The 128,759-nt window shown below is 49.2% G+C and overlaps 2 protein-coding genes and 1 non-coding gene across 12 annotated transcripts; 1 reads left to right on the top strand and 2 right to left on the bottom strand.

Moving 5' to 3' along the window:
- Positions 1-9,344: 9,344 nt before the first annotated feature.
- On the top strand, positions 9,345-25,814 carry SKP1 (S-phase kinase associated protein 1). Its single transcript, XM_047084694.1, has 6 exons — positions 9,345-9,464; positions 12,372-12,468; positions 18,368-18,441; positions 22,486-22,629; positions 24,088-24,228; positions 24,927-25,814. Exons 2-6 carry the CDS (start codon positions 12,372-12,374, stop codon positions 24,960-24,962), a joined length of 492 nt encoding a protein of 163 aa, XP_046940650.1. The 5' UTR covers positions 9,345-9,464; the 3' UTR covers positions 24,963-25,814.
- A 2,451-nt stretch (positions 25,815-28,265) lies between these two features.
- TCF7 (transcription factor 7) lies at positions 28,266-64,310 on the bottom strand. 10 transcript variants are annotated; one of them, XM_047084663.1, is made up of 12 exons: positions 64,036-64,302; positions 63,804-63,870; positions 63,178-63,302; positions 41,443-41,554; positions 40,521-40,611; positions 39,007-39,099; positions 37,598-37,717; positions 36,830-36,992; positions 36,623-36,730; positions 36,049-36,097; positions 34,057-34,100; positions 33,871-33,931 (listed from the first exon to the last, which is right to left on the bottom strand). In XM_047084663.1, exons 1-11 carry the CDS (start codon positions 64,285-64,287, stop codon positions 34,078-34,080), a joined length of 1,203 nt encoding a protein of 400 aa, XP_046940619.1. In that variant the 5' UTR covers positions 64,288-64,302; the 3' UTR covers positions 33,871-33,931; positions 34,057-34,077. The 10 variants fall into 10 exon arrangements, with proteins under 10 accessions (XP_046940592.1, XP_046940578.1, XP_046940570.1 ...); XM_047084636.1 differs by lacking the exons at positions 33,871-33,931; positions 34,057-34,100 and adding an exon at positions 28,266-29,732 and having other exon boundaries at positions 64,036-64,303; XM_047084622.1 differs by lacking the exon at positions 39,007-39,099 and having other exon boundaries at positions 31,629-33,931; positions 34,057-34,077; positions 64,036-64,303.
- A 59,419-nt stretch (positions 64,311-123,729) lies between these two features.
- TRNAN-GUU (transfer RNA asparagine (anticodon GUU)) lies at positions 123,730-123,802 on the bottom strand. Its single transcript has one exon. It is a non-coding gene; the product is annotated as a tRNA-Asn (tRNA).
- Positions 123,803-128,759: the final 4,957 nt, after the last annotated feature.

Below are 128,759 nucleotides of genomic sequence, written 5' to 3'. Positions count from 1 at the left end.
ACTCATTTATACAAATGTCAAAGTGATCATAGTTAGTGCCAGACAATCCCCTCTGCTTCCTGAGATTCCTTCTCAGACTTCAAGAGGACTGATTCACATGGTCTCTTCTCAGATTGCCAGCATCTCCTCTCCTAAACTCCAGAACTCTGATGACCTTGCCAATTTATACTTTCTTCTTCTTGTCACCACCTCCACCAACCTTTCTGCAGCTGTATATGTAATGTTGACCTCAACTGGAATATTCCCAACAGCATACAAGCATGGCTCCAGTATCTTCAATCCTGAAAACAAATTCTTTTGACCTCACAGTCTCCCTTAAGTGTCTGCCCCTTTTCTGTGTTCCTCTTCTTAGTCAAACTTTAAAGAACTGTTAGGTATTCTCTATCTCCTCTTACATTGTCTTCCTGACACATCACTCCACTTAAATAACAGGCTTTATCAAGGTTATTTTTACATTGCCAAGTATAGTAGACATTTTTTTTTATTTTAATGTTTATTTTTCAGAGAGAGAGAGAGGGAGACACAGAATCCGAAGCAGGCTCCAGGCTCTGAACTGTGAGCACAGAGCCCGACGTGGGGCTCAAACCCACGAACTGCAGATCGTGACCTGAGCCGAAGTTGGACACTTAACCGACTGAGCCACCCAGGCACCCTGACGTTTTTCTGACTATAATAAATTCCAGTTTTCAGGGGCACCTGGGTGGCTCACTTGGTACAGTATGCAGCTCTTGATCTTGGGGTCGGGAGTTCAAGCCCCATGCTGGGCATAAAGCCTACTTTAAAAAAAAATCCAGTTTTTAGCATTGGAAGCAATTGACCAAAACAACTTCCTGGAAATAATTTCTTTTTTTTTTTGTCTACCATGACACTAGATGTGCTTGTTGCCCTATATTTTTGACTGCTACTTCCCAAGTTTTTTGATAAATAGGAGAGTGACCCAATGTTTAGGTCTCTATCTCTCTTCTACCTAAGTGATCTCATCTAGTTCCACCTGTATGCTGAAGAATCCCAAGTTTATATCTTTAACCCATTTTCTCCCCTGAACTTCAGAGTTCTATATCCAGCTGCCACCTTGACATGACTCAGATATCTAACATGCATCTCAAACTGAATTCCTGATCTCCTCTCACCCAAACTCCTGGGGCTCCCTGTCTTAGTAAATAAATGAATGCAGTTATTTTCCACAGGCAAGCCATTAGCTCTACCTCCAAATATATCTTTCTGCTAACCTTCACTGCCACTGCCCTGGTTCAAGCCTCCTTACTACTTCCCTTTTTCCCAGCAACTACGTCCTCCACATGGTCACAGAATACTTTTTTTTTTTTAATGTTTATTTTTTAGAGAAAGAGAGATAGAGGGAGACACAGAATCTGAAGCAGGTTCCAGGCTCTAAGCTGTCAGCACAGAGCCCAACATGGGGCTTGAACTCCTAGACTGCGAGATATGACCTGAGCCGAAGTTGGATGTTTAACTGACTGAGTCACCCAGGTGCCCCATGGAGTGATCTTTCTAAACTGTGGATCAGATCAGGCCACTTGATGTTTACCCTCTATCCCCTGAGGTTGCTAAATGCAAATAAAATAAAATCCAGCTTGCTTATGATGTCTTCCCTGCAAAGCTCTTCATGCTTTGGTCCTTGCCTGTTCCTCTACCTTCACTGCCTTTCACTCTCCGCCCATTAAGCACTGACGATGCTGGCCTTGCTGTTCCTGGAACATATGAAGGTCATTCTTAGAGCCTTTGTACTTAGGCTACTTGAATAGCTGTCCCACTTCTCCATGGCTGGTGCCTTCTTCAGCAGATTTCTGCTTACATGTATTGCTGCCCCTGCTTCCCTCACTTCACTTTCTAGGTCAGTTTTTATCTTCTTCACAATTCTTATCTACGTACCATTTTCTGTATGTGCTTCTCATCTCTTACCCCCGATACTCAAGTCCTTTTTCTGTCTTGTTTATCGCTGCCTATGACATGGTGGGTGGAGAGGCTAATACTAGGTAAATATTCAATAATGGATTGACTGGCAGCTTTCTGGGCCAGTTAGTGGGTCATGGGTTGGGCCTGTACTCAAGAGATTCTCCTGGGGATGTCCTTGCCAATCAGTGGCCCCTTGGAAGACATCCCTTCCTAACTAGGCATTCAGCAGTCAGAAATTAGCACTTGATTTGTAAGAGATATTAAAGTCACACTTGCCTTCACCTCATTGATGTTGCCCAGAGTCTGGCTCTTGGAATGTTCAGCGTCTCAGGTCCTGGCCTGGAGATCCCTGGGCAGTCAGCTGGCAGGGTGGGCTATGGACCTTTCAGACAGATTGCCGTCTCGTGGTCTTTGCTCCAGTGTGCTGGCTCCAGATGCCATACTGGCGCTGGTGTCCTTGGGTTCCCATAGAAGGATATAGTGGGAGATAGTAGGTCATGCCTGTCATGATTATGTCATCTATAAAAGAGCCCTCGATGGCCTGTGCTGCCCTACTTTTGAGTAAGCCTACCCGGCCCCTGTTGCCAGGACTTGTGCATGAATTTGATTTCACGGAGGGATGCTGTGGCCCACAGGGCTGAAGGCTACTTCCAAGGTCACACTGTGTGCATGTGGTCAAGCTGTACTGGCATTCAGTCTCTGATGGTCATACCAGGGATATGGACAGGACTCTTGCTCCTGGTGAAGACAGAAGGCAGCTTCTGAAGGCATCTCTGTGAGGGAGCAGGTTTAGTGAAAAGCTCTTTGGATGGCTGTCTGGCCCTCTGGCACCATCTGCTGGCCAGAGCCAATCAGTGCTTGGGGATTGGCCAGAACTACACTGTAGAGCAACCCATCCCTGTCCCTGCCTTCTTTGGGCCCTGTGTAGCCACTCTGAGCCCACAGAGGGTACCCACGTATCACCATAGACTTTCTCTCTTGGAGAGGCTGGAATAGAGGGTAATCCATGGACTCACCTTGTGGTGAGTCAGACAGACCTAGGTTCAGTGCCCACCTCCCTGCCATGTGGCCTGGGGTGATAACCTTTCAATCCCCCCCTGTGTGATAACCGTTCAATCCAGCGTAGGCCCATGAGGTCTGATGGTGTCGGGCACAGATAGGAGTCAGGAAGTTCTCTCCTCTTCCATTTAGGTGTGGATGCCACTTCTGCCTGGAGCTTCCACAGCAGCTTCCTCCTGAGGATGGGTCCATAGCCTTCCAGTGGAGGCACTGCACTGGCTGCCTGAGGGAGAAGCAAGGAAGCTGATGAGTGGCCTTTTCTTCACCTTTGTCCAAGGACTCAGTTGGACTCTTGGGTCCTGGGCAGATAAGTCCTCCCTGGGCACAGGGGCCTTACAACAATCTCCCACCACCTTCCCAGCATCTTCCTTTACTCCTCCAACCTTGACTGTGAAGGGCAACCATGTGCAAGGAGAGGCTACAGTGGCTCAAAGATCTTTGGGGAATTGACAGTGGCACCATGCTAAGCATGCAACACACACTGTCACATTTTATACCCCTCCCCCCATTTTTTTAAAACTTGAGATATTACTTGTATGTAGTACACAAATATGATTATAGCTCAGTGAATTAAAAAAATTTTTTTTAATGTTTATTCTTGAGAGAGAGAGCATGTGACAGAGCATGAGCAGAGGAGGGGCAAAGAGAGAGGGAGACACAGAATATGAAGCAGGTTCCAGGCTCTGAGTTGTCAACACAGAGCCCGATGTGGGGCTCGAACCCATGAACTGTGAGATCATGACCTGAGCCGAAGCCAGACGCTTAACCAATTGAGCCACCCAGGTGCCCCAGCTCAGTGAATTTTTATATATGCACACACTCATGAAACTACCACCTGGATCAAGATAGAGAGTTTCTAGCATCCCAGAAGCTTCCCTTATCTGGTAAAGGTAACTATTATGTTGTCTTCTCTAAATTAGGGTGTTTTGGGCCTGTTTTGGTCTTCATTTCAGTGGACTCATACGGTACATACTCCAGTGTCTTGCTTCTTTTGCTCGTTATGTCTGTGAGATTCATCTGTGCTGTTGTTGACATCGATAGTTTCTTTTTCATTGCTGTTTACAATCATTCCATTTTGTGAATATACGAGGTTGTTTTTTCATTTACATTTGGTGGGTTTGTTATTTTTTTGCTTTGTTCAAAGTTGTTGTGAACGTTCTTTTTTTTAAATTTTTAATGTTTATTTATTTTTGAGAGAAAGAGACAGAGAGAGTGTGAGCGGGGGAGGGGCAGAGAGAGAGGGAGACACAGAATCCAAAGGTGGGTTTGTTATTTTTTTGCTTTGTTCAAAGTTGTTGTGAACGTTCTTTTTTTAAAATTTTTAATGTTTATTTATTTTTGAGAGAAAGAGAGAGACAGAGAGAATGTGAGCAGGGGAGGGACAGAGAGAGAGGGAGACACAGAATCCAAAGCAGGTTCTAGGCTCTGAGCTGTCAGCACAGAGCCTGACACGGGCTCGAACTCACGAGGTGAGATCAGAGCTGAGCCGAAGTTGGACGCTTAACCGACTGAGCCACCCAAGTGCCCCCACCGTGAACATTCTTAAACATACTTTTGGGTGGACAGAATTTATTCCTGTTGGGTATTTGTCCATAATTGGAATTGCTGAGCCACTTGGTATATGTATGTTTAGCTTTAGTAGATCCTGCCAACTTCCTGGTGTACCAATTTGGACACTCACCAGCAACATGTGAGAGTTCCAATCATTCCATGTCCTGCTAACACTTGGTATTGTCACTGTATTCAGTTTGACCCCTCTGGTGACTCAAATAATTCATGACCGCAAAAATCCTATGAGGTAGGTACCACTATAAACCCCATTCTATAGACAAGAAGACTGAGGCTAGAAAGGGGACACCACCTATCCTGCTCAGATAATACAGGATGTGAGCAGCAGGTGGGCAGCAGCAGGTGGGCAGCAGCAGATCTGCACGATCCCTGTGCACTGGTGGCCAGATGGGATTTAAAAGTCAGAAAACATGGGTGTGCCTAAATGATAGGTCTTTCATTTTCTTATTTTCTGTTTTATCTATTCCATTTTGTAGCAGAAATGTAATCTGGTCACTTCCTGGCATGGTAAGTCAGGTGAGTATATGGTCATTCAGTCATTTCAGGGATACACAGTCAAATGGAGGGGTCTGACCCTCTTCTGCGATCTAGGGTCAGAGCTTCATTCTGCAGAGTTGATGTGGTCATAGCACGGAGTGAGAGGTGAGGGGGCTGGAGGTTGTCTGGTCATTGGTCTTCATCTGTCTTCCTCTACTGCTCAAGGAGGCAGGCACATCCTACCCCCGCCGGTGGTGAGGTGTCACTCCTTGATTTCTGCTGTGCCCACAGATGGCTGAATTTGTGCCATAGCTTCTGACTTGGTCGGTGTAGGTTCACCTAGGTTCATGTAGGTTCTCTTGATTACATCCCACAAGCCTCCTCCTGATCATCTATCCCTCTTCAAGCAACTTCCATGCTGCTTTAGGGCTTCAGGACATATTTAGATGCTCTCTGGGATCCACACACATGAACCTCAGGTGTGGGCACTTCCAGGCCCACGTGCCTAGGCACACCCACCTGCCATTTCTACTTGACTGATCCCATATTTTCTCTTCATGGAAGACTTGAGACCTTTCTCACAGATCGAGGCATAGATTCTCTCTACTTTCAGAGCCTGCAAACCTTTTTGCGGGTCCTAATCTCTCCCTATCCCTGCGCAGAGAGGATCAGGGGAAAGAGTGGGAGAGAGTCCTTTCTCAGACACCCACCCCAGTAGCTGACTGCATTGCTTTCTTTGCTTCAATTTTTTCCCCACCCTTATCATATTGGAAAATTGGTTCTGGCATCATCACATCTTATGTTTCCTAACTGTGCTGTTGCTAGTATAAAATTTAAGATTTCAGTCCTTCAGCCTCTTGGGCTTTCAGTGCTCAAAAAAATCTTGCACTAAAAAGTCCATTTATTCTAAGGGTTCACTTTGCAAATCAAGATCCAAGAATTTGAGTTTTTTCTTTGCATTCAGCATTCTCTCTTCTGGAATAATAAGATAGTCTGATTTTTAGACAGAAGACTTGGAGTTTGGAAAAAGATAGAAGGAAGGCCAGAGATCTCCTGGGGACTGGATTATTTCTTAGCTTACATGCTGTCCTATAGGCTGGAACACACATCCAGAGTTCAGAGTCTATCCCATGGGTTGGTGCCTGACAAAGGGAGTGTGAACTGAATTCTGGGCAGCAGAGTCCCATTTTAGATGCACTGAGGGAGCTGGTCCTCATAGGAATTCTCCTATGAACACTTTATAGCCATGAAACTTGATTTACAAAGGGAGATCATCTCTGGAAATGAATTCACTATAAAAAACAGCTTTTCCAGGGGCGCCTGAGTGGCTCAGTCGGTTAAGTGTCTGACTCTTGATTTGGGCTGGGGTCATGATCTCATGGTTCTCAAGAGTTCAAGCCCCATCTCGCTGCTGTCAGCACTGGGCTGTCTTGGATTGTCTGTCCCCCTCTCTTTGCCCTTCCTCCACTTGCACGTGTGCATGCTTGCTCTCTCAAAAATAAATAAATAAATAAACAAACAAACAAATAAATAAGTAAATAAATAAATAAATATTAAAAAAAAAAAAGCAGCAGGGCCGCCTGGGTGGCTCAGTTGGTTAAGTGTCCGACTTTGGCTCAGGTCATGATCTTGGGGTTTGTGAGTTCCAGCCCCACGACCGGCTTTACATTGACAACTGCTTCAGATTCTGTTTCCCTCTCTCTCTGCCCCTCCCCCGTCCTCTCAAAAATAAACATAAAAAAATTTTCTTTTAAAGGCACATTTTCCTATCTGGACTTGAATGCGGGCCATTTAGCTTCCCTGTAACCATAAATTAGAAAATATTCCTGGCATTTGGGGGATGTAGCTAAAATTCAATACCTGCGCTTTGGTGGCAGAAGCATAGCTGGGGCTGAAGCATCAACCTTGCTCTGCAGTGGCTGTATGACAGCAGAAAAGTCTCTTCTCTTTCATTTCCTTCATCTGTAGAACAAGGAGCTTTGATTACATGGTATGTGGAGTAACCGAACTTAGGACAAGACCACAGCTGTCTCAGGGCCAGCTTTGAAGCCAGAGGAATCTCCTTCTCGCATTCTTACTTGCCAAAGGGAATATGTGGGGGCCAGTCCTTTCTGACCCGGGCTCGTGATTATGTGTAAATGAGAGGGGATGAAGGATCACCAGCCTGGACCTCAAGGTCCTGCAGCTGCCCTGTCGATCCTGAGAGGACAGTTTGAAGGAGGGTAGGGTTGATTCAGAAAGTGTGGAGCTGAATGAGTCACCATTGACAGACACTGCTGGCCCCTTCTTAGCAGTCCTTCATCACTGAGACCCTAATACAGAGATTTCTCAACTTAGCCTGGGCTTAAGAATCACTTGGAAAACTTGTTTAAAAGGCAGAAAAACCTGCCGTCAGGGAATCGGAGTCATTAGATCAAGAGTGGACCCAGGAATCTTTGTTTTTCTTGGCTTGATGCCAACTTATTTTTTGAGGTAAAACATTTTTGAATATGTAACATATTCATATGAATTGAAATTCAAAAGATAGAGAAGGTTATAAAGTGAACAAATCACCCCAACCCCTGTCCCCCAGTCACCTAGTTCCCCTCCCAACAAGGCAATTTCTTGTGTATGTTTCCTGACATAATCTATGAATAGAGTATATATGAATACATGAAATCTAGGTTTTATTTTGTTTTTATTAATTTTTTAACATTTATTTATTTTTGAGAGAGAGAGGCAGAGCATGAGCAGGGGAGGGGCAGAGAGAGGGAGACACACAATATGAAGCAGGCCCCAGGCTCTGAGCTGTCAGCACAGAGCCAGACGCGGGGCTTGAACCCACGAACCAGGAGATAATGATCCGAGCGGAAGTCGGAAGCTTAACAGACTGAGCCACCCAGGCACCACTGAAATCTGCGTTTTAAAAACAAGCATATCTTGATGATTCTAATATTGGGGGTCCCTAGACATATTTGGAAAAACATACACGTACTTCATGCTGGGTCCTCAGGCTAGATGTGCGACCCGGCATTGCTCAGTCCCGCTTAGGATGCTTAACAAGAGTTTACAAGGTTCCACCTTGTGTGCCATGGGCAAGGGGGCAAAGGAGCTCCAGTGGGACTCGCCTAGGGAACCTGAGGTTGGAGGTGCGGAGGGCAGGGCTGTGTTTCGGCAAAAAAGTATGAGGGCTGTAGGTCCTTTCATCTCCCTGCCATCAGCTGTGGCACCTGGCAGACACTGGATACCACAGCTTGTAGACAAAAGCCTGGTAACCCAAGAAGTTGCTTGGCCTCCCTGCCCAGTCCCATCCCAGAAGAGCTGTAGGCCTCTGATTTCTTTAGGGGGCCCTGTTTGGAAGTTTCTTTTGTCTCCCTGGCGTCAGGAATCCCATCACATGCCTGGTGGTTAGGTGAGCCAGGCGCCTTAGTCTCCTAGGGAGGGGTGGCAAGGTTCACGAAGCAGCAAAAGCGTGGAGCCCAGAAAAGGCCCTGACTGGGTGGCATGGGGTTGGGGCGCAGTGCTTTGCCAAGCTCTAACCCCTTTCCTGTAGCGTTGGTTCCATCCTATGGACCCAGACGAGAGTTCTGCGCAGGCTGCACCCTGACTGCCTGGTTCACCCCAGAATCCCCCAGCACCGCTTCATGCACATTTTGCTCAATACACGTTTGCGGGAGGGGCCTGGACTTGCGGTTTCCCTGCAACGATGGTTATTTTTGGCCTGGAAGCCTTTTCAGAAAACAAGTAGGAAACAACGCTTAGGAACAGTAAACTGTGTCGTTCTGAATTTGTTCTCAGGTATACAGCAGGGGAAAAGGTAACAGAACTTCACTTCATGGGTTGTTATGGAGAGAGAACTAACGCATGCTGGGCACAGGGGATGACGCCGAGGCACCAAGCGGTATCTCAGGGCGGTGACTGCAACGCCCATCTGCCATTCTTCGCCTGAGCCTTCTTTCCCCTTCAGGAAAGGGGAGCCAGAAAACCTCCCGAACACTAACCCTCCCCTCCCCCCCCCCCCCACTAGCAGTTTCTAGGTTTTTCAGGAGTGGGGTCTTTAATTCGGCTTAGGCCAGCCCCTGCCTGAAGGACCCTGGCTGGCTGCGGAGTACCCCAGCCAGGTCCGCTCTCCTGCTTTCAGGACAGCGAGCCGCGCTCTCGGGGGTGGGGTGGGGTGGGGTGGAGTGAGAGGATAAGGACGAAACCCCGCCCCCGCGCCTCGCGCCCGCCGCCTCTCCGCCCCACCGTCCTTGGCCTGCGTCAGGCGATCTCGGCGGCCAGCCCCGCCGGCTCTGTGACGCCTCGGGCTCCGGGGTCCTCGGCGCCTGCGCCCGCTTCTATAAAGGCCGACGCCGCGCCGCGCCGCCGTAGTGGCCTTGTTCTCTGCCTTTCTCTTCTCGTAGCGGAGGCTGCCCTGCCCTGTTTTTGTCACCCTCCGGCCCGCAGTCTCCTTGAGACCGAGCACCGTGAGTAGACGCAGGCCGAGCGGAATGGGGCGGTAGCGCCGTGGATTGCGAGCTGGGTGTCCGCACCGCTGTGCTTTGGCCTGCCGGAGGCGGGAGGCACCTGGGCCTTGCGTCCCTCAGGCCCAGTGGAACCTGTCGCTGGGTCCCGTTCTCCCGCCCCACCTCCCCCTCCCTCCCATCCCCCCCGACGGCGAGGCCTCTCCTGGCCGCGCGTCCTCACGACGCCTCGTGGGCGCCCAGGCCGGCGGGCGGGAGAAGGTGCGAGCTGGGCCCGGGATTGGTCCTTCCTCGCACGGGGCGAGCGTCAGTCTGCGCAGAGCTCTGCTGCGAGGCCCAGGCTGCGGCCCTGGGCTTCTCTTGGGCGGGGGTGGCGGCGGGGCTTTCAGTGCAGGTCTTTGGGCGGGCGTGGGCGTGGTGTGCGTGTTTGTTGTTTTGGTGTCCGCAGGGAGCGTGGCCGGTGGGAGTTTGGGAGCGCTGGATTTTTGGCTTGCGTTCCTTCTCTCCCTTGTATCTGCCCTCACTAGTCCCGGGTCCTGGCTGTGTTTGGGCCGCATGCTTGCAGATAGCCGCTTGCTCCTTCAGAATATTTCTCGCCATTTTTTTGCCACAGCCTGGAGTTGCTGAAACAACTGTTGAAATAGCAGATGCCCTCGTCATGGTGGTGTGACTTGTAGGGAGGCCTAACTCATTAAAAGCTAGACGCTTTGGGTCATGTTTTACAGGGTTAGAATGTTCACCTGGATAGGACCTCACGTTTGGGTTTTGGGATAGTGAATGTATCAGAGCGTCACAGTAGAATGTATCTGTCACAGAGCAACGCAGACTTCGCTCTCCTCTCTAAAAGGAGGTGCTAGAATTCGGGTCCCTTAAAACAGCTTTTTCTTTATGTTGTTGACAGAACCTGCTTCATTCCAGTCATGGAGGGGGATTTAATTTTCAAGATGAGGAGCTTAAAGAATTGCTTGAAAACCTGTCAAATCAAAATCTCATCCATTATTATTGCAGTTTTGCACCGAATTCTAGCTCTAAGACATTAAAAAAAAGTTCTCTTTAAGTATTAAGTTTGGCATCACAAAGTGCATCCGATTACAGATTAACAGATTGCCTCCCTGCTTATTTAATAAGATCTCAACTCCCTTAAGAGTAACCTAATACAGGAATTTGACTATGACTAAGCAGATCTAATTATTTGCCAAGAGTTATTTGAGAGAAATACGAAATGGTCACCTTCCTTAAAACTAATTTTATCAACTGAAGTCCCAGACTTGTCATTCTTTAGTGTTCATTCCAGTACTATCGAATGTAAAAAGAATGTAGAGAGTTTTGTAAAAAAAAAAAAAAAAAATTGAGTTCACGTTGAAGTATTTCCTTTGGGATTACTTTTTGTTACTGCCCTGTCACAGGGAAGGTTCTCTGCACTGGGCCCTTCTCTGTTGAACAGAACAACTGCATTATTGGCAAGCATTAAGCATCATGGAGGAACAGACATCTTTGTGAACTGAAAAGTGAAATGAGATTCTCTCTAACCATTGATGAGTGAGAGCAGGATATTTCAGTGGCTGGTTTTAAAACATAGCTTTACATTTTTGCTTCCTTTCTTTTGTTTATTTGGAGGAATGGAGATAATTGGGAAAAGGCGAATGAATATTTTAACTGATTTCATGGGTTTGAAGTCTTTGATCCTAAAATAGGTGCAGTGAATGGTTGAAATTTTTTTAGTGTTTGAGAGAGAGAGAGAATCCCAAGTAGGTTCTCCATGTCAGCACAGAGCCCTATGTAGGGCTTGAACTCACAAACCATGAAATCATGACCTGAGCTGAAATCAGGAGTTGGGCGTTTAACCAGCTGAGCCACTCAGGCGCCCCGAAGTGAATGTTTTAAATGCCAAACTCTGTAATTTCAACTTAATAGTGACATTGCAGGATTATGAATACTCAGAAGCAAGGGCCTTTAAATTCTGTACTTGAAACTTGAAGAGATCGTGGATTAATCTTGAGAGTCCTCCCCCAAGTGCCTCTGCCAACAATCTGAAAATAAGAAATTGATGGCTTAGAACTTTTAATTTTAAAGAAGTGTTTGGTTGTTTTTTTGTCAGAACTCAAGTCCTTTGTAGTTAATTGCTTAATTAATTTTTATCTAAGAAGTGTCTTTTCCCCAATGACTCATAATTTATCTGAGGTAATAAATACATTTTTGGAGCAAGTAATGGGTTATTTCTTTGAGGATTTTAGCAGAACTCAAACTTGGAAACCTGGACAGTCTTAATGAGAGCTAAGAAGTACTGTTAAATTTAGGTACCTTATTTGGTTTTGTAAATTAGATTATTTGTTTATCCTTAAATATTTCATTATCTTGCATATTTTACATTGATGCAAACATATGTAAGTATATTCTCATATATTCCTTGGATTTGAACTCATTTTTCACTTAAGTTTCACTATTGGAAAATGAGTATGTTATTAGCTTTGTTTGTTTAGGACTGACCACCCTCAGGTTTGCAGTTTTTTGTGGCAGTTAACTATTCAGATGAGAGTAATCAGTACTTAGTAAGAGCAGAAAAGCAGGCAAAGACAAAATAAACAAGTTTATTTGAAATATATTTTGCATTAGAAGTGTAGAATGTAACTTTTAAATTTATTCCAGTAATAATTTCATTAGGGCAGGCCTTAAAAGCTTGTGTTCCTATGAGTTATAAAAAATTTGAAACTTTGAAAAAATTTTCTGTCAACACTTCTATACTAGCCTGTGAATAACCACTTGAAGTGTTTAACGGGGGTTTTACATAGTACGGGTGCTTAGGATTTTGTAGTTAGTAAGATAGAGGTCTTCTAACAGACTATAGTTGACCAAATGTATAGAACTAATATCTCTTAAATTTCAAGTTCAATATAATACCTTTTTTTTTAGATGCCTTCAATTAAGTTGCAGAGTTCTGATGGAGAGATATTTGAAGTTGATGTTGAAATTGCCAAACAGTCTGTGACTATCAAGACCATGTTGGAAGGTAAGTTTTTTAGAAAACCTGGGTAAAGGAAAAGTAGAAGTAATATTTAGGTGGAGATAACCTGTGAACACTGAATTTATACAAGGCATGATTTGTCATTAAGTGCGCAAGAGTATGAGGGGTAAATAAAGTTTACATTTTTTAAATTAAAAACTACAGTTTTCTGATACAGGACATCCTTGATGTATTGTCTGAATTAATGAGGTTTTTTTTTTTTTTCCCATTGCTAAATAGGTAAGGCCATAAACTAATACTGAAGTGATTTCCCAGCATCAGACAATAATGGCCCAATTCTCTTTGAAGTAAATTTGGGTTCGCTGTTTGTAATGAGAAAAATAAAAGCCTCCGGAAAAAGAGATACCTCCCTATATGGTAGCTAAATAGAGTACTTTGTTTCAGCAGGGGAGTAAGCTGAGTAGATGGTAAATTGAGATGTCGGTCTTTTTTTTTTTTTTTAAACCACGTTTTCCTTTTTGTCTTTTTTGTCGTTCCTTTGAAACTGCTGCAAAGCATAGACCCCGCACATTAAAGAAGTAAGGTTACAAAACAGGTCCTGAAACATTTTGAAACTTTTACTAGTTCACTTGAATCTTTTCTTACTATTCCAGTGGATTGGTAGACATTAATTAATAGTATATGGAGACAGTGCAAATCAATTTCTTGCATTGGTGAAAAAAAATTAATAGTAAGAAGAATGTTGTTCAGTATTCAAATATCAAAGGTTTTTATGTAGCTTATGCTTCAGCTAAGAGAAAAGTTACATGCCAAGCACTAGCTGTATGCTGGGGAAAGGAAGCTAAGTGAGAAACCGTCTTTGCCCTTGAAGGATTTATAAACTGGGAAGAAAGACACCAAACAAGACACACTGTCACATGGTATAATTAGTGCATTGATAAAATGTGCCAAGAGGTGCTGGGGAAATATCTTGGCTGATGTTATTTTTCAGGCTTGGGTAGAGACTATAGTGGGTGGTACTAGTGAGGTGATATTTCAAATTTAGTAAAATTAGGATGTTTTGGGAGGTTATTCTGAGGTAAAGTGGACAAGGTGTGTTAGAGAAAAGTAAAATTGAAATTTTTAGTTGGGGTTTATTGGTGTGGGGTGAGCTTGTGATACTCTAGTTGGTAGAGCTGAAGAATGGGCTTGAGAGAAATGGAAAGAATGTGACTTTGGAGCTTGAACATGTTATGTATGTTTGGTCCCCTCCCCACCCCACGCCCAGAAGAGTTTTGTAACAGTCTACTAGACAGTTGAGTGTGTGGATTGATCCCTGAGCTGTAGACTACTAGGGATACATAGACTTTGTGTGGTGGGTTGTAGGAGTATTTATCTGTGGGAGTAAATTGAGGTTGGCAGTCAGCCATATTGGAATGGGAGACAGGTGGAGTTAAGAGAGTAGAAGTCAGAAGTGGGGAATGAGTGGAATAAGATTTGTGGAAGTCAAGGGAGGCATTTTGAGGTGACCAGAGTGATTATCACATTCATCTACAGACTGGTTATTTGGAATTTCATAGTAAGAGGATTTCTTCCTGCACATATTAAGTTCACTAGGGGCAAAAGCTAAATTACAGAGGGTGTGTCTTCTGTTTTCTAAGCTGGTAATTTCTGTTTGCTGATAAAAGCTGAACATGTAATTCTTTTTGGTGATTGGTACCAATCATATGGCACTTACGCTCCTGTATCCTGGTACATACATACATAGATCACTTCTATTAAGTTGTAAACCCCTTGGTACATCCCACAGTCACTGTTCATCAAGTACCTGTTGAATGAAGAACTATGGTATGGTCACTAATAAAGAGTGTGAAAGCATTCCAAGTTCCCTAAAGGCAGGTGAGTAAGGCTTTATCTAGAAGATGTAGAACTGATACCAAAACTGCTGCCTGAATACTTGCTTTGGCGATGAAAGTGTTCTTTATTTCATCTTAGTAGTGTCTTGCACACTAATCTGTCCTGTGCTGCTTCAAAAAGCATTTGCCCATATAAGAACATAGGGCTCCGTGAAGGTTATCCATGCCTCTTTTGATCACTGAAGCAAGTGGAGTGATAGCAACAGTTAAATGATTCTTTGCCTTCATAGCCTTTGGGCATCATAGGTGAATGGTTTTTATCTTAAGTACCAGTCGTTTATATAAAATTCTAGCCTCATCAGGATTGGAGTCCATTGGATTTGGCAGCTTACTGCTTTCTTTGTTTTGCATCTGCAGTATCTCTGATTATGGTTTTTTTGTGACTTAGAAGACAAAAATAAAACCTAATCACAGTATAATCAGAACTGAAAATCTTGGCATGTGTGCACGTGGACGTACTGATTTGTTCAGGTTCAGGATGCGGTATCAGGATACAGGCGTCTTTCAGAAGTCCTTGAAACTAAATAGCTTAAAGGAATGACTGTTACTACTTGTGAAGTCAGTCTAAAAGTGGAAAAGACATTGTACATCCTTAGTTTAAATGCTAGGGAGGTGATCCTTGATAACTGTTTTATTTATTTTGAGAGAGAGAGCGAGCAAGCACCTGCGCACGCACAAGATGGGGAGGAGCAGAGGGAGTGGGAGAGAGAATCCCAGGCGTGCTCCACACCTTCAACGCAGAGCCTGATGTGGGACTCAGTGCCACAAACCGATCTGTGAGATCATGACCTGAGCTGAAATCAAAAGCCAGAGGCCACTCACGTGCCCCAATAAGGCCCTTGTTTTTAACAGGGCTTAAACCTTCTTCCAAATAACATTTGGATCTAAACAAGTTGGTGTTCTGTATTATGGTTCCTCAAGTATTTTATATATTGTAACTTCCTTTTCTCCCTTCTGATTAAAAATACTTCACACTAGGGGCACCTGGCTAGCTCATTCAGTAGAGTATGTGACTTTTGATCTCAGGGTCATGATTTCAAGCCTCACATTGGGCATGGAGCCTACTTTAAATAAATAAGTAAGTAACTAAGTAAATAAATAAATTTTTAAAAAGGCATTAAGTTTCTTTCCTTTTTTTTCCAATGTCTATTTTTGAGAGAGCCTGTGCCGGAGCACCTGGGGAGAGGCAGAGAGAGAGAGACACAGGATCCAGAGCAGGTTCTTCCCTGATAGTAGAGAGCCTGATGCTGGACTTTAACTGTTGAACTATGAGATCATGATCTGAGCTGAAGTCTGACACTTAACAGACTGAGCCATCCAGGCGCCCCTAAATAAATTAATTAATTTAAAAAATACTTCATACTAGAACAGGAAAAGCAAAAGTGGCTTAATGCAAATTGAGATAGTCATTTTTGTACTTTTACTCTAGGTTGAGATGGGATCAGGGAATGACATTGGTAGAAAGGAGGAGAGGGGACAGGATTGATCCATCTGTACAGGAAACTAAGATAATTTTTCAGTCTACTCTCATCTTTACCACTCCACTGGAACTGCTTGTTAAGCTCAGTGACTTCCATGTTGTCAAGTGCGTGATCTGTTTTATTTCTCATCTAGACCTGTTGACAGCATTTGATCATCCCCTTCTACATTTGACTTGCAGGATACTTTACTTAGTACTTACCTCACAGCTTTCTATCCTCTCATTTTTAAATATTGATTGATTGGTGGGTTGAGACAGCATAAGTGGGGGAGAGGGAGAGAGAATCCTAAGCAGGCTCCGCCTGGTGACTGCACAGAGCCTGATGTGTGGGGCTCGAACTTAAGAAACTGAGATGATGACCTGAGCTGAAACCAAGAGTTGGATGCTTAACTAACTGAGCCACCTAGGCACCCTTCTGTCTTCCCATTTTTAAAGTCTGTAGTTCCTCAAGGCTGGCTTAATCATTGGATCTTTTCATAATATATGTACTCCTTGATTCCCTTGGTCATCTCATCTAGTCTCATAATGTTATGTGCCGTCTGTACACCAGTTCCCCAAACTACCTATGATTCTGATCTCTTAATTTTTACACTTGACATATTTAACTGGTTTGTCTACCCTTGGAGGTCTAATTGGTACCTCAAAGTTAGGGAACTAGACTAACTTTGTCTAGTTAGTTAGACAACTAACTAGATTGTTCTTATTCTTAATTCCCTGCCCTTCAGAATAACACTTCTCTGACATATCAGAGAACACTTCTCTGCTCATATCAGTTAATGGTAACTCCAGTGGCACTTTCATCCATCCAGTTCCTCATGTCATAAACCTTTGTCTTCCTTGACTCTTAACTCTACTTCCCATCTGTTGGCAAACCTTTTTGCCTCTACCATCAAAATACATACAGAATTGGATCATTCTTCCATAGCTGTAAACCTGTACAAGCCACCAGCCTCATAGTTGTTTTCCTTCTTTCTCCTGCTCTCTGCCACCTATTCCCAGTACAGTAGCCAAAATGCACAGTACCCAGTTACTATCAGGTCCTCTGTTGTTGGTCTCATCTGCTTTCACCCTTGCTAACCCTGCTCTAGTAATATTGGATCCCTTCTGTGTTATTAGAACATGCCAGACGTTCCTATCAGAAGACCTTTGCCTTTGCCATTTTCTCTGCTTAGGTGTTCTGTCTCCTTTAGGGTTTTACTCAGATGTCATCTTTTAATTTTTTTTTTTTTTCAACGTTTATTTATTTTTGGGACAGAGAGAGACAGAGCATGAATGGGGGAGGGGCAGAGAGAGAGGGAGACACAGAATCGGAAACAGGCTCCAGGCTCTGAGCCATCAGCCCAGAGCCTGACGCGGGGCTCGAACTCCCGGACCGCGAGATCGTGACCTGGCTGAAGTCGGACGCTTAACCGACTGCGCCACCCAGGCGCCCCACAGATGTCATCTTTTAAATAAGACATGTTTGAGCAGTTCTGTCTAAAATTGCAGCAATTCTTTGCATCCTCCTGTGTTCATTGCTGACTCTCCATTGCCTAGGACGCCTGTTAACTTATCAGGAACTGAAATGATTTGATTGAGCACTGGCCATGTCAGCATAACTGATTCTTTGCTACAACCACTATAGTGCTGAAGTAACTTTGGGACACTAATCTTGGTACTTGCTAACTAGTAAATAACTTTGGCCGTTCTTTTAGTCATGTAGAAACTGAAGGGTGGACCCATTTGGCATGAAAAATACTCTTATTTAGAATCTTTAACGTAGGGATTTTATTTTTAAGGTTTTTCCGTGGAGTTCACCATCACTTTGAGAGTCTGAAAGTTAGGTGTTTTTACCAGGACAACCTGTAGTTTCAAAATTGTAGGTAATATGTACGTGATGAATAACTCTTAACAGGTATACACTGAAACTGAGTCCCTCAACCCACATTCTTGTTAATTTCCCTACACAGAATATTGTTAATACTTCTGTATTCCTGTGAAGTTATTTTAAATCTAAATATCTAAGTATATGCCCATTTTTATTCAGATAACACTTATTTTCTTATACCTGGCTTTTAAAAACTTTAATCCTGAGATCATACCAGTACATAAGGAGCTGCCTGCCTTATTTTTGTCAGTGGTTGCATGATTTGTGTGTGTATATATACATCTTTGGGCTTCAGATTTTAATAGATTGAGATTCTGTTACTTGAATACTTTTTCCTCTGTCTTTCTAAATGCAGCCCATCTAGAGAGTTTGGTATTAAGAGTAAGGCTAAGGGTCTGGCTTTAATTTTTTACTAAATGGCTGACCAGTCATCTCAGTCCCACTTATTAAGTGACTTTTCTTTCTTATTAAGGATCCTTTTTGTGTAATAATCCTAAAATTGTCTACTCCCACAACTTTTTATAGTTTTTGGTGGTTTATGGACCTGTTGGGAACCACTAACTTTAAATGCTCATAAGAGAACTATTTTTAGTAGAGTACTTTTCATAGTTGTAGACAGTGTCTTGCAAATTACTCATTTGAGACATAGCCTCCTTGGTATAAATAATGGGAATAATGGCAACTCTCTTCTGGTTTTCTTAGATTTGGGAATGGATGACGAAGGAGATGATGACCCAGTTCCTCTACCAAATGTTAATGCAGCAATATTAAAAAAGGTAAGGTAACAAACTATATATTTGTATATATGCTTTTGTTTTTTCATTGAACATCCTTGTGATCTTATTGTACTACATAGATTGCTTCCTTACATTGACTGATTATGACTCTGAATATTTGTTATGTGTATTTAATTAGGTCCTGTGATTATTTGATAGATACGCTGCAAGGGGAGCTTGAGAATAAATATACCCACACCATTGACTACCTTACCTTGTGTGTAAGCATAAAAGGCTCTTCATGTTGAATAGAATTTTAGCATTTCAGGGTACATGGCTCCTTAACAGAGCCAGCCATTTAATTGGATGCTCATCTGAAGAAATAGCACCGAGTTTTTATAAAGTGGAGGAAACTAGTTAGGCTTAGAGATGAGAATGGTTGGTTCCAGTTGGCCTTTTGCTCAGAGATTTTCAAAGGTCATTGGCTATATGCAGTTTCATCTTAATGCTTTCTCTTGATCCTGGTGTGAGATACAGCTGTGCTGCGTATTTTTCCATATCCTACCACAATTAGCTATTAGCATTTCTTTTAATTGCCCTAGACTGGTTAAAAAGTGATTCTCTAAGCCTGAACATTTTTTGGCATGTATTATTGGCCATTTGTATTTTCTGCTTGGTCTGTTTTCCTTTGCGTGTCTTTCTGGTGGGCTTTTTAAAAATAGTTGTAGGAGCACCTCGGTGGCTCAGTTGGTTAAGCGTCTGACTTGATTTTGGCCCAGGTCATGATCTCATGGTTCATGGGATGTAGCCCTGTGTTGGGCTTTGCACTACCAGCACGGAGCCTGGTTGGGATTCTCTCTTCTCTGTCTCTGTTTCTCTCTCCCTCTCCCTCTCTCCCTCCCCTGCTAGCGTACTTGCATGCGCTCTCCCTCTCTCAAAATAAAATTGCTATGAAATACACATAACATAAAAATTACCATTTTTGGATGCCTGGGTGGCTCAGTTGGTTAAGTGTCTGATTTTGGGTCAGGTCATAATCTCGAATTTGGTGAGTTTGAGCCCTGTGTTGGATTCTTTGCTGACAGAGCCTGGAGCCTGCTTCAGATTCTGTTTCTCCCTCTCCCCCTGCCCCTCTCCCACTTGTTCTCTCTCAAGAATAAATAAACAGGGGCACCTGGGTGACTTAGTCGGTTAAGCGTCCAACTTCGGCTCAGGTCATAATCTCACGGTTCATGCATGAGTTTGAGCCCCGTGTCAGACTCTGTGCTGACAGCTCAGAGCCTGGAGCCTGCTTCGAATTTCATGTCTTCTTCTCTCTTTGCCCCTCCCCCACTCATGCTTGCTTGCTCTCTCTTTCAAAAATAAACATTAAAATTTCTTTTTAAAAATTGCCATTTTAACTTTTTTAACTGTACACCTCAGTGGCATTAAATACATTTGCACTGTTGTACAGCCACCACGACTCACCATCTCTAGGAATTTTTCCTCATTCCAAACTGAAACTCAGTACTCCTTAAACAATAACTCCTCAATAACCCCTTCCAGCCCCTGTTAACCACTATTTTCTGTGTCTGTGAATTGGACTGTTGTGGGCACCTCATATAAATGGGATTATACAATATTTGTCTTTTTGTGTCTGGCTTTGCATAATGTTTTCAAGATTCATCCATTTTGTAATCTAGTGGACTTTTTATAGGAGTTGTTTATATGGTGTTTCTATCACTTTGCATTGACTTAAGTCAGTTAATAGTATTTTATGGTTTAGAAGCTTTATATTTTATCTAGTTAGATTTTTTTCTTCTGGGTATTGTCTTGCAATAAACATTCTGTTTTATCCTAATGTAAAATGCATCTAAAAGGACTTTATTCAAATGCCATTTTTTTTTTTTAATTTTTTTATTTTTTCCAACGTTTATTCATTTTTGGGACAGAGAGAGACAGAGCATGAACGGGGGAGGGCCAGAGAGAGAAGGAGACACAGAATCGGAAACAGGCTCCAGGCCCCGAGCCATCAGCCCAGAGCCCGACGCGGGGCTCGAACTCACGGACCGCGAGATCGTGACCTGGCTGAAGTTGGACGCTTAACCGACTGCGCCACCCAGGCCCCCCTCAAATGCCATTTTTTAGGTGTTGGAGTTATAGCAGTAACCAGAGACCAAATGTCTGCCCTTAGGGAATGAACATCCTAAAGGTGTGGGGGAAACATACAAGATAAATAAGTCAGATGAGAAAGCTGTGGAGCATAACTGGGTTGATCGATGGAGAGTTAGCTATTTTTAAAATAAAGGTGGTTAGGAAATGCCTTACTGAGAAGTCGATCGTTGAGCAAAGACATGATTATGTGGGGGAATAGAGTTCTGGGCATGGGGAGCAAGTGCAGTGACCCTAAGACAAGAGCATGTTCTACTCTGAGGAAAGGTGGGAAGGCAGCAAGTGTGGTGACTAGAGCATAATGAACAAGCAAGGAGTTAGTACAGAAGATCAGAGTTAATGGTCTGGGTGGTACGGGGCCACTTCAGAGAATAAGTTTTTTAAGCCTGTTCTTAGGAATATTTGAACTTACATACTGAATAACTGCATGATCCAAACTGCAAAAAAGTATATGGTAAAACCTCTCATCCTTGGCTCTGTCTAACCTGCAACCCCCTCAAGTAATACTAGTCAACATTAGTTTCTTAGATATACTTACCAGTTTTTTTAATGCTTACGTAAGCAAATATTGCTGTTGTTTTCTTATACCACTGGAATACTTAAAAAACTATTGTTTATTTCATTAAAACTGCATAGCTTGACTTTCCCTTCTAGAAATAGTTCTTTCCTTTTCTTACATCCTGGCAGTATAGTTTGTCAGTTCTGCCATTTTTTCTCAGCATTGCTTATTCCTCCAGTATTATACTGAATAAATTTTAATCATACAGAAAAGTGAAACTATACAGCAAACACCCACTTACCACCTAGATTCTATAGCCTGTAACTCTTTCAGTGTTGATTTTGGTCTTTATGATGGTACATAGAGTCTAACCAACTCTCTGAAACTTTATGTGTGTTTATTCCCCTTCTAAGGGAACATGTGGGCTTTTCTTGCTTTGTTCTTATGCCCAGTATTCTTGTGCGCATGTCACGGATGTTTAGAATTTCTTGGTGATAATGTATGCACATCCTCGCCCTCACTAGTATTTGATAGATTACTTTCCAAAGGGGTTATTTTTTTTTAACTTTTTTTTTTTTTACGTTTATTTAATTTTGAGAGACTGAGACAGAACACACGTGGGGGCGGGGCAGAGAGAAAGGGAAACACAGAATCCAAAGCAGGCTCCAGGCTCTGAGCTGTCAGCATAGAGACAAGCGATGAGATCATGACCTGAGCCGAAGTCAGATGCTTAACTGACTGAGCCACCCAGGGACCCCTCAAAGGGGTTATTACCTCACTCTCCAGTATAAAGGTTCATGTTATCCTCACACTATTGCCAGAGATTAGTATCAAAATCCTGAGTTGTTTTTTTTTTTTTTGGTCAGCCTCAAGTAGTAACTGTAATATTGGTTTTTGCATCTAATAAAACTGAGCATTTTCTCCTGAGATTTCTTTTGTGAATAGCCTGTTCATATCTGTAGCTCATTTCTTAAGTGTTTTTGTGTTTTTGTTTTTTTGTTTTTTTCAAGTAAGCTCTGTCCCCCGTGTGGGGCTCAAATTCACTATTCGGAGATCAAGAGAGAGACACATACTCTACTGACTGAGCTAGCCAGGCGCCCCACTTTGTAGTGATTTTTAAGATTTATATTCTAGAGGGTAATCCATTGCTGGTTGCTCATGTTGCATGTAGTTTTTAGTCATTGTCCTGTCTGACTTTATGTATTTTTTGCACAGGAGCTTTTTAGTGTGGTCAAGTATAATTATCTATCTGCATGTTTGCTTTTAAGATCGTCTAACCCCTAGGGTTATGAAGATTCCTCAAGCTTCAGTTTTGCTTTTCAAGTTTGACTACTTGGTTATTCAAGTCAACTTCTAGCTAGTTCTTAGCCCAGTGTAAAAACAACTTTGCCCCAGTAGTGGAATGAGTACCTTGTGATGTAATGCCACAGAGGAATAAACTTTCATTTTTACAGGTCATTCAGTGGTGCACCCACCACAAGGATGACCCCCCTCCTCCTGAGGATGATGAGAACAAAGAAAAGCGAACAGATGATATCCCTGTTTGGGACCAAGAATTCCTGAAAGTTGACCAAGGAACACTTTTTGAACTTATTCTGGTATGTTCTTAATACATTCTTTAAGATATTTCTAGCACTTCTAATAGTTAAATTTGTTAAATTCATTGACACTGAATTTTAATTCTCTATAAACTCCAGTGCAGTGCTATATTTGAATTTATATATTAAGAACCATATTAAATAAGTGATCAAATGTAAATGCAACAGAGGGTGGAGATGGTCACATTGAATTTTTAAAAAGCAAAACTCAGCTATGCTGTGTCCAAAACACCCACTTTAAAGAGACAGATTTAAAGGGTGGAAAAAGATTAAATTATGATAACAGTAATCAAAAGAAAACTGCAGTGACTATATTAAAATAGATTTCAGAGCAAAGAATATCACCAGGATTAAAGAGGGTTGCTGCATAATGATGAAGGGATCAGTTCATTATTAGGGCATTATAGTCCTAAGTGTTTATTGCTTAAAAGAATTTCCAAAAAGTGAAACAAAAACCAGTAGAACTCAAAGGATGGATAGACAAATCCACAATCCTAGTGATTTTAACACGTGTCTCTACTTCATTGATAAAACAAGTAGAATCAGTAAGGATGTAGAAGCCATGAATGACACTATTGACTGACTTATCCTGATGGACATTTATAGAATGTTAAATATAATGACAGCAGAATACATACTCTTCTCAAAAGTATACTACTAAGATAGACCTGTTAATGGTAGGAAAAAAGTCCCAATATTTGAAAGGAGTCAAGGCACATACACTGTGTGATCTGATCACAGTGAAATTAAATGAGAAGTCTGTAACAAAGCTATCTGGAAAATCTAAATATTTGAAAACTTAACACTTCTTAGTAACCCATGAGTCAAAGAAGAAATCAAAAGAAAAATTAGAAAAGAATTAAAAATTGTATGCCAGAAAGTATTTTGATCTGAATAGAAATAAAACCCAACACACAAAAATCGCAGATGCAGCTAAAGTAGTATTCAGAGAAAAGTTGATAGCACTAAACCACCTGTATTGGAAAAGAAGATCACTGATCTAAGCTTTTACCTTAAACTAATGAAAGATGAAATTAAAGCCAAAGGGAATATTGAAGGTAAGAGTAGAAAATAGAGAAAACCAAAGAAACCAAAGAAATTGTTTGAGATCAGTAAAATGTAATGCTATTACTGCTTTTGCCTCTTTATATATTTTTGTCAAGATTTGACATATGCTTGTGCACCCATGAGCACAAACATGCACGCCCATAAGTAGCGGCTCTTCTCTAGCATTAGAGGTAGTGTAGTTTGCTTAAGGCAGCAGCAGGACTCCATATTATAGAAGGTATAACAGAAGGACATACAAAAATATTTCACAAAAGAATCTGATTTATTTTCCCTTTAATTTCATAAAATTAACTAGCATTTTAGTTTAGTTAATTAGATATGGATTGGCAATCACTACCTTTAGATTTAGGTTACAACCTCAATTCTTTAATGAAAACAATCACTTTACAGGCTGCGAACTACTTAGACATTAAAGGTTTGCTTGATGTTACATGCAAGACTGTTGCCAATATGATCAAGGGGAAAACTCCTGAGGAGATTCGCAAGACCTTCAATATCAAAAATGATTTTACTGAAGAAGAGGAAGCCCAGGTAGGTTGCTCACAGCTTGTTCTTGATCACACACTTTTTAAAAAAGAATGAAATGCAAACATGCTCAGAAAAGATGTGTTGTCTCTATCAGGGAATCTTGACTTTTACTTGAGGGTTAGTAGGCACCTTCTGTGTTATAAAAATACTCGTTTTGAGAGTGGTCTGTTAAGTCTAAACACTTGCACAATACCACTCTTGCCTAAGCATAAGAATGATTAGTTTTCAATCATAGGTGCTCTTTGATATTTACTCCTTTGCAGTTACTAGTTTTGGCACCTGGGACCTTAAATGTAAGCAAGCCATAAATATTTGACTTCAGAAAAGCAACCCCTGTGGATGGTGTTATGCCAGGACACTTATGAGCATCTTAGTGAGTGGGGGAAGAAATGAATGAAAAGATCAGAATGTTGACACAGCTACAAACTGAAATAATGTGCATGAACTGTTTGAATTTGTTGCCATGTCTGGTGACTGAAGCTTTAATGCCTATTGCCTTTGCTTTTTTGATAATTTCAGCAGGGTAGAATAAAAACCTGGGGAGGCAAAGAAGGATAACCAGGAAGTGTACTTGTAACCTGGTATTTTTCCAGTTTTTTGTCTGTCCCTGTCTGACCCTCTTCATAGTCTGTTGATGAATCATTAGGTAGTAGTCTGAGGAAAGACTTCTTAAGGTGCTTCCTTATATCTGTCTCTTCTAGGTACGCAAAGAGAACCAGTGGTGTGAAGAGAAGTGAAATGTTATGCCTGACACTGTAACACTGTAAGGATTGTTCCAAATACTAGTTGCACTGCTCTGTTTATAATTGTTAATATTAGACAAACCGTAGACAAACGCAGCAGCAAATCAGTTGTTTTAGCAGAATATTGTCCTCCTTGCATGTGTAGTTTGAGTACAGATTCCAAACTTATGGCTGAGTTTCTTCCAGTATGATCAAAAGTTTTTGTTTCTTCACTCTGAATAAAACTCAACTGTGGGTTCGCTATAGAAGGTGGCATTTTGGGATTTCCCTCTCTGTAAAATGTTTTCCACCTAGTTTATTGTCAGTTAACGTTAGTTTAATAACCTTTTAAGAGTTGGCATTGTAAATAAAACAAGTTGCAAAAAGTTTTCTGAACTAGAATGAACAACGTATTATCTTTATTCATGAGTTGGAAACTGGAAAAAGGGTACTTGAGGTAAATGTTTTGAGTGGGATTATTAGGATGTCTTCCAGCTTCCTGGAATCAAAGAGTGCCACTGGTATTGATGAACCTGTATGTAGCAGGGCTCCTTTAATTGGATCTAAGGACTTGTTTTTGCATTTTTAATCCTCAGCTTTGACTATGTTGGCTAGAGAGTCAGTTACTCCTCAGTTTGTGGTTTTGGGGGAAATATAACGAGATGGTCTGTTAGCTTTTCAATTAAAAAGGACAAATAACCTGTGTGATATGTCATCTTTTTATAATCAGTGATCCCATGTGGGGGAAACGTCACACTACTTGCATGTAAAAATAATTTAACCTTTAACATTAAAATGTCTGGCAAAACCTAGAAGGTATCCATCATCAATGCAAGATACTTTCAATAAAAAGTAAGTTACATAGTAGGTGGTAAATGGTTTGCTTTTGTGTACTTAACTGTGTCTCTTCACTTGTTATTAAATGAGTTAAATATACGAATGGTTTTGTAGCTGGAGACAGCTTATAGTCAGTTTGTGTCTTGACTCACTGGAGGCTGCTGACAAAACAATTGGGTTCTGGTAGGCTTGTGTCTTTTCTGACTGCCAGTGACAGGGTTTGCTAGAGCCAATGCTTTATTTTTTATTTATTTTATTTTTTGCCAGTGCTTTAGTTCTTAATCTGTCTACATGGCCACACAGGACTGCATGTCCTGATCTTGTTGCCAGCCTCTGCCCTACAGTAGAATGTTTTCTTGATGGCTTGAGATGGCTCACAAATTGTTTTATCATCTTTTTTCTTTCCTCCCATGTGCTCCCTTTTTTCTTCCTTTCCCATTTAGCATCACCTGTATTCACATGTAATCTTCCTGCATTCTCTTCATGTTTACTGTGAGCTTTTGTGCTTCAGATTATTTGTTGACAGTAATTTGCCCTTATACTTCACCTCTCATTGCCCCACGTCTGTCTTATTTAATAAAGTCCCGTATGCTGTGTTACATGAATTCCTGTTCGTTGCTTGTACCAGAGATTGCAAGCTACAGCCCATGTGTGGGTGAAATCCATCCCACAGCCTGTTTTTGCAGTCTTTGAGTTGAAAATGGTTTTTATGTTTTTAGAGTATTGTTAAAAAATCAATATAGGAGACTGTATTTGACCAAAAAGCCTAAAAAGTTTATTCTCTGGCCCTTGAGAGAAAAAGTTTGCCAACCTTTGTGACTACTTCTGGCTCCCTGGCTCCCTTCATTCCAGGGATCAAACTTGTTTTCCATTTGTCCTAGTTTTAATTGGGAAGGTGGCAGAATTCAACCCTAGCTGCAGTGTCTCCTCTGCTAATTCCTGCCTGTCAGTTCTTGTAAAAAGCTTAATCCCACCCCCCATTCTATCCCTAGCAAGATTATGAAAAACAAAACTCTTGAAAGTTCAGGATTGTTAGCACATGTGCCATGTTTAGTTTGGGAAGGAAACATACCCGCTTCTGGGAAACAAAACCTGTTCTCAGTCTGTATAACCCCCAAGAATTGTTGGAATTACAGGACTAAATAATACCACTACCCATATTTAAAGGACACGAGGATCTTTCTGAATAGGTAAGACTTGAGTAGACAATATAGTAAAGATTTTTGCCCCCTTCATGATTTTGTGTAGATTATGGCCCTAGGCTTTAAACAAAATATCCTGATAATGTTAAACTCTCAGGTTTAATAGAAGTCTGACAGCTCATCCAATAGAAAATAGACCATTTGTGGACATTGCGTGCCCACAGAAGTCATAGGTATGGTGTTCAGAGGCACTTCAGGCTGGCTGCAGCACTCGGCCTACCTTATTCCTTCTAACCTGCTGTCCACTCAATATTTCTTTAATATGCCTACTAAGAGTTTCTATGCCCTTACCTTATGCAGGGAAGGTAAGTGGCCCTTTCTCCTTATCCACAGTAACCAAACCTATCTTCAGAGATACACTCTTTCCCACTCTCCCGGCTTTTCTAAACTAAAACTGTGGAATGAAGTCATACTGTGAGGCCGGACCCCGTTTCTGCCTCTTAGTGCCTACCTGTCCTTAGGTAAGTTCGAAATGGTAATTTCTTTGGCTTCTCAGCTTTTCATTGACTGTGTTACTTAGGATTGAGAGTAAACCAAACTACTTCTGAATGTTCACTTACTCCTTTTTCCCTGACATAGCCATGGATTAAGGATATGCCCCCTCAAACAGATTCTAATAATTGTTGTATTGTAGAAGCAAGTTATGTCATTTGAAGTGCTGCTATATTTTATTAGCTTGCCTTCATAAATCTATCTTTAATACAAAAGGTAGGTACTGCTTTGCAGTTTTTATGTTTTTCCAAAGATGCACAGAGACATCCTAACATTGTTACAGATTCTTGAGTGGCATTATAGCTGTGATTTGTTTATTCTGCAACTGTTTGAACACATCAGCTCCTGGAATTAAGATTTATACTGTAATTTGGTGCACTGTTAGGACTGCAGCCCTGTAATATGAAGTTAATGGTAATGCTGAGCTTAGACTGGAACTAGCTGTAGGAGAAGAAGAGTAACAATGAATTCCTATGAACATGTGACTCAGAGCGGGCAGATATTCCAAACCACATGGTCTCTTAGCTTACTTAAAAACTGGCCAATCCTATAGCTGGCTGATCCAAGGTAAATTAAGAAATTAGGGGGTGCCGGGGTGGCTCAGTCGGTTAAGCATCCAACTCTTGGTTTTGATTCAGGTCATGGTCTCCTGGTTGTGGGATTGAGCCCCTCCACACCCAGTGTGGAGCCTGTTTGGGATATGTTCGTTCTCTTTCTCTCTCTCTCTCTCTCTCTCTCTCCCTCCCTCCCTCTCCCTCTCCCTCTCCTTCCCTCCTTCTCTCTCTCTCCCTCCCTCTCTCAAACTTAAAAAAGAATATATACCGTATCTGAAAAAAAATGAAATGAGGTATAGGTTGCCTAGACTCTTACTAGGGCAGTTTATACAGGGATAGGAAGTGGCTTGCATGAGGAAAGAACTGAGAGAACAGCAGTACCCTTTATCATATCCATGGCCTAAGAAGCTTTCATCTTTCCAAGCTTAACTTGTGCCACCACTTCCATTTGAAGATCTTTTTGGTCTTTCTTGTTCTAAAGCTCATTATACATTTAAATGGAATGGAATCAAACAAATGTTCTCCCTAGAAGTTACTTGAGCTTTATAAAGATGGTAATCTTCAGTTATCTGGTTTGTATGAAAACTGATTTTACGCTAGGACAGAAGAGAGTAAGGGAGAAGACTGCAAGTAAAGGGAAAATATATGAAATGATTGAATCCCTAAAGTGTAGCCTCTGGCTTCTCTTTTGTAGGAAGTGTAAGAGATGGTTGCCCTTTTGGGAGTTTTTGGCGTAGCTCATGAGGCAAGGCATAAATACTGCTAGGAGGGGATGAGTAACTATTAAAAATGTTCCTGTACAGAACAAGATTAATGAGTAAATGGGGGCCTCAGGGCTGGAAGAGTCTACGAAAGTGCTGTGAGAGAAACTAATTTGGTTTCAGAAGTTGTTTTGGTTGGGAGTGGAGTGATACCAAGGTGAGGGGAAGGCAGTGTTCAGTGTAGAACTACCAGCAAAAGGTTGGGTGTCAGTAGGTCTGCTGGAGAACATAGGCTGAAAAGAGACATGAGAGCTGACAGAATTTTGTGATACTCTGGGAAGAGTAGTAATTAGACCCATGTCGGGCAGTGCAGTTCTTGAGTATTTGAACGAATACATTTTTTTAGTATTGTACTAAAGGATTGTGAATTTGGGAGTTTGACAGTCCTATTTGATGTTTTGTTTACTGTTAAAAATGACTCTTTGCAAGGCAGAGTGAGAACGAGATGTGCATATCAAGACTGATGATGTGGGAAGTTTAGAACATAATCCTTAGCCCAACATAGAGCCTTTTGGACATCTAAGCAGTATAGACTGAATGCTGTCCTTACTGTTGAGCTGTCAGTGGATAGGAGCCTTATTGGTGGCATAAAAGAGTTGGTCAGGATGCTCTCATTGGATGGAATTCCAGTGTGGGACTTGATTTGAGCGATACTTTATGTAACTCCTGGATGGTATACTTGTTGCCTTGTAGTATTTCACACCTTGGCTACATCTGATCTGTGTCCCAAAACCGAGAGGCATTTTGTGGGAAGAATATAGAATATAGTTGCTTACAACAGTATCTATTTCTACATTCTGTGGTTCCCATGACTTTTTGACACTGCTTAACTTAAAAATTTTAGAAGTACTTACTGAGCACCATTCTGTGCTGAGTGTGCTTTTCTACATCTTCTTTTACTTATTTCAATTGCTTTGCAGATAATTGTGTCCCAGGAGGCTGTTAGGATGGGTGGGAATAGAGAGAGCTACACTGTCACAAAACTGTATTTAAGAGGAGTTTCCAGAGTGGCCTGCCTTTCCTTCTCTTCCTTCATTTCCTACTCTTTACTCCCCCTCCCATTTCTCCCTTTCCCTCACCCATACCCCAGAGATTGACTGTACATGCTCAAAAGAACAAGTCTTCAGATAAAGAAATGAAAGAACATCTGAATGGAGAAGAAAGACCTGGTCCCGAGCCCCAGGTGAACTTGAAAAATGTGTCAACTTGAACTAGTAACTATTTGCTATAGAATTCATAGCTGATGAGATACCTCTTACCTTGTATTGCCAGTGACTGAATTCTTGACAACCGCTAGAGATAGGATAGTTCCTACCCCTAGCACAGAATTTGCTTTTTCCAGTTACTTCTGTGCCTACACTAGCGTTAATTTCATAATCTGTCCTGCCTTGAGCTAGGCTTTTATTCTAGCAAACTGACTATGGGAATATCCCCTTCTAATGGCTCTCCACTGTCTTAATTACATCAGTTAGGGCTCCTCTCAGACCCCTCCTGCCCATTGTGTACAGGTAGACCAGTGAAGGTCCATTAGCTGCCCTGGGCCAGTAGAGAGCCCAAGAGCCTGAGTTAGAGATCTGGGGGAGTTCCTGGGAATCAGGGTCTCCTTGGATGGTGAGCTCTGAGTAGACCTGAGAAAGTCCTGATAAAGCAGCCTTTCTAACTTGAAACAAAAACCAGTCAGCTTTATTAAGGAATTAGTTTTTGGTCTCAAATCTTCCTTGATATATAGACCTGGCAGGTCTTTGTTACCTTTGCCCTTTCTATGCTTTTTTTTTTTTTTTTTTCTAGAAATGCATGCAGGAACCAATTTTATTTCGTCTTTGGAATAATGCACAGAATCAGTCTGCTGCCCGGGACTTGTGGCTTTCCTAGCCAGACTTCCTGTACACTGCATAGAGCAGGGCAGTAGTGCTTTGGGGACATTCAAAACACACAGCTAGAAGAGTATAGCCACAGGGCTTTCTCTATAAAAAGGGGAAACGTTCAAACTGAGAGACTTGGGCAGGTCTTGCCAGCTTGCTGAGCTGAGCCTTCACCGTATTGTGAGCACAGGAGGGGCAGCTGAAACATGGGAAGGGTCAAGATCTGTATGCCAAGCCTGTTTGCTTGTTTTCTGGGAAATGTGTAAGGGAGGTTGAGGTATCTTGTCTGAGGTCTTAAAAATGGCTAGTTCTTGGGGGCGCCTGGGTGGCACAGTCGGTTAAGCGTCCGACTTCAGCCAGGTCACGATCTCGCGGCCCGTGAGTTCGAGCCCTGCGTCGGGCTCTGGGCTGATGGCTCAGAGCCTGGAGCCTGTTTCCAATTCTGTGTCTCCCTCTCTCTCTGCCCCTCCCCCGTTCATGCTCTGTCTCTCTCTGTCCCAAAAATAAATAAACATTGAAAAAAAAATTAAAAAAAAAAGCTAGTTCTTGGCTGGCAGTGAGATGGAACTGGTGTGCTATTTGAAGTTGAATTTAGGGCTTCACTCTCAAGTCACCTGTGGCCTCAGGAATTTGCTGGTGTGATCTGGGAGGATTTGTTTCCTCTTTGAAATCACTTCTTTTAAAAGGCTGGTTTGATTGTAACAAAGTTGCCAATGCCTCCCCTCTTCACCCTCACATACACAAAGGGTGCATTGTTCCTGTACCCAGTGTGCTCTAAATAAGACACCAAATCAGATGCAGCAACCCAGTCTTGCATAAGCCTTAAAATGTAGTTTTTGAAACAACTAGGCCATTAGCCAGAGTGGAATTCTTTAAATGGGACAGATGTCGAGAGAATGGTCTCTTCTCTTTGGAGAAAAAAGCCCATCTGGGATTACAGCTTCCAGTGGCCTACTTTAAATAGACACTACTCTGGAAGATGACTTTATTTATAAATATTTTCAAACATAAAATCCCAAAAATAGAACTCAGTGAAAAGTACAATGCATGATCGGTGGCCCAGTGGCTGGCTGTTGTGATATTCTTGTCCAGCATTTGTATCTAACAGTTGATTGACCTATTGAGGTGGCTTTATGACACCTTTTACATTCATGTTGGGTTTTAGGAGTTAGCTGTATTCTTAAACATGATGGACACTGCTGTATAAAAGTAGTCTGTAGATTTATCAAACTGGAGAGGCTTTCTATAAAAATACGAAGATATCTGAAGCACCTTAATAGTTTTGGGGAAGAAAGGGTGCTGTTAAAATGCCTTTTGAAATTTCTGATCCCAAATTATAGAAGACTCCTGGTCTGGTTTTCCTTGAAATAGGATGTATACTTGTGTTCAGTCTTTGTGTGGAAGGAAAATGGAGGGGAAGATGGAGCCTGGTGGTCATGTGGGTCCGTGGTGGCAGTTTCCAGCGCAATGTCGTGTGCAGGCTAGCCTGCACCTGCATCACTTGTGAGGTCCGAGGATTGGGGAGTTAGGACCAAGGCTTGGAATAGTAGTTTACACCTAGAATGAGCTTAGCTCTCGGGGTTGCAGCAGGGAGGTGAGGTGGACTGAAAGTCTTTAGAATGTGTGTACCATTATAGAGAGTAAACCCCAAGTTTTATGGCTGTGGGGAAGAAAAGTAGTCTGTATGCTCTGTTACTGAAACAGCATATTCCTCAGGGTCAACTTTGAAAAAGAAACCCAGTAAAAAGTATCTTTATTCTCATGTTAAAAAACGTTTTTGTATGATGATGCATTAACAATACAAAAATATTTTGAACACTACAATAGTCCTTTTTCTCAAGACTTCTTGCAACACTATACTAGAATATATGATCTTTGGATTCTGAGAAGCCAGTGGCTAAAGTAGCAACTATGAAGGCTTTTGTTGAGGGGTGTGTGGGTATAGGAACAGCCCTTTTTCTTTGGGTTCAGGCTATATACAGTTGAGGAGGAGACAAAAAAAAGTTAAATTAAAAGTTTGTTTTTTAAGGCTCAGGCTTGAAGCTTGGCTCAGAAATGGGTTAAACTAGGCGGTGGTGAAAACCCACTGACCACCACTAGAGGTTCTCTGGGCTCCTTGCTTGGATGCTGATGGTCCTCCTTCCTGCAGCCCCTTTGGGAAACTGAAGCTGAAGCGATTTCAGTGCTGTAAGGTGAGCATTGGGGGTCATGAGGTTTGGTTTGCTCTCTTAAAACTGCCCAAGAGCTGGCTAGACTGACCTGGACAAGCAGGAGCTAGAACTGTGACAGCGGCTCTTGGTGTAGGGAGGGATGCATGCTGGATTTGGGGCCGTAATTTCTTTTGAGTTCAGTCACTAGTAACAGGCATGGGACCTTGGTATCAGAGCTTCTTGGGAGGTTGAGTTTCTCTTGGAAACATACCCAAGTAATACGAACTAGAGCCAGATACCTCTCACTGCCCATACTTGCCTGATAAGGTAGTGTCAGGTTATTCCTACTGCCTGTGGTAATAGGCCTAAACTTAACCTGTTCCATTTCCTCCTAGTCTTGTAAGCTCTTGAGGACACGGCAAAAGGCTTACTCTGGTCCAGTTTATGAATAACTCCTTTTCTGTCAACAGGGCTTCTCCAGGTTAAGAGAAACATTATTGTCTTGAGCATGTGGTTGTGACCATGCTCACATGTGGTTTTGTAAACCAGCTCATTCTTGGTCCTTGAAGTGTGTGGTATGGGGAGGGCGTGGCAGTGATGGGGCCAAGGAGGTGTAGGGTGGGGAAAGCAGCTGGGCTTAGTCCAGCCTATCTGTGACCTATAGTAGAAAAGCAAGGGAGGCAGGGGCATCTGGCCAGCAAGATAGAGGGTAAAAGGAACAGATGCAGGCTGCTGTAGGCACAAGGGATGCCCTTAATTAGATGACACAATGCAGATCTGATTCCCACCATTTGGCGTAGTTTGAACTGATGGCCCCGGGTTCAGGCAGAAGTTGTGCAGCCTCGGAAGTCTCCTGGGCCCGGTCCCTGAGAGGGAGGTAACAGGGCCCCTGGCCAGTTCCCACGTGCTTTGGGGCTCTGTCGCTTCCTCTCAGAGGATGAGCCCCTGGAGGCGGCCAGGTGTCCTGTACATGCTAGGCTGCCTGTCTCTGAGATTCCTGTCGTTGCAGCTGTGTACTCTGCAGGACGCTGTGGGGGGCCTGTTGGGGTCCAGGGGGCTGGGAGGCTGAGAGCGGCCGAGAGACCTGGTGATGTAGGCGCCGGCTCCGCAGGGCTAGCAAGCAGTTCTGTGGGAAAGTGGGGTAGCAGAAGGTATGAGGGCGAGTCCTGGGGGGCTGGGGACCCGGGGCAGCCTAGAGCACTGTCATCGGAAGGAACTGGGCTGGGGCAGCGGCCTTCTCCGGGTAAGTACCGAATGCATTTCTTTTTCCTCCTAGGAATAGTGAAGAGAATTATCTGTAAACAGAGGGTGAATTCATAGTCATACACCACAACCAGAAAATGCTGTCTTTGCACAGGCCTGACCTCTTGTCCCCTCTCCCCAGGACTTGGGTGATGTGCCTGTGCCTTCACACCTAGCGCTGTGATTCTGCTGGGCCTGGCCCAAACCTGGAACAGGTGCAGTTCCCAGCGCAGCCACAAGGTGGCCCAGGAACCTTCTGTAGGCTAGCCCTGTGGGCTGCCTCATGTTTTCCAGGGGAGCCATCTCCTAGTTTGGGCCTTTGAGCCCCTGCTTCACGGGTTTGTGGGGCTCATATCTGCATTAAGGCAAAGGAATGCAGTGCTCATAATGGTGCTCAGGCAGAGCAACACAAATAGCCTCCCGACGTGTACATATACACACATACCCCCCAAATTCCTTTTTGCCCTTGGAGAGGAGCATGTAGGCGCTTTGAGGGACTGACAATATTTCGTAGAGTCCATGAGGAACTACCAGGCCTGGCCTCAACCAGGCAAACTTTTGCCATGTGGTAAGCATACCTTCTTTTCACACAGGCATTTCTCTGTTGTATGGCAAAACACACATTTAGTGCCCCAGAGCCTGGTATGGCCCTTTTGATAGGACAGCCCAGGTGTACCCCTGTTCCTGTCTCCCTGCCTCTCCCATCCTTTGGTCTCAGGTACAAGCCAGGTGGTTCTCTACTATAGTCACCTTGATTTTCTTAGATTTAAGGGTTCTGGATAATACAAGCAGGAATCCCAATTTGAAGAAGTGAGGGAACTGGTGGGCCATGGTGAGTTCTAGGCCTGGTAGCAGAGGCTTAGGTCACCTGAATGAGGTGGATGATAAGGCCTACTGTGGATATACTAAGCTTAGCGTCAGACCATCATTAACAGAGGACTCCAGGCACTAGGCACCAGAACTACCTTCTTGAATCTGTCTCTCCACCTCATTCTTCGGAGGGCAGGTGCTCACCAGTGTGGGGTATGCGATGGGATGGGGTACCAAATGAGGGCTACAGGCCTAGCAGAACATGTGCAGAATCAGGGAAGCAGCTTGAAGCAAAGGGAGGATGGTGGTGGGGACAAACCCACCTGCACGGACCACACCAATCCGTCTGCTGGTTGAGGCCAAAGCGAGCACGGCATTTCTTAGGCGAGCCAGGGTCTGCTCACAGCCATGCCAGAGGGGCAGAGCAGGGCAGAGGGCGAGCAGGCAGGCAGCAGGGCAGAGCAGGGCCCAGAAAGAAGAGGTAACATCAGTGTCAGCCAGTCACAGATACCCCATAGGTCCCATGGGCACAGGGCCTCGCCATGGCACAGCCAGCCCCGGTGGGAGCCCCGGGACCCAGAGCCAAGGTATCAGGAAAGGTGGACACCTAGCTAGGCAGTAGAGGCAGTGGGAAGAATGGTGGAGGTGGGGGAAGGAGGGGATCCTATCATGTTGGCTCCTCTCAGGTTGCAGCACAGGAGCAGTGGGAGAGGAGCCCAGGGAGGCCCATGGTGATCCAGCCTCTTCTGCCTCACTGCCCCCCTCCCCCAACTCCCTGCGCAATCTGCCTGACCCACATCCCCCTCCTGCTGTAGCTTAAACCTAGTCTACACACATTTTCAGATGGAAACTAAAGCTGTGTGACTTCTGGACCTAGACATGGCTGCACCTCCACCCATACAGACTGCTGCCCATTGTGGCAGAATCGTAGAATCCATTTCTCCTACCAGCGCTAGCAAAGGTAGGAGACGTGTGGCGAGGCAGTACACCAGTGTTAACTGTGGTCAAAGAACTCGGTACAGCTATTCTTCACAAGGGTATTTGACTTAGGAGAAGTGGGCCTTGTTTCCAAAGGGCCCAGGCCTTTGAAGGTATGTGGCTCAGTACTCTGTCCCTCCCTCTGGGCCAGAGCAGGGTGCTCATGAAATGTGGGCCTGGAGGGGAGTGTGCACTGCTGAGGGAAAGCCTCACCTGTGTTGGACTCCTGGTGCTTTTCTCGTGACCGCCTCTTTTTCTTCCCCTGCAGGGAATAAAGGGAGGGATGCTTGGATCTGGCAGGTGGTCCCTTTATAACTCCATCGAGTGAGTGGTTGAAAGAGCTGCAGCCTTGCTTGCCTGTTGCTGAGATTCTGGGTACATGATCCCTTCTACATGGAAGGCCTAGTATTTGACTGCAATTTTTACCAGGGTACCATGGGAGTTAGAGACGACTCCTCCCTCTCCCATGCTGGTCTCCATTTTGAATGGAGAAGACTTACAGGGCCCCATACGCCCCTCCTGCCTTTGTGGCCAAATGCTGCGCAACAGCCCTGAGGGGGAGTATGTCCTAGGTGGAAAAGAGGGCATGGGCCTGCCTTTTAGGGCAGCTTCCCTTGTTTAACTGGCTTCGGAGCTGGCCAGGTGAGGCCTTGAGCCCTATACTGCACCTGCCCTCTGTATCTGTGCCTTCAGGACGGTGGTCTGCCTTTCCCCGTTGAGACTGTGGCCCGGGGCATGGCATCTTGAAGGTTCCCCTACCCATCCCTGTCTGTCACCGGACACTCACATAGTTGTCCCGCGCCGACCAGCCTGGGTAGAGCTGCATGTGCAGCTGCCTCTCTTTTCGGGCCAGCTCATAATACTTGGCCTGCTCTTCCCGAGACAGCGCGTGCCACTGCAGCGGGAAAGGAGGGGTAGAGATGGTGGTGCCATCAGGGAGTCAACAGGTGGCACCAGGGGACAACCCTGCCAGCCCACCTGCCCGTGGCCTCACCCTGCGGCCCAGGATCTGGTTGATGGCAGCACTCTCCTTGAGTGTACACTCTGCAATGACCTTGGCTCTCATCTCCTTCATGTAGAGCATGAAGGCATTGAGTGGCTTCTTGATGGTTGGCTTCTTGGCCTCTTTCTCTGCCTTGGATTCTGCCTGTGTCTTCCTGAGAGGCACAAGTCCAGATCACACAGGAGCCCCCAGTATCCAGCTAAAGCTACTACCTTCTTCTAGCATGTGTCCAGTGTGTGTGCCAGTGCATAGAAACTAGGGTTTTGTAAATGGTATCTTTGTTAGTTACTCCAAAATGGGTGATCAGAACTAAGTAACTTCCTTACAAAAATACTGCACCTAAGTAAGAAAAACCTGTTTAAGGACTTCACAACCCCTCCTCTGTTGGCTCAAACTAAATCTTTGTTCCACACCCCATCCATTCCCTCCTGCTTCTAAGGATCAAAAAACACTGGTCAGGGGCACCCGGTTGGCTCAGTCGGAGGAGTGTGTGACTCTTGATCTCAGGGTTGTGAGTTCAAGCCCCACAATGGGTGTAGAGATGCTTAAATAAATAAACTGAAACAAAATAAAATTCTGGTCACTGGCAAGAACAAGATGGCTTGACCAGAGGCCCCCTGTGGCAGTCCCTGGAGTTTCTAGGCAGCAGGCATGGAGCCTGGCGGGAGGAATGTTTTCCCTGGCACATCAACAGATGGGAGCCTAAGATCTGCTCGCTTGTTCCCCTCCCTCTTCCACACCGTGGGCCTTTTCACTCACAGGCTACGGTCATATGGCTGCAGCTCCTGCTTGCCTGAGGGAGGTACGATAGCCGGGTGGGGGATGGCTGCAGGGTGACCAGGCACACCGGAGCCTAGCATCAGGGATGGGTGGGTGAACCTAAAGGCAGAAGGAGAGTTAAAATTGAGCCAGGAATGTAGAGTCCAGAGCTTTGGACACACGGAGCCGCCTGCACAGTACACGACGACAGATGAACAGACACTCCACCTCCAGTGGCTGGCACACGAGTACACGGATACACACCAACACAAACACCTGCTTCCAGGATGTTACAGACACCGCAGAAATCTGTATACATGTCATTCAGGTGGTTACTAAGTCCTAAATAGCTTTGAATCTGTTCCCTTACCTTGTGCTTTCACCAGCTCAGCCTCCTGAACCTGTAGCTACCCCGTGAGCTTCCTTACTCTCCTGCTTGAGCCCTGCAGGCCTCTCCACACAACTCCCAGAGTGACCTTTTAAACACTTGAGTGCTCTTGGCCCCTCCTGCTGAAACTCCCCCCGTTGCTCACAGAATAAAACCCAGGCTCCTCCGCAGGACCCGCCCTGCCTTGAATGAACGTCTCTGCTGACACTTCTTAGCTCCATCTTTTCCCCTGTTTTCCATCACTTTCCATTCCTAGCCATCCCCAACTAGTGCTGTTCCCTTTGTCCCCTGTGCTCAGATGTCATGAAGTTCTTCCAATTTGTGTCCCTGCCCTGGCTGGGGTCTGGTTAGGGTTTTCCCGTCTCCCAGATAGCCCATTCAGCTGTCAGTGCTAGGTCCATACCTCCCACCCTGGGCTGTAAATTCCAATAGGGCTGAAACTGCTGAGTTCCTTACTCCACACCAGGTCTGAGTCTTACTGAGGGAGTGTGCAAAGTGAAGGGACACAAACGTATACACACATACCTTTTACTTCACTTTTCTGTTGTTCTGTGGAAACCACCCTGCCCTTGCTCCTTTCTCTGAGCAGGCAGTCCCCAAGGGCCTACTGTCGCAGACCCATGTAAAAGGTGATGCCTCAGCTTGGGCAGGGCTCACGGAATGCCCAGGAGAGTTGGCTTGTCCCGCCCTTCAGCAGGGATGCACAACACAGGTGAGTGCACACACACCTGCACATGGGCTGATTCACACGTGCAGAGGCAGCAGCACAAGCACGGGTGTGCACTCACTGGCCCTGGCTGCTCTAGGGTGCTCGGCTGCATGGTCTGACCTGGGCTGAGGCCTCTGGCTCTCCCACCGGCTTCATTCTCAGGCACAGGGCAGCAGGGGGCTGCAGAATGACAGACGGACGGATGGACAGACAACTAGCACAGGGCAAGCACGGGCCTGGGCACGGCCTCATGTGGGCTCTGAAGCCTGGGCAACAGGAAGCAGGAGCCTGGCTGCAGGGTATGGGACTCACCTGGGGTAGGGGGCGCCAGGGGCTGCAGTGGGGGCAGGGAAGTGCTGTCTATATCCGCAGGAAGGGGACAGGGGGTAGAGAGGAGGGCTGGGCCTGTGGTTGGGAGAGACAGCTGTTAGCAGTCTGGCTACTGGCCAGATGTAGGGAAAGACTTCCCCACCTTGCTTGACCCATAGGGTAAGGCAATTTGGCCTCCACTAGGACTCCTCCAGCATGTATATGAAGCATCTGCCACCAGAGGGCAACCTGTGCTGCACCTACTTCCCTCTACAGACTTGTACTGGTGCTTAAAGGGCAGAAATGGCAGTATTCTCCTGGGACCCAGCTCAGTCGACCACTTCCCCCCCCCGGCTCACCTCCAGCCTTACTTCCTAAAATTTCCTCATCAGCACAGCATTGATACCTGTCCTAGGGCTTTTGCAGTCACTGTTGACACTGACTGTTCTGCCCGCTTTGTCCCCTTTCAACTCCTGGTCTTTGTTCAGCTCTTGCTTGGCTAAATGACTTTTTTCCCTAAAAGCCCTGGAAATCCCAGGCTGGATGAGGCACCCCTCTGGGCTCTTACAGTCCCCAATAAAAGCACTGCTAATACTGCCCTGTAATTGTTGGGTCCCTGACCTGGGTAGTACACCCAAGGATTGGCAAACCCCAATCCTGGGAGTATCTGTGGGTATACTCCTGACTGGTACTGAGGATGGAGCACTGTCCAAGGAGAATCTGGGAATAGAAGAGTGAGCTGAATATGGATAAAGAGCAAGTGGAAAAGGGCAGGTGGGCCTCAGGTTGGACCTCTGGGCTTCCCTACCTTCCTGGGAAACCAAGATTTCCTGCTGTGGGGTGCTGCCCCAGCCTGGAGAGGCTAGAGACGCATCCAGAACACACTGTGGTTGATGAGCAAAGGACCAACCAGCCTGCCAAGACCTGGCTCCAGCTCTAGACCAGCCCTCTGGCCCACAACTAGGTCTACTGACTCGAGGTTCAGGCTGGCTTTTGCTGGCCCAGCCTTCACAGACCCTCCAAGCAAGCTTTTCAAGGAGCCGGCCAGGGGCTTGGAATCAGGCAGGCACCAGAGGGGGCAAAGAACACTGTTCCTCAGGAAGCTCAGCCAAGGGATCAGTCCCCAGTAGGCACTGGGATGAGTGTAGTATCCCCCCTGCCCACCAGGTGGCTGAGAAGCAACAGCCTCTTGGAGCCATTCATATTGCCCCTCCCTGCTCAGGTGGGCCTGCCTTTTCTTCCTTACATACTCTCCTAACCCTGAGTGGCTTGGTGCTCCCCACCCCTACCAAGTCTCTCAGACATTGAGGCAGATGTCAAATGCAGGAGGTCTCGACCAGGAGCCAAGGGCAGCGTGCTGGGCTACATGGGCAATGAACAGAGCTGCCGGGCAGCTCCTGGTACAGATACAAGACCTGGCAGCGGGGTGCTGTGAGAAGGACGGAGAAGGAAAAGGAAACGGCAGGTACGGGTTTCCCCAGCGCAAGGTGCCCTCTTCCCACTGGGTTCACACTCACCAGCTCACAGTGTGGGGAAGCTGTCCCATGCTGCCTGAGGTCAGAGAGTAGAAGCCAGAGAGGTCAGGGGTCTGCAGAGGCCTGTGAACTCCTACAGTGGAGAGGGGCCAAGTAAGTGATCTATCCTGACCTGGAAGCCACTTCTGCTAGTTACTGCCTTCTAGGCCTTCCTGTGGGGCCCCTCCCACTTCCCATTAGCTAGAGGACCAGACATACTGGTTTGTTGAGGACTGTTCCAGGGTGATAATGGTACCCCGTTTATAGGCTAGGGAAGCAAGGGCAGAGTGGCAGGGTGACTAGCCTAAGGATACAGGCTGCCAGTGGGAGAGCTGGAGTCACTCAGGAGTGGGATGGCTGGGCCTCATCATGCCCCGGCCCGCTGCTGGTCTTCAGCTGGGGCCTGTAAGCTGGGGGCTCTGGCCTGGCTTTCTGGGCAGGAGGCAGGCCCCCTGGCCTGGACAGCCAGGGTTCCACCCGCCCCCTTTGGCTCCCCAGGGTTGAGTCAGCAGGTTTCCCACAGCCGACAATGGCTGATTTCAGAATGACTTTCCCTGAGGCTGAGGTGAATCAGCCATCACAACCACCACTTTCCATTTTCTCATTGAGGGGGGGTGGGCAGGGAGGGAAGGATACAGGTTTTACAGTCTTCAGTTTTACACAGATTCCTGCTCCCATATACTGGCACTGGGAGGTCATTCAGGATGTGGGTTCCTACCTCAACCTGAAACCTTCCAAGTTTGACCTAACCACCTGCTCTCAGGCTCCCAGGACATCTTTCTGGCATTTTTCTTGGGGTTTTGAGTTTGCCCAGCGCCAGGCTTTCCAGTTGTTAAAAAGGGGCTAACCCCCCTGGACCCAGAAGCCTAGGACTTGGCCCCTAGGCTCTGGGACCGGCAGGCCCCTCCCCTTCCCAGATCCATACCTTGCTTCTGGCTGATGTCGGCTGGTGCAGGTGTAGGGTGTGGGCTGCTGAAATGTTCATAGAGAGGAGAGAGCTGTGGGACGCTGTGGGCTGGCTGACTGGCCTTGTTGTGCTGAAAAATGAGGAGGGAGGGTGTGAATGTGGGGAGACCCGAAGGAGGAAGGCACAGGGCTGGGGGCATACATATAAACAGAGCCCCTTTTAGCTGTGTGGGTAGCCCAAATGTCAAAGGAAAGTGGGGGTGGTTAAAACCACAGGCCTCAGGAGAAGGGGCACCACTCAAGACATCCTATGTCTAGTGGCCCTGCCCACAGCCCCCCAGACTTTGCTCAAGCAGTCCCATCACCTACAGAGTCTCTTGGTTTCTGTATACTCAGTTCCAGGAGGTGCACCTCTCCTGTCCAGGAAATTTCCTGCCTCTAGGTCTGAGACCACCACCCACCCCCGCCACCATTTCTCTGAGGCCCTGTGGCTTGTATGGGGGGCTTCTCATACCCTCCAGCCCCAGACACCAGGTAATGGTCTGAAGACCTGGCTTACCCCAAGACAGCCTAGAGTTCTTTTTCCTACTTCTCCACCCCCAGACTTGGGGGTCCTAAGTCTGACCCTCTGTTCCACCTCAAGCTTAACAGGATTTGTGGGCACAAGGAAGGTTCCCATCAGCACTCTAACTCAGAGCAGGTGGGTCAGGTGGGGACAGGCTTCCTCCAGGGCCGACCCACCCAGCCCCCACACTTCCTGTCTCCTCAGCAATACAGGACTCTTACTTTTCTCACTAGTCACATGGATCTGTCAGGAGATGACTCATGCTGGGAAGGGGGCTCCCCATATGACCCAGCCATGGGGAGGTGCTGCTTGGGGCCAAGGCACAGCTCTGCACATCCCCAGTGCACATCTGCACAGTCCAGGACCCTGGAAACATCATCTACAATTGAGGCTCAGCTTCCACTTGGAAAAGTTCACCTGGGGGGATTCTGCTGGCTAGGAGCACAGATAAGTGTCTTTTGACTCTGGCACAGAAGAAACGGGACAGCTTTGGAGCACGACAGCCATGAGAGATTGTGGCCTGGGCTCCTTCCCATCCTGTGGGTGAATTTAGCCAGACTCCTTAACATCTCTGGGATTCAGTTTCCTCTCTTGTGTAATGGATGGGGTTCATGTTCCCTGCATCACTAGGTTTGGGGAAGCTTAGGGTAGCTTATGGTGAGGCACAGGTCCCTTGGGTTTGGCAGTCTGTGGTCCAGGGTGAGGTGAGAAAAGGCCAGGTATGAATTGTGACTCAGCCAAGGTGTGAGGCTTCAGGGGGACACAGGCTCCCACACTTCCCAGCAACTGCCCTGGCTGCCCTCTTCCCCACATTCCTGCCTCCAGGGGATCTTGAGGCTGGGTTCCAAGCTGCAGCACCCCTCCCGTCAGGGCTTGGGGAAGTTACCGACACCACCCACCTGTTCAATCCCGAGCTTGTTCATCTGCCCACTGAGAACCTTACATACCAGGACCTTCTGTCCTCAGGCAGACAGGGGTTGGTGTCCCAAAAGCAGTGGCTTCTTTGTGGTGGGCATGGATGTGTGGCACCACAACCCCTTCCTGAGCACCTCTCTCTGGAGCCTTCTCTTCGCTTCCTGGAGCAGCCTAGGAAGGACTCCCCACTGTGGGCCTGAGGAGGAGTCAGCTGACCACGTTTAGATCCTGGTTCTAACGTGTGTGGCCTTTAAGAACTTACTATAATACCTGAGCATCTGTTTTCTTGTCAAATGGAGATGATCATAGGGTTGTTGTAAGAGTAAAGCCACAAGATACCCAAGAGCTCTATTACCCAGCTGTAGAGTCATGAGGAAGGGATGTTCAGGAAGCCCCTTACCTGCACAAAGAAATGCTACTCACAGTCCTTCCCTGGCCCTGTGGTGCTAGCCTCACATGGGCCAGACGGTTTTGGTCTGAATTCACCGGAGGGGATCTGCCTGGGGACAGAAGACCCACCTGGTAGCCTACTTGGCAACATCACCCGGGAAGGCCATGGTGTCTCCAGGCCCTGGGTGCTGGGACTTTACTGCTCGTGTTCTAAGGTTTCCTGAGCAAGCTGAGAGGCTCATGCCACACTCCGGCCTTCTTTATCCCCAGAAGTGACCGCAGAGTCAGAGTCAGAGTATGTGTAGGAATGGAAGGTAGAAAGTAGAATCCTCGGGCTGGCAAGAGTGGGTTCGAAAGGCTGTGGGGTATGTGGATACCTGTGGAATCCTTCACGTGTTGACTGCCTGCAACCTGTGAGGTACTGTGCCAAGCACTTTGCAAGCCCAGGCTCATTCCCACTAGGGTACCAACAGGCTGCCATTTCTCCCACCTGTAAATCTTCATCTTCCTCAGCCAGCACCTCATGTCTTGCTGCTCCCTTTTGTTGCAAACCTCAGGAGAGCCATCGCCATCCTCGGCTTCCTGTTCTTAGTCTTGTGCTCCTGTGAGCCTAGCCAATCCCCTGCCCCATCACTTCACCAAATGGCGCTTGTCAAGGTCCCCAGTGACTGCCACGCTGCCTGAACTCAATGGTCAGTTCTCAGTCTTCCTCCTACCTGACCTCTCAGCAGCACTGGACACAACCGATTTCTCCCTCCTCCTTGAAAGATTTTCTTTGCTTGGCTTCCAGAATGCCACACTGACCTATTTTCTTCCAAGCTCAGAGGCCATTCTTTCTTGGGCTAATTTCTGGCTCCTCATCTTCCTGATCCCACCCAAGATGTGCCCTTGGCTTTCCATCTACCATCCTTTCCAGAGTGTTCTCATCCAGGGTGGTAGCTTCAAATGTCCTCATCTGATTACTGACATTTCTATCTCAGCCTCTGCTTCCCCTAGGGAACACCACTCCCCGAATGCATACTCACCAAGTCTACCCAAAAGTCAGAAATGCTGCCCAAACCCAGTATGGCCAAAGCAGAGCCTCTGGTGTGCTGCACCAAATGCTCCTCTCCGTCTTCCCCAGTTACTGGCAATGCTCTCCTTCCAGATGCTCAGACACCCTGGAGTAATCCTGGACTCTCTTCTCTCACACACGTCTCCAATTTGTCAGGCAATCCTAATGGCTCTACTTTCAAGATAATTGAGAGCCCACCACTTCTTCCTCCCTATCCCCAACTCAGTCCAAGCCCCAGTCGCTTCCCACTCAGACAACTCCAGTAGCCTCTTGCCCTCCACCATTCTTCCATCCAGCAAACCCGTGCCTCAGATCACACCATTCCCCTGCCCAGAGCAAGAAACAGACTTAGATGACCTACAAAGCTGTGTGTGGTGAGGCCCACTCTCTCCCTAACCCCACTGCCTCCCTCTCTTCCCTGCTCACTATGCCCGGCATTTCCCATGTGTGCTTCAGCCTCCAGCCTCCTTCTCCAGTTAGTGTAAGGATACATATTTTTAATTTTTTTATTAGAGAACACATGCACATGCAAGTGGGGGGAGAGGGGTGGGGTGGGAGAGAAGGGAGGGAGGGTGAGAGAGGGGGGGGGTGAGAGGGGGAGGGTGAGAGAGGAAGGGAGGCAGGGAGGGAGAGACAGAATGAGAATGAATTAATCTTAAGCAAGCTCCAGGCTCAGCATGGAGCCTGATGTGGGGCTCAATCCAACGACCCTGGGATCATGACCTGAGCCCAAACCAAGTCGGATGCTCAACGGAGCCACCCAGGCACCCCAGTCTAGTGATAATTTTTAAGTGAGCCACAATGAAGTGGGCTGGGAAGCCTAGCTCTAAGGCTCCCTGACCTTTACATCAACTTCTTCACTACAGAATCCTGGGTCATTATGCCCCTTGAAAAGCGATGAGAAAATCAGCCCTGATTACCTCACTGATCACAGATGCAAAAACTATGTTAGAATTTTGGGGAGCAGCAGCCGAAGGCCTAGGAAGCTTCCTGGAAGCCTCTGGGACCAATTTATCCTGATAGGCAACCAGGACTGTAGTAGCCAGACAGCATCAGCCCTGACCAGCCCTTGAGACAGGGAGACAGGTCAGAGATCGTTCCCTCAAGAACCTGGGACTCTGGTAGAAGGCATTCAACCATTTGCCACGACTGGAGCCCTGGCCCATTAGTTGGAATGAACTTCCTCGAAAGATCCCTCCGGCCTGGGGGCTTTTGAGTGTAAGCTCCTGCTTCAGAGAAGGCCTTGCCATCTAAGTCCCGGTTCTGGCTCTTTGGCCCCCAGGAATGTAAGCCTGGCTGGGGAGTGGGACCCTGGGAAGGAAGTATTAGAACCAGAGGCTGGGGTCCAAGGTGCCAGCTACAGGAAGACAGTCCCACTCTGCCCAGGAAAAGGGCGGCGGGAGGTGGTGGGGGGGAAGCCTGCTTCCAGGCAGGAGAGGGTAGCTCCACAGTACGTTTCTCAGCGAACCACCCTTCTTGGGGAGGGCTAGCTTTGGCCAAGAAACCATGGAGAGCCCCCTCACCTGAGGGAGGACCAGAGCTGACTCTCCTTGGCCAGGCTGGTAAAGCCCCAGGTTGCAGCACAGCCAGGCTTGGAAATCTCAGAATCCAGCTCAGCCTACGGTCTCTGGCCTGGGATGCAGGTGGACAACGGGTATGGAGGGGGTGGGAGGTAGGAGGCGTTGCCTGATGGTCAGAGGGCTTATCCTGTCCACCAGCCTTCCCTGGGAACTGGGGAAAAGCCTCTAATTAAACAAGAGTCTGCAGCCAAACCCCAGGAGAGATGCCAGGTAGGCAGGGGTGGGGCAGTGAACATGCCAGCAGCTAGAGGCCCTGAGGTGGCCAGGGATCCAGGGGAGGGCACTGAGGGCCCGGCCAGTCCTTCCCACGTTTATGCATGCTGCCCCCCAGCCTCACACTCCCCGGCCCCCTGTGTCTGTGGTGGTAGCCAGGGGGAATGTCGGGCGTAGGGCCCAGTGCCCCACACCCCCCTCAGCCAGTGGAACGTCCCGCTCCACGGCCTCAGCACAAGGCTGTCCCGGGGCCAGGCTGCCCAGACAAGGTGGGGTTGCCTGGGGACTAGCATGTGCATGAGGAACCTGATGACTGGAGCTCCTCTCCTGTCCTCCCTCTGATGATACCTGCCTGGCAGGCCTGGGTTGACTGTCCCCATGAGGCCCTGAGCATCTCGACTACACAACCTCACCTCTCTTATGTGAGGGCAGAGGGCCAAGGATAGACCTGGGCACTCAGGAAGTATTCGCAGCATGATGGAATGCATCAGCAAATCAAAGACTCGACAGCAGCCCATACTCCTTGGTGAGGACACTCCAGGATCCCCTTCTTTGCCTGTGTCTGCACCCTGCCCCCCCGAAACACATAGCCAGACTGCAGCACTACAGAGCGGGGCCAGGACCCGGAGACCCTAGGGCTGGGAGGCTGTGTCTGCTAATCCTCCTGCTATTGCATTGCTTTGACTGCTCCTAGCCACTCCAGCTCCCAATCTGTTGTCCCAAAGGTGGCTCTCAGCCTTCCGGGACATTCTCATTAGCCCATGGCTAGAAATTCCTCTCGTTGAGTAGGCAGGAACCAGGAAAGGGGGGGTCCAAAGGTAGGGTGGGACAGGAGGAGGGAGAAATAAGGGACTCCAGGATAGGTCTCTTCTGCCCTGAGGTTGAGCTTGGGCCCAGCTGGGCTGCCCTGCCTCACCCCCTCGCCCCCCTACTTCCTGCAGGCTCAGGTGAAAAATAAACACAGTCGGCATTTTTCCCTGCAGACCGCAGCGGTCTGCTCACAGGCTGTGTGCACCCTGAGAGCCCTTGCCACCACCAGCAGAGAAACTCCCTCGCCTCTGACGGTTGACTCTGAAAACCCCCAAACGCTTGAGCCCCACAACACTTTCCCAGTGAAGAAAGTTGCTGCTTCCTCGGGCCTCACGCCTGGGGGTGGGGGAGTGTGTGAGGCCTGAGTGCACCCCCCCCCCCCCCGCCACCTCCAGCAAGCCTCCCTGTGGCAGAGACGGTGCCAGAAGTTCCCGCCCTCCTGTTCCCCCACCCACCGACACACACACACACACACACACACACACACACACACACACACACCCAGATTCTCTGTTGATTACGACTGGCAGACACATTCAGTCCGCTTTCATCACTGAGTGCCTGTGTGCCAGCCAAAAAAATGTTTCAGGCTGAGAGAAAAGCATTTTCCAATGATAAGTGAGTGGTTACCATGTCTCAGGCACAGTTCTGAACACCTTACAGAGTTTAACTCCTATGCTTTTAAACAAACCTAGGATATAGGTGTATTACACCCATTTGGTAGATGAGGAAACTGAGGCACTGAGAGGTCACACAGCTTGCCCAAGATCACACAATAAGTGGCAGAGCTGGGATTCTACCTACTGTGCTACAAAGGCCTTATGGTTGGTCATGGACAAAACCTGGGGGTAGAGGGGACGGCGTGCCAGTCCTTACCCCAGTTTCCTTTCTCCAGCCTGGTTGGTCAGAGTTCCCTGAACCAGTGCCTCCCTCCCTGACCCTAAAAATGCTTCAGTGGGTTCCGGGACCCCTGGGATTGGAGTTCTGGCCACACCACCTGCCTACTTCCTGCCGGGGCTGCTGGCAACCAAGAGCCCGCCTGGTGGCAATAGCTGGACATGGCTCCCCGGCCTTAGTGCATGTGCGCCCCACTCATCCTTGACCAGCCACCATCCAGCCACACTGGCTTGCCCTTCTCCCGCCCTGGTGCCTAGCTCGTCTCTGCCTCAGCGCCTTTACCCACCCCTCCTCCTCCCCTCATGACTTTCCATGCTTCTTCCGGCTCCTTGCGAGCCTCACTGCTCATTCTGACCTCAGTCTAAGGGTCACTTCCTTGCAAACGACTCGCCGGGGATCCACAGCCCAGCAGGCAGAGGTGCCCACATGGTGCAGAGGTGGGCCTGGGGGTGCCGGAGGGCAGCACTGGCTTGTTAGTCATCTCCACCTGTCCAGGTTCCGTACTCGGCAGAGGGAAGGCCTCTGGAGTCCCTGGTGCTCCAGAACCTCTGTGTGCCCCACCCACTCATCCGCCACGGAGCCGACTGCAGTCACCCAGTTCCTGGCTCCTTGTTCCCTATGCCTGTGTTGGAGCTGGAGAGAGGCCAGTGGGGACGAGCCCACAGGAGTGGCAGATCCACACCTCAAGCCTCATGCTCGTTCCTGGGCAGAAGCTGACTGGACAGAAAGGTGGGCTACTGATACAGTATAGCCTGGGCTTCAGTTCCGTGGCCCAGCGGCTCTGCACAATTCCACACACTGGCCGTGCTCAGAGCCCCCTTTAGCTCTCCCTTCTCTCCCTCACACTGTCAAGAGCCAGGCTCCAGCTAGGGCCTGGCCCTGAGCATACACTCTGACCTCGATCAGTTCCTCCTGGTTCCTCTCCCAGCTCTAGGGCCCACCAGGTAGCCCCACAGCTCCCTCAGACCTGTGTGTGGAGCTAGGACCCACTGTCCAGCACCAGTGGTTGCTTAAGTCCCAAGGAGTCTGGCCAGTTGCTGGTGGGAAGCTCCCTCAAGGCCTGGGACCTGGAAGATGAGTGTCCCAGAAGAAAGCAAGCCCCCCAAGACTTTCCAGAAGAGACTTGTCTACATATCAACTGAGCCCGGATTTGTGGATTCCTGCAGACCCTCCCTCTACAGATACACCCCAGCAGGGCTCATGCCGTTTTATCCCCAGCCCCCGCTCTGGGCCCTACTGCCCAGGACATAGTGCTCTCCAGAGTACGGCCCGCGAGCTCCCCGCCCACAGCGTGCCGGACGCCTTGTGCCAGACACCTGCCGCAGAGCACGGAGCTGTGGCCGTTTGGTCAGCTGAGCTGGAGGCCTGGGGGGTGGCTGGGCCACACCCTTGTGGACCAGGAGGCTTGGGTCCCACCTGCCAGCACGGTGTGTTGCCATGGTTGCACAGAGCCCTGCCAGGTGCGTGTGGCCAGTCTACCAGTCGCCTGGCCTCAACATCAGATAACAGGGCCTTGCCACACCAGAGGTGAGGACCGGAGTCCCTGCATGAGGCCTTGGCAAACCACAGCCCTGCTCTAGACCTAGCCTGGCCCCAAGGCACCCTCAGAGCTAGCTGAACCTCACCGAGCTGAGTGGCCTGGCCCACAGCCTCCAGTGGTTTCTATGCATTCGTTTACTTGCGCTTTCCTTCTTCCTCTTTGAGGTGAACGCCCCTCAGGACAGGATGTTTTTAGAGGAAAATATAAGCTTCCGGGAGCTGCTGCAGCTGAGCTGCTAGTTGATGCTACCAACACACCGTATGTGGGGACTCTACAGCAGCCCCGGGGCTGGGCATCCCTGCCCCCTCGGCCCTCCCAGCCTGGGGAGGTCTCTTAGCCAGCTCCTCTTCAGTGCCCAGCTGTTCAGGAGCCCACCGTGGGCCAAGGCAGGCCAGGACAATCTCAGAGCTCAGGCAGTAGGGAAAGAAAGGCTCTGCAGAAGGGGCACTAGAGGAGTTCAAGGATGTTTTTCTCCATAGGAGCAAAACCAACAGGCTGTGTAGGAAAGGCAGGAAGAAAAGAGCAGAGATGCGGATTTAGAGATGGCAGCCCTCACTAGGAACAGCCTGCTGTATGCCCAGCACACCGAGTTCTAATCCCTGACCAGAGTCTGACCAGTCTTCCCTTGTCACTTTAGGACACGTGCAGATCTTGCAGATGGGGAAAGGGAAGCCCAGAGAGGTTAAACGACTTGCCCAAGGCCTCATGGCAAGTAGCGACAGATCTGGATTGGAATCCAGCCCTTTGGGGTTCCTGGCCAGAGATCTTCACCACTCTGCGAGAGGCCTCACAGTCCAGGGGTAGTGTGCCAGCATGGAGACCGCACATGTGAACCCAGTGGTCCCCAGATTCCCTTTCCCCCACTCGGTCTCCCCATGCAGACCTCCAGCCCATAGGGACCTGGGATCTCTGACTTTGCCAGTTAACACCCTGCCAAGAAACTTTCTTGGCACAAACCGACTAGCGGTATGGCTGTGACCTCCACCTAGCCTGTATGAAGGATGTCTTCACCCTGTCCTCACAGGAGGTGACTCAGTTTCTCAGTCATCAATGACTAAAGGAAATGTGAGAGGTCATCTCTCCACAGGGTCTGGCCTGTGCTCATCCCTCCACATGCGAAAGCAGGGGGTAAGGATAGCTGCTGGCAACTGAGGTGGCTCTCACGAGGGCCTGGCACTGCCCAGGAGGGAGAGGCGGGAGAGCCTAGGCAGAGCCCAGAAAGGCGGAGGGTGATGGTACCTCCTAGGCAGGCGGGGGTGGAGACTTGGAAATCTTGTCCCCAGCCTCAGCCCTGCATTTCTGACTCTGATGAATTCAAACCAGCTTCTGAGGAGCAAAGACAAGATGAGGTCTCTGGTCTGTACTAGCTCTCTGTACCAGCCCCAGGAGGACAGTCCTGCCCTGGGGCCATGGTCAGGAAGCTCATTTGGGTCTAACTTTTACAGCTACTGCCAATTAAGACCCATGGGGCTCTGCCTGGACCGAATCCAGCGGTTTATCCAAAGGGAAACAAGGCACAGAGCGGAAAGGAGCTGCTGCAGGCTTCGCTGCTCACACCCAAGCCCTGCAGGCCCAGGGTCCGCACAGGGAGGGGGGCAGGGCTGCTCCACTTGCCACAGCAGCCCTCTGAAGGCGGAGCCCCCTAATGAGATTAGTTAGGGGGTTCCAAAAACCACACCAAACAGTTCTTACAGATACTCACCTGGGTGTAACAGAATAAAAATACATGGGAGACAGGGAAATACCAAATTCCGAGGGGGTGAGGAGTGGGGAGGGAGGGGATAGGGGCAGCCAAGGGGACCCAGCTGGAGCTATAAAACCCATTTTTTTCAAAAAGGAGTGCACAGATATGTTGTCTAAGAGGCAAGGGAGCATGGAGGTAAGGGCAGGAAACACATGCCTGGGTTCAAATCACTCCACCAGCACTCCTAAGGTGCACGTCTCCCCATGCCTTGGCTCCCCATCTGCAGGCCATCCACATCTCACTGGGTTGACGTTGGGATTAAATTAATAAGGAACAAAATAAAAGAAAAAAAGACCAAGGCTTTTCAGGAAAGCCAAACTTTGTGCCAGGCTGGGGCCGCGGTCCTTGACTTCCTTTGGACTCCTGCCTGATCGCTATCAGGCCAGACTGCTGAGCTCCTGACCGGCCTTCAGTGACCAGAGCCAGGGGACTGGAGGCAAAGAAGGGCGGCGATCCAAGAAAAAACTGCTCTCAAAATGCCCCGGGAGGGCTTACCCATGGTGCGGTGTGAGACGACACAATGACAACAGACACAACACACCCCCAGGGACACCTCAGCTTCCTCAGTCAGCCCATTCCCAGTGACTCAGGGCCTAGGACACCGTCCAGCCCAACCCCACGTCACAGAAAGGAGGGCACCTGATACAGACACACCCAACAGTGAGCTCCAACCTAAGCTAGGACCAGCAATGGAACAGGGGGTCCACCAATGGACAGTTAAGTGTCATCCTGCATCCTTTTGCCAGGCATCAAACCCGATCAATCTTAACTGTTAGGTGGAAACATTTTCCAGGGCAATGTTTATTCTGGAAACCCTGGGCTCCTGCTTCCAACCAAGAAACACAACCCTTTTGGTCCTAAAAGCCCTGCCTTGTCAAACATCCAAGGAGGAAAGTATCCATCCCTGACCAGGCCCAGGGCTGTGACGTCATGCCCAGGAGGGGCACTGAGGGCCAAGTCTGTCCTTGGGGTCAGAGAATCCGGCTGGATTCAGCTCCTGAACACAACAGGAGTGGGAGTACCACTCAGCTTGGAGGCCTGCAGTGCCCCCATCACCACACACTTGAGAGCAAAGGAGCACAGCAATGGGCAACATGGGCTTTGAGGTAAAACAGACTAAGTCCAAGCCCTGATGCCAGGCACTAGCATGTTCTTAACCTCGCTGAGCCTCAAATCCCCCATCTGTAAAATGAGAGCAGTAATAGCATCTACTTTCTCAGCTTCATGCAAGGACCTTGATACTGGGATTGAAAGTCCCAGGCACAGACCTGGCACTCGGGAAGTTCTCAACACATACACAATTGTCGCCGTTGTTATTCTCCCAACAACTATTTACTGAGCACCTACTCTGTGTCACACCCTGTGTGGGGCACTAACATCCCCGCAGCGAGGAGGCCAGATATGGGCCTGGCCCAGTACATCTTCCCCAGCCCTTTCTGATCCAAACCACCATCCCTGAAACCCCACCTCAACATGGCCATCACCCCTTGTAGGCTCGGCAATCCCAGCGTCGTCTGTCCCTACGCCCTGTGGGCTACGGTCCCCCCCAAGCCCCACCCATGGGGCTACCCACCACAGCTGGGCGGCTCCCACCCGCACAATGCTTAAAGCCGGCCAGCACGCTGTGGGGAGGCTGCCGCAGCCTGGCACACACAAAGCAGCCGCCCTGCCTGGACCCCGGCTGTACCCAACAGAGACCTCATTGCTGCTGGCACAAATCTCTCCACAGGCTGCCTCTCTGCATCCCTGAGGGCCCACCCACCCTCTGCCTGCCTGGCCACTGGGCCAGCCACAGAGCCATCTGATTTGAATGAAACTTCAAACTTAATGACTTTCATGCTGGTTATTTAAAACGCAATGTAATTTTCTTAAACACCCTATTATTTCCTTTGATAGCTACAAAGCTTCCCCCAATCCCATAAGCATGTTTATTTTTAGGGAAAAGAGTGGTTTGCAGTTGGTCATAGAGACCATAAGGAGAGGGAACCCACAGAAAGCAGGGCAAAGAGTCAACCATAGCAGCCTGGAGATCCACAGCCATCCTGCCTTCCTGCTGGGGCTGGCTCTCCACAGACACTACAGGGCCCTGGGTAGGCCCCTGACCTCCAAAATGCCAGCACATCAGCCAGCAGCCCTCCTGTCCACCACCTACCAGTGGCCAAGTCTGCCTTCCCATGCTCCCCCTGCATGGGGCCCAGTGTTCTCATCTGTAAGACGGTTCTGCTGGCTTCCCAATGAGCCTCCCGCAGCCATTCCAGGCATGTGACAGGGCTGGGAAAGGGGTCCCGGGGCCACGAACACAACCTCAGCTGCCTCCCTCCTGGCTCCTCCAGACATTCTGCCCCGGGTAAAGCCTCAAGGCCTGAAGCTTTGACCAGCTGGATCAGATCTGTGCCCAGATAAAGTGGCCCCAGGCAGTAGCTGCCCACACTGTGAGGGTGGGTGGGTGTGGCCCTGCCAGTCGGGGCTCCCTGGCAAGGAAGACGGCCTGGTGGTGGGTGTGCGTGCAGAGGTCAGCTGAGCACCACCAATGCGGGGCGTCCTCTGGGAGTGGCTATTTTTAGATCCTAGGCTTTCATGTGGCCAAATGATGTAGAGTTTACAAAGCATCGGTAATGCGTTTCAGATGGCGGCCCAGCAGATCTGGAGGCTGGGCCTCTGCCACCAGAGCCAGGTCAGAGTTAGTCAGAATGCCTTCAGCCTGAACTCCCATCACCTGTCCCTCTGTCCCTCCCAACCTTCTTGCCTGATGGGGAAGCTGGCCCTGGAGCAGTCCTGGCAATGCCCAGCAAGCCCCACCTGACGCCCACCTGAGCAGCAATTGTCTCCAGCCAACACTTATCTGAATGTCAGCAATCCTTCATGGCCAGGGATCCCCACTCCTGACTGAGAGAAGGAAACTGAGACCTAGAGAGATTAACAGATTTGTTGGAGATCACACAGCAAGGAGAAAAGTTGGGCCTGCCTTCTGGCTTCCCTGCCCATCACAGTTCCCTGCCCTCACAGGGTAATTGGGCTTTCTGGGAGGGGGGAATCTGTCAGCCTCACGTGGGCCAGCCCGGATATGGTGGGCTGGGGCAGCTTAACTACGCAAACCCCCAAAGCTCACTGTTCTTGGGGCAGGCCACGTCCTGCCTGTCCACGCCTCAGCCACACACTCGTCATTGAGAAGAAGATAGTGTAGGGCCCAGACAACTTTCCTGTCTCTGGACAGAGAAACAACTGGTTGTTTTAATGGGAGGGGTGAGGGGTAAGGCAAGCTTACTTGGCAGAACGTCTGCTTCCTCTGCCCTGCAGGGAACTCTGGCTGTGGATCGGCCGTGGTGCCCATCTTCCTCAGGGCGGTAAAGCCGTGTGTACTGGCAAAGCCCAGGCAGTCGACCTCTGTGGGACAAACTCCCATGGGCAGCTTCCCCACAGGAGAGGGCCAGACTCACACCTATCTTGGCTCTGCACCTGGCCATGACCCCTACCCAGCAGGGACCATCCCTCACATATGAGGGGACTGTGCCAAGGGGAGCCCAAGGTTCTAGCAGCACCAGGAAACAACGCTATGACCACGACAAACCCACCCAGGCTGCAGCTCAGAGACTTTGTGTATGCTAAGGCTGGTGTGGGCCACATCTTTTTAAGGGAGGGAGGTGACGACAGGTCCAAACCCCAGGCTTCGTGGACCTGTAAACAGGCATCAAACTGCCTGAAGGAAGAAGCTAACAATGTCCTGGATTCTCAGAGACCCTCCCTAGACTACTGGGGCCTCACAGTCTTGCTAAAGACGATGCTGGTCGGGGCGCCTGGGTGGCTTGGTCGGTTAAGCGTCTGACTTCGGCTCAGGTCATGATCTCACGGTCTGTGAGTTCGAGCCCCGCGTCGGGCTCTGTGCTGACAGCTCAGAGCCTGGAGCCTGTTTCAGATTCTGTGTCTCCCTCTCTCTCTGCCCCTCCCCCGTTCATGCTCTGTCTCTCTCTGTCTCAAAAATAAATAAACGTTAAAAAAAAATTTTTTTAAGAGGATGCTGGTAAGAGGCGCTCTCTACATCGTGGCTACATCACCAATGTGCTGAGGGACCTGACCTCTAGGGTTCAGTTCCTCTCAGTAAACAGGGGGCCAAGACCCTGGACCCACGACTCTAGACAGAGACTGAAAGACAAATGAAATAACATGAAAATGGAAACTTCCACCCCTGAGTCTCTGTTGCCTTGCATGTGCCAGCATGCTGGGTCTCCCTTGCCCAAAGCCCACCCCCTGCCTTGGCCTTGCTCGCACTCCGCCTATCAGCTCTGGGCCTCCCAGCATCCACACTGCCCCAGCTGCTGGCTCTGCCTGCCTCCCCCTCCATGCCCAACTCAAACCATGCGCCAATGGTCACCACCTGGCTCTTCATTCTGCCAACACATGCATGTGCCTACCAGCCACTCCTAGGCTCTGGGACCAGAGCTGCCTGCATATCAAGGTCACCTGCTGGGTCCTCCCTGCTGGCTCTTCTCCAGCCTCACCTTGTAGTCTTCACAGACCCTGGGCTTTGGGCCACCCTTCCAATGACCAAGAACATACTGATTCCTGATCTGCTCTGCTCTGACCCTGCCCCGCAGAGCGTTCTCTCACTTCACCTATGCAGGTCCCGGCCAGCTGCAACCGTGACCTCTCAAAAAGCCTTCCGGGTTGCCCACCACTGGCCTCTCCCTCCTCACTGCCCTTCATCCAATTTGGGCAGAACCTCAAAGCCAGCTGTGAATGCCCCGGAGGGCATCTCTACCTCATTGGGACTGAGATCCTCTGGGAGGGTAGAGACTGCCACCCCTCTTGCTAAGACAAGGCCAAGCATGCAGGGGCCCAGAAACTCCAGTAGCGGTCTGGAACCAGGGTTCTAGATACTGCAGGCACTCTGTCACCGGCCAGCTGAGGCCATGAGGCCAGACAGGCTGGACAGCTGTGCTCCACGTTGCTGCAGGGGGGCTGGCTGCTGAGCTGAGGAAGAGCAAAACGCGGGGGCTTCAGAAGTGCTCCAACCACCCGGCACGGCACCCTCTGCAAGAGCTGTTCACTCCAGTGCTTGCACTGACAACATCTGCCACATAGCAGGAACCCACATACAGTGAGCGCCTCCTTCCATGCCCCAGGAACCCAAGGAGGTCAGAACCCTCATTCTCCTCATTTCTAGATGGGGAAACTCAGCCTCCCGGCGGTTAAGTAACTTACTCAGGGCCTCTTGGCCAAAGAGTGGCAGATACGGTGTTCGAGGGTGGAACTTCCAGACAATGCCCTCCCTCTCCATGTCTCTAAGGGGCCTTGGATAGATCTCTTCCCTGACCTGGCCTTCCTGTCCCCACCAGTAGAAGGAGGGTAGTAACCCAAAGATCTGTGCACTATACTGTTGGGGAACGGGGAGCCCTGTGACCTGATAAAACACCTGTTTCCTCCACCAGAGTCTTGTTTGTACACAGCGGCAGGAAGCAGCCAGTCACAAGGCATGAGAGAGTGTGACTATGGCTTCAGGATCACAGCTGCCTGAGGAGGCTCACAGGGAGGCGGTGGCATCCCCCTATCCCTTCATGCAGCTGTACCCACCCTAATCCAGCCTGACCTCAGCAGGCATTTGACTTGCAACCAGGGCCCCTGCAGCCCCTTCTCAGAGCTCAGCTAAACCGCTTTTCCTGCACGGGCAAGGGGTGGGGTATGGTCTCGTGAAACCAAGAGGCCACGAACTGCTAGTCTCAGGGAAGGTACCACCAAGCCCTCCCCTCTTCAACCCCACTCACACCTGTCTTGGGGCACGTGGGGAGGTAGGGAGAGCTGGTAGGAACATCCCCATTTGTTGGCTATGGAAACTGGCGTGGTGAGACCCAGGTACAGTGGGATGAAGAATTCCTGGGCCTAGGTTGGTTACCTAGGGTTGGGTCAGTCCCTACGCCCCGCTGAGCTAGAGGAGTGGGCAGGCAGTCTTCTAACTCCAGGCCCTGGGGATAGAGTGGGGCGAGAGTCTCTGGGATGAGCCTCCTTGGTGCTGCTGTCTTGGACCTGAAAGGCAGCAAAAGGGCGCCCTGAAGGTAGTTGCACCTTGGGTGCAACTGCAGATTTTCCAAACACCACAGCCAATACCACACAGCCTTCCAAGTCAGGAAGGAATGCAAGTCAAATGAACTCTGAAGTCCCACTGCCCACCATGAACCTATTAAACGAACAACAACAAAGAAGAAACTCCATGTTGGGGTTTGCACACTTAGGCACTGCAAGGAACAAGCTGCAAACTGGGGTCACAGAGGAGCAAAATGCTATGGTTCTTGCTACATTTTTTTTTTAAACGTTTTATTTATTTTTGAGACAGAGAGAGACAGAGCATGAACGGGGGAGGGGCAGAGAGAGAGGGAGACACAGAATCGGAAGCAGGCTCCAGGCTCTGAGCCATCAGCCCAGAGCCCAACGCGGGGCTCGAACTCACGGACCGCGAGACCGTGACCTGAGCTGAAGTCGGACGCTTAACCGACTGAGCCACCCAGGCGCCCCAGCTACATTTTTTTTTTTTAAGATTTTATTTTTTTATGTAATCTCTACCCCCAGGGTGGGACTGGAACCCACAACCCCGAGATCAAGAGTTGCATGCTTTACCAACTGAGCCAGCCAGGTGCCCCTGATTCCTCCTCCTTTTTGACCCCATAACTCTCTTGAAATGTACTGCTCCAGGAAAAAAATCAAAAAATAACTAAGAAATTATTTGTACACATCATCGTTCCTGCTGTAATGAAGGCAAGCTCTGAGCAAACTAGAAGCTACAGGAGGGATGACACAGATGCTATATGTGGGCACCGTCTGAGAGCCTGCAAAAATGCACCCCCACACCAGGGGAAAGGGAAACACTGGGTCAAGACATGAGGGGGTGCATGCAGGGCTGACCGTGTGAGTAAAGGTCTGAGCGAGGCATGGAGGCTAAGAAACAAATGGGTCTTTTCCCTATTTTTCTGACAAAACAGCTTAAGCCCCAGACATCTTACATAAAGGGCTTTCACATGGCTGTGGGAGGGGGGACCTCTTTCAGATAAATCTCTAGAGGTGGCAGGAGAGGATCTCAGGACAGAGTGAGTAGTGAGAGCTCCCATCCCGGCTCCAAGAATGGTACTTCCCCCCTAAGAATCCCTAGATGAGGTAGGGCAGCAAGCAATGGGCCTGTATACCTAAGTCCCTGCCCCAGAGCCAGCCCCCAGGGTTCAGACTCCTGGAGCTTTGTGGCCCAAAGTAGAGATACGGTCCTCCAGACAGGAGTCTATGTCCGGCCTACCAGTGAGCCACCACTAACCCAGAGGAGCCAGGAGAGCAAGAAGGGACTGCTCACAACCAAACCGCTACCTCTGAAGCCCAGGACACACTGGCACCTTCATGGGCACTTCCCTGGCACTGCTGCCTCCAGTCTACACTCCAACTCTGGGAAGAGGACTCGCCACCCCCATTGTGCAAATGAGAAAACTAAGGCTGAGAGATACTTTTGGCAGATGGGCTGCCTTTGGTCTAAGCATAACTAGCGAGTACATCATAAAGCAATGCCAACCACCACGGCCTGAAGAACTGCCAATGTGGGCAAGGCAGCTGATGCCTGGGAGGATGACAGAGGTCCCACCTGGATATTCACAGGGGGTGTCTCTGGTAAAGTGATATTTGAATTAGGCCCCAAATGGGGAATGAGAAGGTGGCAGCTACATGAGAGCTAGGGAAGAGAGTTCCAAGCTGAGGAAATAAGTGCAAAGGTCCTGAGGTGGGAAAGAACCTGACGGGTATAAAACAGGCCAGGACACTAAACTTATCTATGGAGATAGAGTATGGCGATGAGAAGGAGGGGCTGTCAGCAGAGGCCGACCACCCAGGCACTCAGGCTGTGGTGTGAGGTTTGGATTTTACTCCAAGAGCAATGGGAAGCCACTACAGGGTCTCATCAGGCAAGAAATGCGATCTGATTGATGCCTGGCTGCTATGTGGAACCTGGACTGGGGGTGAGGGCATGGGTTCAGGTGGGGGCCAAGGTCAAGGCAGAGAGAGGCTGGAAGCAGCCATTACCGCCTTCTGGGTGAGTGACGGCGACAGTGTGGGCTTTAGGGTGGCAACTGAGGTAGAGAAGTGGGAGATCTGGCATGTTTGGAAGGGAGCCCAAGTACCCTGTCCTTATCTGGTGGCCAACTCTGCACCTTCAGAAAGTTGCCGGGCAGATCCTTCTCCACAGCCCACGTCAGGGCCAGCTCCACCCAAGATGCCCCAGCAGGGCCTTGTGAGACAGCACTCCTCTGACCAGGGCCTGGTTCCAGTCTGTTCATCTGTCTCTTCTACTCAGCGAGGCATTCCCAGAGACAGAAAGGCTGGCTGTGACCTATGTGGTGCCCAGCCTGGTGCCAGACTCCTCCTAACAGGCTTCACTCCAATTAGGGATGGTGATCAACCATCACTAACCCTCCCCAGCAAGGCCCACTGGCTCCCTCTCTCTGAGGCTATAGAGGGCTGGCTGAGTGTATCTCTGCAGAGCTTCACTGGACATAGTGGCCATGGGTCAGCAGCACTTCCTTCCCCTGCTCAAGTCTTGCTCAAACCTGCACCTCCTAATCCCCCCAGGGCTCATTAGCACAGCTTTCATCTAACCCCAGACCCTGGAGTCCAGAAACGTGAGCTCCATGGTCAGGAGTCCAAGCAAGAGTACACTGCCTCCACTGGGCTCCCCAACATTGGAACGGATGCCTGACCCCTGGCTTGGGGCATGCACAGACACCAGGATGGCCATGGAGGTCAGGCACAGGGGAACAGCCCCCAGTCCCTGCAAGAGCCAAAAGGCTCAGCTGTTTTTTTGTTTTTTCAATTGACATCCAATTTGTATATCATAAAATTCAGCGTTTTAAAGTATACAGTTCAGTGGCTTTTAGCATATTCACAAGGTTGTATAACTTGCACCACTATCTAATTCCAGAACACATTCATTACCTCAAAGAGAAACGCTATAGCCATTAGCGGCCACTCCCCATTCCCCTCTTTCCTCAGTCCCTAGCAACCACTCATCTATGCTCCATCTCTATAGATTTGCCTATTCTGGACACTTCATCTAAATGGCAAAAGGCTCAGCAATCTTCCAGGCCCAAGACTCCAAGTGGAGCCATGGAAGGGGCCACAAGAACAACGGGGCTTCCTATCCTTTTTGAGAAGAGGATTTGCACCAGACTGGCAGTCACGCACATCCAAGAATCTGAGTTTCCCTAGGGAGCGAAGCCTTACTCATCCCAGAATTCCCTTAAAGCCAGGCCCAGAGTTGGCCCTCCCACTTCCCCCTCCCAATCTCAGAGCAGAACAAAGCCAACAAAACAAAAACAAGCCGTGGCTACTGGTCTAGGCCAGGAACTGTCTACAAGCCTACATTAGAAGCCTGCCAAACATCAGCCATGAAATAAACTTTGACCAATTCTCCTTTCCCAAAAGGAGAATTCACAAGAATTCACAAGAAGCCATGTATTAAAAAGAAGCACCCTTTTAGGTAAAAGATCCCCCTCTCCCCACTGGCAGTTGGCTGTGAAGTGGTCATTTGGTCCATCGCTCCTGGCAAGGTTTGAGTCTGCATGCTTTGAGGCATCCCACATGGTAGCTACTCACTCATGCGCAGAGGACGACCCCAGCATGGGCTCTCCCCACTGTCTGGGGAGGTTAAGCAACTGGCCTTAAAAGCTCTTCGGCACAACTGGTGACCACTTGGATTCCCTCAGAGGGGGCAAAGCGGGGAGGGGGCCTAGTTCTAAGGCTCAAGGGCAGGGGCTGGGCAGCGTGTCATCTGTCCCATGGGCTCAGGAAAGCAGAGCTTGGGAAGAAACCTCCCAAGGCAGTTCTTCCTCAGGGCCCCTACAATGGACTCCTGCCCCACTGTAAGGGTATCTTTTCTGATAAATGTGTTCCCAAAACACGGAGTCAATCAATTTTGCTTTTAAAACCAGCCCTAATTTAAATGTCCAACAACTTTTTGGGTAACACCAACAATTACTTCTATTTGCTATTCATTTTTAACTATCAGGTTTGCTTAAAAGAGGCTCCTCCCTTGTATTCATGTACATCTTCCTCACCCAGTGTGACCCCATCTTAGGCCCATGCCTCTGTCCTTGTTCCCAGCCCCATGGAACAGCTGATAGCAGCACATAGAAAGTCAACTCCAGACCTTGTCTTCCTCCTCCCGTGTTCCCGGAAGCCAGGCAGTGGGAGGCTGAGCTGGGTGGGGAGGAGGACAAGGGGACTTACCTCTACAGGAGAGGGTATAACACACAGAAAAGCATCTGCTATAGCTTGAGAAAGATGCCGAGGTTGAAAAAACAAATGACCCAGGCTAGGGGAAGAGTGATGTGCCTGCTTCAGCACCCCCCTCTCCCCGCTCCCCCCAAGAATCCTGACTGCTAGAGTTGGCCATCCGTCTGCCTACACTCTGACCAGTGTGAGCTAAAGGAGACCAAATGGTCCCATCACCACATCCTTACAGAGAAGGGGGCCCTCCCACTCTGGGCTCTCTCGCACTCACGCAGGCCATGAAAGGATCACAGAAATCCAACTGCCTTCCTGAAGCACTGTGAAATCACAAGAGGCTGGAGGGCAGCCTGCCCTCCTAGGACTGTTCTTGGTCTTAGGTCTTTTGTCTAGTCATGGTTGTCACAGTGACCACAGCGCCCTGTCCAAGCAATTCACCTGCCGGTGGTTTGGCAGTGCTGTGTTATGTCAAGTTGGCCCCAAAACCTAAGAGTTTACCCGTTGTAGGAGATCCAAAAAGAATCTATGTTAAGCATCTGCTGGTGCAGGGTGGAGGTCTCTAGGAAGAGGTGTTGCCTGAGATGGTGAGGTCAAAGGGCAACCGCCTCCCTCACAGACGTGAAGGAAGCAAACACCTCAGAGACCGGAGCCACCCTAGAGCAGAGAGACCATTCAACCATCATGCTCCTTCTGGATTTGAGAAAATGGGGAGTCCAAGGGCCAAGGAGCTCATTTCTAGAGTCAACAGTTTACCAGGTTTTCCATTCTGGGTTTCTGGGGAGAAGAATCTGTCTTCTCACCTCCCACCGGCTTCGGCATCAAAACAGCTTTCAGAACCAACTCTCCTCACTTCTGATCTGAAATGGCCCAGCAGTCACCCTCCTCCCTCAGGGTGACCCCCACTAGCCATGTGAGCCTCCTACCTGCCGGCCCCTCCTGCACGAGGCCTCCACTTGCAGCCCCAAGCCCCCAAACATTTAGTGTACTGTAGGACCTCTAATCTCACCCCTGATTTAGGCCAGCTGAGGACAGTCTGAAACACTAATCTCAATTTTTTTTTTTTAAGTGCAGCTGTACCAATGAGGCAGAAAAGCATGGTTTGTAACGATCATGGAATCTTTCAAAGCGCTTAAATATACTTAATTAGCAAAATCATTCAACAGGTCCCTTACCCACACCACTGATTTGAAACACCTCTGCAGGCCCTTCCTGGTGCATAGGAAAGCAAACCAGCCTCATAAAAACCTACTTTCTACACATTGCATTTGTGGTCTTTCTCTGGCAAGGGTGCATTCATGGCAAGAAGGACAGAGCGAGTCGAGTCTGTTTCTCCTGCACAGCCAGGAGCTCTAAAGCACACCAGCATTTCTGCCCATTCCTCCAAACACCCAGGTTTGGGGCTCAGGCTCCGGGAAAAGGCCAACTGCAAAGCTCACAGTTCAGACCACACCAGAACACCAGCACCTCAGGAGGGGAGGGAATGGTGTCAGCTCAAAAATTCTCGGAAAAGACTCTACCCTGGCATTACCTAGCATCAGGACAGGGCCTGCACCTGCTTGTGAGCAAGCTGGGAGGACAAAGGCCAACAGCTGGAGGGAAGGGGGTGCCTAGGGCGGTCTCTCCTTCCTTCAGCAAAGTTCTCCTGCTTCCCATCCCACTGGGTGTATATGGGAAAAGACACCAGAAAAGAGTTCTCACTTATCTATTTTGTTCTAGGCACAAGATACTTGTTGCCCATGCCTCACCTACCTGGTCAAGGAGGTAGCAGGCACAAGGCCTGCGGGATGCCGGGGCCACTTACCAGTGGGGGCTGCGGCTGGGGGTGCTGCCCTGCTCCCGAAGGGGGTGGGTAGTGCATAAGCAGATTGAAGGCCGAGTAGACGGTGTCTTTGTACATGCCGCTGGCGCACTCCGGGGCCTTCAGGCCTGGAAAAACCACAGCTGGGTCAGACGCGCCCGCCCGGGCTGTCAGGGCCGGAGAGGTCTGCTCTCCAGAGTAAGAATTGCCGAGGGGTCCCGTTCAAGTGGGACTTGAGAAAAAAAGCGCCGGGAGTGCCTCGGTACCGAGTTCCGACTAAGGACCCCGCGTCCAGGCCTCCCCTGGGCGGCCCCTACTTGACCCCCAGCCCGCCCGCCGGCCAAGGAACCTGGGCCAACGCTTTCTCCTCAAGACTGGGGATTAGTCAGTCACCTGGGCAGGAGGGGAGGCGGAGATGGCGGGGGTCTGTTTACTCCTATAAAGGTCAGGGCACCGGAAGTGACTCGAGCCCGGCGGCGCCCGGGAAACCCGCCCCCACCCCACCCCCCGGTTTTGCCGCCTCCTTTAGTTGCCGTGCGGGGTGCACCCCCCCGCCACCCCCGTCCTCCGTGCCACCCCCTTTCCCACCAGGGCCTTAGCGGCTGGAGGAGAACCGGGCGGTAACTCACCGTCTTCCAGAGACTCTGGAAGTTTGTCGGGGAAAAGTCTCTGCGAAGCGTGTTCCCGCCCTAGAGCCTGCGGGGAGATCCAGAGGGGGCGTGAGGGGCGCGGGGCTCGCGGCCCGGGGCAGGAGGGGTCTGAGGGATGGGTACCCCAGGGGACCGGGAGGGCGGGGCGGGGCCAGCCGGGCACGGAGGGCGGCGGGCGAGCGAGAGGCGCAGGGCGAGGGCCGGCGCTCACCTCGGCCCCGACCTCCGCCTCGCCGCGGGCCCCGGCACCGGCCCCAGGGACCCCCGCGCCGCCCGCCGCGCCCTCGGACTCATTGACCAGCGACGACTTGAGCTCGGCCAGGTCGCGCTCGGGGCCCGCGGCGCTGTCGCGGCTCTTGTCGTCCTGCTCCTCGCCCTCGTCCTGGAAGGCCAGCAGCTCGTCCGGCGCGCCGAGGTCGTCGCCCCCGCCCGCGCCGCCCCCGCCCGAGTCCAGCTGCGGCATGGTGCGCTCCGCCCGCGGGGGCGCGGCGCGCGGGAGTGCGGGGCGCGGAGCCGGCCCGGCAGGCGGCGAGCCCGGGGTCCGGACCTCCGAGCCCGAAGCGCGGCGGGCGGAGCGCGGGCTGACTCCGCCTGGGCGGGCTGCGGGCGCGGGGCGCGGGCGCCAGGCTGAGCGGCTCCGGGAGCTGGCGGGTCCGAACATCAAAGGCGCCGCCGGCTCAGTGCGGGGGGCGGGGCGGGGACGCCGGGGGCGGGCCGGGCCGGGGGCGTGGCCAACCGCCCCGCCCCTCCTCTCCTCGGAGAGGCCGGGACGCGACCCGCGCGCGCAATCTTAAAGGGCTAGCTCTCGCGGGCGTAGCTGTGAAGCGTCCGACAGGCTTCACCCTTCTGAAACGCGGGGACCCTGAACGAGACTCTTGACCCTGCTTTCTCACCTACAATATGGGATTCCCCGCTCTGCGCCCAGGTTTCTCCACCTAGGCCGTAGGGGTGACCTGGAACGCAAGCCAAGGTGTGAATTGCGTCGGCCAGTACGTCAAAGGCTTGAAAATGGGGACTTCTAGAGGTTGAAGGCTGTTCGAAGCTGTTCTCCAACACCGGCTGGCAGGGTTAAGGTTCCTCAAAGTCCCATTCTCTGCCCTATTCTGCAACCCTAAACCAATCTGGGACTTCCTTCCAGGCTGCCCACATACAGTGCGAACACAAGCATTATGCCCCTCACACATTTACTGAGCGCCTGTTGCATGCGGTGCTAATGCATTACACCCTGTGACGTGCTTCTCAGCCCTGTGGCATCTCTGAGGCGTGGAACAGCCAAGAGGACGAGGAGGAAGGATCCCCCAAACCCGGTGCCGATCTTTCAGCCCCCCACTCCTCCCTCCCTCCAAACTAAGTTCCACGCCTAGAATCTGCAGCACAGGGATGCGAGGCATTGGGCAGCCACGTGGGCCGCGGGATTCCGACGAGGGGTGGGTCGTCCGAAGCAACTCAACACGGGAAGTCGCATTCCCATGGGGCCAATTGACCCTGAGCCTGACGCAGGCGAACTCTCGCAAGATCCAAGCAGCAGGCTCTATTAGAGACAGAGGAGCGCGGGAACGTGTGCCGGCTTCCATCGCATCTACAAGGCACCCGGGGTCATGTCCACTCGGGCCTCCACAGGACGCTTGGCCTTGGCTCGGCCACTGTATCTGGTTAAAACATAGATCCTTTAGGATCGTTGTGCAGTGAACCGCAGCCCCCAGCAGGTTTCTGAGTTGGATTCAGTGTAGACTTTCCCACCTCTCCCGAGGGCACAGGGGCAGAGAGTATTAGGGAGGGAGGGTGTCTTGGACGCCTCTCCGGCTCAGAGCCCCACAGGACCCCTGGCAGCAGCGCAAAGCGGGGCCGGAAGAGGGCCGCCCCGCCCCTCCCGGTCCAGGCCCAGCCTGGCTGGCTGCGGATCAAAGAGCCAGGGCCGTCCTTGTCGGCGTTCAGATTCTATCTGCGCCCGCTCAGCGGGGCGGCTCGGCCTCCTACCTCACGACTGGAGTGCCCACTTTTCCTCCCTTCCGGGAGTTGGGGGCTGGGGGTTACTAGTGCTCAGTTTGGCGACGGAGATGTGGAGAAGGTCCTGCCCATTATGTTCCCCCAGTCTCCGTTTCTGGATGTGAGCTTGCTACTGTCTCACGTTATCCCCATTGGGCGGTGGGGGTTGGGGGGAGGCTCCAGCAAGTCTTAGCCCAGTAGGGAGGGGAAAGGGTACAGGAGGAGGGGCCCATGCCCCCCCCCCCCACTTCAGCTTCTGAGGTTATAGGATCTGGTTTGGATGAGCCTCCTTTGGGAAAGCTGTATGGGAAGATGAATCTGCCCAACTCAAAGGCTTTGGGGGTCCTCTTGCGTTTGAGAGTGATCCCAGCTTAGCAGGAGCCTCCTCCAGGACAAAAAGGTCCCCAGACCCATGAGTGAACATAGAACAGTGGGGGTTGTTATGTCCAGTCCATGGAGAAAGGAGAGAAGTCAGGGCAACAGTGAGGTGGTTTGTTTTTCTCAATAAGGCTGAATTTTTTCAGCTTAAAGTATTAACCTTTAATCAGAGATTATGGATTTTCTGCTTTCTTGGTGTAAAAAACAGCTTTTCTTTGCTAAAATAATGGTGAAAATTGATTTTTTAAAATGTTCTTATTTGGCAAAAGAAATACTTGGCCGTTCTATTCGCTCCCCCACCCCAGATCTCTTTGGACATTTTATAGAGCTGTGAAATCCCAAAGTCTGGGAACCACTGCTGTACAAGGTCATGGCTTTAACCTCTTGCCCTGCGGTGTAGAACCAGGGGAGGAGGCAGGTGAGCGGGGAGAATAGGGAAGTGAGGAGGAGAAGTAAGGCAGGGACAAACCAGCTGAGTATCAGACATCTACAGCTACACTGAAATTAGCTTGAATGCCTTCTAGGGAGAATCGACTGTGTGTGTACCTAATCCGGACTCAAGCAGTGGAGAGGGGAGAGACAGTGGAGGGGGTCCTGTTCTCCAGGGGTCACTGCTTGAGAAGCTGAGAAGTTATGAGAGCCAAGCTTGTTGGTGATTCATCTACACAGACCATGGGCAGAAGGAGCTCAGATATGGTGAAATCAATGTGGCTGGGGTGGTGAGGTGGGCTTCCTGGAGGAGGCAGACTTCATCTGGACCTGGAAAGCTCTCTAGGGCTCAGAGTGGTAGAGAGTTAAAGGAGTTCATGCTTGTCCACAAAGGGCAGAAGGCAGGTGTGGCCCTCAGCAGCCCCTTGTCTGGTTGGCACTGATTGCATCATCATCGTCATTATTATCATCTTCTCAATGACTTCATCTTACTGAGTGCTGTGTGTCAGGCATCATGTCAAGAGCTTCACACACATTATCTCATTTAATCATCATACAAATCCTATGACATAGGAGCTATTATCCTCATTCATGAACAAGGAAAGCAAAGCTCAGACAGGTTGAATAAGCCACCTAGGATCTCAGAGCTTGGAAGTGAGAGTATCAGAATTCCAAACCTTGACAGTGGCGGGATCCTGAGCCCACACTCTAACTACCACACTCTAGTGTTCCGTCATGACCTCTAAAGTCCCGGGGGGGGGGGGTGCGGTTCTTATCTGCTCTGTGATTTCTGCAAATGCTGATGAATGAGCTGCTACTAATAGAGTCCTGGCTTTCTGGGTGGCTTATGGTGCGTGAGGATTGGGGAATCTCCCTGCTTGGTCCATATAAGATGGCTCAAGCCCTTTGCTAGGCAGGAGGGCCCAGAGCATCTCCCTTGAATCACACTTCAGTCTGTACCATCTCTCCTCTGGGCCCACACACAGTGACTATGGGCTTCTTCCACAGAATGGTGGGTGAGCTCTGCTGCGGCTGCCCCTCTGGGGGTGACCAGGGAGTTTCCGGATGAGGGCCAGAGTCTTCTGCAGGGAGGACCCAGACTCTTCTGGACTCATGATGTTCAGGTCAGAGCTGAAGATAGCATGAGTCTTCATCTTCATGCAAACAAACCAGGTGGACGTGTGCTCTCCTCAGAGGCTGGAGATAGGACAAAGTCAGAGCTCACAAGGGTTGAGGGTCTGAGTACAAGAGCACCAGCTTGGATTTAGGCAGGCCTATCTGAGTTTCCCTGCCCTACTCTTTACCAGCTGGGGGATTCCAGACAAATCACTGACCTTCTCTGGGCCTCAGCTTCCTCCTGGGTAAAATGAGTATCACATCCAAGGCTGCCGCGCACTGAGTGAGATTGAGATGATTTCCGGACCCTGGAAAAGAGCTGAGTACAAGGCCGGGCACATTCCATGCGCTCTAATAAATGGGTGCTCTTGAGCTAGACAGTTTTCGGAAGTTGTTAGGCTAATTGGCTCTTCGTGTAACGTCATGTAAGACATCTAAGTGTTCTCATGGCCCGGGCCCACCTCATCACAGCTAAGGCTAAAAATGTACTTTTCCTTTCCTTTTCTTTTAAGTTCCTTAACATGAAAGGCCTGTGTGAACTCTATGACCTTTTCTAACGGGGAGACCCTTGAAATGTGGTGTTTCCAGAAAACAACTCAAAGGAGCCCCAGATGGGTTTGGTCAATTACAACGGGGAGAGGTTCGGAGCAGTGTGTCTTCCTGCCTGCCAGCCCTCCTGGCATCCTGCTGGGGCTTACCGAGTGCAGCCTGGAGGCCTGGCTGCTGGCTCTGGGCAGGAACACTTTCCGTGCAAGCCTCCTCTCTCAGGGCAAAGCCTGGCCACACGTCCTAGAGGCAGACTGTGGTTTGTTACTAGAAACACAGTTTGCTCTCTGGAAACTGTGTAGTTTCACTGTATGTTTGTGTTTTTGTGTGTGTGTGTGTGTGTGTGTGTGTGTTCTCAGGTAGGTGGCTGTGGCCTGCAGAATGGCAAAAACACACAATTCTGTGGTGCGACTGCTCTGGATCAGGTAACTAGGCAGCTGCCTTTAAAATGAAGCAAGGGGGTATCTTGCTGGCTCAGTTGGTAGAGCCTGCAACTTTGGATCTCAGGGTTGTAAGTGGGAGCCCCACGTTGGGTGCAGAGGTTATGTAAAAATAAAATCTTAAAAAAAGAGAGAGAGAGAAAGAAAAAGAAAAGAAAATTAAGCAAGGGGGCACCCGGCTGCCTTAGTTGGTAGAGCATGCGACTCTTAATCTTGGGATCTTGAGTTCAAACCCCACATTGGGTAGAGAGATTACTTAAATAAATAAATTTTTAAAAATAAAATAAAAATCATTTTTAAAAATAAAATAAAATGAAGCAAGAAGGGTTCGGGGTCATTTCTTCCTTCTTTATAACCTTCCCTGGGTTCTCCCCCCACCCCAATCCCTAGACTTTATGCAATAACTGAGAATTGCTCTTAAAATAAAAATTTAATGAAAAAAATTTAATGATAAACCTGGATATTAGCTAATCCTGATGACACCCCAGGGAAGTTTGGTGAAATTGGCTTGAGGGGTGGTGGTGCGATTACAGAGAGCTGCCCCTCAGCTTTAGAGGGCTTGTTACGGCAGTTTCCTGCAGGCCAATGTCCCACAGTGTGCCAGCCACTGTTCCCAGTGAGTGGCGATGGTATTCGCTCACCAGGAGGAATAAATCATCCTGGGTTTCCACAGGAAAGGGTCTGGACTCAGAGGCGCCAATGTGTCAGCAGCAAAGGCAAGCCAGGAGTGGCTGTCATATGCCAGGCTCTGTGCCATCAGAGTGAATGGGTCTTCAAAGAGCTTGGTAGTGGGAGGTCTGTGTCCTGGTCACTGTACCACCCCCTGACCTGCTGGGTGAACTCTGGTAAGTCCTCTGCCTTCTCTGGGCTCAGTGCCCCTTACCTAGTTTCAGGGATGCAGTGAGGAGCCCACAACAATGAGACCAGAGGCAAGAAAAGCAGTCTCACAAAGGCAGCAGGAAGTGGGGGACACTGAGGCCCAGTGTCCATGTGGGAGTTGCCTGCAGTTTCACAGAGGAATGTATCCATATTAACTTGTGTTTGGATTGTAGGAACAGCCCTAGCCACACTGACATAGGAATGTCTTACTAGGAAAATACCATTAGATATCTAGTTTTGAGACAGGGTTGTAAGGGCTTTGTTGCTTATTCCCAGGACCTGTTACAGAGCTGACAAATTGCAGTGCTTAGAAACTTTTGGACTGGATGGATGGATGGATGGATGGATAGATGGTTGAATCATTCACAGCAATGATCACTTAAAATCCAGAGAGGAGGTACTAGGCTGAGTACCTGCTTTCAAGGAATTCTTGTGGGAGACATCAAGCCAGATAGAGTTTCTAGGAGCCAGGGGCTCAGAATTATGGCTATTGTGTATATGTCTTGCCACATACCTGGCAGTCAGGGAGGGCTTCCTGGAGGAGGAAGGTCAAGCTAGGAGGCAAGTAGAATTAAAGAGAACAGGGCTAGGGTACCTGGCTGTTTCAGTTGGTGGAGCCTGTGACTCTTGATCTGGGGGTTGTAAATTCAGGCCCCATATTGGGTGTAGAGCCTACTTAAAAAAAAAAAAAAGAGGACATAGCCTTGATAAAAAGCAAGGCGGTAGCATATGCTGGGTTATGATGGACTTTGACCCCATAGGGTCTCTGGAGCTTAGGTGAGCCAGGATTCTGGGGGAGAGTTTGGCCATCTATTGGCGCCTTACCCAGAATGTCACATCTTCATGTCCCAGGTCTCATAGTCTCCCCACCCCCACCACTTGGGACAATTCCTCCCAAGTAGCCCCTCACCAGACACTAGCTCTCCTTGGTTGTCCTCTCTCGTAGAACACACTCCTGGGAGCATAATCTGCCATCTTCCACTTGGAGAGTACCCCCTTTTATTCCTAGCAGCTGGGGTGTTGCTAGAAAGACCGACGGGACACGGTGGGCATGGAGGACTTGAGGAGAGCCTACGCCAGATCCTCAGTCACTGCCAGTCCCAATGTGCACAGCCAATAAAGACACTGAGAGGCCATGCACCAGCAATGTCCTGTCTAGCCTCCTTTAGCCAAGTGTCTCCCAAACTGATTTAACCATAAAACTGTTTTTTGATGTATAACTTTCCCAAGAACTTAATTCCTCTGGAAGTCTTTTTAAAAATGTATATATTTTAAGTTTTTAAATTTATTTTGAGAGTGGGGGGAGGAGCAGAGAGAGAGAGAGAGAGAGAGAATAGAGAGAATCCCAAGTAGGCTCCATGCTGTCAGCACAGAGCCCAATGTGGGGCTCAATTCCATGAACAGTGAGACCATGACCTGAGCCGAGATCAAGAGTGGGATGCTTAACCAACTGAGCCACCCATGTGCCCCCCTCCTCTGGAAGTCTTTTGGGGAATGCTGGTATCCCTGGTTTCAGAAGGCAGGGAAGAGCACTCCCTATCCAAAACAGACTCCAACTTATGTCCCTGATATGGAAGAAATTAGCCGTAGTGGAGTCCCACACTGGTCATCATACTCTAACCGGGCTTCACTCCTGCCCTACTGGGTTCATTCTCAGCTTCTTGGGATCATGAACCCTTCATCTGTGTCCTTGCTGACGGCTCACATGGACCAAGCATACAGTGGTGCTTTATAAATGCTTGCTGCCCATGAGGTGGAGCTGTTGTGGAAAGGTCCAACCCAACTTGGTTCCTCAAGCTGGGGGGGCGGGGGGTGGGGGAGGGGAGGTGGCTGGCAGGGGGAGGTGGCTATTCCTATTGGTTTGTTCTTTGGGAATTCCAAAGGGGCTGGATGCTTCATTTTTTCAGGGCTCGTTTCTGGTCTCTCCCTCATTTGGGAAACTTGCCCACCTGCTCCTGTCCACAGGGATCTCTATCCCTTCCAGAGTCCCATCGTCTTTAGAATTGGAGTCTTTCAACTTCTCTTGAGTTTTTCTGTCTCTGTTTCCTGGGAGTGAGTCTCCTGTTTTTCCACTGCTATCTGTCTTTGTCGTCTGGTAGTCAAGAGCTGGACTTGAGGCTCACAGCCTGTGTGTAAGCTTGGGATCCTCCACCTTCTCATTGTGGTTGGGAACTTGAGCCAGTCACCTCCCTCTTAGAGCCCTTGTTTGCTCATCTGTTCAGTGGGGGCAATAATAATACTTGAGTCAAAGTGCCGGGAAGATGGGATGAGTTCTTGCTTGCAGAGTACTCAGCACAGGATCTAGTGAGGAGTAGGTACTTGCTAAGTGGTGTCCAATGTCATTTATTATTATTGCTCCCACCCAGAAGTGCTGTGCTCAGGACCAGACCCTTAGAAGGGGCTGTCCCTCAACCCTACAGTCTTGCTATGTGTGAGAAAGTGGGGACCAGGGTGGGGGAAGGCACCAGGAACCCTGCCTTCTGAGGCCAGCCTGAAGCTGCCTAGTGTTCAGCTCCAGAGGAGGCTCCTCCTGCCAAAAGATGGCCATCTCCAGATGTCTACAGGCTGGAGGGAGCCGGCTGGCCTGCGCGGCCTGAGGGCAGAGACAGGACTAATGGGAGGAAATTACATGGAGAGATTTCATCTCAGCTTGAGGAAACACGTCTACCAGTCACAGCTGGCCAACCGTGGCCTGCCCAGGCTGCCAACAGAGGCAGTGAGCTCCCCGTCACCAGAGGTGTGTGAGCAGAGGCTGGGAGTTCCCAAGGGAGAGAAGCTGCTGAGGAGGGTTTCTACCCTTGAGGCTCCTCCGAGGCTGTGGTCAGTCCCTTATACTTCCATGCAGCTTTGCTCCTCACTTGGCTCTGTGGAGCCCACAGCAGGCATCCAAGCTATGGCAGCCTCTGAGGTGAATGTGAGAGCAGAGCTTGGACATCTCCGGCTCCAAACTGGGGCTGGAGGCTGGAGGCTGGAGGCTGCAGGGGAGTGTTGTTGTAGGGGGCTGATCTCAAGGGAGGGTAATAACAACATCACCTTTTGCGGGAGGCAACTTAATGCTAGTGGCTGACAGCACGGAGCCTGAGCCCAATCTGTGCCCAGGCTCCCCCTAGGCCTACTGAGGTCTAGGAGGACAGAGATTGGTGATGAGGAGGGGGCTTGTTCTTAAATAAGTTTTCCCTCTCTTGCTTCAACTTCTAAAACCATGGGCTGGAAGGAGAAAGATGGGAAGAAGCAGAGGAGAGGAGAGCCTGGGTTTCAGTTTCCGCTCTGCCACTAGCTAGCTCTGTGATTTTGGGCAAGTCACTTAACCTCTCTGTACTTCAGTTTTCGTGTGTGTGCCTGTGAGCACACTTCAGTTTTCTTATCTGTAAGATGGAATGATAATAACACCTATCTCACTAGGTTCTTGTAAAGATTAAGAGAGTTATTGTTTGTAAAGTACTTGAAATAGTTTGTGGTCCATATTAAGTACCATATAAATATTTGTTAAACAGGTAAAAATTAATTGAGCAACTCATGTATGCCTAGCCTAGTTATATGCACGGAGATTTACAGCAATCGTCTTGTTTAGCCTTTACAAAATGCTAATGAAGTTGAAAATACTATTATTAGGGAAAGTAAATCTGAGTAGGTCAAGTTCTTCGCCCAAGGTCACATAGCTAGTGAGAAGCAAAGCTAAGATTTAAAGTCAGGATGGTCTGACTCCTGGACCTGGGCTCTCAACCACTCACTCAGCTCAACTGCATCAAGGGTTTGTAGCCATTCTTTTTTTTTTTTTTTTTTTTTAATAAGAACAAGTGGTTTCTTTCTTTCTTTTTTTTTTTTTTTTTTCAACGTTTATTTATTTTTGGGACAGAGAGAGACAGAGCATGAACAGGGGAGGGGCAGAGAGAGAGGGAGACACAGAATCGGAAACAGGCTCCAGGCTCCGAGCCATCAGCCCAGAGCCTGACGCGGGGCTCGAACTCACGGACCGCGAGATCGTGACCTGGCTGAAGTCGGACGCTTAACCAACTGCGCCACCCAGGCGCCCCGTTTGTAGCCATTCTAAGGTAGGTTTAATGACCTCCGGAGCAGGTCAACATATCGGCTGGCAGGAGGTGGTCAGAGAAGCCCCCTGCCCCTTCTTAGGCGGGAAGTCCCCTCTCCTTGCTGCTGCCCAGGAGAGATTTCTCAGACTAATTTGTGGCAACATTGCTGGGTGACTCTAATTACAAATTGCAACCCTGCTTCCTCCAGCTGAGTAATCTCCATCTTGGAGTTCTGGAAGCCGCTGGAGCTCCAGACTGGTGGTGTTTGCTTTGGCGATGACCTTGCTGAGGGGAGATGGACCACCCCAGACAGCCTTCAGACACAGGGACAGGAGCTGGGAGGCCTGGGTTCCCTATACAATCTCTCTGGGTGTGGGTGAGGCTATGGTTCTAGGGTATCCTGCTCACTCCCATTCTCTCTGCTGTATTAGTAGGACCCCTCTGTCTTACTCAAGACCACATCCCGTGGGCTGAGCCAGGATCTGGCAGAAAGCAGATGTCCAATAAATATGCATTAGACCCAAGAATGTCTCCATACATTTGCATGGCACTCTACTGTTTACAGAACTCTTTCCTATCTGTTATCTCATCTGATCCTCACAACAGCCCTGAGAGGTAGGTCTTTTAACCCCATTTTACAGATGAGGAAACTGCGGCTCCCAGAGAGGAAGTGACTCGCCCAAGGTCGCATAGCTCAAACCCTTGTCTCGGTCTCGGGGCTCCAAATTAACTTTAGCTCTGCAACGCACAGAGATGTCTTCCCCTTCCTTGTGTGAAGACAGTGACGGGACAGAAGGAACCCCAAGTTGGTGTTGGCTCCTTCAGAAGACTCTTCAGAAATGGGAAATGGCTACCAAGGGGACAGAGTCACAGCCTCCAGGGCTTCAGGAGGGGGAGGGTGCTGCTCAGGCAGCCCGGGGTCATTTTCTCATGTACCACAGTCTTCCCTAGCCTCTCCTGGGTGTCAGGACAGACAGGTCCATGCCCTCAGGCTTTCTATCAGGGAGGTGGGTCCAAGTCACTGTCCCAAAGGTGGAGCACCTGTCTCTCTGGAGACAGAGCACCAGAGAACCTTTCGGGATCCCCCTTCTCGTGCTTCTGGCTGCTGGAGCTGTGCTAGGACCTGGGGGTGGCTCCCGAAGTCTGTCTCCATTCTGCAGGGGTGAAAGTGCCTCTCTTCACCTTTGGGTCACTGGTGGGCCTCTGCTGACTACTGTGGTTTTCCTTGTCAGCTTTGCTGTTTTTACTTTTTGTTTGATGCTCTATTATTACTGACATCTTTTAAAGGGTTTCCCCTTCTGGTCAAGCTTGGTCTTTGTTCTTACCATTTGAGAACTTCTCTCTTCTCCCTCTTTTCTTTCTCTTCTTAGCCCATGGTTTTGGAAGATGCTGAAGCAGGAGGTAGGTGGGGGGGCTGGGTTATTTTATTTATTTATTTTTAAAGATTTATTTTATTTTTTGAGAGACAGAGTGCAATGGTGTGCGGGGGGGAGAGAAAGAGAGAGAGACAGAGAGAGAGAGAGAGAGAGACAGAGAGAGAGAGAGAGAGAGAGAGAGAATTTTAAGCAGGCTCTAAGCTCAGCACAGAGCCCAGCACAGGGCTAGATCCCACAGCCCTAAGATCATGACCCGAGCCAAAATTGAGTTGGATGCTCAACCGACTGAGCCCCCCAGGTACCCCAGGGGGTGCTGGTTCCAAAGCAACTTACTCTTATAGCCCTCATCTCCTTGTCCCTGCTACCAGCAGACCTAACGGGCCCCCAGGATGGACCCTCCTCTTTGAACTGGGGACTCTTTTTCCTTTTCTGAGTGGGAGTTCTGGTGCCTCTAGCCCGCATTGTGCCCTGACCCATTCATTCTCTTTCCAACATTCTTCCCTCTCAGGGCTGCCCTCCCTGCTTGGAGAAGTTTCTGGCACAGCTGAGCCCCCTGACCAAACAAGTCACCTTGCTTCTTGGAGTCTATAGTGCCCTGGGAAAAAGGGCACATGACAAACTGGGGGATAAGAAAAGGCTTTCACGGGGCTCTTCTCATCCTGATTCAGAGTAGGACTAGGTCTGTGGCCAAAAACTCCCCTTCTGGAATTCACAGCCCCTCTGGTTTGAGTGGGGGTTTCTTCAGTTGCAGCAGGTTGGGCCACAGCAACAGACCTGATGCAATAGATTTCTAGGTATAGGCCAGGGGCTGAGACAGCTTTTCCCTCCTGACTGTGGGGCTAGTGCTTGGCAGTTGATTTCTGGGAGTCCAGGCCTGCAGACCTGAGAACTACCAGTCTACGTTGGCCTTGGAGTCAAAGAAATGCTCCCTGCCTCCTGCTAAGCCCTGTACCCAGGACCCCAAAGTGTGGTCCCAAAGCTTTTTGATCCTGCTCCTACACAATGGTAGGGGTGGGGCCTGGCTTGTCCCTGAACTACTCCGGCTAGGTTTGCTGGGGGAAAGCTCTTAAAACCCCTTTGGTTGCTGGGACTTGTACACGAGACAAAGCCACGGCATGCCTGCACCCCGGCATGGAAAATGCTGTCTTGGCCTTTCCTTTGCACCCGTAGAAAGTACCAAAAGTACCCTGGGTGCCAGCTCGCAATGCTAGTCAGGGAGCTGGGCTCTGATGCCTGCGCAGGCGAGGCTAGACCTGTCTTGTTCACTTCTGGGGCCAGAACTCCCAGAGAATGAACAGGCATCTGTGGGAAGTTAGAGATTATACCGTATGGACAAGGTGCCCCGGATGGCAGAGTCAAGGTCATGCAGCCCCTCAGAGGGGAGAAGAACAGCACAGCCCAGAGTGGTCAGGAGGGTCCCCCAAGGAGGGGCCAGAACTGCACAATGAAGAGGAAGTGAGTTGGGAGGCAGATAGTTGGGGGCCTTGTAGAGAAAGGTTGAGGGGTGAGCCTCCCCTGTCCCACCTTTCCCAGACCAGCCCTGAACACTGAGGAAGGCCGGCCTGCTAGAGCTCAGAGAAATGTGAGCCAGCACCCCCAAACGTGCAGACAGGGGAAACTGAGGCCTAGAGGGGCCAGGGATCTGCCTGGGTCTCACAGGCTGCTGGAGCTCCCCTTCCTCTGCTTCATAGCCCAAGAATTTAGGAGGCATCTGCCCTAAGCTCAGGAAATCTTCAAACATGCAGCAACACAAGACAAAAATTCAAAACCCATTTAGCATGTTAAGCATTAGTTACTTTTATTGGAAACAAAAACAAAAACAAACAAAAAACGCCCAAAAATACATAATGTTATTTAAAAATGCTGGTGGAAATTAAAACGTTAGGGGTAGGGTGGGGGCTTGGGACTCGCTCCATCACAAGCAGTTCACTTGCTCACTGCCTTGGCCCACTGTTACCAGGTGGCTCCTTCCACAGCCTCTAGGGCTCTGGAACCCCGGGAGATCGTGATTCCGCTGGAGAGCACCCCCTGGTGGCTAGCTCTGAAGAGGCTGTGTCTGAACTGCAGGGCAGGAAAGTAAGGAGGCTGACAGTTGAACACCGGGCCCCTGCCTCCCCCACAGCTGTCACCACTGCACAGAGGATGGCACTGGATTGACTGGCAGAATTCATCTTCCTTATGAAGGAGCTGTGACAGGGTTCTCATCTGGGCTCTGGAGGAGGCCTGGTGACCAGATGTTCTGGTTCAAGTGAGTCGCCAAAGGGGGTCTTTATTTATTTTATTTAAAAAATGTTTTTAAGTTTATTTATTTATTTTGAGAGAGAGAGAGAAAGAGAACATCCCACGCAGGCTCCATGCCGTTGTCAGTGCAGAGCCCTACTCGGGGCTCGAACTCACGAACTGGGAGACCATGACCTGAGCTAAAATTAAGTCAGACGCTGAAGCAACTGATTCACCCAGGCTCCCCCCGAAGGGGGTCTTTTAGAACAGAGTTGCTCACACGGAGCATAGGGGGGTAACACCTCATGATTGAGCCCCGCCTTCAGTGTTGGTGACAGAGTCCTGGCACACAGCTGGTGAGGCTCCATAGTGACAGGCAGGGCGAGGTGTCATTGGGAGTGACGGGGTTCAGGAGCACTGACTGTACTCTGGCTCACCTTCTCAGGCTGTCAGGACAGTGACAAGGATAACAGTAGCCACAAAGGTAGTTCACGTTTGCTAGGTGCTTCCTGGGGCCAGCACCGGGGAGGCCTCACCACAGCTCCGTGAGGCAGGCCGTCTTTTTTTTGTTGTTAACGAAGAATCTCACAGGCAGAGAGAACAGATCCACATATATCACATCATCCCAACTGCACAACTGTCAAGATTTTGCCACATGTGTTTGGCTCATTTCTTTCTTTCTTTTAAATTAAGTATATTAAAGGGGCACCTGGGTGGCTGAGTCGGTTAAGCATCCAAGTTCAGCTCAGGTCATGATCTCGCAGTACCTGAGTTCAAGCTCCGCGTCGGGCTCTGTGCTGAAAGCTCAGAGCCTGGAGCCTGCTGTGGATTCTGTGTCTCCCTCTCTCTGCCTCTCCCCTGCTCACTCACACTGTCTCTCAAAAATGAATGAACATTAAAAAAAATTTTTTTTAGTTAAATACATCAAAGCAAATCCCAGACATCATGTCATTTCACCCTTGTGTTCTTCAGTATATATTTCTAAAAATATGAACACTTTCTTACATAACCACAAAGCCATTATCACTTCCTCAAAAAGTGAATGATAATTCCATGGTGTTATTCTAATACATGGCCCGTGATGTGGGCAGTCTTATTGCCCCCCTTTCACGGAGGAGGAAACAGAGACTCTGGGGGGACAAGTACCTTGGTCCAAGGTTACACAGCTTCATGGTGATGGGGATGAGATTTGAACCCAGGGAGCCTGACTTGGGAGCCCACCACTAACCCACTCTCTCTGGATCTTAGTTTCCCTCCCTGTGACGTGGGGAATAATAAGGGCTGCTTTGCTACTTCACGGGATAATGCATGAGGAAACCATGTTGTTCTTGCTTCTAACGATAACAATGAAAATAATAATGAGAGGACACTATCAGAAAAATCACTAGTGGGGCACCTGGGTGGCTTAGTTGGTTGAGCGCCCAACTTTGGCTCGGGTCATGCTCTCATGGTTCGTGAGTTTGGGCCATGTGTCGGGCTCTGTGCTGACAGCTCAGAGCCTGGAAGCTGCTTCGGATTCTGTGTCTCCCTCTGTCTCTCTGCCCCTCCCCTGCTCCTACTCTGCCTCTCTCTCTCTCTCTCTCTCTCTCTCTCTCAAAAAGAAACATTACACATTTTTTTAATAAAAAAAAGAGATATGACATTTAAATCAAATGCTGCGTTCCCACTGATATGTCAGCTGTCTATCATCTCATTTAATCTTTACCGTTTCTTCATGACCAGCTTCCTTACAGGTGAGGGAACCAGGGACTCAGAGGGAGGAAGGGCCTCCCCAAAGTCAGGCCCCTGTCCGCTGACAGGAGCAGGGTTTGGGCCAGGCTGGTCTACTGGGGGTGGCAGAAAAGCCTCAGGTATGTCAGGAGCTGAAGGTGGCCTTTGCTAATGGCTTTGGAGCATCCTGCATTCATGAGCCATGAGATGACTGTGTGCAAGCAACAGAAATCCCCTGCAGAAGTGCAGTTTACTGCAAGGATAAGGGGTGGCTCACAGAATGGATTATAAGGAGGAAGCCAGGCTGGGAACATGATGGAGCAGCCCTGCCTGGGACTTCCAAGGCAGAACTGCTCAGGAGGGCCCATCTGGGCTCCCCCCTGGGGACCCATCCACTTCCCACTATTTCTCTGTTTCCACGTATTTCCCAAGACCTTAGAACCCTGGGGGAGAACGTCGAGGAAGCCAGCCTGGATGGCATGGCCCCTGCCCAGTATAGCTGGGAGAATGTGGCACTTTCCTGGAGGGTTTGAGTGCTGGGCCATGCCAGGGTTTTTTAAAGGAGTGAAATGGGGAGGAAACTTGAGGGGATTCCCCTGAGAAGACTCAGGCGGCTCTGGTTTTCACACGTCATTTTGCTTCTGGTCCTAGGGAGTGTGAGTCACATGTGAAAGTCTCTTGTTTTGCGAGGCCTATGTCTGCTGCTGCCACCACCTTCACAGCAGCTGCCACCTCAAGGCAGGAGGCCCAGAGAATGGGCAGGACTCCCCGTCTGCCAGCCAGTGCTGCAGCTATGGGAGGAAGGCATTAGGGACGATAATTTTTGGGCCCAGTGCTGAGGGGGATTTTCCATCCTATGCATTACATGAAAGCAGAATGCAAATGACATAGCAATGAGCCTATGCCCTAGAAGCCCTTCTGCTGGGTCAGATGTGAAGGGGATGTGAGTCTGGTTAGCCTGTGCCTTCCAGAAAACGCTCCGTCCACTTGCCTGCAGGGAGAGCCACAGCCTCTGGCCTATCCACGGCCACCTACTCCTCCTCCTGCAGGAAATCTGCCTGGGTCTGTACCCCTGGGCACTCAGTACTCTCCAGGGGCCTCAAATCTTTATGAGAAGTAGGTAGGGCTTAAAGTCTAAGTGACCAAATAAAAAGGATCCTGATGCTTCTGTTTTCTCCACTTGTGGCCTATGCACAAGGCTGGGCACACAGGGCCTACTGGATGGACAGGGCCAGCCAAAGGGCCAGGATGTCCCAACAAGGCTTGGGAGATGTGGGATGGCCCTCTTCCCATGCAGCCTCAAACCCGGGACTGGACCCACAGATTCTGGTGAGACAAGGAAGGAGGCTGGGAAAAGCTGACTCCAGGGAGGGGGTATGGGGGCCGTCTAGCAGCTGGCAGAGACCCAGCAAACTCCCCGCACATGATATCCTGCTCTACCAAGGCTGTCCCAGGCTGTTCAGACGGGGGTGGTGGGGTGGGCAGTGCAGGGAAGATAAGCCAATAGGGAATGTGGAGAAGAAGAGGGTGAAAAAGACCCCTGGGCCCTGGCCTCCTCACCATATATCTGAAGGGGACCTTCGGGGCCCAGAGAACCAGACAAGTTTTAACTTCTGGGAAGTTAAGGAGCAGGTCTCATCAAAGGGTAATTCTGTGGCAACCAAAGGGCAGGTCAAAATATAGTCCGTCCCCCAAACCAGGCCCAGCCAGATATTGGCTTTTTCTAGTGGCCCAAATTTTATTCCTCCAAACAGCTTTCCCTCTCAGAGTCTGGGCTCTACTTGAAGCACATTCAGCCCTGAGCTGGTGAGTTTCAAGGAGTTCTGTCTTTCCTACCTGTCTGCTTCTCCCCTCCTCCTTTCTCTTCCTTCCTGCCATCTTCTCTCCATGAGGGTCTGTTTCTCCTGCCTCAGAGTTCCCCACCCTACCCCCACCCCCACCGCCACCCTGCCTTCCTGCTCCAACTCAGGCAGCCCCAGAGCGCCTGACCTTGTTTGTTTATCAGGCTGCAGGATCAGAGCCTAGGGTCCGGCCTGGCCTGCTCACTCCTGCTGCATAGACACCAACATCACAACTTTAAATCCAGGGCAGTTTTTACTTCCAACCTGGCTGGATTATTCTCCTGCCCCTTCTGGACTAAAACGTGCCCCGTTTGGACTTTGCCTCCTCCCCAGTGCCCCAGTCTATTTGAACTTCCAGGGGTTAGGGTGGGCACCGGGCTGGCGCTGGTTATCATGACCTTAACCCTCTACTCGTGCTGGCTGCAGACAGCTCGGATGACACAGTCAGGCCAAGCTCATGCAGAAAGCTTCAGGAGCCTGGAGCCAAGGATCATTTTGTGACGAGGATGGGGCTCGTGGTCAGGCCCACACAGGGCATCACCATCTGTCCAGGCACAGAGGGCTGGAGGGTGAAAGGGGAGTGCTGGCAGAAGCTGGCAAAGGATTGGTCTAAGAGAAAGGAATGCTGGGGTTGGCCAGACCTGTCCTGTTCGGGTCCCCATGGGAAAGTCCCTAGTACCCTGGACCACAATTGCAGGGAAAATGCAGCCATCATCTCCAGAGGCTGTTGGCCTCATTCTGGACAAGCACACTGTTGCTCCTGTCCTCTCCCTCAGCCCTGAGGAGCACCTTGAGGCCCAATCGCTGTCAACCTCTCCACCATAGATGTGGGTGTAAAGAGCAGCCACTGGACTGACCTCTCCAGGGTGCACCTAGAGGGCTTCTAGGAAGAGGCGGCTTCCCTATGCCTGTGCCCAGCTGCAACTGGAAACACACCCTCACCATTTCATCATTTGAAGATTTATTTAAAAGAGTTTTGTGTTGTGGCTGCTCTGGGTGAAGTTCTTGGTGATCTGATTTTAAAAGCCTTCCTCTCCCCCCTCCCCGACCCCCCCAGCCCCCCCCTCGACCCCCCCCCCCCACTCTCTATGAGTTACCATAGAGATACTTTAGAGGCAAAGCAAAGTTAATGAGCTCGATTGGGCCTTTTTGTGTTCCTGAATGTTTTCCATTTCTGAGCCCTTAACATATAATTAGAGAGATTATTTAGCATGGACGTTTTCTTTTATTGTAAATTAATTTCAAAACCAAGTTCTGAGGTTAAATAATGATTGTATTTGTTAATCAATCCAACCTGGGTTTCCTTCCCAAAGAAAACAGGATGTCATTGTCAAAATGTTGGGAACAGGATGTTTGAGAACTTGGGGGTTTCATTGATTGCGATGATGTTAAGGGTCCTAGCAGTCAGTACTAATGTGTGCTGACATCTTTTTATTAGACAGGGATGAGCTCTGGGAGGAGGTGAAACTCGAGATGCTTTGGGGAAGGGGTGCTGGGGGGCTGTGACCTTCCAGCTATGGGCGAGGCCCCAGGAGATTCACAGCTTCCTGACAGGGGGCTGCCAACCCCTTTGCCAGGCCTCAGTTTGCCTGCTGGAGAGCCCATGAAACGTCTAACCAAACAAGGTAAGGTGGATGAGAAGCTGGCCGCTTAGGCATTCGGATGGGCTAAATCACTTGAAGGCTTCTTGCTTCTCCAGCTCTGTTTGTCCGTCAGGGTAAATTCTGCTGTTTTTCTCAGGGTTTCTCAATCTTGGCACTATTGACATTTTTGGCCAGATAATCCTTTGTTGTGGGGACAGGCCTGTGTGTTGTAGGATGTTTAGCAACATTACTGACCTCTACCCACTAGATGCCAGTAGCACACATGTACCCCTTCCCTCACTGTTGTGATACCCAAACTATCTCCACATGTTGTCAAATGTCCCTTTGGGGACAGATGTACCCCCAGTTAAGAACCACTGAGTTAAAAAATGATACATATTTAGGGGCACCTGGGTGGATCAGTCGTTGAAGCGTCCGACTTCAGCTCAGGTCATGATCTCACAGTCCTGACTTCAGCTCAGGTCATAATCTCACGGTCCCGTAGGTTTGAGCGCCGTGTTGGGCTCTGTGCCGACAGCTCACAGCCTAGAGCCTGCTCCCTCCCTCCCTCTGCTCCTCCCCTGCTCATGCTCTGCCTCTCTCTCTCTCAAAAATAAATAAGCTTAAAAAATAATAATAATATGTATTTATTGTCAAAACTAAGATAGACGTCATCTGTAATTCCAGTATCCAGAGTTGACCCCTGTTAAGATTTTGACGTACTTCTTTCCAGACTTTCTCTTCCACACATGTATGTGTTTTTGCCTTTTTGTGAAACTGAGGCCACAGAGTGTGCTGTTTTCTAACTTGCCAAGGCACAGGCTACGGGGTGGATAGCTCTCCTCCTTGCCAGAGCTTCCTTGCTGCACCTTCTTTTCAAGCTCTGTTGAAAGCTCCCCTCTCCAGTAATGGCTGGCTGGGGGGCCTAGAAGGGTGGTACGGAGGTGGGATCTCATCGTAAGCTTTAAGGGTCCAAGGACCGGTGTGATCACCCAGAGCTGATCTCCGGGGAGTGACACGTATACACACTAGTGCGCTGCTTACAATCACATCACCCCAGCTCCGTTTCCACCTGGCCCAGAGCCCTGGCTGTGCTCCGCATGGCCTTGGGTTTTGCTGGTCAGGCCTGGCAGAGAGCCCACGTCACAAGGAGGGGGTGCAGGGTGGGCCAAGGCAGCCAGGAGCTCTCAGGTGCCAGGTAGCAGGGGAAGGAGGGCTCTGACGATGCGATGGGTTGCGGGCCTTCCGAGTGTCTCATGGAGGCAGGAGCCTTTCTCAGGGAAAACACCCACATCTGCCCAGCTGTGCGTGCAATTCCACAGACCCCAAGTTAGGAACTTCAGAGGGCAGGGATTTTCCTGGGGACTTGTGGTGACCTAGAGTCTTACCCTCTCTCTTCCAGGAATATCTGTCAAGACCCTGGGAAGGCTCTGACCTCACATAGGACAGTGCCTCCCTCACAATACAGCAACGTCAGTAGAGGATGGGTGCCAGATGCCTGCATCCTGAGAAGTGGGACTGAGAGCTGAGCTTCTAGCATGAGAATGCTGAACAAAGCCCGCCCTGGCTGGTCCTGTACTATGGGCTGGGCTACTCACCTACCGTGCTCTGCATCACCCGACCCGATGGAGAGAAAGGTACCATTATCTGAGTGAGTTGCCATTTTACTGGGCTGGAAACGGGCTGAGACTTGCCCAAGGACATACAGCCATGTGAGTGGAAAGCCAGAATGTGCACACTCTCAACCCTGAAGCTATGCTGTCTCTAAAGGAGGGCAGGGTGGGTTTGCCTGTGTGTGAAGGACGGGTGCATACTCTGCGAGGACCCCCTGGGACCTTTGGTCCTGGGCCCATCTTCCCAGCCAGGATCTAGAGTGCTTCTGGCACAGAAGCCCAATGGGAGAAGGTGGATGCCAAGGGCTAGAGGAATGAGGAGGGGAATCAGTGTTTTGTGGGCATAGAGTTTCAGTGTGGAAAGATGAAAAAGCCCTAGAGATCTGTTGCACAATGATGTGAATATACCGAACACTTCTGATCTGTACAATTAAAATGCTTAATATAGTCAATTTTGTGTTATGTGGGGCTTTTTAAAGTTGTTTTGTTTTTTTGTTTTTTTGTTTTTTTTTTTGAGAGAGAGTGCACAAGCGAGGGAGAGGCAGAGAGAGGGGGTCAGAAGATCTGAAGCAGACTCCATGCTGACAGCAGTGAGCCTGATGTGGGGTTCGAACTCATCGAACTCACGGACTGTGAGATCATGACCTGAACCAAAGTCAGACGCTCAACCGACTGAGCCACCTAAGCACCCTAGTATGATGCTATGCTTTTTTTTTTTTTAACCACAATAAAAAATAATGTGAAGAGAAAACAAGTCAATTATGGAGGTCTGAAAGCTGCAAGAGAAGAAAAAAGGATGCTTTTGGCTCTGGCCCGGCCTCTTTTTCCTGAAGTTGGGTAACACCACAAACACTCCTCCACCTGACCCCTCACCCAGTGCCTTGCGGGGTGTCCAGGTGCTGTGGAAAGACTGATGTTCCAAGTCACTGGCAAGGGTCTTCCAGGGACCAGACAGCCTGGGGGGCACCTGGGTGGCTCAGTTGGTTAAGCATCTGACTTTGGCTCAGGTCATGATCTCATGGTTCCCGAGTTCGGGTCCCACGTCGGGCTCTGTGCTGACAACTCAGAGCCTGGAGCCTGCATCAGTCAGATTCTATGTCTCCCCCTCTCTCTGACCCTCCCTGCTCTCTCTCTCTCTCTCTCAAAAATAAATAAACATTAACAAAAATAAAATGAAAAGAAACAGTCTGGGGGAAATCTATGAGAGGGTGGAGCTTGGACCATCCTGGGGGCTGGAAAATGGGAAATGTGTGCCTCAAAGGAGTTTTTCTTGCATTTTATTTCATTTATCTTACAAGAAGGCGACATAGGTAAGGGACAAACTTCAAAAGGTACAAAAAAGAAGGTACAAACAATTATGCAGTGAAAATTATTTCCTTTCTACCCCTCACCCCCGCCCCACCTCTTCCCTGAGGCCGCCACTCTTTCTGCTTTCCTGTATATCTTTTCAGAGATAGTTCATGCACCTACAAGCATATGCGTTTGCATTGTGTGCAATCTTCTTTTCCTGCCACAAATAGCGTATTAAACATACTGTCCTGCACTTTGGTTTTTTTTCACTTAACAACACATCGTGGAGATCATGCCCTTATCAGTCTGCAGAGGCGACAGTCGATCTGCTCCAGGAGTGGCGGAGCATTCCGTTGTGTCCGTGAACTTTCCGTTAATGACTCAGGACTCTTTGGGTCATCATGTAGGTTGTTTCCATATTTGTGGTGACAAGCAGTGCTGGCCGTGGATCGTGTTGTCCACTCAGCACTTCCCACACATGCAAGTATATCTGGAGATGAATTCCCAGCTGTGGAAATGCCGGGTCACAGAGACTGTGTGCTTCGCCTCCTCCTCCTCCTCCTCCTTCCTTTAAAAAAAAATTTTTTTTTAAATGTTTATTTATTTTTTTTGAGAGGGAGACAGAGCACAAGCACAGGAGGGGCGGAGAGACGGAGACAATCTGAAGGAGGCTCCAGGCTGTCAGCCCAGAGCCCGACACGGGGCTCAAACCCACAAACCCTGAGATCATGACCTGAGCCGAAGTCGGACGCTTAACTGACTGAGCCACGCAGGCACCCCAGCAGTTGAGTGCTTCTGACTGTAATGGCAATGGTCAAGTTGCCTCCAGATGGGCAGTTCCCCCTTAGGATGGTCCCGGCTCCCCACTGCCTCACCAACGCTTACTTTTATAACATGTTTTGGTCATTTCGGTTCTGACAGGAGAAAGATAGCGTTGTGCTATATTTACATTTCTTTCATGTACCAAAGGTAAGAATCTTCTCGTATGTTTAAGAACCATTTTTTAATTCCTTATCTGTGAATCACCCCGCCCCCCGTATCCTTTGCCCATTTTGGGGGCGGTTGGCAGACTTCTTATGAGTTCGTAAGAGTGCTTATTGAAATACAGGAATATGCCTATGATTGAAATGCTTTTTTAGAGAAAGAGCCACAGGGCATGAGTTTCCAGCCTGTGCCCTGCCCCTCATCCTCTACTGAAGACCTCTGCTAAGGGCCCAATGAGGAACTGGGTGAGGCCCTGAGAGGAGGCCCTGGGACTGCCTGCTCTAGGGCTGGACTCTGGGTTGAAACAGCCACTCCTAGGGAGAAAAGTCAAACTAGCCATCATGCAATACAGACAGCAAGCCTGGTTCCAAGCTGCTGTAGGAGGCACAATTCCAGGAGTGTCATTTACATAGACTGTAATGTGAATGGTGCCCCCTGGAGTTATGTGACACAGTGGCCCTATTGGGCCCAAGTGGAGCAAGCTATGGGCAGCTAGAACTGGTCTCTGCTTTCTTGTTACTGGGCAGGACATGTCACTTCCTGAGGACCTACTTCCAGCCAGGGTAAGTTCATATTCATGGGTGCCTTGACCTACATCTTGGCAGAACAAGACAGCCACATGGGGTGTCTATGTTGTTGTGGGCTTGGCTTCCTGCAGAGATTAGCTTCCCAGCCTTGCCAGTTCACCTGGAAGGGAGTGCCCACGATCCTTTTTCCTGAGGCAGGACAGACGCCTTAGGGAAGCCTTGAGATCTGAGAACTGGCAGAAAGGGCTGGGGGGGGGGGGGAGGTAGGGGAGACCTCAGTAGATCTGATGGCTGCTCCGGGCCTTGTGTGTGGCCCAAGTCCACAGAGAGCTGACAAGTAGGGGCAGTTTGTCCAGTCCTGGGGTCCAGAGTATCCCTCAGCAGAAGCCCAGTGGTGCCTGGACCTGTTGCCAGATGCGCAGAGAGAACAATGGGCAGGGGGTCTTTCGTTGCCTTGCTAGAGGCTAACCTCCAGACCGGCTCCCCATCCACCTGGCCTGCCAGTCTCAGAGCAGCACTGCCCTGGGCAGCAAAGGGTGTGGAACTCCCTAGGGAAGCCAAAACCCCTTTTCTCTGTTCCAGAAAAAGCCAGCATGGGTGGGGTGGAAAGCCTGTGGCAATGAAAACAGAGTATCCTTGATTGCATGAATGGGAGACAAATGGCCCACAACCCCCTCCCACACTCCTTCCACACCCCTGCCCAGCCCCCAGACTAGGGATTTCATAATGCTGAGAGCCTCGGCAGAGGTGGCTTCTGGAACCTGCCTCAAATCCCAAAGCTAACGCTGCTCAGTCAAGCTGTAGACCTGGGGCCTGGGCTGGAGGCAGAGGCAACATTTTAGGTGCCTTGTCACCTGGCATGAAGAGTGAGGGCACCCTGGGCCTGGCAGGGAAGGCCCTGAGAAGGAACCAGAGTCAGTGTGGGAGTCAGGCTGTCTCCAGAGGAAGCGTGCCCCTCAAGCGTGCCCCTCACTGAAGCTCCAGTGACAAGCCTTTGTTCCATTTGGGTAGAGTCTGACTCGGTAACTAGTGTCCGATGGCTGCTTAGGGCTCAAGGGAGGGTGGTGGTCAGATTCCCTGGCCAGGGCAGAAGGCCAGAGCTGCTCTGGCTCTTTCTTGGAATTACTGTGTGGCTCTGGCCTTATATCTTGGGCTCTCTGAGACTCTCATCAGCACTGTCCGATAGAAATTTCTGCAGCAATGGAAATGTTCTCTGTGCCATCCAGTATGGTAGCCACCAGCCACATGTGCCTTCTGATCAGTTAGAATGGGGCTGGTGTGACTGAGGGAGTGCGTTTTAAATTAGGTTTAATTTTAATGAATTGAAGTGAAAAGAGCTGCACATGGCTAGTGGCTACTACTCAGAGAAGCACAGCTCTGGTCCCTGTGCCTCATCAGCCTCTCCCAGCACACTGGGGCCCTGGGAGAATGGGAGGGGATGGCCGCATTAGGTATAGAAGCAGGTCCCCTGGTGATTTCAATAAACCCCAGTCTTGTGAAAAACTCCATGAGAAAAAGGTCAGAAGCAATCCAGGAAACAGCCTACTCCAACCTCTTAGATTTTTGAGATGCATATTAGCAATTAAATAAAAGCTCTGAGATATTCTGTTCAGAAGAAGCTCATTTGGTTTTATTTAAGCTCCAATTTTCCAAATGTATTTGACTATAGTATATATATATATATATATATATATATTTTTTTTTTTTTTTTTTTTTTTTTTTACTGCAGTACATTGTTATAAGGCACACCTGTTGAATGCTTTTGAAATGCTGGGAAAGGGGCTAGACTCCAAGAGAAACTAGTGTTCCCAAATGGGGCTACCCCTGGTTCCTGCACCTGGGTTGTCACAGCCCTTCCCGGTCTGGCCAGGAACCCAGCAGTGGCCTTGAGAGGCCCCATCACTGTGCGCTCTGCCCAGGACATTGCAGCTATGGGGCCAGGGGCAGCTCCTTCCCACTCTGTTCACCTGCCTTAGAGTGTGGGGACATGGGCCTCTCTTGTGGGAAGCACAGAGGCAACCACCTCATCTCATGTCTTTTCAATCCTACGGCTTTGACCAAGGAGGTTGGACTAGGAGAAGCTCTATCGTTGTCCCAGTGTCTGCGTTGTTTGGACCACGATGAGAAAAGAGGAGAAGCAGGCAAGGCGTATGTCAAGTGCTCACGCCTTTTGCCCAGGTAGGCAGTTTGGAGGTCTAGGCCCAGAACAGACTGGGACTTAAATCCGTGTGTCCCTGCAAGGAGGGTCCACGAGCTCCTGCTGGAGATGATTCGTTCTTGTTGGGACGAGGTGGTGCCCAGCCCTGTTGATTGTGCTTTAAACCAAGCAGCAAGGTGGCTGTAGCCCACCCACGTCTCTGCTGGCCCCCGTGGTCTGGGATCACACAGCCCTCATCTATGGGACACCTCAGTGGGCCTGGAGCTTGGGACTACGGGAAAGTAACAGTTACTCTCAAATGAGGCAGGGGATTCCAGCTGGGGCACGATCAAAGGTTTCCCACAGTGTTTCCCAGAATAGGGGATGGCCAACAGGAGAGGGGCTGCTGTGGCCACTTTCTGTCCCTCTCTGGAGGTTTCTATCCCCCTCTTGGCAGAGGCGAGAGTGCCCTCACCCCTACTCCACCTAGAACTGTGTGCGTGTAGGTCTCTGCCTTGCACGGAGACCTATTCTCTCCTGCCCACCCTACTACTCTGAGCCTGATATGAAGGACATTAGTGGGAACTCTGGAACGCTTCCTGTGGCTGACTTTGGAAAGTCTAAAGTCAGGAGACCTGGTCAGGCCCTCTGGGCAATTACAGGTCTGTAGGGCTTGGGACTAGATGGGATTCTCAGCTCTGCCTTGTGTAGCACCAACCTGGCCCAGCCTGGAGTCCCTCTGCCTGGCCTGTTTTCCTGTGGACACACTGCATACACGCAGGGCGATCGTGGCAGTTCTGTGGGTACTGCTCACAGGGGACACATGTGGCCGTGCAGGGGACACATGTGGCCGTGCAGGGGACACACACCTGTGCACATGTGTCAGTCTCGTCACGGTGCACACCTTCCTCACTCTACGTCAGTACTCCCGATATGTGGTAGTCCAGCCTGATGAAGACTAGGCAGTGATCTTACCCACAGGAGAAGCAAATGGCTTCCCCCAGGGCAGTTGAAGCAGGTTCCATTTACATCAAACTTTGCAGCTCGATCCAGTGAGGTGCACCTGTGCTCCGATGACTCACGTGCCTTCAGGTTTGCCAGGGGCCAGGGCAACTGCCATTCCCAAATACAGCAGTTCGCTAGCAGATTTATGACTCAGGACGGGGAATCCATAAATCACCTTTATCCCCTGGAAGGATGATTGCGCGGGAGCTAGAAAGAGGCCTTTGCTGCAGGTGTCTCTGGCAAACCCTGGTCAAATCTGTGAACCGTCCGACAGGGAAATTTCAGCAGTTCTGCTGGTCCCTGAGAAGAGGCAAAGGCTGCAACCAGGAAAGAAGGTTCGAATGAAAATCCCTGATAACCTGAGGCCCGGGAGTGAATGTACTGGAGCATACGTCCGTGCTATAGGTACAGCCCTCTGTTCTGTGGCAGGGGAGCAGTGGAGATGAGTGAGGGGAACAGGCATGAGCTGTGAGGTCTAGAGTCAGTGGCGGAGATCACCCCGAGAGACCTGTGCATCTTCTAGATGAGGACACGGAGCCGAAAACTCAAGACATTACCCCAGGACTGAACGGCATTTGAGGGGCAAATCCCAACGTTGGTTTTCTGAGCCTGGCCCCCCTGCTGGAGCTTCTACACACAGCTCCCTCTCCAAAACAGAGAGAAGCCCAAGACAGTGACTCAGAGGCCTCCGTGGCAGTTTTGCTGATAAATTCTTTGTTTTGAAGTGAGATGTTCGGCCTCCATTAAAGTCTTTAGGAAATTATAGTGATTTTGACTTTTTCAGACATGTTTGAATTACTCACAGTCTGGAATTCCCAGGCAGGGGGTGAAATGCAGAGAGGCTGCAGAGAAGTTGGGGGACACAGATTTTGGAGTCAGATGGATCTGAGTTCAAGTCTCCACTCTGTCACTTGCTAACTGTGTGAGTAAACTTGTCTGAACCTCAGTTTCCTCACCTGGTTTTAGTAACTAACAGCTGCACTTAGTTCAAAGGTTGGTGGGGACAAAATAAAGTCAGAAGCAGAAAGCCAGTGGCCTCTAGGAGGCGTGAGTAAATGGGCACTGGGGTCATTCACTGGCCACTTGATTGAGCAGGAAGGCTAGGGTCTTGCTCAGTAAGCAGAGAACCAGCCAGAATCACTGAGGCCTCAGGCAGAGTCTGCTTGCCCTTATCAGTCAGGAGCTGGGCTGCCTGGCTTCAAATCCACCTTTGTTGCTGACCTGGGGCCAAAGGACTTTTCCTCCCTGGGGCTGTTTCCCTGAAGGAAAACTAAATGGGGATAATGACAGTACAGGTCTATTGCAGAGACCTCCGTGTTCAGGGCTCAGAACGGTGCCTGGCTTACAGTTGGTGCTCATAGATGACCCTTTTGCCACTGTTCTTTGCTTTTATTCTCTTCTTTCTGCCTGTACCTGTGTTTTCTGCAGGGTGGCAACTGCTCATGTGACTACAGAGCTAGTGGAAGAGTTTGCATAACTCTGTTTCAGCCAAATATGGTGTGAATTTGCACTTTGCTTGTTCAACAGGTGGCCGAGCCTTCGCCCAGGCTGTTCCTAGCCAGGAAATCCTTACTTCTCCGTCTCCACCTATCAACATCCTTCCAAGCCGCAGGGTGTAAGATAGGGAGAAGAGCTTTCCTGATCTCACCAGTCAGAAACATTCACTGAAAGGTCTGACAAATATTTATTGAGTGCCTACTTCTTTCCGAGCACGGTGCTAGCGTCAACCCCTCCGTTCTTTTTTTCTATCCCATGTCTGTACTTGAGCCCTTATTTATTCCACCCTGTCCTAGCATTAATTTTCTCTCCAGATTTTAGACAGTAAAGGGCCTTGTAAACTTGCATAAGGTTCCATGGCCAGTTTGTGCCCCGGCAACCTCTCTGTCCTGGACTTTTCTCCCTGAGCACAGACCCACCTAGGGAACAGATGTGTTAGTCTCCCATCCCCCAGCCAAGGGCAGATGCATCTGAGCATGCTCAGAAGGGCCACGGGGTACCACCATGCAGTTGGGGGTTCAAAGCCCTTGAGAGGTAGCCCCCGAAGGAAGATGAAAGCTGGAAACTGTTATTGTAAGTGTGTCTTCTCCTCTGTGGGTTGCATGGGGATCAAAGTCTGAAGGAAGTGGAAGGTTGCTCTCTGACAAAAACACCATATTTTTAGAAGTACTCAGTGGTTTAGGATGTTTGCCCCAGCACTGCCTTTCAGTGGCAGGGGGTGTGGCTGGGAGTGGAGGCCCAGGGCTCCCACCTTGAGCTCCCACCTTGAGCTGAGGCTCGGTGGGAATGGGTCTCCTGGCAGAGGACCCGAAGGTGGAGGCTGAGGGTGGCAGGAGTAGCTGTCCTGAAGACCAGAGCCCCCAGGCCATATAGTTGGGGGGGGGGGGTCGGGGAGGGGGGTGTGCAGGCTGGGGGCTGTGAGACCTCTGGTTCCATCTCCTCCTTTCAGAGTCGGGAACGCTGAGGCCCAGAGAGGAGCAGAGTCTTGGCCAATGTCCACCCCACCCCCACTCCCATCTGGGGGTTTAGGACGTGCACACACGGAACCGTTAGAGAACAATGCATGTATTCTGCAATCAGAGCTAATTGGTGCGGTTCAGGGAAGGGGGAGGAGTGATGCCAGGCATTTGGGAGCAGGACATCAGTGGCTCTCTGCACCAAGTGTCCAGGAATAGTCTGTGGAGAATGAGAATAGCTCCCGGGGCATGGGAAGGGTTAAACTTGGGTAGGTGGGAGGACTGCGTGGGCAAAGGCCGAGAGGTAGAAACCAGCTGGGCCTGAATGAGGGGTATTTGGGGAGGCAGGGCAGGAGACAGGAGGCGACCTGCCCGTGCTCCCAGCACTTCGGAGCCGGCCTCACCAACTCCTACTGAACCTCATTTTCAAAGGCGCCTGGGAGAGGTGAACTGGCTAAGCCCTGCACTGAGAGGGGAACAGAGAAACGCACACTGGGGGGGCTGCCCGGCCCTCCCCACCCTCCCCAGTGCCTCTACCTTATAATCAGGGTGGCCCTTTCCTTAATGTTTATGCCAAATTCCCAAACAGCCAGGCTGGGATGGTGAGCTATAATTTATATCATTTTTCATATGGGTTCTGGGCTCCAAAGGCTCAGACTCCTTCAAATGGGAACCACATTGGAGAAGGGGTAAACCAAGAGGACGGAATGTTAAGCAATCTGGTCCCAGGAAGCCACCTGCTTCTCATTTGGGATGTGCTTTGGTTTATTGTTGGTTTCCCGTGCCCAGCTGGGTTTCAGAGGTGGCAGGCCAGCCGTGGATCACTGCCCTTGCCAGGCGTCTGTGCCGAGGCCGGGGCGGACCTCTGTTGTGAGTCTTCACAGCCTCCGGTGTGCCTCCATGCAAAGCTCTGCGGAGGAAGTGGGGAGCACACTGCTCTTTGTCCTTGCCTGTCCCCACAGAGCGAAGCCAGCTGGAGACGACTGAATCTGGGCAAACTCCCAATAGGCTGGCGCCACAGGCTAGTTCAAGGGAGCGATGACTCTGGGCTCCCCCATGCATTGCTTCTTGCAAATCGGGAGGCAGTGCACCAGAGCAGGCCAGGAGGTAGGCTGCAGCGAAGATGATGAGCCCAAGCTGCGTGCAACAACATGGATGGGTCTCAAACACGTGGTGTCGATAGAGACAAACTGAAAGAATACGTATGATTGATTCCATTCACATAAAGTTCAAAACCAGGCAAAATGAACTCTTCTCCAATGTTACAGGAGGTATGCTTGGGGGATAAAAGTAAAGTTGGAAGGGTTTGCCCTAAAATCTGGGATAGAGTGGTGAGCTTTGCTGAGGAGAGAGGGGACGGGGTCGGGCGGGGCAAGGGGCGTGATTCCCAGGGCAGGCCACCTGCTAGTTCTTGATCCTAGAGGGGCTACTGGAGTGTTCACCCAAACTCCTTATGGTGTACATTTATGCTTTGTGTCCTTTTCTGAATGTGTTATCACAATAAAAAAGGTCAAGACAACAAAAGCAGAGCGAATGAAATGACGGAGCATAGCCCTCACTGCCTTCCCCAGGTTGCCTCTTCTCTCCAACACACTTTTCTCCAAGGGTCCCCGTGCCTGTGGTCAGCCCCCTCTGCAGTGTCCCACCCAGACTGGCTCAGGCGCAGACCTTCCTTGGCACCCCTGGGGTCTCAGGCCAGGGCGGCTGCCTGACCCTCAGAGAGCCCGGAAGCTCAGGAGTTGTGGGGCCCCTTCTGTGGGGTCCCTGGGCCACTCTGGAAGTGCCTGCAGGCCGAGTAAATGGACCAGAGGACCTCTGGGGATGGCCATCCAGTAGCTTCTGGCAGCAATCCGCCCTGACAGTATCAGCTGTCTCTGAGGGACACCCTGGAGTACCTTCACTGTTACTGAAGGGCAGATCTATAGAGCATGCATGCTTTTTGAAAAACAAATCTCTGATCTTCAAAGTTCTGTTCACTCTGTTTATTTTCTTCAAGGAGAACTATTGATAGATGAAGGCAGGTATTGCCTTTCAAAGGTAAAAGGAATCCCTCAATGTTGGTGTTGAAAAAACCATGTAAGAAAATAAATTCTGTGTGTGTGGGGGGGGGGTGGTTCCTGGGAGGGAGGGGGCTGGGCTCTGGGAGCTCGCTTCCTCCTCTTCCTTGTTTCTGGGGGCAGATGACTCTCCCCAAAGCACCCAGGCCTCCGGGCTCTTCCTCGGACCTTTCAGGTGAGAAACTTTCCATTGTTGCCTTATCTAGCGGCAGTCCGCCTCGCCTCCTTGCAGCGACCACAGGTGCGCACAGATCTGAGGCCCTGATCTGTTCCACTCTCTTTGTGCCAAGCAGAGCTGGGGACGCGAACCCCAGCATGAAACGGCGCCCACAACCGCAAGGCCGGGTGTGCGCCCTCTGAAACTGTAGGTAAAGACAATTACCGGCAATTTCCATAGCATGGTTTGTTTTTTGTTCAAAGCCCATGGAGGTATTCTCAGCAGCAGGCCCAAAATATATAGTATTCCCACCGCATGCCGCCCTCGTAAATGTGCGATAAAAGCTGTGGTCGCTTTGTCCCGGCTCTTCCTTTTAACAGTCAAACCTTCAAGTTTGATGGTGAAACTGCTTTTTTTCTTAAAGTGTACTTTGATGGCTCAGATAACGCTCCACGATAAGGAGCTGCCTTCAAAACCACTCACTGTACCTCGTGCTCACCATTAGGATGCGCGTCACAAGGGAAAATCAGGTGCCTGAACTTATGAGAAGTGGGATAGGAATGTGCTGAGTATGAATTCTTCTCTCTGCTGCATGTATTGGAGATTATGCAGAAAGAAAGAAAGGAAAGAAAGAAAGACGGAAAGATGGAAGGAGGGAAGAGAGGAAAGAAAAAAGAATCAGGCACTGATCAGAAGGGGGTTTTATGAGAGGAGAAATGGCAGGGGGCAAGTCCTAGAAAGAGCTATTTCCCTCTACAAAAGTTGCCAAGAATCTGCACATTCATGCCCATCAATTTTCCTTAATTGCAAAGATTCCGTGAGGCTGTGTTAAGTGGCCCAGAGGGTTTGGGAATGTCTGCATGCTCCTGGGGAGGTCCTGAGGTTCTGGATTCATCAGCCACGGCGTCTCCTGCCATTCAATTTGACTTCTTCTGTTAGTTTATCAATATTTGGCATCTACCAAGGACTGCCCACACCTGGAGTCATTACATCACGATAGAAACAGACCCTTGTGTTGTGTAAGCCTTGGTTGGTTTTTCAAAGCAACTTCATATCCCTTATCTCCTCTCCCGGTGAAGAAGGTTGATATCAACATGGCGGCCAGCACAAACCACAATACATGTCATACTGTGCCCATTTTACAGATGAAGTAAGAGTGACTAGGGAGGCAAATGCAGAAAATACCCCAAGGCCAAAGGAGGGGCTTTTCAGTGGAGGTCTTATAATTGTGTCTGCAAAGAACAGGCATTTTCAAGACCTCTAAACTTTGTGAGGAATCAGTGGCTTCCCAAGTCTCTTAGGAGAGACCATCTTGGCTCTCAACTTCATTTTTGTTTTTATTTTTTTATGTTTATTTATTTATTTTTTTAAAAAAAATTTTTTTTTTTCAACGTTTATTTATTTTTGGGACAGAGAGAGACAGAGCATGAACGGGGGAGGGGCAGAGAGAGAGGGAGACACAGAATCGGAAACAGGCTCCAGGCTCTGAGCCATCAGCCCAGAGCCCGACGCGGGGCTCGAACTCACGGACCGCGAGATCGTGACCTGGCTGAAGTCGGACGCTTAACCGACTGCGCCACCCAGGCGCCCCTTTTTTATGTTTATTTTTATTTGAGAAACAGAGAGAGAGAGAGAGAGCAGGGAAGGTGCAGAGAGAGGGTGACGGAGGATCCGAAGCGGGCCCAGTGCTAACAGCAGAGAGCCTGATGCCGGGCTTGAACTCACAAACTATAAGACCACGACCTGAGCTATAGTTGGACACTTAACCGACTGAGCCACCCAGGTGCCCCGTCTCAATTTCATTTTTAGCTTTGTCTTGTGCCCAGGGATCCCAGAGATCACAGAGACACCTGGCTCGGGAGCCAGAGGGATTCAGCCTGGCTTGGATCAAACTGAGGCTCGAATCTGGCTTATCAGCTGTGTGACTTTAGGTGAGTTACTTTACCTCTCTGGGCCTCACTTTCCTGGTCAGGAAAGCACGGGTGTCCTAGGAAAAGCTCTCTAGGGTCCCTGCCCCACCGCATGGCAGTTGGCGTTGTGATTCTGTGACTTGCCCTGGATTTGCATAAGCACAGCATCTTCCCGGCTTCGAGGCACTTTCACATGTCTTTCAGCAACTCATTTGATCTCAGCCACAGCCCTGTGTGGTGGGCAGGTGGGCATGCCATATTTTTATATCACTATTTGAGAGACGGAGAAATTGAGGTGCAGCACTTTGGTAAGGGATCCCTGGAGGAACTAAGAGGCAGGCCAGTGTGCTTCTGGATCTGCCTTTGAGTGCCTGGCCCTCTGTGCGTCCTTGCAATGTGCGTCTCTAGTGCCAGACCCTCAGCCGCCCACTGAACACCTGACAGCATTTCAGGCGATGCTCTCTGAGGCAGCTGGTAGGGTCTTTCCAAGGCAGAGGCAGAGGAATCCCTGCTCCAGCTGACTCTTCCCACCTCAGTCCTTTTCTTATGTGTCCACGTGCCCTGCCTTGGATCAAACAGGTTTCCCATCCAGGGATTGATTCCCTCATTTCTCTTTGTTCTTGAATTCCTAGCTATCCTTAAAGCCTAGACCAAAGAGCCCTCCTTTGAGCCAAACACTCTACATACACTTACTTATTTAATCCTGTTTATTTATTTGTAAAAGGAATAGAAAGACCCATGGTCATATCATTTATCCCTTATTTTGCAGAGGAGGAAACTGAGGCACAGAAGGTTAAGCCACATGCCTGAGGTCACACAGCTAGTAAGGGCTGGAGCCAGGAATTGAACCTTATGACTTAAAAGACCCATTCCGGACCCTAAGGTACCATACAACACTGATTTTATCCCATTCACAAGGCAGCTGGGGACCACCCCTCCATCTTAGCACTTTGAGCGTCTGCACAGTGTGTGTTCCATGAATCTATCTTGACTCCCTCTCTGGGCCCTGAGGCCTGCAGGTGCCATCTACTCTACACACCTGCCTGGCACATGGTGAGTCTTGGTAACCCCTTGTCAGTTGAAGGCTCAGATGGTGAGGAATTGTGGTGCTAAGAGGCGCCAAGGCCAGCCGGGGCCTACACCTGGGGGCTGCTTCTCTTTCCAGTGGGTCCCACGAGGCCAGGACACTGACTGTCCCAGGGCTCTGGGGCCTAGCACTTACAGAATAGTAGTGCAGGGCATAACCCATTTTGCTTTTCTCACGTTGACCACTCACTTGGTCCTGATTCTTCTAACTGGGTAGAATAATGTGCTGTTTTAAAGCACAGGGTCAGGGTTAGATATTCTGTCCCACATCCACTGTGTGACCCAGGGCAAGTGACTTCATGTATTTTATCAATCTAAGGCTCCATCTATCATAAGGTGCACCGTATTTTATGTCCTAACAAGAAAAAATGTTCACCGCCAGTTAAAGGATAGTAAGCCATCAACTGTAAGATGCATCTCAGTTTCAAAGATGTTAAGATTTATAAAGGCCCTTCACAAAAGAAAATATACAAACGGCTGGTAAGCACGTGAAAAAATGCTCAGCATCATTAGTCACTAGGGAAATGCAAATTATAACCACAGTGAGATACCACTACCATATCCATCAGAATGGCTGAAAAAAAACACACACCCCAACACTAACCATGTCGGGTGTTGCTGGGGATATGAATCAACTGTAATGTTGATGGGACTGTAAAACCACTTTTACAAGAGAAATGAAAGAGAAGTGAAAACGTATGCACACAATAACGTATACTCAAATGCTTATAGTGATTTATTTTGTAACAACTAGAAACTGGAAACAACCCGAATGTCCACCAATAAGTGAGTGGATAAACAAATTGTGGTACATCCACCCAATGGAATCCTACTCAGCAAGTAAAAGGTGTTAAGTAGGGGCACTGGGTGGCTCAGTCGGTTAAGCGTCCGACTTCAGCTCAAGTCATGATCTCACAGTTTCGTCCATGAGCCTACCATCGGGCTCTGCGCTGACAGCTCAGAGCCTGGAGCTTGCTTTAAATTCTGTGTCTCTCTTTCTCTGTTCCTCCCCGACTCATGTTCTGTCTCTGTCTCTCTCAAAAATAAATTAACATTAAAAAAAAGGAGTTAAATGTTGATACAGGTAACAATGTGGCTAAATCTCACAACCTTTCTGTTGAATGAGAAAATGCAGACAAGAGAGTACATGCTCTATGACTGGATTTATAGAAAACTGTAGGAAATGTAAAGGAATCTATATTGTCAGCAAGCAGGACAGGTTGCCTGGGACTGGGTTGGAAGGAAGGAGGAATAGATTACAGACAGGCATGGGAAACTTGGAGGGAGATGGGACCGTTTGTTATGATGATTGTGGTAACGATTGCATGGGTGTAAACATGTCAGAACTTAATTGTATACTTTAAATATCTACAGTTCGTATACTTCAGCTATACCTCATCGACACTGAAAAATATGTACATTTTAGAATAGAAAGATTTGCTTGTCTGTGACCCAGGAATGCTGTTGTGAGGCTCACATGAGATAAGGCATTAGCCCAGCGTCTGGTATTTTACCTCTGTAGATGGCTTGCACATTTTACTTCCATATGAGGTCCCTGTACAGACAGGGGCCGGGGGTGGAAGAGGCCAAGGACTCTGCCCTAGGTCCCGCGGTGAGTTTGTGCAGTGCAGGCCAGCTTTCCTGGTCCAGAGTGAACCCCAGGCCCCATGGCATCTTGCACTGGTCTAACCTCAGGTGGGGCAAAGGGGCCCATCCCAGCCTCTAAGGACCTGGGAATGGTGTGTGGCCGGCAGGAACCAAGGCCACTGGGGACCGAGATGTGAGAAGCCCTCAGCATTTGGTGTTGGGTCCTTATGCAGGACGACCGACCGTAGCAAGCAGTGCAAGTTGATGTTGCCTCCCTTGCGGCCTGCCCATGTGGATGCAGCAGTCCTGACACACCGCCTGCCTCGGCCGGGCCCCAGGTCTCCTGCAAGTGGGTGATTCAAAGCCACTCTACAGCAAGTGTGAGAAGCCCCCACCGCAGACCGCCTTCGGAGCAGGCCAAGATTCGACATTACTCACAGCTTCCAGTACCTGCCTGAGTTCAAACAGGAAGCCTGGTTTTTCCTCTCATGTCAACAACAGCCTTTATTTCTCTCTTTCTTTTCTGGCCTCTGGGCTCTCTTGTGGAGGTTTCTTGGGTGAAAATCTGGGGTGTCAGTGGCTCTTGGGGCCCCAGCAGCAGATTCCTTGGCCAGGAGCTACTCACCTGGGAAAGTCTGGGATAAAATGACCTAGTTTATGTATGGCTTTGTAAACAAAGGGAACGTCTGGTCAGGCACACAGTGGGCCTTCAGCTGATCTAGGTCCCCAAACAAATGCAGCTCCTTCTAGGTCCCAGACCCAGCAAATACCACGTCTCCCTGCTCACGTGCAGACACACTGCAGGCAGCTTTCTGGCTTTCTGCCCCCTCGTTCCCCACCTCAGGTGGACACTAAGTCCGTCCTCTTTGGTGTTTCCAAACTCCGTCCCCTCCTCCCCATCCTTTCCGTGATGGTTTGAATCCAGATTCCTGGCCCTCTTTGCCTGTTGCTGTCACTCTCTTCTCTGTCTTACCTGGCCCCATTCCACCCACAGACCACACAGTGGCCAGAGCCATCCTTCCTAGATGCTTGACGGACCACATCACAAATGGACTTTCTTTGCTTACTATCTTGCACACCCTGTGTGGTAAATCGCAAGTCCCTACTGTGGCCTGCAAGGCCCAAGGTGGCCTCCCATCTCTCAGGACTCATTTTTGCCCCCAGAGTGATCTCCATGTGCTGAGGCTACCCTTCCACTTCATGTGGGGTTCCCTAAGCAAGCCTCAGTCTGCCTGGCCCCCCAGGCTTCGCATCATGCTCTGAGTAGGTCCCTGCCTGTCCTGGACATTCCACTGCAAAAGCTGTCACCCCAGAGCCCTGCTCCACTCCCCTAGTCCTTCGCCTTTCCCGAGGGAGAGCGAGAGTCGATTTCCCTGCTGTACATGTGCATATGGCTCGGTTTTGCATGTGCTACCCATGTATATCTCCAGCCTCTGAGGGCAGGGCTCTGATTTAGCCCTGTGTCTGCAGGCCAGCCCAGCCTTGTCTCATCAAGGAGGGTGTAGCACAGACTGAGGGCTTGGCAGCTATGTGCTGGACTGCCACTTCTGTGCCTTTCATAACCTCAGGGGATCTGACAGGTCTGGAAACAGCTGACATGTGACAGCGGCTCCCTACCTCTCCCTTGTTCCCCAGACTCCCTGATGCAGCTCGCTTTATCCTGATGCAGCTCGCTTTATAAGGAACACATCCTGTGGCATTGATAATTAGGGGCCAGAGCCAAAGAGGAAGGGTCTCTTTCCAGGGGACTTTCTGCAGACACTGAATGCCTTTTATGTCCTTCTCCAGCTTTAGCTGCACATCTGACCTGTGGCCAATGCTGGAACACTCAGACAACCCAAATTCCATTTTTGCCAAACTCCAAAGAAAGTATTTCTAGAGAAACCTGGAGAAACAGGTGCCCCCGTCCTCAGCTGTACGGGACCTGGGAAGGCAAAGGGGAGGCTTCTCTCTCCTCAGTTTTCTCATCTGTGCAATGGGGAGTATCTGCCTCACAAATGAGGGAATACGTGTAAGCTCTTAAGCAGAGGTGCACACACAGTAAATGCTTTTTGTTAGTCCTAGTTAGCATTAGTTAGTGCTGGTTAGCGTTAGTTGGTTACTGCTATATGTTAGTCTTGATGATGATGATGACGACGATGAAGGCAAAGGCCTATGGGCATTCCAGCACAGTAGGAGATGTACAGTCATGATTCGGGGAGGACAGGACAGGGGGCTGAGCCATAGATCCCTGCCTCATGAGGAATCAACTCTGTGAGGGGGGTAAAGGCTGCATCTGGCACATGGTAGATACTCAGTAAGTGTGTATTGAAAGGATTTAGAGTTTTTGGTTTTTCGGACCAAGCTGAGGTTTTCCTCCTATACCAGAGAAGGGAGGCTTTCCCGGGCAAATGGGAGACTAAGGAGGTTTAATCTCTTGAAAGAAGAAAGACTTCAAGTGCTTATTTATAAGGGGAGTGCTAATCAGTAATAATTATTATCTGGCCATCAAGTCAGACCTCCCCCCAGAACAGTTAGGTAACCCCATAGGCCCCGATTGGGCTAAGAGTGGGCAGATTGCCATTTCTTTAAGACAACTTGATTCTCTTGTCTTTCCTGCTTCTTCTTTAGCCTCCGGTACCTAATGGCCTTGTGTCCTTAGATGAGATGACGCCCCTAGAGGCTATTTGGTTCAGCTCTCTGCCACACAACTAGAGGCACACGGCCAACATGGAAGGAAGGGCATGTCGTGAGTCCTGTGAAGGCTGCCATAGTGTAAGAATTCTCAGCCTGGGCATGGAGTCCCTCCCATACACCATGGATCTTCCTTGGAGTGGAATCCACCAGGTAGCAGTCTGTTCTGGGTGCTGGGGAGAGAGCGATGAGCAAAGCTGATTCAGCCTTGCCTGCCCAAGGCTCAGGACCAAGTAGCGAAAATGGGGAAATGCACATAGAACAAATATGAGGCACACATAAACGTATCATTGCAACATGTGCTACAAACAAAAGAGATTTCCAAGACTAAAATGAAGGCTGGGTGCCTGGCTGGCTTAGTCAGTAGAACATGAGGCTCTTGAGCTCAGGATCATGAGTTTGAGCCCCACATTGGGCTTAGAGGTCACACACACACACACAAAAAGACTAAAGTAAGTGCTGACTTCAGCAGGAAATGAAATGACCTCGTCTTGGGGACTCAGGAAGGACTTCGCAAGAAGTGACCGTTCAGCAGAGATCTAAAGCCTACAAAGGAGTTATCTTGGTGAATGGGAGTTTGGGGAGAAAGCATTGCAGGCCAAGGACACAGTGTGTGTAAAGGTTCTGAGGTCTGTTGAAAGGAAGGAAAGCTGGAGGAGTTGCACTGTCAATAGTGCAAGGTGACAGGTGATCTGAAGAAGAGGGCAAGGGCTTGTTCTGGCCTCTGGGGATAGTCACCACAACATCCATGACTGTTCTGTTTGCTCCATCTAGCTTTGCATGGAAAACAAGGCTTCCTGGTGGATGTTTTCACAGCTTATGTGAGAATGATCAAATACCAGATCTCCGCTTACCTGCTTGGAGTTCCCTCCATTATCACATGATTCTTTGCAGGGTGGGGTAAGCATCCTTCTTCCCTAATTTCTTTTTTAAACTCCAAGTGCTCTTCGGAAAAGGGAACTAACAGTCTTCCCACCACGGAGTGATGGAGGTGGGTTTGGGGGAACCAGGAGCTGAAGGGGTAAGGCTGCTACAATCACCTTCTAGGTGAAACTGATTTGGCCTGACCAGCAGCCCCTCAGGCAACAAAACGTCCTGCCTTCCACTCACACTACTCAGCACTTCTCTCTTCTCAGAATGACCTGGCGTTCCTGAGCTGGCGTCAGAACTCTGGCACCTGACTCCCACCCAAGTTCTCTGCCTGACATCGGGTTGCAGGACACCCCCACCCCTGCATGCTTGCTTCTCGGTTTGACTTCCTTTTTCAAATCGGATTTAATTTCAAAGTTAAAAAAAAATTTGTTTAAAGTAGCTCTATGCCCCAACATGGGGCTTGAACTCACAACCCCGAGATCAAGAGTCACATGCTATACCGATGGAGCCAGCCAGGTGCCCCAAAAAGTTTTTATTCATTCTTTAAAATTGACTTTTACTGATGTAAGTAATACAGACATTGAGGGCTGGGGGAAACATGGTTAAAGTGAAAGTTCTCCCATCCCAGTACCCGGCCTGGCAGTTACCCGCTGGGTGGGTCTTCTTCCAGTCTTTTCAACGCATTTTTCATTTATATGTATACAGATAATGAGGATAGATAGTTTGTTTGGTATACTGTTTTTTTTAAACATGAATCTGAGTTCTGTGTATTATTAAGCAACCTCTTTTTCCACTTAAGAGTACATCTTGAAGATCTTTGTAACAGCATCATTGCACATCATTGTATGTAAACCCACCTCATTCTTTTTTTTAAATAATTTTTTTGATGTTTATTTTATTTTTGAGAGAGAGAGAGAAAGAGAGAGAGACAGAGAGAGAGGGAGACACAGTATTGGAAGCAGGCTCCAAGCTCTGAGCTGTCAGCACAGAGCCTGACACAGAGCTGGAACTCACAAACCGCGAGATCATGACCTGAGCCGAAGTCAGACCCTCAACCGACTGAGCCAGCCAGGTGCCCCCCACCTCATTCTTTTATAATGACAGCACAGTCTTCCCAAGTGTGTACTCCCATAGGTTAATTAACTATTCTCTCACTGATGAATATTCATTTATACTGTTTCTGGATTGTCACCATCACAAGCAACACTGTGACAAACATACTTGTATATGACTCTCAGCCTAGCTCAACTTGAGGATAGCTGTCTTGTTTGGTGATGAGATGTCTGTTAGGGGAGGTATTCAAGTAAAAGGTGAAATGATATGCCTTCCCCACCACTGAACAGTGATGCTCAAAATTTATTGTACAGGAGAATTACCTGGAAAGCTTTCTGAGCTACCAATTGCTGAGCCAGACCTCTGGAGTTTCTGGGTTAGGAGGTCTGGGCTGGCCTGCGAATATGCATTTCTAACTAGTTCCCAGGTGAGGCTGCTGGGTCAGGGAACTTATTTTGAGAATCACTGCCTTCAAGGTGTTGGCTGCTTGGCTTCCCCTTGCTTAAAGAGTCATATTACCCTAGGGAGACAATGTTCACGGAGAATTCACTCTGGGCTTCTCACTCTACTGAGAAGTGAGTGTTCCAACTGGCTTCCCCCTCTGGGTGGCAGGGCCCTTCAGGGTACTGGTAGTAGGTCCAGAGATCTGTCTAGCAAGGCTGTCCCTGCAGATGTTCTGGCTGGTTCTGGAAGCCTGGAGCCTCTTATCTCTAGATACAGCCTTCGAGGCCAGCCCTTTTGGGGCACCACCCCCCACCCCTGCACGTCACCCCATTCTCCCCTCTGGAGCCTAAGGAAAGGCTGAGGCTGGTGAGGAAGTGCTCTGAAAGGACAGGAGACCTGAAAGGACAGGAGACCACATCTCCAGAGAGGGTCTTCTAAAGGCATTGAGGTTTCAGGACATCCAGGCACTCTTTGTTCCCTGCTGCACTGCATGAGGTCACCCTGGGGTTTGGGAGGAAGCATCACTGGGTGGGGGTGTGGGAACCTGGAGCCCTGACCCTTGGAACTAACAACATCCCTTTTTCCTGGGCCTTCATGGTGACTTTGAGAGGGACACGACTGCACCTGAGGATGGTCACCTTGTAGGCTGAGGGTCAGACCTCACTGGGCATTTGGCCAGTGCCTCTGGCTAGAGCTGAGTTTGGACACGCCGCAGCCTACCAGTCTCCTTGCCCTTTGACTCCTGGGATATTGTTCATAAACATCAGCAACCTTGATCGTCAGAAAGAAGCTTCCTCTAGACTCCTGGCTTCTTTGTCTGTTGCAGTTACCAGAAGGCAGAAGAGAAGAAGCCCTAGCCACTGTGCCACACATCTGGTGGGAGGGATGGGAGCTCCTTTGGAGCTTAGGAGAGCTGCTCCGGGCCCCTCTCTGGTGGGGGCAAAGTTTGGATCCAACTCTAATCCAGTGCAGAAATGTTATTTGAGGCAGGCTGGTGTGCCTTTGTGCCTCTCTCTTGGGGGGAAAGAGAGACAGACAAAATGCGAGAGGGAGAGAGACAGAGAGAGAGAGAGAGAGAGAGAGAGAGAGAGAATGAGTGGGTGAGGAGTAGAGAGAGAGGGGGAGAGAGAGAATCCCAAGCAGGCTCCACACAGTCAACACACAGCCTGACATGGCCCTTGATCTCATGACCCTGAGATCATGACCCTGAGATCATGACCCGAGCTGAAATCAAGAGTCAGATGCTTAACCCTCTGACCCACCCAGGTGCCCCCGGGGGGTGATGTCTAAAATCTTGAATACCTTCTCTGATGGGTTCATGGTTGTCTTCCCAGCACTTGGCACATAGTGCCTAACACAGCCTGTTGAATGGGTGAATAATGAACGTAAAATAATACTTAGAAGGTGTCTGCAGGATGGGCTCAGGCTGCTCAATCCCTGGATATGGGGGCTAGACGGTAGGGCCAGCTACGAAGCTGTTTGAGGCCCTCTCTGCACCCCTGCAGCTGTTGGAGGTCTGAGTCCCACAGCAGGAACAACCACTGCACAACCTCAAATGTGAAAGGAGCCCTGGGCAAGCTCTGTGGCCTGTGCAGGGGTTACCCTGGAACAGGCCTAACCACAGGGGGGAGTGGGAGAGGGGACACCACGGAGGGGGTAGATTGGCTCTCAGCGGGAGCCCTATTCTGGCGGTGTGAGCTCCAGTCATGGCCATGCTCTGTCCAGTATCCCATCAGCCACCGGCCTTAACTTGCTAACTCTGCAGTAATACTGGAACTGGGGGGTTGGGAGGGAGAGAATTTTAATCCTTTCAGACTCAAATCTTAACTTCTCATTTCTTTCAAGACACCCGCTCCTAACCCAAAAAACGAAAGCCGAGGCTGGGGGAATTCTGCACAGTGGAAAAGCTCAGAGTGTTACTTTTGTTCTGGGTCTGGCTGGTCCTGTGCAGCTCGCATCTCAGATCCGAGGCTCCCCGGGCGAATGGCGTTGCGAGTCTGCAGGTCGGGGTCCCGAGTGGGACTGGGTCGAGGACTTGAAGGGTGTCCCCCGAGGCTGGGAGAGCAAGATGTCCCCAACTGCGCGGAGCCTGCACGCCTGCTCGGCCACGCGCGCCCCTCGCTTGCTCGGTGGGGAAGGGGCAGCCCTAGGAGGCTTCCCTTTGTGGGCCTCCGAGTCCGGCCCCTTCCTCCGCCCGCCCCAAACGGAGCGCTTTGAAGTGGCCGCGATCTCAGCCCCCTTCCCCCTCGCGGCGCCGCCCCCGCTGTGCCCGCACCTTGGCAGTGGCCGAGTGCTTTGCATGGAAATGCGCCCTTGGCACCCGCTGGGCACTCTTTGTAAATTCATCCCCGGGGAGGCCCAGCCCTGGGGCCGCTCGGGGGGGGGGGGGGGGATCGCCTGCGGGGTCCCGAGGTCGAGGTGTGTACAGTTAGCCCCCTCATGCTTCTTTCACGATTCAATACCTCCTCCCGACTTAGGGCGGGACTTTCAGAGTTCCTCAGTGGCTCCTCTGGAGGAAATGGGGCGGGCTGTGGGGTATGCGGGAACTAGTTTTCAACGGAAAATCCAACAGGCCCTTTTGGCAACATATTTGTACCAGTGCAGACCTTTGATCTAGCAAGTCCATTGCTATGAAAACAACCATAGATGTGTGCAAAGATGTTAGAACTGGGAAACCGTGGAAATATCTAGCAGTAGAGATTGGTTATATTCTCTAATTAGTTTACCACTGGTCATACACCGTTGGAAAAATCCACTTCAAATCATTAGCAGTGATGATATATTTACTACCCAAAAAATGCTCTTGATATTAAATTAAAGCAATAACACTATATCCCTGTATGGAAAAAAGACTGGAGAATATAGGATACCAGCTTATTAGTTTTCTCTGGATGCTGAGATACAGGAGACTATTACTGTTGTAGGCTTTCCTGAGATTCTTTATGCTTCATGCCATAATCATGTATTTTAAGATAATTTTTATTTAAATTTTTTTTTCAACGTTTATTTATTTTTGGGACAGAGAGAGACAGAGCATGAACGGGGGAGGGGCAGAGAGAGAGGGAGACACAGAATCGGAAACAGGCTCCAGGCTCTGAGCCATCAGCCCAGAGCCTGACGCGGGGCTCGAACTCCCGGACCGCGAGATCATGACCTGGCTGAAGTCAGACGCTCAACCGACTGCGCCACCCAGGCGCCCCTAAGATAATTTTTATTTAAATAAAACTCCTGTTTTAAGATTATAAAAAAAAAATTTACCACACTTCTCAGTAATTTCTTTTCTTTAAAAAAATTTTTTTTGGGGCGCCTGGGTGGCGCAGTCGGTTGAGCGTCTGACTTCAGCCAGGTCATGATCTCGCGGTCCGTGAGTTCGAGCCCCGCGTCAGGCTCTGGGCTGATGGCTCAGAGCCTGGAGCCTGTTTCCGATTCTGTGTCTCCCTCTCTCTCTGCCCCTCCCCCGTTCATGCTCTGTCTCTCTCTGTCCCAAAAATAAATAAACGTTGAAAAAAAAATTAAAAAAAAAATTTTTTTTAATGTTTATTTATTTCTGAGACAGAGACTGAGCATGAGTGGGGGAGGGGCAGAGAGACAGGAAGACACAGAATCAGAAGCAGGCTCCAGGCTCAGCGTTGTCAGCACAGAGCCTGACACCGGGCTGGAACTCACCAACCGTGAGATCATGACCTGAGCTGAAGTCAGTTGCTCACCAACTGAGCCACCCAGGCGCCCCATCTTTTCTTCTTCTTCTTCTTTTTTAATGTTTATTTACTTTTGAGGGAGAGAACATGAACAGGAGAAGGGCAGAGAGAGAAGGAACAGAGGATCCGAAGCAAGCTCTTTGTAGACAGCAGGTATAGAGCCTGACATGGGGCTCAAACCTATAAACCGTGAGATCATGGCCTGAGCTGAAGTCAGATGCTTAACCAACTGAGCCACCCAGGCACCCCTATTTTTCTCTTTTCAAAACAGGCATTCAGTCTGTGGGATGGGTGGGCGATTATTATTCCCATTTCACAGAAGGAAAGACTGGTGCCTTGGGAGGTAATGGGTAGCTTATAGGTATAGGGCAGTGCAGGGCCAGACCTGGTGTTCTTCCACAGCACAAAACTCCTTCCAGCTGGCAGAGCACACGTGGAGTCATGGAGTGGAAATAGGGAGGGGTGGGGTGCAGACCAGAGCTGCAGGCCAGAGCCCCATCAGGGTGTGGCCAGGACCCAAGCATTCTTGGCTTCCCTACCACCTTCAGCATGCAAACCACCCCACCGCAACCGAATCTGCAACAATGGTGAAATGAAGAGAATTATTAGATAGTGTTAAAGCACAGGAACTTGAGTCCCAGACCACGGTCCAGTCTCTCAGATGTCCTGGGTCTGGTCCGACGCTACTCAGGGGAGCTTAGGGTGATGGAGGGAGCTTCCACCAGACTGGGACTTGTCAAACATTCAGCTTTCTTCCTTTCCCCCCACCCCTCTTTTGTTTTTTGTTTTTTTTTTTTTTAGTCAGCTTTCTTCCTAAAAAATTAGCTAGCTATTGGGGTGCCTGGCTGGCTCAGTCCGTAGAGCATATGACTCTTGATCTCTGGTCATGAGTTCAAGCTCCACGTTGGATGTGGAGCTTGCTTAAAAAAAAATTAGTTAGCTGTGGGAGAGTCCCTCCACCTCAGTGAGGGCATCATCCCCTCCCCCTCCCCCATCCATTATGGCTGGTCTCTCTCATCCACTTTAAGAACAGGGGACGGTTGGTGGGGGGACAAGTGTGGAGGAGAGGTCTGTTGTCTTGGGATGTATTCAGAGGGTTTGAGCCCCAGTGAAATGGCTACAGGCATTGAAATGGGCCCCTCAGTCTTCATCATAAGGTTTAGAGAACACTAAAAAAAATTTCCCTTTTCTCTAGTTAGCTTTGGTGATCTTTTGATGTTCTTGTTTCTAACTTGGCAGTTTATAAGTCATTCTATGCCTCTGAGTTCTTTAACATTCATCTTTGCGTTCCTCTGAAAGCACAGTAAAATCTGGGGGGTGTCTGTGTGGGCGGGAGTTTTGCTGGGGCCCCCAGAGGGTACTGCTACTAAGTAAAATTCGCTTTTACTCAAACACACAAAATCACCTCCCGGAGAACTTTTCTCTGTTCTAAGTTCGCTTATACCTCAATCCTTAGATGGAAGAGGCACAAGGATTTCTGAGCAGAAAAAATGGAATCTCTCTATACTCAGCCACATTGTAGTGAAAGGTCATGACACCAGAGACCATGAGAAGATCCATAAAGAAGACCACAGAAAGAAGAAACATTCCCTACAAAGAAATGATCGTGAAACAGACTTCTTATCAGCAATGAGAGACAAGAATGCCATTTTCAAAGTGCTGAGGGAAATAAGTGCCCTTTTATGCTAAAATTTTATGCTAAACTACCTGTTATTCAAGAATGAGGGCAGGGGCCCGCCTTGGGTGGCTCAGCCGGCTAAGCATCTGATTCTCAATTTCAGCTCAGGTTATGATTTCTCAGGTTTGTGAGTTCGAGCCCTGCATCTGGGTCTGAGATGATGGCGCGGAGCCTGCTTGAGATTTAATCTCTCCCTCTCTCTCTCTCTGCCTCTTCCCCACTCAAACTCTCTCTCAAAACTTAATAAATAAACATTTATAGAAAAAAAAACAGAATGAGGGCAGTGGAGGAGGGTAGGAGGTGGGCTAGATGGGTATTAAGGAAGGCACTTGTTGGGATGAGCGACAGGTGTTGTACGTAAGTGATGAATCACTAAATTCTACTCTTGAAACCAACACTACGCTATATGTTAAACTAACGTGAATTTGAATAAAATCTTGGATGGAAAAAAAAAGAATGAGGGCAAAATAAAGATATTTCAGACCAAAAAAAAACCCCCAAAAACCAGTGATCTCTTACACGCCCTCATGGAAAGATCTGCTAAAGGATATTCCTCAGAAAGAAATGAATTAATCCTTGAAGGAAGGAATTGAAGGGAAAAAGCAACATGGAGAAAAAGCATGCATGTGGATAAATCGAAGTAAGCCTGTATCTAAAAAGCAGCAATAATAAAACTGGCAACTAACTGTGGAGCATTTAAAAACAAGAAAGGATCAAGTACTAGGCAACAATAATGACGAAGATGTGACAGGGCAGGTGCCTGTCCGGCTCCATCGGTGGAACCCGTGACTCTTATTTTTGAGTTCGAGCCTCATGTTGGGTATAGAGATTACTTGAAAATAAAATCTTCAAAAAAACCAAAAAGGATGGGACAGGGTCATTGGTGTAAAGCATTCTAAGATTCTTTGGTTGTTTTGGAAGAGGGTAGAACAGAAAGTGAATTTATCATGATGCTAAGAGAGCATAAGCTGCAGGCCGATTCTTTGTACTCTTTTCTCTCTCTCTTTTTTAACGTTTATATATTTATTTTGAGAGGGCTGAGAGGCAGAGAGAGAGAGAGAGAGGGAGAGAAAGGGAATTCCAAGCAAGCTCCGTAAGGAGCCCAACATGGGGCTAGGACCCATGCCCACAAGATCATGACCTGAGCCCAAATCAGGAGTCAGATGCCTAACCCAGGTGCCTGTGTACTCTTTTTTCTTAAAGAAGTCTCCCAAGTTGAATAAGTCTCAGGTTCCGTAAGACCTAGACCTGCCTCTGGGGTAGGGTTAATGTTCTCTTTTTCTTCTTTTTTTTTTAATGTTTATTTTTTATTTTTATTTTTAAGAGAGAGAGTGAGGGAGACCAAGGATCTGAAGCAGGCTCCAGGCTCTGTGCTGACAGCAGAAAAAACAATGTGGGGCTTGAACCCCACGAACCGTGAGATCATGACCTGAGCAGAAGTTGCACGCTTAACCGACTGAGCTACCCAGGCACCCCAGGGTTAATGTTTTCTATTTATGATTTTATTAGAAGAGTTGTATAAGTTTTTAAAAACATAAAGATGACCTCCTGAAAGTATAAGGAACAAAATGCATAACTTCTAACCTGGTAGGGAAAAAAAAAAGATTCCCCAACTGTCACGTGATAATAAAGTTTTTTTTATTGAGATGTAATTGGCATACAACCTTCTATTAGTTGCAGGTGTACAACATAATGATTCAGCATATGTATATATTGCAAAATGCTGATCACAGTCTAGCTAACATCCATCACCACATATAGTTAAAAATAGTTTTTTTGCTAACAGAATTTTTAACCAAGCAAATTTAAAACCTACATCTCTCATCCTTCTTTAATTATAGACATGGCTGATGGCAAGTGACCAGAAGTGATGTTGCAACTTGTAGGTTGCCATTTGAAAGGAAGGGAGATTATGGGGCACCTGGGTGGCTCAGCTGGTTGAACATCTGACTTTGGCTCAGGTCACGATCTCAAAGTTTGTGAGTTCGAGCCCCGCGTCGGGCTCTGTGCTGACAGCTCAGAGCCTGGAACCTGCTTCAGATTCTGTGTCTCCCTCTCTATGTTCCTCCTCTGCTCATGCTTTGTCTCTCTCTCTCTCTCTCAAAAATAAAATAAACATTAAAAAAAGGTAAAAAAAATTTCCATGTTGTTTAAGCCATTTTATTTATTTATTCATTTTTTTTTAATTTTTTTTTCAACGTTTATTTATTTTTGGGACAGAGAGAGACAGAGCATGAACGGGGGAGGGGCAGAGAGAGAGGGAGACACAGAATCGGAAACAGGCTCCGGGCTCTGAGCCATCAGCCCAGAGCCTGACGCGGGGCTTGAACTCCCGGACCGCGAGATCGTGACCTGGCTGAAGTCGGACGCTTAACCGACTGCGCCACCCAGGCGCCCCTGTTTAAGCCATTTTAAATTTGACACCTTAGCAAAAGCAGCTGAATCAATTTACTAATTTACTAAGTGTAAATGCAGATATGTGAGAAAGTACAGTAAAAGTGAATGAATTAGGCTCACCAGTTAAAAGACAATGATATTCAGGTCAGAATAAAACAAAACTGAAATAAACACAGCCACATTTGCTTGTTATGTATATTCACAGTGTATTACCAGGATTGAATAGTTGCAACAGAGACTGTATGGCCTGCAAAGTGAAAAATAATTACTACATTGTCCTTTATGGAAAAAGTTTAATGACCCTTGAACTAGGTCATGTAGAGGCTGCCCTTTAGGCAACAGGCTTGAGCAATGCCTGAGGAAGGAAAAAGGGCCCACGGTGACCCCCCGGGCTGAATGCAAACAGGCTCATGAAGAGACCCGTAGCCATAGGCTCTACCTACTCAATGGGATACTTACAACCAGGCATAGTGACCAGAAAAAGGGAAAATTCGATACGTTCCCATACCTCCCCATTCTGCCCTATAACTGTGCCTGCCCCCACCTTCCTCCCCCATTCCCGCCCTGCCTCCTCGCAGGACAGCTTCTCCTTTGCTGTCCTGCCCGCTAAACCCTTGGGGTGTATTCAATAAATTTCTATCTCTTTTGGGGCGCCTGGGTGGCTCAGTCGGTTAAGCGGCCGACTTCGGCTCAGGTCATGATCTCGCGGTCCGTGAGTTCAAGCCCCACGTCGGGCTCTGTGCTTACAGCTCAGAGCCTGGAGCCTGTTTCAGATTCTGTGTCTCCCTCTCTCTGACCCTCCCCCGTTCATGCTCTGTCTCTCTCTGTCTCAAAAATAAATAAACGTTAAAAAAAAAAATTCTATCTCTTTTGTTCTGCCTTGGGTGAATCCTTTCACCAGCACCACCCCCACCCCACTGGCCATCACCTGATTGGAGCACCCCACATCTGGTGCTTTCCCCCATTCCAGATGAGCCCTACATGTCATAAGGCATATCAAAAATAATGATCATACCACATTCTCTGATCTTAACAAAATAAGATTAGAAATTAAAATAAAAGAAATAGTCCAAATAACCCCATTACATTTGAAAACATGTCCAAATAATTCACATGGAAAAGAAGAAATCATGAAGGAAATTACAAAATATTTGGAAGTGGAGGATATGGAAACATCACATAAGAAAATTTGTGTTGTGGAATGTCAGCTAGAACAACGATTAGAGAGAAATTTGTATCCCTTAAAAATATATTTGAGAAAGACTAAAAAATTAATAAGCTTAGTACAATAAGTTCAACACAGGAACTAGAAAAAGAACAACAGAACAATCTGAAGAAAGTAGAGAAAGGGAAATAAGAATGGAAGCAAAATAAAAACAAAGAAGCAGCAGACAGATAAGAGCCAAAGTTAGTTCTTTGAAAAGATGAAGACAAACCTCCAGCAAGATGGACCAACCAAAAAAGAGAAAAGCAATAAGTAATACTAGATTGATTAATTTACTACATTAATTTACAAATTGAATTAATTTAAAATAATTAAAAAGTGAATGTAATAAAAGATCCTATAGAGATTAAAAATGTTTTGCGGCGCCTGGGTGGCGCAGTCGGTTAAGCGTCCGACTTCAGCCAGGTCACGATCTCCCGGTCCAGGAGTTCGAGCCCCGCGTCAGGCTCTGGGCTGATGGCTCAGAGCCTGGAGCCTGTTTCCAATTCTGTGTCTCCCTCTCTCTCTGCCCCTCCCCCGTTCATGCTCTGTCTCTCTCTGTCCCAAAAATAAAAAAAATAAAATAAAATAAAAATGTTTATTTATTTTTGAGAGAGAGAGAGAGCCTGCATGAGCATGTGCACATGGGGGAGGGGCAGAGAGGGAGGCACACAGGCACCCCAATCCTGTAGAGATGTTTTAAAAATGTTTATTTATTTTGAGGGAGAGAAAGAGTGAGAGCCCGCGCACAAATGCAGGAGGGGCAGAGACACAGGGAGAGAGAGAATCCCAAGCAGGCTCTGCACTGTCAGCACAGAGCCATACATGGGGCTCCGATCTCACAACCTTGAGATCATGACCTGAGCTTAAATCAAGAGTAGAGCGCTTAACCAACTGAGCCACCCGGGTGCCCCTCCTATGTACTATTAATATTAAGGGAAGCTAGGTGATAGATAACCTGTTAACAATCTTTGCACAACTTTACTGTAAATCAAAGTTATTTCAAAATTAAAAGTGTATTTTAAACAACTAGCAGTCCTGCAACATACTGGAAAAACAGCTGGGCAAATCTTTTTACAGGTGACTTTTGTCAAATAATTCAAGGAATAGATATTCCTCTTTTACTTAAATTGTTCTGGAGGCATCTGAGTGGCTCAGTTGGTTGAGCATCCAAATTTGGGTCAGGTTATCATCTCTTAGTGCCTGGGTTTGAGCCCCACATCGGGCTCTGGGCTGACAGTTCAGAGCCTGGAGCCTGTTTCAGATTCTGTGTGTGTGTCTCTCTCTCTCTGCCCCTCCCCCACTCACATTCTGTCTCTCTCAAAAATAAATTAACAATAAAAAAATTATAAAATTATTTTTAAAAAGAATTATGTTAAAAATTAAATAAATTGTTCTAGTGGTTCCTGGGTAGCTCAGTCAGTTAAGCAACCAACTCTTGGTTTTTGGCTCAGATCATGATCTCACGGTTTGTGAGTTTGAGCCCCAAATCAGGCTCTGCGCTGACAGTGCAGAGCCTGCTTGGGATTTTCTCTCTCTCTGCCCCTCCTACACTCACTCTCTCTCTTTCTCTCAAAAATAGATAAATAAACTTAAAAAAATAATAAATTGTTCTAGAAAATTGAAAAAGAAGTAATGCTTCCTAATTAACTTTATGAGGTTAATATAATCTTAATATGCAAGGTGGTCAAGGACAATATGAAAAAAGAATTATACACCAATCTCACTTACTTCATCCTAAATATTAGCAAACTGAATATATGTATAATTGATACAGCAGGGATACAAAAATAATTTAAAATTAGAAAATCCCAAGTAACTTATCATATTAACATAGTAAAAAAGAAAACCCATATAATCATCTTAATAGATACAAACAGAAATAGCATTTGTTAAAAATTTAACATCACTCATTGTAAAAACTCTTGACCAACTCAGAATTGAAGGAAACTTCCTGAACCTGAGACAAAATAGCCATCAAATACCTACAGCAATGGATATCCTTAATGGTACAATATCAGAAGTATTTCCTTTAACATACGGTATCAGCACTAGCACAGTAACACAAGAAATGAAAAGAATACAAATTACAATGGAAGAAAAAAATTGCAATTTTATGTGCAGATGACATGATTACCTACATAAAATATTCAAGGAAATCTACAGGTGAACTGAACTAAGAAGCACTCAGTAATGACTGCATATAAGGCTTATATAAAAAAAAAAAGTGATATAAAACATTTAATTGTTTCCCAGAGGGAAGATAGGGAATGGGGTGAAGGATGGTCTTTAGCCAGATGTATAAAGTTTGTTTGTTTGTTTTAACGTTTATTTATTATAGAGAGAGAGATACAGAGCATGAGCAGGGGAGGGGCAGAGAGAGGGGGAGACACAGAAGCAGGCTCCAGGCTCTGAGCTGTCAGACACAGAGCCTGACGTGGGGCTTGAACTCACAAACTGTGAGATCATGACCTGAGCCGAAGTCAGATGCTCAACTGACTGAGCCACCTAGGAGCCCTGAGATGTATAAAGTTTGTTTCTTAAAAGAAAGAAAGATGTAGGAGATCCAAAACAAATAGTCTCGTTTGTTAAATCTGGATGATGGGTACAAGTATGTTACATTGTTTTCTTTTAAAAACCATTCTATGGGGCGCCTGGGTGGCTCAGTCGGTTAAGCGTCCGACTTCGGCTCAGGTCATGATCTCACAGTCCGTGGGTTCGAGCCCCGCGTCGGGCTCTGTGCTGACGGCTCAGAGCCTGGAGCCTGCTTCAGATTCTGTGTCTCCCTCTCTCTCTGACCGTCCCCCATTCACGCTCTGTCTCTCTCTGTCTCAAAAATAAATAAACATTAAAAAAAAAATTAAAAAAAATAAAAACCATTCTATGTAATATACATAACACACATTCAATGACTTATGCAACATATATGCTATTTATGAAGTATAACTTAAAAATGAGCCCTACCACACCTCCATCTAACTGAAAAACTAGAATTTTACCAACACCATTTTACTACCTGTGTCCTCCTTCCTTATTCCTTGTCTCTTAGTGCAAAAGTAAGCCCTATTCTGAATGTTGCATTTATAAATTCTTTACTTTAAATTTTTTTAAGTTTATTTATTTATTTTGAGAGAGAGAGAGAGCAGAGGAAGGGCAGAAAAGAGAGAGGGGGAGAGAGAATCCTAAGCAGGCTCCATGCTGTCTGTGCAGAGCCTGATGCGGGGCTTGAACTCATAAACTGTGAGATCATGACCTGAGCCTAAATCAAGAGTCATATGTTTAACTGACTGAGCCATCCAGGTGCCCCATAAATTCTTTACTTTTTTAAAATGGAGTTTGATCTATCATATTAGTTTTTATACTTTTCCATGTGTTTGAAATGCTTCAAAATTAAAAGGCAATTGATGTTGCCAAAGGTGTCTTGTGAAAATCTTCCAAAGAAAAGTGATTTTCAAAAATAATTCTTCAGAAGCATTTTTGGAAGGGCACCTGGCTGGCTCCGTTGGAAGACCATGTGACTCTTGATCTTGGGGTTGTGAGTTTGAGCCCCATGTTGGGTGTAGAGATTACCAAAAAACATGATGATGATGATGATGATGATAAAACTTAAATTTTTCTTTAATGTTTATTTTTGAGAGAGAGAGACAGAGACAGAGCTCGAGAGGGGAAGGGCCAGAGAAAGAGGGAGACACAGAACCTGAAGCAGGCTCCAGGCTCTGTCAGCACAGAGCCAGATGCAGGGCTCGAGCTCACCAACCACGAGATCATGACCTGAGCCGAAGTTGGACGCTTAACCGTCTGAGCCACCCAGGTGCCCCATAATAAAACTTTAAAAAAGGGGTTCTTTGGAAAGAGTACTGGGAAGAGCTTTCATTTCCTTATCTGTGCCACTTAACTATTCATTGGACAATACTTCCTGAGCGAGCACCTCCCCGGTGCCAGGCTTTGTGCCGGATTTGGAGGATCAGACTCCTAGTGTCAGAGTGGGTAGGGGGGCGTTGGCTGGGATAATGTGTGTGAAGCATGGTGGCTGCAGCACGGGTGACCATCATTATTCCTGGCTCTGAGAAATGGCACAAGGTTTTCAGCTTCCAAGATAAAGAGTCAGTCTCTCATTAGCTGCCCTTGGCTTATTGTTCCCAGCACGTGTTCATTAGAGTGTGTGTTGAGCCTGTTCCACACGGCCCGGCGTGTAAATGAGTCATCACCAGCAGAGGCCCTTAGTGGAGCAGCCCTGGCACCGGAGAGTATGTAGGGTACAGGGAGACCCGTAGATTTCGTGGATCCGGGGATGAAGGATGGAGCCCTGGCGGGGGTGTGATTTTGCTCCTGAAGTAGACACAGAGTCCCCAGGGCCTCTGCCCAGGCCTGGCTTTGGCTCTCATTTCTTGCCGTTTGTGCTTCTCTGTGTCACCTTTAGCCACATAATCAAATATGGGTAACACAAGAAAATGAGCAAGACGTCAAACCTGGGTGGCATTTAGGTTTGCTGTTGCTGAGAAACTGTTTTGGAACTAAAAGAATTTTGTGTGGGACAGGATCGGAGGGGGGTGGCGGTGCGGGTGTGTCTGGCTTCATTGTTCGAGCACAAAAGAATCATCCGGTTCTCTGAAAGTTCTGGAAGCCCTTCCATGCTAAAATGGCCGGAGGATGTGCCAACGCTCAGAAGGCTTGAGGTTGCAGCTCCCATTAGTGGGGAGCTTTTGAAGCTAGCCTCCTGGCACTGTGTGCAAGGCTGCTCTAGGCCCTGGGTGTGGGGCCTGTCTTGGAGGGCAAGGCAGTGCCTGCCTCCTGGGACCCAATACCCACTGCACGGGGCAGGCGCCTTGGCATTAAACTCTCCCTTTCGGTTGGAAGATGCCGTCTTTGAAACTCCACCAGGCCTTGGTGCCAGCTGGTTTCCTCCTGGTCTAGAGCCAAGGAAGACCTGAGTCCAAGCACGCCCAAGCCTTCCACCCAGGCGTGCATCCCTGAAACAGCCTTGGCTCTGTGGCCCGAGAGCCCAAGAGCTTCATGTTGGCTGGCAGGTATGGAAGCCGTAAGACTGCCGGCCTCTCTTTCCCTGCTGCCCCAAGCCTAGAGCTCTGTCGCTCCCTGCCAGCATTGCCGCCTCACTGGCTGGCAAAGCCTGCTTGGGCAGAAGGCTGGTAATTTGTGACTCATGGCCCGTCTCTGACCACGGGCAGTGCTGAGTCACTGGGGCTTGCCTGTTCTGCCAAGGAGTGCCAGGGGTGGGGCAGCCCCCTCCAAAGGCACTGGCAGGGGCGAGGGAAGCCCACTCTGCACTGCTGGGTGGAGCTGGCCTCAGCTCATGGGGGGCAGAGCCCGCCTGCTGCGGCCACAGCCCTTTGAAGAAGTGTGAAGCCAGGCCAGTGCTGCTGTGTCATCTTGGGTCCGCTCTGTCCCTGGGACTGTGCTCCCCATCAGCCCTGACTGGAACATACCCCCCATCATCAAGGCTGGTGCGCTGGGCCAGTCTGCCCAGGGTCCTAAGAGTCTGGATGCTGGGTCAGCTGGGGACAGCAAGGCTGCTGACCTGGGTCCCCCAGCCACTCCCTTGACCTTCCTTCATTATTCACTTAGAAAATAAGGACAGAAGTGAAAACAGTGAGGAGCACCTTTTAATTTTTTCTGCTCATCAGATTGGCAAAACATTTAAAAGGACTAATGATGCCCAGTGTTGAAAAGAATGTAGGGAAACAGGTGGTGTTGGTGTATGAAAATGGCAGGGAGTGAGGAGCCTATTTCGGAAGGGCCACTTGGTAGTACCTGCTAATGTTTAAAAGACACATACACTTGGGGTGCCTGTGTGGCTCAGTCAGTTAAGCATCTGACTACGGCTCAGGTCATGATCTCATGGTTTGTGAGTTCGAGCCCCACGTTGGGCTCTGTGCTGACAGCTCAGAGCCTGGAGCCTGCTTGTGATTCTGTGTCTCTCTTCCCCTCCCCCGCTCACTCTGTGTCTCCTTCGAAAATAAAAACAAACATTTAAAAAAAAACTTAGAAAATGAGACAAAAACATTTTGCAATTCCAAGTAGCTCTGTAGGCGTGTATAACACAAGAGCTTATGTTCAAGAATGCTCACTGTATTCTTGCTTGCAACTGTAAAAAAAAAAAAGCAACAGTTAATGACCATTAATTGAGTGATGTATGAATAAACTAGACTCTACTTTTGCATACTCACAGCTGTTAAAAAGAACAAGGTAGATCTGTATGTACTGACTGTTAAGAAAGGATGTTTATGATATAAAGTGAAAAACAACTCCCAAAACCATGTGTGGAATATGTTCCTGTAAAACAAGCAAAACCCATGTATGCACACGTGTGTGTGCGTGTGCATGCATTACAAATCCACATAGGAAAAGGTCTGGAAGGCTGCTAATGGTGGTTTTCCCTGGGAACAGTTTGATAATTGAGATAATGGGAGACTTTCACTTTGTAATCTTTATATTCCCCTATTGTTACATTTTTGCAACACAAAATAAAAAGAAAAATAAATAAAAAGAAAAAAATTGAACACAAAATGAACAGTTGTCCTTACACGCATGACGAAGACCCAAATGTGAGTGTGGGTAGGTACATGTACATGCATGCGAGATAGGGGAAGGATTCCAGATTCCTCCTGCCTCCCCCAGGGCTGAAAACTCTTCCCAGAGCCCATCCTCCCTCAGGTCAGATCACCAGTGGGTGCCACAACCAAGTGTAACTCCGGTTCCTAAACAGCTTCCCGTCTCCACCTTCCAACGCTCCCTGTAGCTTCCTTGGTGGGGAGTGGGGGGGCGTACCCCCACCCTGTGTTCCCAGAACACCCTGCCTATCTCCTTTGTGGCCATTTCACACTGGTTACCCCCTACTGCACTCCCACACAGCACCAGCTAAGGTGGGATTCTGCCCCTCTTTGCTCTTCATTCATATGCACAGAGAGGGGCCTCAGTAAGTGCGTGGTGAGTGATATAAGAATGAATAATAAAGCAGCCAGCAGAGGGATGCTGGGGGAAGGGACCCCTGCCATCACTCAGCCCACTTTCCCCTCTAATGCCCAGATGCCTCTGCCGACACCCACAGGGACGAGGCAGCCACTGCCGTCCAAGGCAGCTCTCTGGCCCTTCCTATGCAGAGTAAGCGGCTGCCTGCGTTCATCATGGGGAGGGGCCGTGGCTCCAGCGTTTCCCAGGTAAATGTAAAGTCTGTGGTCAGTTCAGCAGGCAGTTGTGAAGCTTCACAGCCCGAAATGCAATACCACCCTCTCTCCAGCCGGGAGAGCCCCTCCCCCCCACCCCTGCCTGCTGCATATTCTACCTGCCTGGGGGACCTCATCAGTCCGAGCGGGACAGCCCCGCCCTAACCACCACGTCGTCGGCTGGGTAAACGAAGCATTAAAAACAAACTAATTAGTACTTCAGGGTAGCTTCATTCACAAAATTACCTCACCGAGGACATGTCTCATTTATAACCGACTTAATTAAAAGAAACTTGGTAAATTCCTGTAATAGATGAGGACAGCACTTTCTAGAAACGCCGTCATTGAAATGTTTTACTGCATGTATCAAATGGTTATTAAGTCTTTAATATCATAATTCCTGAAGAATGCCATTGTTAGTGACAAACAGGAATCCTGGCAACAAAGGAGCTAATTGTTCCCTTCTCTTGGCTCCGTAATGCACAGGAAGTCATAACTTCTCTGTTGTACTTCTTTTCTTTGCAGTTTTAATACGTATGAGTACATGCCAGCTCTGGGAGGAATCCACCATAAAGATTAAGAATGGGAAGAAGTCCTGTTTCTGACTGGTTGACAAGGGGTTTAGAAAAAACGCATCGTTCCCAGGTGAGGCTGTGACAGGCATTGGTTGAGTATCGGCCGCTGTGGGTGGGCTGGGGCCTCAGGGTAGCACAGAGATGTTGAATGACTCCCCCAAGTTGCCCAGCTAAGTGGATTTTGGAGAGAACCACCGTGCAGTGTTGGGTGGCCTGGGCAAGGCTCTCTGGGAATGTGCCCTGTGGCTGGCAGGATAAAGTATGCACGACCTGATCTCTTTCCCACCCACCCCGCCCCACAGCGCTTCCTCCCTACCCAGCTCCTGCGGACTGACTCCCTGCAGGAACCCTGAGCCGGTCTTTGTACAGGATGGTTGCCAGGTCTTCTCCCCTGAGCACCTGGCCCTGGAATGGCTGGTGGGAGGAGCCTAGAGATTGGTGCAGGGCTGGGCAGCAGGTCTGTTGATCCAGAGGAAACTAACAAAACGTGGGAACCTCCCAGGCTTCAGAGGGGGCATTGAAGGGTCTTAGGGAGGGAAGTGAAGGTATCTTTTTGCTGGCCTGCTGCCTGAACTGGGGAAGGGGCACAGCCACTCCTTGCTTCTGTTTCCTTTAACTAGGAAAGCAGTTCAAGTGTTATGAGGGCCTGTGTTTGGAGGCAGAGTGATTGAGTTTGAATCCTGCTTGGTTATATATTGTCGGATTTGGGGGCCTCTCTTCCTTAACCTTGCAGAATGGGGAGTGGGCCTCAGGGCGCAGAGGTCAGGGCTTCCAGGAGCCGGCTCATAAAACAGCCAGCGCAATGACTGGCACATGGGCAGTGCTCAGTAAACTGATTGGTATTGGTTGTCAATGATATTTCAACTGGGTTTAGAGGAAGGGGAAATAGAAATTGGAACAGATGGTGCCACATCCAGACGGCGAGCAAAGGGCACCCGCTGACTTTATCAATGAGTTCTCACAAATCATCAAACCCCTGAAAAAGAGCCCGACAGGAAAGGCAACGTGGGGAGCTCTGACCCCAGACCGAAAATGCAAGTTACTTTGCAACAGTCTGTGCTGGAAAGTGTGGGTTGTCCTGGTCACCGTATCCTGTGGTAGCACACTTCGGGTCTTCCTTCTAGAGGCAGCTGAGCACACTCAAGAGCTGCTTACGGTCTCTTAGCATCAGAACTGTTGGGACCAGTGGAACTGGCTAGACAGTTGGGGAACCCGAGGCACAGAGTGGGTGATTCGGGCTCCCATCTGGAGAGCTATGGCCGAGTTGGAGTCAGGGCCCAGCCTCCTGGCTCCTGGTCCAGTGCTCCTTGTAGAGTTCACTGCTGCAGCCCAGGCAGCCACTAGCCCCCTAGGCACCTTTGAGAGAACTGGAAGAAGGTGCCCTATCCTCCTAGCTGGAGGCTCTTGGCTGGATTTCAGCCTCACGACTCCCTTGACCATGTGCCCTCATGCAGGGCATCACCCAGAGACCATACATGTGGTATGATCTGCCCACTCTTCCTGAGCCAGGACTGTACATCCCATCACAGGCCTCGTTCATGGAGGGATTGGGTGGGTGTGGGTTGGCTTCCATGATCCTTCAGATGTTCCCATGGAGTTTTTGCTTGGGGTGGGAGGAAGTCTTTATCCATCTGGGTCACAGCCCCCTTCCTTATCCTGACTGCACCACCCACATGCCCAAAGCCCATTCACCAGAATCAATATACCCAGCAACATCCCCACTCCCGATTTGACTTATTTCTAATATTCTATTGGAAGAAATTTTGCATCCTTTGAGTTTTTCCAGAGGATTCTTAAGTCGGTTCTCATCAGGACAGTTCTGCCTAAGCTCCAGGTCAACCAAAAAAGCTTTTTAGAAGCTTCTAAGAAGAAATGGAAGACCTTGGGAGAAAGTCATTCATGTGTAGAAGAAGGGCAATCATTCCCCTGTAATTAGGAAAACAGCAGCCTCTGTATTTCACACTCTCCTTATTTCACATTCTTTTTTATCTCTGCCCCTGCCCAGAGGAATGGGGTGGGGGTGGGGGCTTGGAAGTGTAAATGGGGGTTTCTCTGCAGCGCATCCCCCAAAGGATGCCGGAAGAACTGAAGGGTTGAATAATTTAAAAGCAAACCGTATGATCACTAGAAAATAGAATTATTAACTTATCTCGAAAGGGAATGTATATCAAAGCTGGAAACGGTGGATGACATTATAAAAGAGAAGGTAGCAGATTTAATTCGTCTAAATTTCCATGTGTAAAAACAAAACAAAACAAGACAAAACAAAACAAAACATAATTGAGGGAGAAACATGCCTCAAAAGCTTTAAAAATGTTTGCACTGTTTGAATCAGTAGTTCAACTTACAGTGAGTCTCTGCTAATGAATAGCGCTTAAATATGGAGTTGAGTTAGACATAAAGTTGTTTATTGTAGAATTATTTATGACAGCAGGGGGAAGAAAAACAGAAAATAGCCTACATATGCAGTGATTGAGGAATGGCTAGGTCCATTTAAAAGAATGTTATGAAGTCATTTTATTTTTGAATGTTTGCATTTTTTTTTTAATTTTTAATGTTTATTTTTGAGAGAGAGAGCACGAGCGGGGGAGGAGCAGAGAAAGAGGGAGACACAGAATCTGAAGCAGGCTGTAGGCTCAGAGCTCTCAGCGCAGAGCCCGACGTGGGGCTCATACTCACGAGCTGCGAGATCATGACCTGAGCCGAAGTCTGGTGCTTAACTGACTGAGCCACCTCGGTGCCCCTGAATTTTTGAGTTTTTTAAAGATTTTATTTTTAGCAATCTCCACACCCAACGTGGGGCTTGAACCCACGGCCCCGCGTTCAACAGTCACATGTTCTACCAACTGAGCCAGCCAGGCGCCCCTGAAATCATTTCAAATGATGTTTCTAAACTGTTTGGGGCACCTGGCTAGCTTAGCCTGAAGCATGTGTAACTCTTAATCTTGGGGCTGTGGGTTCAAGCCCCACGTTGGGTGTAGAGATTATTAAAAATAAATAAACTTAAAAAATAATAAAAATGTTCACTGAGAGGTAGTGACATATAGCAACAGAAATATAGGTTTGATCTAAGCCAGACCTGGCATAGAAATCAGGAGCTACCTGTATAAACTTGGGACTTAATCTCTGTCTACATTTCGGTGTATACATCTACAAAATGGGGACAATAAGAGTACCTACTTCATAGGGATATTGTATGATATGAGATAATATATATAAAGTAGTCAGCACTAAGGAAGCCCTCAGTTGTCACATGTTATGATTATTATTCTTTTGTATAAGGTAGACAATTATCCATGCTCATTCATTCACTCATTCATTCAGCAAATATTTATTGAGGTCATATTTGTGCCAAGTGCGGAGCTACAATAGTAAATGAGTTAATGCTAAATGAAAGAAACAGAAAGTGTGCATGCATCTTGAGCGCAGCTGTGTTAAAAATAAAAAGATGCCTGGGGAAAAAAAGACTAGAAGGAAATATACCAAGATATTAGTTCTAATTGTCTCTGGGTAGTGAGGCCATTGGGTGATTGGTCCTTACTACCCAATTTTCATTAATGAGTATGAATTTCTTTTATGAGTAGTAATGAAGTTCCTATGTATTGAAAAAAGAGGAAAATGCTGATGTATGTTGATTAGCCTTTTATGGCCCAATATCATGCTGTGATGTGGATGTTGTGAAAGGCAGGGCACCATGCTGAGATGTACCTCTGAGACCTGCCCCTTCCCCCCCCCCCCCACACGTCCCCCAGCACTGTCAAGCCAGCCTTACTGCCCCATGAGGGAAGGACACCACTTGTGTTGATTTGCTTTGAATATATTTACATTGCACAAAAAGTGTGCAGAATCAAAACAGAAAACAGCAAGGCAAAAAGTAAACACTCCAAAGAATTGTAGCTGATGGAGGGGTCTGCCATGAGCTGATAAAATACTTCTTGGCCATATGACAGCCAGGAGGCAGCATCATGGGGCCATCAGGAGGCCCCGTAGCCCCTGCTGGCCCTGAGTTTCCCCCTGTGGGGGTGGAATGGAGACTCTGTGGAGACAGATGGAGAGCGCATCTTTTCTCTCTCCTACAGGTATGGTCCTCAGAGGCCCTGCTCATGCCCCAGTCCTGGAAGCCTTGTCGGTTGGTCCCCCGGGGGAACCTCTCCTCACCCCATCCCGACCTCCTATTTGGAGAGACCTTGGCAGCACCCCTGTCTGACCTTGCCTCTCCCTTCAAGCTGTGGGGACACCTACAAACCTCTGTTGCCTCTCAGTGGGTCCTGTCCCTGGGGCACCGCACGGACCTCCCGCCTGTGTGTCTGCAGTCACGCAACATTCCGCTCCTTTATTAACCAAGGTTTCTACCCTGCCCCAGCAGGTGGCTCTGCAGGCAAAAAGCATCCCTTTGTTCCCTTTCTATGACCTACTTAGGTATCAAAAGCTTCATTCCCTGGGGAGTTTTCAGGAAAGCCGCAGCCCCACTGCTCTGGGGAGGGGCAGGAGAAGGGCTTTAAGGGTCAAGGTCTTGGTTCCCAGCCCAGCTGGGTACACATGCGTGTGTCCCTTCCTTCTCAGGGCACTTACTTCCCTCATTTCCAAATGGGTGTTTTGGGGGAAGGGGTGGCTGAGGTCACTGACCAAGCCCTAACAGCGCAGCCACAACACAGGCTCAGTGCACCCTCAAATCAGGCAATGTGGCTCCTTATCATCATCCCCACTTCACAGATCAGAAAACCAAGATCCAGAGACATTATGCTCCATCCCCAAGATCGTCCAGTAGGAAGGTGGTGGAGTCGGGATGAAAAGAACAACTGGTGCCTCTGACCACTCTGCATAGCGTATTTTCGGAGACCAGCTTGGATTTTGGGAGAGGCCTCTTTTCCGCTAGTTCGAGGGGCTGCCCCAAAGGACACAGAACTGGGGAGCCTGCGGTTTGAGTTCTGGCCTTGCCTCACCCCCCTCAGAACTTGTGTAGGTCCTTCCATTTCTGGCTGTGGAAGGCAGAATAATGTTCCCCACCATCCTAAAATGTCTGTGTCCTAATCCCTAAAATCTGTGAATATGTTCCCTTACATGGAAGAGACCTCACAGATGTGATGAGTTAAGGACCTTGAGCTGGTGAGAGCATCTCGGACTATCCAGGTGAGGCCAGGGTAATCTCAAAGCTCCTTCAAGGGGGAGGTAGGAGGGTCAGTCAGAAGAGATGGGACAAGAAAAGGAGAGGTTTAAGAGAGATGAGAACGTGCTGGCATTGCTGCAGGTGTTAGAGATGGTGGATGAGGTCACCAGCCAAGGAATGCAGTCAGCTTCTAGAAGCTGGAAAAGGCAAGGACATTATTCTCTCCTCGAGCCTCCAGAAGAAATGCAGGCCTGCTGACACCTGGATTTTAGGACTTCTGACCTCCAGATCTGTAAGATGATAAATTTGTGTTGTTTTGAATCACTAAGTTTGTGGTAATTAGTTACAGCAGTAACAGGAAATGAATATACTGGGCTTCAGCTGTCCCCTCTATAAACAAGTGGAGTGGCTGGCCAGATGGCCACGTACACACTGTGCTTTTTTCCATAGGCCTTGCAAGTCCCAGCCACAGGGCCTGGGGTTGTTTTGACGATTTTGTGGACTTTGTTTAGGAGTCTCGATCCCTGACTGTTCTTTATCCTCTGTGGAAGGAACTGTTTTGTGTCTTGTGGCCTGTGATTCAGGAGGCCAAACCCCACAGGGGAGGAAAACAGTATGGCTTTGCCGAGCAGGCGTGGTTGGGGGTTGCTGGGTCCTTGCGTTGGGCCTTGTCTTGAGACTCCCCCCCCTCAAAAGGCCCCAACTGCCCTCTGGCTCCCGAGCAGAATTACAGCCTCCCTTCCCCAGAATGCCTGGGGTTGAGGGTGCCTCCATGAGGGCTCTGAGCTCCATGTGGTCCTCTTCTCTTCTGTGTTCCCAGCACTGGCACAGCACCTTACACAGAGCAGGTGCTCAAGAAATGTCTGTTGAATGAATGAATGATTCAGAGACACACACGGCCCGGGCACATCAGAGTCATTTCTATACCCACACACATACCTAGACCTGCACCTGCATACAAGCGCACACACAAATGCACGCTCAGACAGGAACGTGCACACAGCACAGAGGTGTGCACACACGTGGTGCTGAGCCCCGATCTGAAGGAAGACAGGGCCCTGTCCCATGGAGGGAGTTGAAATGCCAGGTCGCTTAGCAGGGCCTTGGCAGTTTTAATACATCCATGGTCACTGGAGGCTTCCTTGTGGGGCCCAGCAGCTGAGGAGGACCCAGGCAGGAAGGATGGGGCAGATCCCCCACTGATAGAAGGTGGGTAGCCAGATGCTGGCTGCCGTTGGTGGGTACACACACCTGCATACAGTGGGAGCTAGGGATGGAGAGGGGACTGGGGGCCCTGCACAGATGTCTGAGTTTGCCTCCCTGCATGGGGAGACGAGCCTCTGAAGTTTAGATCCTGAATCACGACTCATGGGGATCCTGGAGGAGGCCCAACTTTGGGGGCAATTATCCTAGAAAGGAGGAGGTGCAAGCTAAAATCCCACTTGTAAAGGGGTAGATAGGGAAGGGAGGCAGGTAGTGAACAGAAAAGACAGCTTCATCATCTCTGAAGTGGACTAATGAAAGTACCTGCTTGTCAGGGCTGAGGGAGGATTAGGTGAAGGAATGAGAGTCAAGCAGCTCATTGCCAAGCAGCTAAAAAAATGGTAGCTCAGGAAAATAGAGGCGCTTGACCCAAGGGCACTCACCCCATCCTAGATCAGAATAACCAGGGCGTAGGTGAGGAGTCCTCTCCAGTCCTCTCCTGATTCCCCCCAGTCAGTCTCACAGTCTAGAATTCTGCTCTGAGAGGGTTGGTTCTGGGAGGGGTATAACCCATGTTGACCTGGTGAGGCTTGCTGGGTGACCTTGAGTAAATAGCTTTGCCTCTCTGAACCCCAGTTGCCTCATCATCTCCAGCCTGGGGAGTTGTGAAGCTCAAATGAGACTGTGTGTCTGAAACTCTCAGGAGAAGCAAGGAATTCTCACTCAGCTGGGCACATCTCTGGCCATTCTTGGACATGAGATAATGATGATCCCACTCTGTTAGGTCAGCTGACCCACCGTTTGCTCCCTGAGTCTCTCTGTGACCATTGTCCTCCTGTCATCTCACACTGGCTCATAGGTGCTCATCGGGGCTCTTGACAGGATCTGACAGCACCAGCTGGGCCTCTGTGGGTCGGCCTTCTGAGACTCCCATTCCCTCATCCAAACTCAGAAAGAGGCCTAAGCGGAGTGCCTCCCTCCCTGCCCTAGGCCTGTCTCTCAGGGCCTGCACACGTCGGGTACCGAGAGAGGAGAGCCTCAGCTGCCTGGAGCAGCCTGGTTTCTGCCCTGTGGTGTACTCCCTCCCGGAGAGGGAGGCCGGGGGGGGGGGTTCCAGCTTCATCAGGAAACACAAGTTCAAGGCGGTGAGGCAGTGTCTGGCCATCCCCCTTTGAGTGCTGAGTGCTGGGTGGGCCTGCGCTGTCTCACCTCCTGGCCAGGAATTCCCACCCAGCAGGGCCTAGGTTCACTTCACCTGGTCCCGGGCACTCAGCACCAGCTCGTGGGCTGACGGGATGCTAAGATGGGGGTAGGTGGGGGCTGTGAGGCTCAGACTCACTGGGCTTGGTTTTCCTTGACATGCCCCATCTCCTCCCCTCTCCGTGCTAACAGGGCCTGGTCCTCTGCCAAGTCCACAGCGCTCAGGGTGAGCACGGGGTCGCTGTGGCCTTGGGCCCACTTTGGCAGCCATCTGACCCCGAGTCATTAGCGCTGGGTCATTGGGCGGC

Source organism: Lynx rufus, unplaced genomic scaffold, assembly GCF_022079265.1.
Source record: "Lynx rufus isolate CCGP_SWC_20201006 ecotype Redwood Valley unplaced genomic scaffold, mLynRuf1.p SCAF_1, whole genome shotgun sequence".
In the NCBI taxonomy this organism is placed as follows: Eukaryota; Metazoa; Chordata; class Mammalia; order Carnivora; family Felidae; genus Lynx; species Lynx rufus.
This window is presented reverse-complemented; position numbering and strand designations above follow the sequence as displayed.

Coding starts and splice junctions, on each gene's coding strand:
- SKP1 (XM_047084694.1), top strand. CDS start 12,372: ATGCCTTCAATTAAGTTGCAGAGTTCTGATGGAGAGATATTTGAAGTT. Junction 18,442..22,485: donor ATGCAGCAATATTAAAAAAG/GTAAGGTAACAA, acceptor TCATTTTTACAG/GTCATTCAGTGGTGCACCCA. Junction 22,630..24,087: donor CACTTTTTGAACTTATTCTG/GTATGTTCTTAA, acceptor ATCACTTTACAG/GCTGCGAACTACTTAGACAT.
- TCF7 (XM_047084614.1), bottom strand. CDS start 64,287: ATGCCGCAGCTGGACTCGGGCGGGGGCGGCGCGGGCGGGGGCGACGAC. Junction 37,718..39,006: donor CCTGGCGCCCCCTACCCCAG/GTGAGTCCCATA, acceptor TTCTGCCTTTAG/GTTCACCCACCCATCCCTGA. Junction 36,993..37,597: donor CAGCCATATGACCGTAGCCT/GTGAGTGAAAAG, acceptor TGTGCCTCTCAG/GAAGACACAGGCAGAATCCA.